Source organism: Dermochelys coriacea, chromosome 21 (genome assembly GCF_009764565.3).
Source record: "Dermochelys coriacea isolate rDerCor1 chromosome 21, rDerCor1.pri.v4, whole genome shotgun sequence".
Lineage (NCBI taxonomy): Eukaryota > Metazoa > Chordata > Testudines > Dermochelyidae > Dermochelys > Dermochelys coriacea.
The window spans coordinates 13,600,738-13,729,548 of NC_050088.1; the positions used below are offsets into that span (position 1 = coordinate 13,600,738).

General features: G+C 54.7%; 2 protein-coding genes and 1 pseudogene across 7 annotated transcripts; all 3 read right to left on the minus strand.

Annotated features, from left to right (window-relative positions):
* Nucleotides 1–6,519: 6,519 nt before the first annotated feature.
* On the minus strand, nucleotides 6,520–86,816 carry CACNA1S (calcium voltage-gated channel subunit alpha1 S). 4 transcript variants are annotated; one of them, XM_038379748.2, is made up of 43 exons: nucleotides 85,443–86,816; nucleotides 76,056–76,161; nucleotides 64,109–64,248; nucleotides 63,367–63,500; nucleotides 62,633–62,785; nucleotides 61,702–61,907; nucleotides 60,295–60,398; nucleotides 58,902–59,050; nucleotides 57,542–57,623; nucleotides 56,531–56,691; nucleotides 55,855–56,080; nucleotides 53,372–53,579; nucleotides 53,046–53,166; nucleotides 52,507–52,621; nucleotides 52,254–52,347; nucleotides 50,901–50,970; nucleotides 49,897–50,029; nucleotides 49,422–49,551; nucleotides 46,990–47,049; nucleotides 44,336–44,442; nucleotides 43,138–43,225; nucleotides 42,626–42,733; nucleotides 41,751–41,803; nucleotides 39,370–39,516; nucleotides 38,861–39,062; nucleotides 34,745–34,903; nucleotides 34,048–34,158; nucleotides 32,671–32,754; nucleotides 25,094–25,222; nucleotides 24,383–24,448; nucleotides 23,786–23,877; nucleotides 22,047–22,206; nucleotides 20,647–20,774; nucleotides 19,019–19,115; nucleotides 17,589–17,691; nucleotides 16,497–16,598; nucleotides 16,205–16,329; nucleotides 14,435–14,563; nucleotides 12,314–12,498; nucleotides 11,246–11,322; nucleotides 10,277–10,371; nucleotides 8,977–9,114; nucleotides 6,530–7,873 (listed from the first exon to the last, which is right to left on the minus strand). In XM_038379748.2, the coding sequence occupies exons 1-43, from the start codon at nucleotides 85,601–85,603 to the stop codon at nucleotides 7,547–7,549; spliced, it is 5,565 nt and encodes a 1,854-aa protein (XP_038235676.1). In that variant the 5' UTR covers nucleotides 85,604–86,816; the 3' UTR covers nucleotides 6,530–7,546. The 4 variants fall into 4 exon arrangements, with proteins under 4 accessions (XP_043356298.1, XP_038235676.1, XP_038235675.1 ...); XM_038379747.2 differs by having other exon boundaries at nucleotides 8,977–9,144; XM_043500363.1 differs by lacking the exon at nucleotides 8,977–9,114 and having other exon boundaries at nucleotides 6,520–7,873.
* Nucleotides 86,817–92,737: 5,921 nt separating this feature from the next.
* LOC119846562 (alpha-1,6-mannosyl-glycoprotein 4-beta-N-acetylglucosaminyltransferase-like) lies at nucleotides 92,738–114,796 on the minus strand. Of its 3 annotated transcripts, none has more exons than XM_038380385.2 (4): nucleotides 114,401–114,796; nucleotides 101,406–101,569; nucleotides 100,625–100,772; nucleotides 92,738–95,037 (listed from the first exon to the last, which is right to left on the minus strand). In XM_038380385.2, exons 2-4 carry the CDS (start codon nucleotides 101,505–101,507, stop codon nucleotides 93,893–93,895), a joined length of 1,395 nt encoding a protein of 464 aa, XP_038236313.1. In that variant the 5' UTR covers nucleotides 101,508–101,569; nucleotides 114,401–114,796; the 3' UTR covers nucleotides 92,738–93,892. The 3 variants fall into 3 exon arrangements, with proteins under 3 accessions (XP_038236313.1, XP_038236314.1, XP_038236315.1); XM_038380386.2 differs by lacking the exon at nucleotides 114,401–114,796 and adding an exon at nucleotides 109,355–109,496; XM_038380387.2 differs by lacking the exon at nucleotides 114,401–114,796 and adding an exon at nucleotides 107,498–107,796.
* Nucleotides 114,797–117,900: 3,104 nt separating this feature from the next.
* Nucleotides 117,901–120,926, minus strand: LOC122457114 (annotated as a pseudogene).
* Between the last annotated feature and the right edge of the window lie 7,885 nt (nucleotides 120,927–128,811).

The window sequence follows — 128,811 nt, forward strand, 5'->3', positions numbered from 1 at the left end:
GTAGCACAGCAACCCTACTGCCCCTTGGCTGGAACTGACTCTGGGGATAGATCACCCCGTGCTGGCTTACCACCTCTCTTCTGGGAGCAATCTTGCAACACTTCAAGCAAGCATTCCTCGGTGGTGTCCCATCCAGTTGTTGACATGGCCTACTGCTGCTTAGCTTGGGAAAGGTGGCGGAATGCCAGGGGCCTGATCCTGCCTGTTGAATGCCTACTGCTGATGGCGGGCATTTGAAGTGCAGTGGGATCCCAGGCTGGGGTCCTAAGGACACTCAGCACCGGACTGTGATGCAGGCCTGACCTGAAGCAGTGCTCTGAGGGAGCAAACGCAACCTCTGCAAGAGCAGCAAGGGACGCACAGCATCCTGCTGCCCGGGCCCACGCAGCTGGGTGGAACCCCTCTGTCCTGGGTGCTGGGCACAGAACAATAATAAGTCAGGGAGACCATGCAGTCGCGGCACTGCTAAGGACAAGGCCACTGCCTCCATTTCACACACGCCTTAGCCAGTCGCCTCTCACCCTGCATGAACCTGCAGCTTCAAAAAGGGGCCCTGGCACCTGTGAATTCCAGCGGTGCGACCTGGATCTTCATGGGGGGCAAGAGTCAGCACAATGCCCCCTTCTCCCCAAAGGGCTGCAAGAGTGACTGGCCTGGCTGAGGCAGCTCTCCCATTACGCACCCAAGTGACGTCCCCACCCCACCTGGATCATGGATTTAATGCAAAAATAGGCTCTTCCCCATAAGAAATTCCATCCCCACTCTGGAGTCTTTTCCAGCTCTCAGATTCTCCCATCTTTTCCAGCACACTCCCACCACAGCTCCTTGTTGTAGCCACCAACTTCCAGGTGGGACAGACTGTGCTGAGGGAGGAAAAGGTTCTGGGCCTCACAAGGGATCTTACCCAGAGACCATTCCAGCTGGGCACAGATCAAAGCCATACGGGGACCTGGAAATGTCCCCCACAGCAACCACTCCTCTGAAAGCAGAGTGGGGGCCCGGGCTTTTCTGAGGCTGGGTCTCGGGCCAGCTGGCTTCCTCCTTGGCACGAGTGGTTGGTGCTCCCCCTCTACTGCAGGCTGGCTGCAGACTCAGGCAGACGTTGATGTCATGGTTACCCTCAGCAGCACGGCTTGCAGGAAGGCTAGCAACGAAACATAATGAAAGCTGAGATACTGGCATCACCACATGGACGGAGTGGAGAGAGGCAGCACCTTGTCCCGGGCCTCTCTGCCTTAACCCGGCCAGGGGACAAGCACTTGTCTGGCCATCTATCGCTGTTTGTGGGGCACCCTTCGCTGGAGCCTCTCAGCCCTGGCTGGACACAGAAAGCCACCTGCTGCTGTTCTCCTCCCAGGGGTGGCTCTGCAGACTCCATCCCAGGGCAGGCAAAGGAATTCAGGCCACGATCTCCTCCCTGAGCCCCATGGGCAGCCCAAGGAAGACGTCTGCTGTCAGACAGGAGACAATCCCAGAGGGGATTTTGTTGGGGGGGGGGATCCAGAGCCCATAGCTTGTTTCTCACAGAATGTAAAACCTCCTGCTTCATGGTTTAAGCCATTCTAATTCATAGGGAGAGGGTCGTTTAGGCTCATCTGTAGACCCTGGGCCTGGCCCAACTGGGCAGCGTCTATGTTCCTAACAGTGGCGTATGCACTGCCCCAGTGAATGGGAGCTGCTCCCCACCCCCCATCCCGCCCCAGCCATGCCTGTGTGGTTCCAAAGCCCCTTCCACATGCACCGCTCCGTCGCCGCCCAGGTGATCCTGTTCACACGGCACACGATGTACCCGGGCCAGCTGGTGAAACGTGACCATGATAGACCGCCAGGCTTGGAACAAAAAATAAACCAATAACTCAGATGTTACGGAGAATCTGGAGGCGAAAACAGGAGAAAGCGCGACAGCTGGAGAGATCAAAGCGCCCTTCCCGGCGGCCTCGGGGTCTCCACTGCAGAGCCGCTGCCCTGCTCCTGACCCGTTCTCTCACTCCAGTGCAAGAGAGAGAAGCCGAGTGAATGAGGATAAGGGGTGTCTGCAGGGGAGTAGCCCCCTGTGGCATGTGTGTGGTGCTCACACACACCCCAGAGGTGGCTGCAGTTCGCAGGTGCCAGCTGCACACAGGGAAGCTGGAAGGATTGTGTGAGCCTATTTTTATAGAGTACCCAAAGAGCTGCTGTGTGTCGAGCCAGCACCCCTGAAGGGCAGCCTACAGGACAGCAGAGAAGGGGGATTTTTGGGTTAGGGTTTAGGGTTAGGATTAGGGTTAGCGGACTGGAAAGGGTTAGTTCTGTTGCCGGATTGCTGTGAATGGTGGTCACTTGCCTTGCTTTTGACCCAAGAGTCAGATGCAGAAGGAGGAGAAGAGACAGGGTAGTAAAGGGGCAATACGGCTTTCCACCACCTTCTCAGGATACAAGTCACTGGCTGACACCTGGGCTGGCAGGTCGGCCTCCCCCTGGCTGCGGTGTCATCTGGCTGGTCTGGTCCCCTTCTTCGCTGGCAGCGCAGAGCTGCGGGGTCTGTCTCCTCCTGGCCCGCTGGCGTTGGGCTGTGCCGATGGTCTCGGATCAGGTGAAAAGCCGCGCGAGAGAGAGGACAGGAGGAAGACGGTGGTGGGGAGAAAGGAAGGAAGGAGAAAGCCGAGCAGGCTCTCCCCTGTATTAGGTGTGGTCCTCGCTGTCCAGCGGCGATGGGCGAGCTGCTGTGGATGTCCCGATGATTGAGGCTCGCCAGCCAAGGGCAGAGCCTTTGCGGTGTCTCTGTTATCACAAGAGAGCTCCTGCCACGCCGGCTGGGGTCACGCAACAAAGCGCGAGGGCTTGTGCAGTGGAGTTTTTAATGCTCCCGCAGCGCAGACACAATCTGGCCTCATTTGAAGGATCCCTTGCCTGGAAAACTTTAGCCGGGAGTCTGTTTCTCCAGCACGTCTCTGGGAGGGGAATCCAACCGGCGCATGTATCGCGCGTTTCACACGGCCCTAGCCGGCGCCTCCTGCTGGACTTGGGGTGGATTTGATTTCTGGGCCCAGGCCCCTTACAATGACCCAGTCTCCTGAGACCCCATCGGAGTGCTCTCGGGGTCCGGCTGCATCCAGCAGCCTCAGCGGAGGGTCTCCTGTGCATCCATGACAGGCCAGCCCGGTCTCTCCCCTGCCCCGAGGGACACAGCGGGGCTGGGCGGTTGGCACCGATAGGTGAGTGTCGGCTTAGACTTGAGCTGGGCCTGAAGCAAGAGCTGAGCCCAGGCACGTAGAGAGCGGGAAGCTTTTTCCTCCCCACTGACCAGCACTAGTGGGGAACGCACTAGACTAGGCTGGAGGCCAGCAACCCCCTGAGCCACCCATTGCCCACCTCCCGCACTGGATCACAGCCAGTCCCCAGGGCAGCACCAGCACTTTGATGTCCCTGGGAGGAGGCTGATCCCCTTGGTCACATGAGCCCTGTGAGGAGGTGGAGGCCCTGACAAAGCCCCATTGTGGGGCAGGAAGTGGGAACGGCCTGTCGGGCAGGCGGGGGGGGGGGACTGGCTGCACAGAGAGAGATGTTCCTGGGAGTCAGCTGGAATGAGATCAGCAGGTCGCGGGTGTACAGCAAAGCTTGTGCTATGGGGCGAGCCAAGGGGAGACTTGGCAGCTGGAAGCTGAAGCTAGAGACATTCAGGCTAAACATAAGAGGCCACATTTTCACCGGTAAAAGGCCCTTAGCCAGTTGCACCGTGCACCAGGGTGGGGTGCGTTCACTTGGAATCTTACACGGGGATTGGCTGGGGCGGGCTAAGAAGCAGGCGCCAACTCTGCCAGGAGTTATGGGCTGGATGCAGGAATCACTGGGGGACGTTCTCCATCTGGGGTGATGCAGGAGGCCAAGCTAGCTGGTCAGCCTGGTCCCTTCTGGCCTGAAGCTCTAGGAACCAGTTTCCTGCCCCGTGGGACCTGCCCCTCCCCAAGTTCTGGGTTAACTCCTGAGCAAAAGGGAGGGGTAAGACTTGGAGTTGGACAACTGGACTCCTTTAATGAGGATACATCTGAATTACACCCCAGATGTCCCATCCCACAAACATGGGCTAGTTCACCTCACTCCCCATGGATAGGTCAGGTGGGGAAACCGAGGCACAAAGCGATTGAGGCCTTGTTAGTATGTGTATTTCACCTAGGGGTACAGCTACACTGAAACCCCTCCTCCCCCCATGACAGTAAGTCTCTGAACCTGGGACTATGGGCTCAGGCTTGTGGGGTCACACTCTAGGGCTAACAACGGCAGTGTGGACGTTTCCACTCAGGCTGGAGCCCTCCCCTCTCACGGGGTCTCCAGGCCTGGCTCCCACCTGAGCGGGAACATCTGCCCTGCTATTAGCCCCATAGCCTGAGCCAGTTGACCGGGGTTTTGAGACACATGGCATGTGGTGTTTTCATTGCGGTGCAGCTGTACCCTTGGAGATCCCAGCCAAGAGTGGGGCCCTGCCGTGCTGGACGCTGGATGCACAGGTCCTGCCTGGAAGAGCTAACAGCCCGTCTCGACGAGACCACCCTCGGTTTGGGAGCCCAGCCTGAGGCCCCTCGGGCGGGATTTTCCAGGGGTGCTGAGCCCCTGCAATGCCCATTGATTGCAGCTTGAGCAGAGGGCGCTCGACACTTCCTCACGATCAGGCCTCAAGTGTCTCCAACTGGGGCTCCCCAGAATGAAGGCCCTGGCAGTCAGCTGAGAGTGGCTGGCCTGAGGTCACGCAATGAGGCAGAAGCGGAACCCAGGCATCCTGGCTCAGTCCACTAGACTCCAGCTCCCCTTCTGCCGCACGAGGGAGACTCTGGCACCACCTGTGTATCATAGATTCATAGAATATCCGGGTTGGAAGGGATCTCAGGGGGTCACCTAGTGCAACCCCCTGCTCAAAGCAGGACCAACCCCAGCTAAATCAGCCCAGCCAGGACTTTGTCAAGCCTGACCTTAAAACCCACTAAGGAAGTAGATTCCACCTCCTCCCAAGGGAACCCATTCCAGTGCTTCACCACCCTCCTAGTGAAATAGTGTTTCCTAATATCCAACCTAGAACCTCCCTCAGCCACACACCTGTAAGATCTCTGGCTGGATCATGATTAATGAAGCTTCACAACTCCCCTGCGAGGCAGATGGGTACCATTATCCCCACAATACAGAGAGGGAAACTGAGGCACAAAACAGGGCAAGTGATTTGCCCATGGGCACACAGTGTGCCAGAGCTAGGAACAGACTCTAGGAGGCCTGGCCCATGGTCCCCTGTTCCAACCACTAGACAACGCTCAGTTCCTATAGCTTGTGTCTGAATAAACACTGCACAGAGGGGGGGCCAGCCACTCCTTAAACCCCCAGGGATACCCCCTGACTTCTGGGGGAAGACCCCGGAGATCCATCTGAGCACAGGCCTTGTTTCCCCTGCCAACTCCCCGGCTCTCCACCTGCAGAAAGCCTCTGACCGCCTGGCTCCTTTCCCCTCCCTCACTCCCCGGGGAGACCCCCTGCTGTCACTCGCCAGGGCTTGGCCACAGATGGTCCCTGCGACAGCCACTTCCCATTTATTAAGTTAACAAATAAACACCATGGCCGAGAACAGATGGGCTCTATTGATTCAGTGCGTCCCATGGGACCCATCATTTCTCTGTATTTTAATCTAGATTAGCCGGGGACTGGGCCAGTGACGAGTTTCTGCTGCTTCAAAACAGAGCGTGCAGCCCGGGGGCCAAAGGGGAGGAGAAGCACTGTCCAGCAAGGGGTGCCGTGCAGGCCCCCCACATCGCTCACCATGACAGAAGTGCCGTCCTTGCAGCACTGGCTGGTTTCTGTCCCTCCTGGGCAATGCTTCTTGGCTGGGATGTCTCTGGCCTTGTCCCAGATCACTCCAGGTTGGCAGGACAGCACGGACCCCTGGAAGTCATGGTGGGCCAGATTCTCCCAAGAGCCCAGTCCCCGGTGTTGGCCTCCTTGGGCAATTTTGCACAGTGAGGGAGAGGACGAATTCAGCAGATCAGCCATTCGCTACAAATCCCAACCCTGGCACATCTGCTCCCTCCGCGACTTTCAAACCCTATCTGGTTCCTTTCCTGGTACAAATGAATTTGGCTCTGGTTCATCACCGTAGAAGGAACTGGGATGGATTATCAGCGAATGACAGAGAAGCCACATCCTCAGCTGCCACAGCTCCATTGACTGCAATGGCATAATGCTGATTTACGCCAGCAGGGACCCCTGCGCTCCCTTAGTCTGACCGCCTGTCTAAGGCAGGCTGGAGAATTTCAACCCGTTGTTCCTGTGTCAAGCCCCTGCCTTGTGGTTGAGCTAGGGCATATTTTTGGAAGGAGGCATCCAAATGCAGCAGAATCCAGCCCACTCAGAATGTTGTTCTAATTGTTAATTTACACACACACACACACTCACCATACACACACAGAATGGGTGTTGTATCTGAGCTAGATTTGACCCAGAGCACTTATTCCTGCTTGGAACAGAGCGAGGCAGCCCCACTTTTGAACCCAGTTCAGGAAATTTAACACAAAAGGCACCAAATCTGCTCTTTATTAAGTTGATTAGAGCAAAACGCACATGTGATTTTACTCATTGGCTAGAAATGCCACCTGTCCTGGCTGAAGACAATGCGAGAAGGGAGATTGACCCAGGGCTTACGTGGTGAGCCAGCCCCTTAGGGCAAGGACCTTCTTTCTGTCCTGTGTTGGCACAGACCCGAGCATCACGACAGGGGCTCCTAGGCATTAGGGTAACAGCAATAATAAATTACTGTAGGCCAAGCTCAGGGTCCAAGCCAAGGGCAGGCTCAGCCAGTGGCTCCTGGACAGACAGAGGAAGCGGGGGCTTGTGGTTAAGGCTCGGGCTGGGACTCAGATGTGGGTTCAGTTCCCACGCTGGCCACAGTTTCCCCCCGTGACCTTCGGCCAGTCAGCCCAGCGTTGATTTGCAAAGGCTCACATGACAATGAGAGGTGAGGCCTCTCCATACGTCACAGGAAGCGAGATAAATAGTGAAAATCTCCCCCTTCTCCTCGCTGGGCCTCATCCCCCACCTGTAGCACTGGTTTAGATGGCAAGGGCCGGCTCTGGCAATGTGTGTTTAGCCCCCCCCCCGGTTGGAAAGTGGCTGCTCATTCTGCAGGCCTGACTGGAGACCTTTGGGGGGCCTGGCGTTCAGAAGGACGGGCACCCACTGGTGTTGGCTGGAGCTGCAGGTGCTCAGCACCACTGGAAAGCAGGTCCCCAAGGGTCTCCGCTGGCCCCCCTCTGATCAAAGACCAGAGCCCAGAAGGACAGAGTGGAGTAGCGAGATCACGGTGCCAGGGATTTAATGACCCGTCCGGCGCACACGTTACAGCCCTTGGGAGGGCAGGGGGCACACCCAGCCTACGCAGCGCCAGACACCCCGGTAGGAAATGCCCCTGGAGATCAGGCCCTCGCAGCTCCTCCACAAACAGCCCGGCGAGTCCTTCTCTGCTCCCATCTGCCTGGCTCGGGCAGTCGGGGCTGGGCATGGGAGGGGATGACGCTGTGTTTCCACAGGAACCCTCTCAAAGCCCACAAATGGGTGGCACCTCCCGGCTGGCACCGTTGGCAAGGGGGATCTCCGGCAGCGTCTCACTGGTGGGGGCTGGAGATGGCCTTTGGGAGCCAGGCATGCTGGGCCCTCGGAAGCTATGCAAGGACGTGGTCAAGGTGTGTCGGCGGGTGGAACCGGCTTCGGCTCCCACCGGGCTTTCCCTTTCCCTCAGCAACTCGGCTGCAGCCTCTTCCATCACCACCATCTCCAGCTGGCAGGTGGCCGCCATCTCGGCTCCCGTGGCCATCACAAGGGATGGGTCGCGGGCCAGAGCGCCGAGGTCCCCGGAGAGAAGAGCCTGCCGCAGAAGAAAGGGATCAGCACAGCCTGGCTGCTCAGGCTGTGGAGAAACCACCCCTGGGCTCATGGAGGCTGACGCCTGCAATTCCCAGGGGGGAACAAACATGTGGAGCTGGGAGCGTTCACGCTCGGGAGAGACCCGGGCCCAGAGCCAAGTGTGAGCAGGAGCTTGGCAAATTCTCCATCTGCAACTCCGCCGGTGCCCCTCAATCCCGACCCGCAGCCCCCTGCTATCCCAGCCCTGGGCTCCCCCAGCTCCGCCGGTGCCCCTCAATCCCGACCCGCAGCCCCCTGCTATCCCAGCCCTGGGCTCCCCCAGCTCCGCCGGTGCCCCTCAATCCCGACCCGCAGCCCCCTGCTATCCCAGCCCTGGGCTTCCCCAGCTCCGCCGGTGCCCCTCAATCCCGACCCGCAGCCCCCTGCTATCCCAGCCCTGGGCTCCCCCAGCTCCGCCGGTGCCCCTCAATCCCGACCCGCAGCCCCCTGCTATCCCAGCCCTGGGCTCCCCCAGCTCCGCCGGTGCCCCTCAATCCCGACCCACAGCCCCCTGCTATCCCAGCCCTGGGCTCCCCCAGCTCCGCCGGTGCCCCTCAATCCCGACCCGCAGCCCCCTGCTATCCCAGCCCTGGGCTCCCCCAGCTCCGCCGGTGCCCCTCAATCCCGAGCCGCAGCCCCCTGTTATCCCAGCCCTGGGCTCCTCTCACACTACAGCTCTGCTGGTGCTCCTCAATCCTGACCCGCAGCCCCCTTCCTGCGTCTGTCCCACAGCTGGCTTTCTGCCCTCCTTACCGCTGTGCCAGCACCGTTACTGATCTCTGCTTTTACCCTGTTCCGGTCCCCTCCATGTCCCCCCATTGCCCCTACTTCACCACCCTGTCGATGACCTTCGATCCCTCTAACCAGGGCTGAGCTCTGCTCCCCATCCCATCTGTAGGCTCAGGGCTGGCAACTCCCCCCATCCCATCCTGCCTCTGCCCCCTTGCCTCACCCCATCCCCCTCCAGGAGCTGTGGCTTCTCTCCTCCCTTCACCGCTCCCCCAGGAACAGTCTCTCCAGCCCCACCCCAGCCAGTCCCCCCGCAGGGTGCTGCCCCAGTTCTACCTCCTGGATAAGTAAGGTGGTGGGTGGGGTAGAGGCAGCAGCGTCTCCCTCCCCGTTTACATCACGGCCGACATCCAGCTGGCACTTGGAGCTCAGCTCTGCTCCCTGCTCCCGGGCAACAGCCTCCTCTCTGGGCAGCTGGGCAGAGAAGCAGCCAAGAGTCACATCCTGGGGGGTGAGCAATTCTGAACGTGCTGCAACAGCCTCGGCGGGTGGGCGAGTTGGGTGCTGGACCGTGGACTCGCCCAGGGGCCACCCCCCCAGGCTTGCTGAGCAGCCGGTGCGTCACTATCGCCCGCTCGGATCCCTCTCGCCTGCCATGGCATCCGCTAGCCGCCTGGTGGCACCCCTTTGGAGGAAGAGCGCAGCCTCCTCCGGGGCAATGACTCGGCACTCGGACAGCGCTACCTTCATCTGCCCTGCTCCTCGCTGGGCTCTGGGAAGAGCCGGGCGCCCCGGTTAGTATAAGGAGAGGTGGCGATCATTGGCGAGGGCACAGAACCCGAGGGCCAGTCCAGCAACAGCTGCCTAGCTGACCACGCTCTGAGCTCCAGGATACAGCCCAGTTACTGGGGCCCGCGGCGTCGCTCTGTGCCCAGGCAGGGGCATGGCAATGTCCCCCGATCCTCGCCCCGGGGGGGCTGGGGCCATGTTCCCACAGGGCCCTGGCCTCCAGCACAAGGCAGGGGAAGTGCTAGCAGTGGGGGTTATGTAACTGTTTGAACTCGGCTCCTGTAGAGTCAATGGCCAACTCCTCCAGGCTAGCAACAGCCCCCTGTCCATAGCCCCAGGGGCCTTCTCTTTTCTGGGGAATGGCCAGAGAAGGGGAAAGGCTACAGAGCCTCATCTCCTTATATAGCGGAGCCATGATTACCCTGGTTATATCAAGGCATGACCCCTGCTCCAGTCCTCCACTCCCCGGTACACCCATCCCCACTCCTGGCCACCGGTGGCCCCGCCAGAGCTCCAGGCCTGTGGGCCGTTCCAGGGGCCGTTGGGAAGAGGGCAGGGGTGCTCTGTGCGCCCGAGCCATTCGGGTGGCTTGTGGCTGGTCACCGGGACATCCCCAGCCTCCCCCAACCCCATGGCCGTGTCTCTGCTGCGGATGGGCCAGGAGCGCGGGCTCAGTCCCGCTTCCCAGGGGCCAACCAGGCTGGGGCGGATGCCAAGCTGGGATCTCCTGCCAGCTGGCCCCAGGGGACCCGGTGCCTCCAGTGCACAGTTGTCTTGGCCAACCCAAAGTGGGAGGGGGACTAGCCCCCCCCGCAGATGAGCCACATGATATCCCAGCCCCATTTACCTGCAGCCCACGCTCTGGGCATCCGCCGACACTGGCTGCCCGCCTCCTGTCCAGCTGCCGCTGCAGCTTCTCCAGGCGGAAGGAGCGGTTGTGGCCTGAGGGGAAGGGAAGTGGGGGTGTCACGTGGGGACCCACAGGAAGGACACTGCTGGGGCCCTGGGGCATAGGGGGTGCCATCTGGGAAGGGATTGACTAGTGTGGGGGCAGCAGAGCCCTGGTGCACTCGGGGGGGGCCTGTGCACATGCCCCAGCCAGCCCTGGGCCAGCTCCCTCCCCTGATGACCCCCCGAGAGGGGTAGAGGGAACCAGATGCTCCCCTAGCTGACAGGGAAAGAGCTTCGCTGTACTAGCAGAGCATGGGCCTGCCCTCGGCCTTACACCCAGCCCACCCCTGCCCCCGGCGAGGCCTGCGCATGGGGATGGGGAACCGGAGATCCGGGATGCCCCCTCCTGGAAACCACCACAACCTCCCGTCTCTGCTGGCTGAGGGGGCACTCGGCCTGCAGCACCCCAGGAAATCCAGCCTCCTGCTTCATCTCCCTTTGAGGGCCAGGGCGCCCTGGGGAAAGGCCCCCCCTGAACTTGCACCCCCAGGGAAGGAGGTTATCTGCATTCACTACTGCAGGGAATTACAGTGTTGGCTTCTCTTTCTATTGCTTAGTTCATCCTTAGGGCCATGAAGAAACAGCCCCTGCTCCCCGATAAAAGGGGGCTCCCCGGCTACCTTGGTGAAAAATAGAGCCCCTCCCTCCCACACCTTATGGGGTCCCCCCAATCAAAGGGGGTCCTCCCTCCCAACCTTTTAACAAAAGAGGGTCCATTCTCCAGGCCCCTTGGTGAAACATGGGATCCCACCTCATGCCTGTCTAGCAAGCCAGGACTTTCCCCGGGTCACGTCACTGCCCACCCAGGACACCCCTCCTGGTAAGGCCAGGTCGTGCCCGGTGCGACGATGCTGCAGGTACTGACCCAGGGCAGAGTGCGGCCGTGGCTGGCAGGATGCCGGCAGCATCCTCTCCCCCCACAGCTCATTCTCGTACTGCACCCTGCCAGGGACAGGAAAGAGCATCAGGCTGGCACAGGGACCACCCCCCAGCCACCCCTCCAAGGGTTTCCATTCGCAAGCATCAGTCACCATGCGAGACCCTCACCGCCTCTGGGGTAAAACAGCCTGGCAGCCGCCACGTGCCTGTTGCTGGGATTAGTCTGACACCTGCTGGTGTAAACAGGATCTGCAGCCCGCTCAGCTGCATGATAAAGGCCGGAGGGCAGGCTCTGGGTCCAGGCAACCGGCTGCCACCCACCCTGCCACGCGGCGGGCTCTGGGTCCCCGCACAGTGCGGTCCTGACAGGGTCAAGGGTCGGGGTCCTGGCTGCACCCCAGCTCTGCACAGTGGGAGTTGGGGTTAGGGATCCCTGCACAGCAGGGTCCGGGTCGGGGTCCCTGCCCCATGCCCCACACCCAGTTCTCCGCTTCTGCCCCCACCCTGTGGAGGGGTCTGTGGGCGGAGAGCACTGAGCATAGGGGCTTGTGTGGGGGGTTAGGTGGGGGGCCGTGTGGTTCTTAGCCTGTGGCCCAGGTAACACTTTGTGGGCCGTACATGCAGCCCACAATGATAAATAGGTTGAGAACCACTGGGGTAGAAAGGGGTGAAGCTGCCTGGCCATGGGGAGGCGTGTGCCATGCTCTGTAAACGAGACCTGAGCAAGGCGGGCATCTGTTTTTGCCTGAGACCGGAAGGCAGAAACTGCACCCCTCCATGGTTAACGGGGCGTGAGGTGGCCAGTGTCTGGCCCCACACACACAAGCGTAAACATATAAACGCGTGCACACTCACACACACCCACGTGCACGCACGCAAGCACCCGCCGCTGCACCTGTTCACACATGCTCACAGTCCCCGAGCGCCAAGCTCCCCAAGTCACAGCAGCTGTGCAGGCGAGGGATATGAATGGGTCCCTCTCTTATGGAGACTGCGCCATTCACACAGACAGCACATCTCCTTGGGGGGGCTGTCTCTGACCATCGCGCATTACCGTGCAGCCGCGTTGCTGTTGTTGGTGTTCCTGTCCGGGGGGAAGTCATCCAGGAAAACGGGGGAGTCCAAGTCTTCGTTCCCCACTTCAGCGAACTGCAGGGGTCTCTGGCTGGTCACGTGGGGCTGCAGGGGGCTGTTCCGCTCCATGAAGGAGTCCACATGGCCGAACAAGCCACCCGTCCTCTGGAACCAAGAGGGGAGAGGTCAGAGCGGGCCCTGACCGTGGCACTTCTCGAGGCCTCCCTGCCTGTGGCACACGCCGCCCGACGGTCCGGATGGGTTTGGGCCCATGGTGGGACTGCAAAGGCCAGTAATGGTGGCTGAATTTAAGGTCATGCACAGCAGGGCAGCAGTAATAACAGCCCCAGTTCTTACAGAGGCTCTTTATAAATAGGGGGCTCAGCTCCTGACCTCACAGCGGAGGAAACTGAGGCACAAGTGACTTGCCTTAGGTCACCCAGTAGGTCCATGGCAGAGCTGGGAATAGAACCCAGGTCTCCCGAGTTCCCAGTCCATCTACTAGGCAGCACTGCCTCTCCCACCAGATAAACCCTTCCATGCTCACAGGCAGCTCTGAACGCGCGGGGTTCCCTGAGGAGTGAGACGGGGCAGGACGCTGTCACAGACTGCTGGTACCTTGGTTGCCATGGTTATCATTGCACCCCAGCCAGTTGGAAGCTCCCAGCATAGGGAGTGCGGAGGGAATCTCTGTCAGCAGTGTTGGGTCTGTGACACATAGCGGTGCACCGGGCAGAGGTGCCGATACACACTAGCCAGTCCATCCCAGGAATAAGCACTCTTCCAGCATGTTAACTGGTTAATATCCACTCCGCGGTCCGGGGGAGTCAGTACAGTTAGCCCCATTGCACAGGGAAGGGGGAAGGGACAGCTAGGGCGATACCACCAGTGCTGGGATTAGAACCCAGAGATCCCTGAGCTCAGGTCACAAACCCACAGCTCCACCTAATGCAGGGGTGGGAAAACGACGGCCCACAGGCTGGATCCGGCCCACCAGGCATTTTAATCCCACCCTCGAGTTCCTCTAGGGAGCGGGGTTTGGGGCTTGCCCCACTTCAGCCAGGGACAGGGTCAGGGGCCACTCTGCACGGCTCCTGGAAGCAGCAGCATGTCCCTGCTCCGGCTCCTATGCGTAGGGGCAGCTAGAGGACTCTGCTCCGCATGCTACCCCCGCCCCAAGCACCGCCCGGCAGCTCCCATTGGTCAGGAACCACGGCCAATGGGAGCTGCAGGGGCGGCGCCTGCGGATGGGGCAGCATGCAGCAAAGCTGCCTGGTCGTGCCTCCACACAGGAGCCGGAGCAGGGACATGCTGCTGCTTCTGGGAGCTGCTTGAGATAAGCTCCACCCGGAGCCTGCACCCGTGAGCCCCTCCCTCACCCCAACCCCCTGCCCCAGCTCTGATCCCCCTCCTGCCCTCTGAACCCCTCAGTCCCAGCCCGGAGCACCCTTCTGCTCACCTAACCCCTCCCCTCATCCCCAGACCCACCCCAGAGCCTGCACCCGCAGCCGGAGCCCCCACCCACCCCACCCCAGCCCAGAGCCCCCTCCAGCACCCTGAACTCCTCATTTCTGGCCCCACCCCAGACCCCGCACCCCCAGCCAGAGCACTCACCTCGTCCTGCACCCCAACCCCAATATTGTGAGCATTCAGGGCCCGCCATACAATTTCTACACCCAGATGTGGCTCTTGGGCCAAAAAGTTTGCTCACCCCTGACCTAACGTCTGGGAACAGAGGAGATGGTGATGGTGACTTAGCCAGTCGGTGACGTGGTTTCTTGTGACTGACACTCTTCTCTGTGATCAGACCCATTTCCACAGACTGTGGCATCTCCCATGCTTGTGGCTTCGTGCCACGCCCGCCGGCCCACGTGCTCACACAGAGCTGGGTCCTGCCCAAGCGTTTGGCACCAAGCGGCCATGACAATGTGACTATGATCTCGGGCATCATCACTCACCCCTGGCACCCTCTGGGGGGCCCCTATCCTGTCTGCAGCAGTCACCGCTCAGCACACTGTGCTCCGCATGGGACACAGGCAGTGGGGCTGGTACGTGTGGGGAGGATGTGGGGGAAGAGGGTGGTACCTCTCGCTGTGCTCACCCTGTATATCCCTTCCTCTATCGCTGCCTCCATCATGGCTCTCTCCAGTTCCTCCTCGGCGGTCAGGTCCCCAGAGATCGCTCGGTGGATCTCGGGTGCGGCTTCCTCCTCGATGCTTCTCAGGCCGGCCTGGTTGGACGGACAGAGACGGGGAAGGTCGCTCATGGGGCTGCTGGTGGCAGGGCGAGCGCTTCCTCACCAGGCAAGGGGAGAGGGAGACTCAGCAAAGCCCGGTTACCCGGCAGCTCCAGCGTCCTTCCCCGAACCCGCAGCCCTGCCCCCCAGCTGCCTCCACTGAGCCCAGACTGCCTAGCCTACTTCCCAAAGGGGGTGCTCTGGTGCCTGCTGGTTCAGCAGCCTCCCCCCCCCGGCACTAGCTCTGTGCTCTGGGTGGGGAGGAAAGGGGGACACAGAGAAGTGACTTCACACAATGGGGTTGGAAGAGGGTAAACAAGCTGAGCCGTGGGGCCAGGGGGCGGGGAGTCTGTCTAGGGCATTGGCATCTCTGCCCCTCCTGCAGGGCCATGGGGGCTGGCACATCTCATCTTGCACATGTTGGAATTGGATTTGACACCCAGGGACGGATGATCCTACACCCCAGGGGGAGGCCAGGGGAGCCCTGAGACATGGCTGCATTCCATGCTGGACAAGAGAAATACCCACATCTCCCCAGGGGAGGAGTCCTCTGTGCTCGGGACATGCCCCCCTCAAGGACCTCTGACACAGGGAGACTGGACTCCAATTGAAACTCTTGTGTGGGGCTGTTCGTTCCATCAGCCAGAAGGGGGGCAGAGAGTGACAAGAGCCTCAGACCTTCCCCTTGACCCTGCCTCTTTGTCCCCATTTCATGGGTGGGGAAACCAAGGCAGACGGGAGGGAAGTGACTTGCCCAAGGCTACACAATGAGTCAGTGGCAGAGCGGGGAAAGAACCCAGGCGTCTTGCTGCTCTCCACTGTGCTTACTCCTCTAGATCGCTCTGCCTGTAGAGACTGACCCTGGGTCGTCGTGGAAGGAGCAGGGCTGCAGGAAGGGTGGTGTGGCGGCACCAGCCTTGAGATTCCATCACGGGAAGCCCTTGAAAGCCCAGAGCTCGGTCCAGGCACCAGTCCAAGCTGTGTGCAGTGGAGACCAACTGCCAGGCCCCGAGGAGGCAGCCACCAAGCTCTCCCTGAGGCCGGGCCAGCCTCCTCCACTTCAGGACTGTTCCTCTTAACGTGGAGTCCCATCACTTACTCACTGAGATCTGTTTGGGCTCTCTTGTCTCATCCACCGGCTCTCCTGTGCAGCCCCATTTCCAGTGTTCTAAGGGGCAGAGCTTCCACCCACAGCCCATTCCCCTGTCTCCATTTCCCTTTGTTCAGCTCTGTCCCAGTGCTTCCCCTCCAGCCACCCGCGAGAATTCCTCTGCCAGCCTAGTACCAACACCTTCAAATACTTAGGCCTCCTTCCCACCTTGCCTGGCACATTATAACACCACCACCTCGCTCTTGTGGAGCACTTTTCATGAGGAGATCTCAATGTGCTTTACCACTGAGGTCAGTGTCACTATCCCAATTTTACAGCTGGGGAAACTGAGGCACAGAGAGGGAAAATGACTTGCCCAGCGGCGCGGTGGCAGAGCCCGCGTCTCCCGAGTCCCAGGCCAGTGCTCTATCCAATAGGCAACTCTGCCTCCTGAGCCCTGCCTTGCCTTTGTGCAGCAGGGACAAGCTGGCTGCTTTATCCAGGCAAGAGGAGCGGCTGGGATTCCCAGACCTGTTGGCACTGACCTGGATTGCAATGGCGTTCTTTTTGGGCCGATACCCATAATATTCCTCCTGGCGCTTCATGAACTTCCGGAAGTGCTCCTGGATGAGGAAGGTGGCGTAGAACTTGCCCACGGTCACCTCATCCTCTGGAGGGGAGAAAGCCAAGTGAGCATAACACTGCCCAGCAGCTATACCCAGCCCCCTCCGAGCGGCGTGGGGAAGCTGGGGGGCGGGCAGAGGTTGCCAGGGAGAAATAAGCCAGGGAGGATGGCAAACAGAACACAGTCTCTGAATCACCCATGGGAAGACGCACCTCCAATCGGCGGAATGACCTGGTCCAGGAGTTTCATGCTAGTTCTCTTCCAGATCTTCTTGATAATCGCTCTCAGCTCCTCGTTGGCCTGCTCAAAGTTACCTGTGGGGAAACAAACCACCAGTCCATTCGTTCTTCCCCTATGGAACACCGTTGGTTGGACAGAGAGCTCCATCATGAGGATCCTAAGTTGAATCTCCAGGAGTTTTTAGTTCTGCTTTTAAAAGCTGAGCAGATCTTGGAGCTGGCTGGAATTGTAGGTGTGTCCCAGACAGCGGATACACTGGGAATGTCCCTCGCTGACCGGGGTCGATTCCCAGCGGGAAAGGCAGCGCTTACATCCCAGGAATCCCGGCACACCAGGTGGATGACAATCCCCAAGGCAAGCCCCTCAGGAATGGGCGGGGGGAGGAAAAAAGGGGCTGTTAAGCGGAACCTCCCCAGGTTAACTGAAGAGGGATAATTATAAAATAAAGAAGAGAGGCAAGTAAACGAAACTAAACCTTGACCTAAGAGGCTAAGCTAGAGCAAAGCCGAAGCGGGCCAGCTTGACGCTCTGTCTCAGGCCAGCGGGTGGTTGAGAAGGAACCGAGGGCAGCTCTATATACCCTCAGTACGGGGCCCAGGGATGCCTGGAATGCAGGCACGGGACGAACGGGCACTGCTACTGAACATCTTCAATCGAAGGTGGGGGTGTGTGAGCACCAGTGGTGGAGCACCCGCAGGGACGCTACTCGAAGAAGAAGGCAGCGTTCTGTGGAAGGGTGAAAGGATCCCTGCACAACCCTCACCTACCTCACACGGGTGTTGCGAGGCTAAATTATAATGGGCCAAGTTCCCAGCAGGTGTAAATAGGCGTAACTCCTTTGAAGTCAAGTTGTGCTGATTTGCAGCAGTAAAGGATCTGGCCCTAGGTCCCCAGATGAAAGGCACCAGGGTAGCCGATATTACTCACATCTCATGCTGGTGCTGGGGAGGAGCCCCTGCATGGGTGGAGCTAGGGAAGCATTTTGGAGGCAGTCTCTATAGATGCCCCAGCCAGCGCTGTGCTGGCAGGGCAGGGCACCAAAGCAGACGGAGCGCGTCCCTCACCTTGCGTCTTGATCTTGAGGGCTGTCCGCACCAGAGCGAAGAGAGTGGCGTTGAAGGTGACGGTGCCATCGCTGTTCAGAGGCATGTTCATGCACACCAGGCGCTGCGCAACAAACAACAACCGCGTTCACCCCCCCGCCCGGAGCGCACTTCCCACGCCCAGGCCCGGCAGCAGACCCCGGCAGGACCGCTCAGGTGCCATGGCAATGTGGTGCCATGACAATCTCATACTCTGAGATCTAGGGAAGCAGAGAGACTCTCCCGGCCCATCTGTGTCCAGCAGCCCCCTTAGAGAGAGTCCCCCTTATAATCATGACAATGGAGATCCGTCTCTATTGCACGGCACTTGTGCAAAGGACACTCTCCAGAGCACAGCTCACCCGTCAGCCAAGACTGACCACGGAAGCCTTGGCTGCATGGGAGCGGTCAGGTTAAAGGTTATAACTCTACGGATGGGTTGGGTTAAGCAGCAGGCTGTGTATGGCAGGTGTGGCCTCACCAGTGGGGATGTCGAAGGTGAGGGAATTGGGAAGAGACCCTTCTATCAGGGATGGGATGGGATCAATGAAATCCATCCAACCACAAAGGCAGCGGGGTGCACTAGAGGATCCACTAGAGAGCCCGTCCAACCCAAAGTATTCTGGGATAAGACCCCATGGCCTCTTGATAACATGCAATTTCACCCAATGGTCCAGAATCCACAGCTGGTTTAAAATGGCGAAGCTGCCTTAAGCTTCGACCCAGGAACTGGGTGGCTTTGTTAACGCTTTGATGGCATGAGTCAGAAATGTCTCCCATGCTCTGTGGAGAATGAGCGGGTGCAGGAAGAAGTGCCGGATGCCTACGGACCAACAGCCACGCCGTCCACTCTCCCTGCTCCCTCTGCAGCCCCGGCTTTTGGAGAGCTGCCCCCTGCGGGCGACAGGACACGTTCCCCACTGAGGAGTTCGGACTCCCGCCATCAGCTCTCATGCAGTCACAATGTGATCCACCGAAGCTGAAGAAGGGCCTGGACCCCAACCCCAGACCCAAACACGGGGACACTAGAGCTGAGCGGTGCAGCTTGGACTCATCTCTAGCTGAGATTTGTGTCTGACCAAGAGCTTTGGGGTGTTCTCAGAGGCGGGGTCCTCTGCCTTGTATTGGACTGACTGTACCATGGGAGATTATCATTCAGGAAACCTGAAGTGTGTCAGCCTCCGCCCTTTTAAATTGTCTCGCTCCCCCGAAAAGCCTCCTTCTCCATTAAACCCTTGATATCAGATCCTGAGGATACTTAAAACCAACCCTGGATTTCTCCCCAGCTCCTTTCAGTGGGAGCTGAGGAACCCAGAGGCTGCAGGGGGTGCTGGAGGGCGGGGTTGGGACGGGGAGGTGAGCCGTCCGACACATTAATAATGGAACCTTTCCCTTTGCAAAGGGATTGTTACCTTGCAAGCCACGCGGTGCGGACAGAACTTCCCAAAGCCGAGGGGAGGCTGGATGCGTCTCAGCAGGGTCACCACATCCAGATGTTTGATTCTTCCCCTGTAGGAGTCAAGAGACAGCTGTGCTTTACCCATCTGGTAGAATTCTACCGCTTCAGTGGTAGAATTGCAAATGCTGCGGGGGGGGGAGATTAATTGGCTTGGGGGGGGCAGGAGCTCCGGATCTCTGGCTCAGCCACTGACTGCCTGTGTGACCTTGGGGAAGTCACTTAGGCCCAGGTTTTAACGGTATCAGACATTGCTACTCTGAGTGATACAACATCGAACTGATTCAGATGCCAAAGTTTTGTTTCCAAAGGGATATAGGTGCTGGCAATGGGATTTTTGGCTCTTCAGTGCCTAAATCTCTTTTGAAAATGAATCTTAGGCTCCTAAATCAGTGAGGCATTAAAAAACTCAGTGCAGCAATGCCAAAAACCTTGAAAAATCTGCGCTTTACGTCTGTTTGTACTTCAGTTTCTCCGTCTCCAACATGGACACTTCCCTGCTGCACTGACTGTTGCGAGGCCCCCAGCCTCTACAGAGATGGGGGGGCAGAGAAGTATGTAGGTAGGCAGATAATTTTGGAACCGATGGGATTTCATATTACAGGCCATTGTAGAATGACACTACAGTGCTGACATATTATGTCACTGGGGACTGGAGCTTCAGAGGGCAGGAAAGCTCCCAAGTCTAGAATCCAGCTGGGGACAGTTTGGGGGCCTGCGTTAAATGAGTTGGTGTTTCTCAGGCCAGTTCTTAAAAGGTCTTAGAAAGCCACCATTATAACTAGCACCTTGGATGATCATCTCAGCAGGGCTTTAGAGCCATAGACCAAAAGAGCCCCCTGTGCTCATCCAGTCTGACCTCCTTGTAGGTTATGTAATACGTAGCATGTATATTTTTGGTGTTGGGACATTGTCTGGCAGGGAGGAAGAACAGCTGGATGAAAAGATGAGCCAGCAACCTGATCTGCTTAACAACTGGGTCAGCAGTCCAAGCAGGTGAACATCTTGGTCAGCAACCTGATCAGGTAAACAATGGAGTTAGCAAACTAATCTCCGCTAAGCAGGAAAGTGTTTATACACTATATAATGAATAACTTTGTAACAGTGTATTCAAGGCGAGCACCTGAACTGGGGGTGCGCTTGGATTTAACCCTGTTAGGCCCTGTTTCGGAGGACTGATTGCTCACCGAAGCAGTGAAGAAACGACATTCTTCTTCAAGCTCAAGGGTCTGTCTGTGAACAAGAGCGTTCTGGGTAGCAGGGAACAGAACCGGTCAACGCTCCTGTATAACACAGGCCAGAGAACTTGCCCCGAATAATTCCTTTTGAACTAATGCACATCTTGAAAAACATACAGGCTTGATTTAAAAATTGCCAGCACTGGAGAGTCTGCCACAGCCCTTGGTATTGACTCTACCCATGCTATGGCTGAGCTGTGGATAAATAGGGGACTTCAGGCCCACGGGCTGCCAATCCAGCACCTTCCAGCTGTGCTAACTTCTCTTAGCCTTTTAAGGAAATAATCCACTGGCCTCCCTGGCTGCCACTCAGACCCAGGCCAGCCACAGACCAGCGCTCACTCACTTGGCTTCCGGGTCGTATTCTGCCCAGATTCTTTTGAATTCGTCCAGGTGGTGTGGACCCAGGATGGACCAGTCCCGCGTGAGGTAGTCAAAGTTGTCCATGATGACGGCGACAAAGAGGTTGATAATCTGGCAAGAGACGAGCATATGTGAAGGGGACCAGATGCGGAGCCAGATCCTCCGCTAACGCAAAGCAGCTCCCATTGAAGTCAGCTGAGTGTCTGTCCCACAAAGCCCTGGAGAGGGCAGGACATGGGGTCTCCAGATGTGAAGGGCTTATATAAAATGACAGCAGGGCACTGGGCCGCGCATTATCTTTCCTGTGCTCTAAACTGCTACCGGTTGGTCTCCTCTGACAAATTACACACTTAGTACAAAATTCCCCTCTCCAGCCTGCCTGCTAGATCTCAACTCTGATATCCTGGCTCAGACATTCTCTGTCTTCGCCCTGGGGGACCCATCATGCAGGGACCAGGCCTGCCATGTGGATTAAGGAAAATTTTGCCCTTACAGCAATACGGGATGGGCAGCCAATCCAAGCTGGAGAGCGTTTCACAGCCTGTCTAGTGGAACTACTGCATGGAGAATACACTAGAGGGTCGTTTTTACGTGCCTCGCTCTCACCAGAGCAAGACCCAACCCAGGAGCCATGTGCCCCACAGGATCCCACGCTGAAAAAAGAGGGTGAAAAGAGTCAGTGGATGGATCCCCTCATGCAGGGGCTGAGTGAGGGCCAGGCAGAGAGGTTTCCTGAAGCCAGCAGAGTCTGCAGCTATCATCGGGCAGGGAACAGACCGTAGCTCCCTGGAAATATTTCATACCCAGCCGGTAAAACCTGTGACAACCACAGGCGGATCCTGCCCTCGCCCCCGCAAGACGGAAACTGACATTTGTCCTCAATCCGCATGGCAGCCCGTTCATTTCAATCCCTCCTGCGTGACTGTGGGTGGCTCAGTGGCTTGACAGCATTGCCATGGGTTGCCCCCTGGGAGACCAGAGTCCAGGAGCTATGAGCAGGCCTCTCTGGCTTGCTGGAGCTCAAGTTTACCATGGGGTGGGCTCTGGAGGGTGGAGGCATCTGGTGCCTGAGTTCTGGAGCAGCGCTGCTGTTTTTCTTCTCAGCCTTCCTTCTGCCACTGGCGAATGAAGCGTGCTGTACCCTCAGCCTCGCAGAAAGGGGGATGGCAGCTGCACAAGGCAGAACACACTGAATCCTTCCAACCCTTTCTGGACTGCTCTGGGGCTGCCCAGGACCTGGGGTGCCACGGGAGAGCTCATGGGAGAAAGCCTTGGCATTAGCTCTCTGGTTGGTCCCCGGCCTCCACTTTCACCCTTCTCCCGTTCAGGACAATGAAGGGGCCGGGAGCTAAAGAAAAGGGGATCCGGAATCAGGGACCGTACCAGGAAGGCGCAGAGCATGTAGAAGCTGATGAAGTAGAAATAGGCGAAGCCCGTGCCACATGTGTACTCCTCCCCTGGGGCGTAGTCAGACTCGGGGTCACACAGTTTCCCGTAGCTGCAGGCCAGCAGGATCTCCTGCCAGGCCTCGCCTGTCGCACACCTAGGGAGAAAGGGAGAATGCCAGCTAGGCTCTGCAGAGAAGGGCTGCCCTGCCCAGATAGTATGGGATGAGATTTGCAGGAAGGGAGCAGGACCTAGTGGTTACAGCAGGGGCCAAGAATCAATATTATTGGGTTCTAGTCCCAGCTGTGGGCGGGCAGGGGACTAGGCGTCAGGACTCCTGGGTGCTAGCCCCCACTTGGGGAGGGGAGTACAATGCAGCAGTTAAAACAGGGTACTGAGTCAGGACTCCTGGGTCCAATCCCCGGATTTGGGAAGAGAGTGAAGTCTAGCGGTTAGAACAGAAGAGTGGCAGTCATGGCTTCTATTCCCAGCCCTGCCACTGGCTCACCATGCAACAGTAGAAGTCACTTTCCCAGCTGTGAAATGGGCACAGTGATAACTCACAAGGGGGAGGGGGCTTAACAAGTGATGTTTATAAAACATTCCTGAGATGGTTGGACTGAAAAACACCAGAAACTATATTTGTTATTCTTATCCCTTCTTAGCGCTGGTAAGAAACCAGTTTCTATCCCATGGGGAATGCTGACACTTCCTTCTATACCAATTCCAGAGAGGGAAAAAAATCCACATTTTGAAATTTACAATGGAATGGAAATTCAAAAGTATTTCATTTCTGAAACATCAAATGTTAGCGCACCATTTAATTTCCACAATGTGGAAACATGAAGCATAGAAACATAGCCTAAACTTAGGACGAATTAAACATGTTCAAAGTTTTGATTTGAATCGTTTGGAAACATTGCCATCAGGACTGGTGTTGAAATCAACATGGTCCCACAAAACTTTTCAATTTCAGCCCAACAGCATCTTTGGGTGGTGGAAAACTCAAGCTTGGCCTTGCATTCAACACCAAGCCCAGCTGACCTGTGAGTCAGGCACCACTGATGGGCTGCGGGTCTGCGGGCACCCCCAACAGGGCTCATGCGTCTTCTTGGGGAAGTTCTGGGGAGCCCAGTGTGGGCCCCAAGGCACACGCAGGCCACCACCTGACCCCACAGTGTATTTTCCCTGCAACCTGTTGCAACCATAACCGGCTGGTCAGCGAGCCATGCTTCCCCCTCTGTGCCAGGTCCCCAGCGGCTAGGACGAGCCTGTGCCAGCTGCCAGCTGAGGGACTTACACCCAGATCCTCAAAGGTATTTCGATGCCACTGATTTCAGGGGCCTAAATATCTTTGAGGCTCTGGATCATGGCCCTGCAGAACAAGCTAGCGCAGCTCCATGTTCAGCTCTGGAGATGCTGGGTTCAACCCCTGGGGATGGCCAGGATGACAGTGCCATGATGGATACACCTCACTGTTGCTTCTGTGTATGGAGACCCAGGTCCTTGTGTTGCACTTGGACTGGTGCATTTTAATCCGGTGCAACCTCATGGCACACATGAGGGGCCCTTTCATGACCTGTGGGAGTGAGGGGCTAGCCTGGGGTCCTTGCTCCTCGGGGAAGTCAGGCTGGTTTCCCGCAGCAGTGGCTCCAGGCTGGCTGTACCAGGGACACTAAGGGGATGGAATGGAAAGGGATGCGGTGGGATGAGGAAGGGGCAGCGCCTGCACAGACCTGAAGAGCAGCAGCACGGCTTGCGGGAAAGTCTGGAAGTTGTTGTTCCTGTTGATTTCGGTTCCATCCACTAGGGCGATTTTCCCAAACATCTGTGAATGACATGCTCAGATCCCAGCTGCCCTGGCAGAGGAACCCCCCTGCCACAGGCATCTGTGGCTACCCTCCACCCCACATGCCCACTCCTGGCCTGACCACTGCTCCCGATGGCTCCTTTCCAGCCAACAGCCCGGAACCACAGGGAAAGGGCTGGCCTGGCAGGATGACCTTGTGGACTGGGCGCAGCGCGGGGAGTCAGGGGTCTGGGGTATGTTCCCAGTTCTGCCACTGATTGGCTGTGTGAAGCAGAGGGAGTTTGACAGCTCTGTGCCTCAGTTTCCCCATCAGATAACAGTGACCTCCCCCTGGCAGGGAGACTGCTGGGGCTTGATTCACTAGTGACTGCAGAGCACTCAGAGACCCCTGCCCCAAGCGGAAAGGCAGCAGGGTTGTATCTGTCGTGCAGCAGGAGCTCCTGAGGGGTGACCCCTGCTCCCTGGATCCTGATTCTCTCACACCCCGCCAGCTGGGGCCCCAGAACTGTCCCTACCTCCTTACCTGCATCCCGATCACAGCATAGATGAAGAACAGCATCACGATCAGCAACGCCACGTAAGGCAGGGCCTGTGAGACAAAGGGTCCAGGGCTCATGTAGGAGTGGAGCTGAGAGGGAGCAGCCTATCTCCGCTGTGGATCCCATCTGCTTTAGGGGTAGGAATTCTCCGGGCCGGAGCTACCAAACTCTGGTGCCAGCCAGGGGTCCAGTGGGGCAGGTGGCAACAGAGTGAGGCTGTCTGCTGCTGGCTGGGGCTGGAAGCTGCCACTAAAAACACCCGTTCTCCAGCATTCCTGCAGCTGTCGCTCACTCCACAGCCTGCTGCACAGGGACCTCCCTGCCCCAGCAGCTGGGACAAGCACAGGGGGAGGGGGGGGCAGGGAGAAAGGGACATGCACAGTCTCAGCACAAACAGGTGCCCACGACTGAGGTGCTGGAGAGCACCCCCAGGGCCCCTCCAGTCTTGCCCAAGGGAGCTGGCGATCTTACTGGTCTGGTCTGGGGAATATGGGGTCAACTGAGGCTCTGAGACATGCTGACACCAGTATGAATGAGCATCTGGGAAGCCCTTCTTGGCTCCTCCTGAACTCCTGGATGCTTGGGTAACCTACAGGTCAAGTGTGTGCCAGCTAGTGACCGGTCCATATCGAGGTTAACAGCCTGCTGCTGCTACCGGCTAATGGAACTCTTGCTGGGAATTGGTCCACACGCACCTGGAAGGACTTGATGAAGGTCCAGAGCAGGGTCCTGACTCCTTCCCCCCGGCTCAACAGCTTCACCAACCTCATCACCCGGAAAAGTCGGAAGAAGGTGATGGAGACGCGGGAATTGTCTACAGAATCCTGCAGGCAAAGCAGGCCCCTTAGCCGCTCAGTGGGAACAGAGGCCCCAGGGAGGGGAGGGCGGGAGCAGGCTCAGGAGACCTGCTGGGCTCTTCGGGGCTGCTCGGCCATGGGGAGGAGCCACCGCTGTGCAGGACTGGTGGCATTTCCCGCTCTGTTCACTGCTGCAGCCCAGGTATATCTCGGATCTGCAGCCCCGCTCAGGGCTCTCCTGCAGCTTGGGTGTTCTGTGTGTTGGAGTAAGCCCACGCGCTGGGCCGGCTGCATGCTCTAGTGAGGGTCAAGGGGTGCTACCAAGTACATGCCAGTGAGGGGGATCCAGAAGAGAGGCTCCCTCCCCCATGCTCAGCTCCACCAGAAAGGGTTACATGATGGACTCCGGTCCCACCTGCTTCACCTGGGGCTCTGGTTCCCACCACCCTGGGCCCGAGAGCCACCTGGCTGCAGCAGGTCTATGGCAGGGGGCAAAGGGTTGGAGCTGGCTGTGCACATTCGGTTTGGAGCCATGGAGCGGGGGCGACCGGGGTGGGGTGGGAGGAAGGGAGGGAAGGAATAGGGTGGGTTAGGGTGGGGGAGACCTTCAAAAGACGATATTGTGGCCCCAAGTCCCTGTGAGTCCCTCCCTGTCTGGAGGGAAGCGGGGATCGGAGCCCTCCCAAGGGGGACATGCAGCAAAGAAGACTGTCTGGAGAGAAAAGCTCTTGGCAAGGGTGGGAACTCTCCGCTTTGCAATGGGGGCCACAGACGCACAACTGACAGTGCGACACCTGCTCGAGTAGCCAAACGCTGCTTGGCGGGTGCATCTCTGGGCATGGGACCTGCAGTAATAACACCGCCTAGCTCTTCTCAGCAGCAGATCTCAAAGCAGTTCACAGACCACAGTCTTCACACTCACCGTGTGGTAGGGCAGGGCTAGGAGCCTTGGGACGATGGAGGCTGGGATGCAATTTGGGGCCAAGGTGGAGCTGGGGCAGGGATAGCAACAGGCTGATTTTTCAGACGAGGAACCCTTTGGAGAGCAGAATTAGGGACACTTCACTAAGCCCCCCTGGATAAACCCACTCTCTCCTTTGCAGAGGTCACCCTATAGTGAGCCAGCCCCTGGGCTATCAGGGAATTGAACCTGGACCTTCTGTCTCCTAAGCTGGAACCCTAACCCCGTCTTCCCTGTAGCTCACATGCTGCCTTCCCTGCCAGGAGCCCCAGGTGTCTGCATCTTATCAAAGGCTCCCAGTAACTTTTGGAACAAGCTGAGCAAACGCTCCATAGTGCTGATCAGCCAGGATCACAGCTTGTGGGGCAAATCCCCCCACCCCCTTTGTCTTGTCTCACTGCACCATGTCTTGTTCTGTAGCGTTCACTGGGGAGGAGCCAGGAGCTGCTGTGGCTGGCACACTGACTCACAGGGCGGCGTGGGGCAGAGGGGGGATCAGAGACCTGACCTGCCTGTGCGTACAGCTCCTTGGATTCAGCAGAGGGGATGTGCCAGGCACATGATCAGATGATCACAAAACAAGATTCCACTCCCCACAAGGCAGCTGTGGCCTAATGCTTGATGGGAGGAGTCAGGAGTCCTGGATTCTAATCCTGACTCCACCAGCAACTTGCTGGATAACCTTGGGCCAGTCACTGACCCTCTCCGTGCCTCAGTTTCCCCAGCTACCCAATGGGGATAGCGACATTTGGTCACCAGGCCTTAACACCTCAGCGGTGCTGGTGCCAGAGGCAGCTGTCCAGCAAAAACAGCAGGGTCATCTCCAACTGCTCCAGGTTGCCACACTGAAACCCCAGCTGCCCTCTTGATAGCCCAGGGGCTGGCTCGCAATGGGGTGACCTCTGCAAAGGAGAGAGTGGGTTTATCCAGGGGGGCTTAGTGAAGTGTCCCTAATTCTGCTCTCCAAAGGGTTCCTAGTCTGAAAAATCAGCCTGTTGCTATCCCTGCCGCAGCTCCATCTCGGCCCCAAATTGCATCCCAGCCTCCATCGTCCCACGGCTAGTGCAACTGCCCTCTCTGGCCTCCTGAGGCTGCCTTGCCTCACACTCCAGCATTCTGCTGCCCACCCCAGCAGTATCAGCATCAGTAGCAAAAAGCTCTGCCAGGTCTCTGGGCACCATCCTCTGCTTTAAAACACCCCCACTTGTTCCAGCTGAACTGTTGGCGTTTGTTTCGCTCTGTTGGCTCAGACAACCTGCCTGGGTACCTGCTGTGGGAGGAGTGCCCCGCTAGCCCCAACCTAGCCCAGCCCCCAACCTGCCCCATGGCTAGGGCACCCAAACCCGGCCCGGACCCAGCCATGGCCAGGGTGCCCCTACCCCAGCCCGGACCCAGTCGCGGCCCAGACCTGCCAGAGCTGTGGCACCACCCCCACCCGAATCCTCTGCCCCCGTTCTAAATCCCTCATCCCCAGCCCCACCCCAGAGCCCGCATTCCCAGCCGGAGCCCTCACACCCCTGCACCCCAACCCACTGCCCCAGCCCTGAGACCCACACTCTGAATCCCTCAACCCTACCCCCACTACATGGATTTTGTGAAGTGCACCAATATGAAGGTGATGTATCACACCTCACTTCCATATTGGTGCACATAACAAAATTCATTGTTATGTGCTTCTGGGACTCCTGACTTTTGTCCATCACCAGGAGATCAATTACCACCGACACCAGCACAGACTTTGAACCATACACAGCTGAACAGGGATTGAGGGAACCCAGAGCCCAAGGCAATGTCAGGCCAGGAGGAAACTAACCTTCTGCAGAGAATGGAAGTGTCGAGAAACGTATCCTTGCAATTGCACCAAATCACATTGTAAAAAGCTGTGTGCACACAGCTTGGGGGAGAGACCTTAGAATCATAGAATATCAGGGTTGGAAGGGACCTCAGGGGGTCATCTAGTCCAACCTCCTGCTCAAAGCAGGACCAATCCCCAACCTTTACAAAATAACGTTGCATTAGATGATACAATGAGCAGGTAGAGCGTCTGTCCTGTCTGTACAACAGCCAGATGCAACCTTAGTTAGATGGCTCTGTCTCTAGCTGAGTTTTGCTGTATTGTCATGGATGAAGGACAGATGGATAGAAGAAAAGTTCAATATGGATGGATGGGTCAGAGGGGGGTTGGGAGGGGTGGATGGACAGAAGAAAATTGTAAAATGGGTGGATGGGTTGGGGGGGTGGATGGATAGAAGAAAAGTGTAATATGGATGGATGGGTCAGTGTGGGGATAGGGAGGGGTGGCTGGATAGATGGATGGATGGAGATCACATTTCAATGTGAGGTAAGATCTCCTAGAGGTTGGGTGTGTTTTGCTCCCAGACCATTGGTATTTTTAGCTCCTACCCCCACTCCGAATGGGTGAGTCACCCTGTGGATTTGCAGAGCAGCTCCCTGGATTCACACCATGCAATCCACGCAAACACAGCAGCTGAGGGCAGCAGAGAAACAACTAGGGGAAGAAAAATAAAGAGACCCACTGCAAGCACATGCAGCTGATATTTACAATGCCATTACAGCCTCCGCTTAGGCAGTACAGTCCGCCACTGGAAGCAAGAAACGTCTGTCGAGAGAACAAGAGTGTCAGCAAAAGAAACTGTCAGAGAGGCAGAAAATAAAAGAGAGACAGAGAGAGAAAGAGAAACAGGCGGCTGGGTTCCAGAGAGAGCCAGACAGAGACACAGATCCTTGGAGGGAAGAGCAAGCTGGAAAACAGAGAGAGGAAGAGACAGAGAAAGAAGATAGGGTAGGATGGTCCAAAAACTAACGCACAGAATAAGGCAGATCTGAATCTAGGCTCATACCCAGGACAGTTTGAAGGAACTATCAAGCTGGGTAAGAATGGAAGAGAAATGTTCGGACTTGGGAACCTAAAGATAGGCACTAGGGGAAACATCTGCAAAAGTACCAGAGCAACTTAAAGGCCTAAGCCCCCAGCGACGTTCAATGAGACACCAGCCTTGTCTACACTAGAAAGTTGTTCTGCTTGAACAATTCTGGGGTAGTTAGAGCAATACAACCCGCCCCAGTGTGGACGCAGTTATACTGGTGTAGAAGGTGCTTTATACAGGGATAGCTATTCCCATATGGGAACGGGAATACCAGTATATTGCAGCTTTATATTGGCATTGGTATAGCTACATATTGGTAAAAAATTCATACCTCTAGCCAACATACACAACAGTTACATTTTCAAGTGTAGAGCAGGTCTTACGCTCGGAGGTGTCTAAGTCACTTTTGAAAATGAGACTTAAGCTCCTAAGTCACTTATTGTTCATCTTCACTATCAAGTTAACGCAGGCTCTTTTTCAGGTGTTGTCCTGAGCCCGGCTCGCATCCACACACAAAACCTTCTCACTCAAGTGTGCTGATTTTGTTAATTCCTAGAGTGTAGCTATTCCTAGAGCCCTGCACGGATACAAAATTTGTATCTACATCCGATCCACAAAAATGGTGCATGGATAGAAAGCAGATATCTGCAGATCTAACTATTCCATTCCCTGGCTAGGGCGCTCCATTTGGGTGCAATTCTCCCCTATGCTGGGAATACAGCAACAAGGCATATGCACCACTTACATCGTCACACCAGGCCTAAGTGGTGTCTAGCCCTTATGCTGGCCCTGTGTGCAGGAGTGAATTTCACACGTAAGGCCTTACCCCCAGTGCAGTGATGTCAACGAGTGCATTTCAATTGACTTAGTGGGCTTGGGATCACGGTCACAGGGCATGATCCAGCAACGGTGCTTAACTTTTAGTCCCATTGAAGTCAATGGGACTGCTTGCATGTGCTTAAATGTTTTGCTGGATCAGGGCCTCAGCTTCAAATAGCAAGGCCTTCTCTGCCCCATCTTGCATGAGTCAGTGACCAGCAGTACACAGAAACAGGAGAGAGAAAGGAAGGAGAGAGAAAGCAAGAGAGGACAGACTTTGCAAACCAGTGTTAAAATTTTTCTGGGAGAAAACAACCGCCAGGAACGGCTTTGTTATTGGTGAACTTTCCCCTTGCACTGGAACACGAGGGTGGCCCATCCCAGTGGCGCTGCTGGGACCCAGGTGGCAGAGTTTCGTGAGAGTGTGGTCTCCCTAAAACACGGCGCTCCCAGGGTCTGTGCGCTTGGGTAGGAAGCAGCATTCCAGAGCCAGAGGCAGTGCTAGCCCATTGGACTAAGCCGAAACATTTCGAGGAGCCCCCATACAGCACATACTAAAAAAGCCAATAGGGAGCCCCCGTCAGCTGCTTGGGGCCCTAAGCAATCGCTCAGTCTCCTTATGCTTCGTGCCAGCACTGTCCAGAGCACACAAGGCTATAGACTCCAGGTGAGACAGGTGCAAACACATAACCTGATGGGCAATGACCCCCTTCCCTGCCTCTTGCAATGACCCAGAAACTCCAGCTGCCAATGGTGGGCGGAGAGGAGTACTTACCAGGTGGGGTTGATGTTCTCCAGCTACATGCCCAGCTTCACTAAGCCTAGTTCCCCCCAACCAAAATCTCCAGCATGGTCCCTAGAACTCAGTTCTCCTCTTGGTCCCTTAGCTCCTGGTGGCCAGAGAGATCTTCCCTCACCCCTGGATCTTCGACTGTGGCCATGAGGGGGGCTGTCAAGGTGTGCGTGTGAGAGAGATGCCAAGGGGAAAACGAGGAGATCTTGGGGTGGCCAAGTGAACCCTCTGGAAAGAGACCAAAAACAGCCCTGATGTCTCTTGTTGGAGGAGGGGATGTGGGGTGATTTGGGCAATGTGCCCAACCCGTTAGTGTTTCTCAATACCCACTGAATGCAAAGCTCTTTCCAGGGGGAGCCCAGAGCTCCAGTAGATCCCTTCCCAAGCAACAATGGGATTTGAAGCCCAGGTGCCCTCGCAGCCGAGTACTGCTGGGAAGGACACAGCAGCCCAGGAAGTGTTTCAAGGCCTCACTCGATGGCAGCTCGGTGATTGGGGAAAGGGGCTGGCAGCTGCTGCTCTGCCTGGAACTCCTGACAGGAGCTGGCAACTGCCCAGATTAGCAGGCATTTGGGGACCTCTGAAAGCTCCCTAATGGGTTTCTCCTTCGTGCTGGCTGGGAATGGTGAAAAAGCATTGGGGCTGCCACAGTGCCGGTCATTAAAGCCACCTCTGTCCGTGGCGGCAGTCCTGCTCAGAGGGGCCTTTGGTTTTTGTTAGCTGGTGGTGACATGGGAATGGAGCCAATGACCCAATACCTGGTCGGGGGCGGCTCCGAGGAATCCTCACCGAGGAGACAGCAAGTGCGGTCGCCCCAGGAGAATGGAGCCAGCCAGAGGGCTCCTCTGGGCTGCAGAGATGGCAATCCACCATGCGGGACCGGTGTGCACCGGGGGCTGGGAAGCTGTGCCCGAGAAGAGGAGAGGATAACATTTCATCTCCTCCGGGCCGGACCTCCTTGCCGATGGTTCACTCTCAAATGCGGGGGAATGGCTAAGTGCTACTCTGGGACACAGCACAGAGAGCGGGGACCTCTGCAGTGACTACTGGATGGGTCTTTTTATTAGTGAGGACGTGCTAACCCCACTGGAGTGCTCACTTCTCAAGCTACTTCTACAACTACAGCTGGGTCCATGGTACGCACCGCACACCCGACGTGTTTCCGTGCCACGTGCTAGCAACTGGGTCCACAGCTCCCAGCAATGCTCCATGCAGTTCCAGCACGCCTCTTGGATAATGCTCCTGTATGCAGGCTGCTTGGTACACACACACTGCGGCGTACACGTATGGCATCATGTAGACGGTATATACCGAATATACTCCGGTGTATATTGGATATATAGGTACACATATACAGAGTAGGCACTGGGTATATGTGGCAATCATCATACCCACTGACAAACTCCAAGCACACGCAGCAAGTCATTGAAATGGTGCCTGACCCTCACAGAGCGCAGGGCAGAAACTTCTTATAGGGACCATGAGGCAAGGGGAACTCTTTCAGCCATCTCTATGGTGATCTCAGGCCAAGTGAGTTGATTGCTAGCCATCTGGGCATGTGTTTAAAGAACATGGGCAGGACACGGTGTGGGTGCACCCTCTGGGGAGCACTGGCATATGTCACTATGGAGTCAGCTTGAGGTTCTGGCTCTGTCCCAGGACAAGGGCAGTTTCCACAGGGTACCTCTCCAGGCAGATTCAGGAGGAGGGGTGGGGTGAGGGCCACTGAGGCTGGGGGGGGTCCACCGGGACTGTGTAATGGATGAGGAGAGAGCCCGTCAGCACCAGCTCTTAAACAGAGAGAACAAGGTTAACCCACGTGCCCAAGCCCCTGCCCCAGTCTCCTCCTGCCCAGCCCAGGTCTCTCCGCCAGGTGCCCCTCGCAGTCCTGCATGAACCCGGGCCTCCCACATGACAGTGGGACACTGGCAGCCTGCCAAGGTCATCACTGCCGTGATATCACCATCCTGCCCATGCTCTTGGACACGTTCCCGCCCCCCACCGCGGCACTTACATCAATCTCGCTCAGGATGACATCAATGATGCTCCCGATGACGATGAGGAAATCAAAGACGTTCCAGGGGTCACCGAAATAGCCCTGAGATTGAAGAGAGCAATCAGGGGACGACGACAGGGGGGCCGAACAGGGGGAAAGAAAAGGAAGAAGCTGAGGGTCAGGCAGGGGAGATTCCTCTTGGGGGGTTATCAACTCCCTGCGGAGGAGACCGGCCGTTCCTGAGCGAGGCGCGCTTTGTCCCTTGCAAACAGCTGCCCCACTCACCGCGCCAGAGGGAGGGTCTCCGTTTGCCCACACAGAATACAGCCAGCGGGGGCAGGCTGCCCCCCATGCCCCGAGATGGAGAGACCACTGCAGAGCTTGGATTCAGATAGCCCTCCCTACGGATACCATGCCAAGCACGGTGCTATGTAGGGGTTTGGCCCTGAGCTAATTCCATGTCTACTCTTATCCGCTGGCATGGCAGAACCCAGCACCCACTAAGCACCTCGGATCAGCTGATTGGCGCTGACACTTAGTCTGGGCACATCGAGGGTGACCACAAAGGTGAGTGGCCGTCTCTCAGTGGGCATCGGGGACACACTTGCAGGGCGGGGCAGAGGGGGAGAGGGGGGCTCTGCCTCGCCTCTCACGTGGCTCAGTGGCTGTGGTGGCAGGAGGCTCAGGGGCTCTTGCAGGGCCACTCACACGCAAGCCTGGTTTGATGGGGGGGTCAGGAGAGCTCCAGGGAGGGCCACTAGCCTCCCACCCCCCATTGGAGAGACACCCAGGACAGGGAGAGCAGCGGGGTGGGGGCGGGGGTGTTGGGCGAGCAGGTAGCTGGAGGAAGGGCTCTCCCTTGTGGCCTGCATTGGCCCCGCTCCTTCCCTCAGGAGCTGCCAGGTCCTCAGCCCCAGGCTCCGAAGCGATTGTGTTCCCGGGACGCTGCGTGGGGAGGAAATGCCATGCCCACCGCTTGGGGTGAGCCCCTGCTCTCCTCCAGATTCACACCCCCTGGGACCCTCTCCAGACTCGCACCCCCACCCAAGTCAGGAATCGGGGTCTGCAGCAGAGCCAGTCTCCAGGCAATCCAACGAGCAGCAGGCTGTCAATGGATACTGCGCCCGAGAGGTGGGAAGAGCCAGTGGACAGGCTCTTAAGCCCAGCGGCAGTGCCAGTAGTTCAGTGGCTACTCAAAGCATTTGCCCATGGCTATGATAGCTCCTGCCTTGTCTCACCCCAGGTAACTCGGTTTTGACCTTTGGGATCTGACTCCTGGCTACCAACTCCTGCTCCAACCACTGGGCATGGCTGCCCACATCCCGGTCACGTTATGCACCCCCACCCCACACCCCTCTCCAGACTCTTGCCCCCCAGACTTTCACCCTCACTCACCTTGGCTTTAAAGGCCATGAGCTTGAGGAACATCTCCACGGTGAAGAGGATGGTGAAGACCACGTTCAAGTTGTCCGAGATGTAGTTCATCTCAGCTGACTGGTTGTAGTGCTGGGGAGCCAGGAAGAGGCACAGGTTAGCTCACTGGGCTATGGAGAGCAGGTATGGGGCTGGAGTCTCAGATTCTGGACCAGATGTGAGAGTCTGAGACCAAGATACAAACCTTGAGCTCTGGCAGGGTAAGAATGTGAGCAGAAGTTGTGATGCTTTCCCCCATTCCACACACAGCTCTGCCAATGCGTCTAAGTCCTGCCCCATAGCCCCCTCCCTATTCCAGGCCTGGGTCCTGCCCCACAGCTCCATAGATGTTCCTGATTCCTGATCCGCAGCTCTGGGCGTCTCCACACCCACCCACAGCTGTGCCACTGTCCCTCCCTCCTCACCTATAGCACCCCCGGCTTTTCCATAGGAGGGGCCTCCCTGGAGCAGTGTTGCTGAACTGCATGAAGTATCCCAAGCCAAGATCCAAACCCAGATATCCAGGGGCACCAGACCAGTGGCCCAGCCTGAGTCTTACTTGGATGGCTTGCTAGTCTGCTGCCAAGAGCAGGGTGGTCTCAGACACCCCCCCCCCCATGGACAGCGGATCAAAGGTTGCCACCCTACAGCGAGGGCGTTAGCTTTGCTCCATCCTCACCTGCATGCCCAGGCAGATGGTGTTCAGCATGATCAGGAAGAACATGAGGTACTCGAAGTAGGAGGAGGTCACCACATACCAGATCTGGTACTGATAGGGGTTCTTGGGGATGTAGCGCCTCAGAGGGCGGGCTTTCAGCGCGTACTGGACACACTGGCGCTGCGGGCGAGAGGAGGAAAAAGGTCGAGCCTTGACGCCCGTGGAGCAGAGGTGGTATCGTGGGCAATTACGAAACACTCCCAGCTGAAAAACCTCCAGCCCCACTCCCAGCCCCTCCCCTCTGCAGAGCCAGACCAGGAAATGCTGTGATTTTGAGCATTTTCCCCCCGTTCTCAAAACAAAAAAATTTGAAAGTTCCCATGAAACGCAAGTTTCGTTTTGGGGCCAATCGAAATGTTTTGCTCTGAGAAAACAGGAATGTTTCCCACCGCCTTCAAGCTTCGTCGGCTTAAATCGCTAGTTTGTTTCAAAATGAAAAATCAAACCCCCAAGCCCCCCAAAGATTCCATTCAGAAAATGGCTGAATGGCTGACGTTAGCAAAACCCTACATTGCGCGAGTGGGGTTCTAAATGATATTTCATCAAAATGGACACGTTTTCAACAACATCAGCATTTTCCATCGGACAGTTGTTGTGATGAAACATTTCTGCCCCTCTCTGACTCCAGGCTGCCCTGGTGCACGGTTACCAGCAATCGCTTGGGCGTTCTGCTCTTGGCCCCTTCTGGCCCAGGTCACCTGTTCTTCTACATTAGGCCATGATACCCATAACAACTCCAGGTGCTCAGGACCTGGGATCCATGCAACCATCTGAGAAGCTGGACCACAAGTCCTTAGGGCCATTTGTGATCACAGAACTACTTGACCCGGTAACCTTTTGATTGCAGCTGCCAGAATCCCTCAAGTTCCACATCTCCCTCCTGAAACCTTTCACCGAGAATCCCTTCTCACACCACACTACTCCTCCCCCTCCGCCAATAACTGGGCAGGGCCAAGAGGAATGCATGGGCCAGCAGATTCGGGACTCCCGTCGAGTCCAGGGACAACTCCAACAGCTGAGTGATGGAGAGGGATGTGGCCTAGAAGAACATTTGTGGGAATCCCTGGAATATGTCCATGTCCTGGACCTCCTGTGGGTTCCCCAAGAAACCCGGCCCAAGGGCTCCAGGGAGGTGACCCTAAAAGAAGCGGGGTGCTGTCAGGGATCAGACCAGCTAGGACCTGCAGCTGGCCTGCTCCCTGACTAACTTGGCTGCAAAGCAATCGGTGAGCCTAGCTGCACTACCTTGGAACTGACAGAGTGGTCACAGCCCCTGACGGTTCTAAGCCCGGCCCCCACCGCAGGTCAGCGGCTGTTTAGCAGGTACCAGGCCCGCAGCAGCACTTGCCCTTGTTCCAGTCCCTGCTCCCCTCCAGCTTCAAATTTCTGGCTTCGATCCCCAGCTCTGCCCGTGGCTTACAACGCCAGTTTATCCTTCAACTCTGGCATTTGGCTTCTGACCCTCGGCTCCTTTCCTGGACTTTGCCCTCCCCGGACCCAGCTCTAACCAGTAGGACGAACTTTCGCTGCCACCACTAGGCCTGACCGCCCGCAGCCCCGTCGGTGGCAGTTGGTTACAGGTGGTTGTCACAAGCCAATGTCTCTGTTGAGTCCATGATTTTAGTGTTTAGCAAAGCGATGAATTGAAGCTCCCAGGCTCGTCTGTGGAAGGTGTGGTGCAGGTTTCCTCAGGATGAGGACAGAGAGGTCTGAGACGCAAGGTTTGCTTTGTGAGAGGGGCTCACCTGCAGGTCTCTGGCTGTTTCAGTCTTTGCTCGGTGCAAGTTCATTCGAGAGCGAAGTGACTGTCTGGTTTCACCCGCAGTCCGTTTAGGAAGCCTGAGCTCCTTGCAAGAATGGGCCATATAGGGCCATATTCTAGCTTTCCTTGGGTGGGGGAGAGGGCACAGGGGGCAGCGTGAATCCTGCATGACAGTCATGGCGGGGACTAGCACCACTAGGAATGCCGGATGTCCCTCATGGGGTTTGGCTGCGGCCCAACTGCAAGGCCACTGTGCAATGGTAGGAGCATTTTCTGCACCTTTTTAAAGGGAGCAGCAAGTCCCACTCCCAAGGGGACTCCCCCGCCCACCGCCACCCCATGTTGGCAGGTCACCGCCAGTCACTGACTTGTAGAGTGACCAAATCGCAAGGGTAAAATATCAGGACACATGGTGGGGACACAGTGGAGCCGTGGGGAAGGGGGTTACACAGCCCTAGGAAGCTGCGAGAGGGGTGCACATCCCTGGCTCCGGCCCCCTCTGCAAGCTGCAGGTCGGGGGGGCATGGCCCTCACCACAAGAGAGGGTCACAGGGCTGGTGCATGGGGTGGGGTGCAGGAGAGGGATTTTTGGTGCTGACTCTGGGAGGGAGTTTGGATGTGGGAGGGGGCTCAGGGCTGGGGCAGGAGTGTGGGCTCTGGGCGGCACCTACCAGAGGCGGCTCCCCAGAAGTGACAATATCTCCCTCTGGCTCCCAGGCAAAGGCATGGTTAGGTGGCTCTCTGCACTGCCTCACCCACAGGTGCCACCCCAGCAGCTCCTATTGGCTGCGGTTCCCAGCCAATGGGAGCTGCGGAGCCGGCGCTCATGTTGGGGGCAGTGCGAAGAGCCCCCCTGGCCGTCCCTGCACCTAGGACCCAGAGGAGATGTTACCACTAGCCGTCTGGGTAGGGAGCCTGCCAGCTCTGCACCAACTGGGGGCCTGGCAGCTCTACAATATTGGGATAAATGGGGTCCCGATCATACATAGTCGGGACGCGGGACAGAGAGTTAAATATCGGGACAGTCCCGATTTTATCAGAACGTCTGGTGACCCTACTGTCTTGGGGCAGGCCCTCACTGCAGCCCAAAGGGGCGATACTATGCCAGTCCCACAGAGCCAATACACTAGTGTGGTGGGGCAGCTGCCCCACACAGGGAGGAAGGGTTAAAGCAGGCCAGAGGGAGCCTGCCCAGAACCCTCCCATTAGAGGAGGGCTCACTAAGCGAGCCAATCGGGAGTTGGCTTGATGCAGTGGCCAATCAGGGCCAGCAGGGCCATATATAAAGGGCTGCTCAAGCGAGCAGAGGGCAGTCTCTCCCTGGCCTGCTGGGAGAAGGACTGACTGCCGAGGAGCACAGCACAGCACAGCACAGCACAGCACAGCACAGCACAGCACAGCACAGCACAGCACAGCACAGCACAGCACAGCACAGCACAGCACAGCACAGCACAGCACAGCACAGCACAGCACAGCGCTTCTGGCTGACCGCTGCCAGACTGAGGCCCTGGAGGAAGGGCAAACAAGGTGCGAGGGCTACCCTTCCCTTGCCCTGAGGGAAGTGGCCCACACCAACTGCAGTTTGCCCCTGGACCAAGGGACTAGACTGGTGACTGCAGCAGGACACTGAGGCGAGTGGCTGGACTATAGACTGCCAGTCCCCCCCCGAAAGCGGGGGGGAGACAGCGGAGAGGGGCCCAGCCAGAGGGCTGTGCCCAGAAGAGGACGCTGTGGTCCGGGGAGTGATGCAGGTCAGGGAGTGCAGCGAAGCGGGAGTACCGGCGAGCGAGACACCACCGGAGGAGGCCGCCCCATGGCAGGTAATTCCAGAACGGCCAGCAGGAGGCGCCACGGTGGTGAGTCTCACTCCATCACAGCTAGTCAGTGGCCGGTGCAGCCTGGCTTAGGGGAACCGTCCTGGGCTCCCAGCCTGGTGGCCAAGCCTGGATGTGTCAGTGCAGGTGTCCGAGAGCAGACGGAGAGAGGCACAGAAGAACTGGGGATCTCATCTTTCACCTCTGCAGCTTGGACGCACCCTCGTGCCTGGGCTCCTGGCCTCACCTGCCTGGGGTCCCCTGCACCTCGGTTTTGCCTAGCTCACACCCAGCTTGGGCTCTTGTCCAGCCCCCCCACGCTCAGCCATGTACGAGCCCTGATCACCCTGGCACCTAGCTCTGGTACAACTGGCTCCTCGCACCCATAGCCTGGGCATCCCTGGAACCTGGGGATACCCAGGTCATGGGGGTTGGGGTGGGAGGAGACTGGGGCATCAGAGGGAGGGGGAGGTTACGTGGGGGGGATTCCATGGGGAGTACCTGGTTCTTGTCCAGCTCGCAGTTCTTGTACTCGCTCTCGCCCTGCTCCTGGAAGGTGACGATGACGAAGCCGACGAAGATGTTCATCATGAAGAAGGCGATGAGGATGATGTAGATGATGAAGAATATGGCGATCTCTACCCGGTAGTTGTAGATGGGGCCCATGTCCTCGGTGTGGGTGTCGATAGCCTTGTACAGCAGCCTGTGGGGGGGCAGCAGAGAGCATGCAGTTGACCAGGTGGCACGAGGTGGGGCCTTGGTCCGGCTGAGCTTAGGCAGAGCGGTCAGGACATCCCCGACAGCTGCAGCCCCTTCGACTGCACTGGCACCTCTGTGCCCCTGATCGGGGATGGGGGGGGTCTGACCCCTCTCTCCACCTTCAGGAGAAGTCCCCTCACGTGGCATTCCCCAGGCGGGCATCAGCGCCAGTGGGGTGGTGGGATCTCCCCCATGCAGCCTGACCCAGTGCCTGGCCCCCATGCTGCATGCTCCCCCCGTGGTGGACTCACTGCGGCCAGCCCTCGAAGGTGGAGACGGTGAACAGCGACATCATGGCTGAGAGGACGTTGTCGAAGTGGAAGTCGTTGTGTACCCACTCGCGTTGGCGCAGCTCTAGCTGTGTGGGGCTGCCATCCACGTATAGGATGAAGTAGCCCCTGGAACGGGAGGCGACGCAATATTTACAGATGAGGGGTGAGCGAGAGGGGAACTGGGCCCAGAAACACTCCAGTCCCCTTGCCCATGATGCACACACACGTGCCCACCTGCTGAAGACTCCCTACTGCTCAGAGCACGGTACTATCTCACCAAATCAACCTGGGGAACTCACAGCCGCAGAAGGCCAGAGTGGCGGGTGGCCACAAGTGCCATGGCCGAGTATGCGAGTTCTGACAATAACAGGAATCAGCACTCAGGCAATCAGGGTGTGCTGAGGAAGGATCACCTGCAGACGCCAGGGATACAACACCTCTACGACCCGCCCAGCATCCTCACCAAGATCACCAGGAGATTGGTGCCTCTCCCCGGAGTACCTGGGATTAGTTGGCAAATCCCATCACATGCTCCTGCCGTTCAGGACGAACTTTGTCCTTCCACAGCCAGGGAGACTCATACCCCAGGGCAGCACCGCCCCAGCCCCCTATACACCCAGACACATACTCCACCTACCAGGGTGTCCGAAAGGGGACCTGCAAAGGTGACAAACACCTGGGGGCATGGGCAGTGCGTGACTCCACCATTGGGGGAAGCTGCGTGCGCCCAGACTGTGGCCCCGCCCCTGCCCCACTCGTCCCCCTTCCTGCCCGCTGGTTTCTGGCCGCTCACCCCTCACGCGTGCATGTGTCTCTTCACCCCCTCCCACGAGGCTCCCATGTAAGTGGACCAGGGACAGGAAGAGGCAGAGCCTCGAGGGAAGAGGATGAATGGGAGCTCGGGGTGGAGTGCGGGTAGGGCCATGGCTGGGGCGCACACCCTTTTGGCAGCGGTGCGTTCCAAAGGTAGTGGGCCAGCTGTTTGGATAGGTTTAGCCCCCTCTGGCCTCTTATACCCACCACCCGTGCCTGGGGGCTGCCATCTTCTGCTCCTGCTTTTGAGGATGAGTGAAGAAGACCTGAAAAGACCTGAAAGAGCTTTTCCAGGTCATTCCCTAAATCACAAGACAGGTCCAAGCCTGGGGGCTGCCAACTTTCCACCCACACAAAACCAAACAGCCCTGCCCTGCCCCTGCCTCTGCTCACTCCCTCTGTCACTCGCTCTCCCCACCCTCACTCTCTCGCTCATTTCACCAGGCTGGGGCAGAGGTGCAAGAGGGGGTGAGAGCTCCAGCTGGGGATGCGGGTTCTGGGGTGGGGCCAGAAATGAGGGGTTTGAGGTGCAGGAGGGGATCCGGACTGGGAGATGGAGCCGAGGGGTTCGGAGTATGGGAGGGGGTTGTGGGCTGAGGCTGGGGGGTAGGAGGGGGTATGGGCTCTGGGTTGGGGGTGTGTGTTCTGGGGTGGGGCCAGAAATGAGGGTTTCAAGGTGCGGGATGGGGCTCTGGGCAGGGAGTTCAGGTGCGGGGGGTTTGAGGGCTCTGGCTGGGGATGCAGACTCTGGGGTGGAGCTGGGTTTGAGGGGTTGGGGGTGCAGGAGGGTGCTCTGGGCTGGAACTGAAGAGTTTGCAGGGCACAAGGGGGATCAGGGCTGGGGCGGGGGTTCTGGCTCCGGGCAGTGTTTACCTCAAGCAGCTCCCAGAAGCAGCTGCATGTCCCCACTCTGGCTCTTATGTGGAGGCATCGCCAGAGGGCTCTGCACACTGCACCGTCCGCAGGCACCGCCCCTGCAGCTCCCATTAGCCATGGTTTCCAGCCAATGGGAGCTGCAGAACTGGCACTTGGGGCAGGGTCAGCATGCGGAGCTGCCTGGCTGCCCCTACACATAGGAGCGGAAGGGGGGATATGCCACTGCTTCCAGGAGCCAAAGCAGGCCGGGAGCCTGACTTATCCCCATTGTGCCGCTGACTGGACTTTTAATGGCCTGCTCAGCAGTGCTGACCGGAGCTGCCAGGGTCCCTTTTCAACCAGGCGCTCCGGTCGAAAACCGGACACCTGGCAACCCTGCTAGTGCCTTAACTGTTGGCCTGGCCTTCCTCTGGCTTACGAGCCCAACTCCTCCTTGGCCCTGGCCATTCAACACTACCCTCGGCTCTCTGCCCCCTACAGCAAACTGCCCTGGACTACAGGCTTTGCTCTGCAACGAGACCCACACCTGGGCTCCTCTGCTCAGCAGGCTCACAAGAGACAACAAATGAGGACTATTTCCTCACCTTCCCCACCAGTTCCTCCTCATGCAATGACACCCCCGGTCCCTGCGCTCTGGCTGCGATGTGCTTGCAGTGACACGGGATGCCTACCTGCATTCCTCTTCTGTCATCTTGGCTGGATCCGTACAGCTGCTAAACTTCCCCTGGGTTTAAGCAGAGAGCAGAAGAATCAGGGATTGTGCTGTGAACCCCAGGGGGCCTGACTGATAGACCTAGGGAGCAAGGACAAGGGCAGCTGCTGGCAATTGCAGTACATCCTGGCCTGACCCCACGGCTTGGCCCTGACCTAGTGGGCAGCGTTTCCACAGCCCATTCTAGCCTGAAAGGGGGCTGGTTAATGCAGGTCGTGAAAGCCTGGGCCCCACCCCAGAACCTGGCCAGATGTGCCAGCCCTCAACTCTTCCTGCGCAGTCAGCAGCACCGACAACCCCTAGGAGCCCTGCAGGGCCCGAAGGCCAGACCACTGCTGCAGCAACCCGTAGCACTTCCAGCCAAAGAATCACATCGACCTCATCTGTTCGCACAACAGTACAAGCACAGACCTGCCTGCAGGGCCATGGGTGGTCAGGAGGAAACACCTGTGATCCTGCAACACGGTGGGGAGCTGGAGCGGGCGGGGGAAACCGAGTCACGGGTGGGGAAGGGACTTGCCCAAGGCCACCCAGCTGATCAGTGGCAAAGCTGGGAAGAGATCCCAAATTGGCTGACTCTCATTGGGCCATGGAGCTGCCTTGCTTGGGTATAGACTATGCATACACTGCCCTGTTCTGCTTGCAGCATGCTGGTATGCCGAAGGGTGCTGGTGGCAGGGGATGGTCCTCGGCCTCCCTCTGAATTTCTGACATGGGAAACGAAGGGGAGCCACTTCCTGGTGCTTCCCTGAGCTCAGCTCCACCCCAGCTCTCCCCGGGACAGGGAGGGTTGTGGGGTACCAGTGCTGGGTTCTGGCCGGGAGGGGCTCTCACCTTGAAGAGCTGCACCCCTATGCAGGCGAACATGAACTGCAGCAGGGTGGTGACAATCACAATGTTGCCGATGGTCTTGATGGCCACGAACACGCACTGGACTACGTGCTAGAGAGAGAGAGAGGCCAATGCTGAGATGGGCTGGGCCTGCAGTGCCACGACCTGCTGTGGATACCAGCCGTGCCCGTGTGCAGGAGAAGTGGCCATCCCAGACCCGGACAGGGGACCCGGCACCACACCGGTGTGCAGGGGAAGTGGCTGTTCCAGATGCAGCTGGGGGACCTAGTACAATGCCAATGGGCTGCCTCCCAGCTGCGCACAGATACCTAACGAAACAGCCGGGTGAGAGTGAAATCAGGTTGCCTGAGCCCTGGGATCCTGCTCAGATGGTCCATGATCTGGCAGGCCCTGGATTCCTGTTGCCGATCTGAGGGGGGCCGCGGCCACCTCCGATGGAGGGCCCTTGTCCCGTGACACGTGCCGCGAGCACCCTCTCCCCGTCTGGCTCTCACCTTCAGCCCCTTCGCTCGGTTAATGGCCCGCAGCGGCCGCAGGACCCTCAGGACCCTCAGGATTTTCACCACGGAGATGGCGCTGGACCTGGGGCAGGCGGGGGGAGATGGGGTGACTCAGTCAGCTTGGGGCCTGGACAGACAAATCAGCTCCCACACACCGTCGGTAGCCAGACCTGCCGGCAGCGACGCATCGGGGGAGAGCCAGCACCTGTGCCCCTGTAATATGGGCAGGGGAGCTGTACCTGCCAGGGGCAGGAGGGGGCATGCTGGGGGGCAGGCTCGCGGTGTGCTGCAGGGGGCAGGCCAGTGGGGTGCAGAGCAGCAGGGGCAGGAGGGGGCGTCCGGGGGGGCAGGCTGGGGATGTGCTACAGGGGGCAGGCCGGTGGGGTGCAGAGCAGCAGGGGCAGGAGGGAGCGTCGGGGGGAGGGCAGAGGGGCAGGCTGGGGGGTGCAGAGCGGCAAGGGCAGGAGAACAGGCCTGGAGCCAGGCTCTGGCGGTGGCAGGCTGGCACCTGTCCTAGGCGGGCAGAGCAATCCAGCTCGGTTTGACAGAGCTCCCCAAGGGCAGCACTTCCAGGCCCTTCCCACCGTTCCTGTAAGGGGCTGGCAGGTGCACAGCACATCCGTAGCAGAGTTGGGCCTGGACTCCAGGATTGCTGACATCCCTGTCCTGAGTCCTCGCCCCTAGGCCACATTCCCACCCACCGTGAGGAACAGAGCCCAGGAGTCCTGAAGGAACTTGGGGGAGGAGGAAAGCAATTCCAGATTGAAGCGGGTGCCTGCCCACAAAACCCTTGCGTGTCCAATTTGTGGCATACACCTCTCCTCCCCATTCTCACGGGTTGTTTATTTCCTTACTCCCAACAGCGCGGCTGGATGACTTTGTGACACCAAACCGTGTATGAATGCTGATGCAAGGGAAATCACCCAACTCACATGCTTCTGGGCACAGGCTGATTGTCACAGGGATCAGGAGGGAATTACTCCCCGCCCTCCATCTCCAGCCCTGCATCTGCCCAGGTGCACCCTTACCATCTGCAGCATCAGTTACTGGTCGTTGCTGGAGGCAAGATACTAGGCTAGACAGACCAATGGCCTAACCCATTCTACGTCTCTATTGCCAACGTAGATGGCAGCACAGCAGATGCCCTAGCCTCGGCTGAATGGGCAGACCTGTTGCTACAACGGGCGCTTACTCAATTCCCATGGAGATGAGGGAGACGGCAACCACCAGCAGATCCAGGATGTTGAAGTAGTTCCGGCAGAAGGACCCCTTGTGAAGGAATGCGCCGTATGCAGTCATCTGAAGGGGAGCAGAGGAGAGTTAATGGGAACGGGGCAGATCACCTCTGATCCCCTTTCTTTTTAGTGACTGCTGCTCATGGAAGAAGCCAGACTGGAGACTTAAGTCCTCTCTGGATCCACAGAATAAGCACAGCAAAGGAAGCCAGTGAACCTGAGCCCCACCCCACAGGAGTCTCTCCAGGGAATTCATTCTCCACAGCCTGTTCTTGGCCCAGCCGCCGATGTGATGGTATTTTTCTCACACAGACACCTGTGGCCAAGGAACTCGGCTGAGAGCCACGAAACAAATGCTTCCTTGGGGCTACCAACCAGCCACAGCATAGCACGGCCAGCAGTGCCTTCTCCGACTGCTCCATCTAGGGCAGGACTCAGGAGCAGAGCTGGTCAAAACTCGGCATTTCTGTTTCATGGGAAATTTCAACGCATCATCATTTGGTTTTGTTCCCGACTGGAACGAAAAAAATATTTTCAAAATATCCCATGAAATGGGAGTTTTGAAAAATGTTGGTTTTGGAACATGTTGAAATTTTGTTTTATTTTATTTTATTTCTTTTTTCTGTTTAATATTTTTATTTTTATATTATTTCATGACATGTCTGTAGCATGCACTACTACTACTGGTGTGATAAAATGACAATCATTTAATTAGTCTATTGTTTTTATTTTAAATATTTAATAACGGATGTTTCAATCTAGCAGAGAAAGGCATAATATAGTCCCATGGCTGGAAGTTGAAACTAGACAAATTCAGATTGGAAATAAGATGTAAATTTTTTACAGTGAAGGTAATTAACCATTCGAGCAATTTACCCAAGGTCGTGGTGGAGTCTTCATCACTGAAAATTTTTAAATCAAGAGGGGATGTTTTTCTTAAGGCATTCTCTACGTTCTACCGTCTGTGTCACACAGTAGGTCAAACCAGATGATTGTAATGGTCTCTTCTGGCCTTAGAATCTATTAATCTGTCCATTTTTAAAGCACTTAAGGACAGCTGCTACTTAGCACTCATTGAAACCTCTTCTCTTCTTTTCTAGATCAAAACGTCTCCTGTTTGCATTTGTAACTCCCATGTTAAACTATTTCATTACAACACAAACAGGAGAAATTTTGATCTAAAAGAAAAGAGAAGAGGTTTCAATCCATGCTAAGTGGCAGCTGCCCTTAAGGAGTTTTAAAATAAAATATATTGAAATAATATTTCTACTAGGGCTGTCAAGCGATTAAAAAAAACTAATCGCGATTAATCGCACTATTAAACAATCATAGAATACCATTTATTTAAATAGTTTGGGATGTTTTCTACATTTTCAAATATATCGATTTCAATTGCAACACAGAATACAAAGTCTACAGTGCTCACTTTATTTTTGATTACAAATATTTGCACTGTAAAAAACAAATGAGATAGTATTTTTCAATTCACATTACAAGTAGTGTAGTGCAATCTCTTTATCATGAAAGTTGAACTTCAAAATGTAGAATTATGTACAAAAAATAACTGCATTCAAAAATAAAACAATGTACAACTTTAGAGCCTACAAGTCCACTCAGTCCTACCTCTTGTTCAGCCAATTGCTCAGACAAACAAGTTTGTTTACATTTGCAGGAGATAATGCTGCCCGCTTCTTGTTCACAATGTCACCTGAAAGTGAGAACAGGTGTTCACATGGCACTGTTCAGCTGGCATCACCAAAATAAAAATCTACATTTGTAAGTTGCATTTTCACAATAAAGAGATTGCACTACCGTACTTGTATGAGGTGAACTGAAAAATACTAGTTCTTTTATTTATCATTTTTACAGTGCAAATATTTGTAATCAAAAATAATATAAAGTAAGCAGTGTCCGCTTTGTATTCTCTGTTGTAACTGAAATCAGTATATTTGAAACTGTAGAAAAACATCCACAAATATTTCATAAATTTCAACTGGCATTCGAGTGATTAACAGTGCGATTAAACCTGCGATTGATCACAATTCTTTTTTTTAATTTAATTGTGTGAGTTAGCGGCAATTAATCGACAGCCCTAATTTCTACTATTAGATTATGACTTGTCACAGTAATAGGGCATATTATGGGCGTACAGGAGTGGTAGTCGCTAGTTCGTATTGATGGAAACATATCATGCACTATTACTCCTGCCATGGTATGAAATAATGTACAAATGAAAAAAGAAAGCACATCAACTTCTAAACAACATTTTGAAAAATTCCAAACTTTTCTTTTATTTTTTGGCGGGAATTTTTGTCAAAATCGACACAATTTCATGCCAGATTTCAGTTTTGGTGAAACTAATGAAAAACGTTTTGAGGAAAATGTTCCAGCTGTACTTAGGAGGCCCCCCAAGTGGTGACAGTAAGTGGCACAGGCTGGCCAGCAAACCCCCAGTGTCTGTCTGTGTGCAGCAGCAGCCACAATCAAAGATCCCCCATTCACTGCAGCCACTGTTGACTCCTGCCTCTGCTCTGGCCCGATCAGCGGCTTCCCATCGCTGCTGGTGTCACCCCATTACACACGGTTTCCAGGCAGATGGGGTGTGACTCACCTTCAGGACTATTTCAACTGTGAACACGGAGGTGAAGCCAATGTCAAAATATCCCAGAACCTGAAGATAAAAATCAGGCAGAGGTTTTGGTAACTCAGGAGACAGGATGTTATTTGAACGTCCTACAACCGGGAGCTTTGGCAGACAGACGGCACACTGCCCCGCTGAATCGAAACTGCACACCTGGTGCTATTAATAAATACAACAATAATACATACATGCTTTGTCCTGTGACTGCTCCTTTCACGCCAGCATCTTTACGACACTAAGCCTCCCAACCCCCACCGCAGTTAGGAAAGGGTTATCCTTGGCAGAGCACAGCAGTCCAATGGTTACAGCCCAGGAGCCAGGATTCCTAGCTACTGTTCCCATCTTTGGGAGGGGAGAGTGTTCATAGAACCAGAGAATATCAGGGTTGGAAAGGACCTCAGGAGGTATCTAGTCCAATCCCCTGCTCAAAGCCGAACCAACCCCAACTAAATCATTCCAGTCAGGGCTTTGTCAAGCTGGGCCTTAAAAACCTCTAAGGATGGAGACTCCACCACCTCTCTAGGGAACCCATTCCAGTGCTTCATCACCCTCCTAGTGAAATAGGTTTCAGAGAAGCAGCCGTGTTAGTCTGTATTTGCAAAAAGAAAAGGAGGACTTGTGGCACCTTAGAGACTAACAAATTTATTAGAGCATAAGCTTTCGTGAGCTACAGCATGCATCCAATGAAGTGAGCTGTAGCTCACGAAAGCTTATGCTCTAATAAATTTGTTAGTCTCTAAGGTGCCACAAGTACTCCTTTTCTTCTAGTGAAATAGGTTTTCCTAATATCCAGCCTAGATCTCCCCCACTGCAACTTGAGACCATTGCTCCTTGTTCTGTCATCTGCCACCACTGAGAACAGCTGAGCTCCATCCTCTTTGGAACCCCCCTTCAGATAGTTGAAGGCCGCTATCAAATCCCCCCTCACTCTTCACTTCTGCAGACTAAACAAGCCCAGTTCCCTCAGTCTCTCCTCATAAGTCATGTGCCCCAGCCCCTAATCATTTCCTTTGCCCTTCGCTGGACTCTCTCCAATTTGTCCACAGCCCTTCTGTAGTGGGGGGCCCAAAACTGGACACAATACTCCAGATGTGGCCTCACCAGTCAGTGTTCTAGTGGTTAATGCTGGCGATTTAGGGTCAGGACTCCTGGGTTCAATTCCTGGTTCTGGGAAAAGACCATGGTCTAAGATGTCAGGATTCCTGGGTTCTTCTCCCAGCTCTGTAAGCATCTAGCTGGGTGACCTTGGGTAAGTAATTTCCCCTCTCCCGGCCTCAGTTTCCCTATGTGTAAAACAAGGTTAATGATAGTGCTTTGGGGTCCTCAGATGAAAGGTGCTACACGTCCGAAGTATTACAATCCAAGACAATTTAAAAGGTGGGGAAACTGAGGCAGCGCTAGGGGCAGAAGCCAGGAGTCCTTATTCCAGTTTTTTAGAGTAGTCCTAGTTTATCTCAGCTGTGTGAAACCTGAGCTGGCAGGTCAGAGGCTGGGAGTTGTTGTATTGAGACATACCCAGCTGGTCCTTGCAAGTGAGCTGTGCCCCAGAGGAAAGCAAAACCACCCAGCCCCAAGATGCCAGCCAGTGAGACCTGGGGGAAAACTCCTTCCTGACCCCACGTATGGTGATTGGTTGGATCCTGAGCACGTGAGCAAGAACCAGCCAGCCGAGTACCTGAGAGAGCAGATCCTTGGTGGCACCTTGGCCCTGCCCAATGGCCCACCTCCAGCCGTGGAGTTCTGATGAATAACTCCGTCCAACCTTGTGGGGTCTCCGAGTGCTTCACCGGGGAATGTACTGCTCTGTGGGCATCCCTACCACTCCCCGCACCACAGGGACTGAGCAGCTTCTAGCGGGGAACGAATTTAACCTCACAGGGCAGCTTTATTATCCCTCTGCTACAGACGGGGACGGTGAGGCACAGAGAGGAAGTGACTTGCCCAAGGCCACAAAGTAAAGTTAGTGCCAGGGCTGGAATGAGAACCCAGAATCCCCTGCTGTAGCCATGGAACACTTTCCTTCCAGAGCCAGGAAAAGAACCCAGGCCTCCTGATTCCTCATCCCCCGCACTAAACTCTCCTTGGACACAAGCATGCTGAACCGTTGTTCTGGAACTACACAGCTCTCCTGGCAGAGCCAAGAACAGAACCCAGGAGTCCTGAGTCAGAATTTCCTCCTCTAACCACGAGCCAGGAATAGAACCCAGGGGTTCCGTCTCCCAATCCCCTGATCTAACCACTAGACAACGTTTCCCTCTCAGAGCCAGGAAGAGAACCCAGCTGTCCTGATTCCCAGGCTGCTGTTCCAAACTCTCCCTGGGCACAAGGCAATAGCCTGGCAAGCAGCTCCCCTGAAGCTGCACGTTTCTGGTGGCTCAAACTGCTTTCCCCATCCTGGGCACCTGGTTCCTGAAGGACTCAGGCCGGATGGGATCCTCAGCCGCCAGGGAGACGCTGCTGAGCAGAATGAAGAGCAGGATGAAGTTGGTGAACCAGGTGGCGTTGACGATTCGGTGGCACAGCACTCGGATCCTGGGGAAGGGAGAGAAGGGAGGCAGGCTGAGATTCCACTCCTGTGCTGGCACAACGGCTGTCAAAGCATTGTCAGCTCCAAGGGGGTAAGTGACAGCCCAGGCTAGAGCTTGGGGAGTGGTGCACCTGGGGAGATCCCTGCGTGAGTCTCAGGGGTGGCACCCCTCACTCTGTGTGCCCGGCACGCTTGTACCCCGGGACAGCTTGTGGGCACAGATGGCTCCAGAGGCTCTAACAGCCCATAATAGCTAAAGGAGTTGCTGTAGCTCCGTCGGGAGGTCCCAGGTTCTATGCTCGCTGATAACTGCTGGGTTTCGGACAGATGGGAGGAGAAGCAGCACCTACTTGTTGGTGGGGCTGAAGATGAAGAAGGCGCTGGCTTCGGGCATGGGCACTGCTTTCTCCTTGAGCTGCAGCTCTGCCAGGGGGCGTGGCCGAGGGCTCAGGGGGATTTCGGGCTCATCTTCCTCATCGTCACCTGTAGAACAGCCAGAAAGTGGGAAACATAGTCAGTTGAACTCGCATGTTGGGGTCCTTCACTTAGCAGCAGCCAAAAACAAAAAAATTTAGCAGAAGCTGAAACTTAGAGTTAGAGAAGGTTCACTTGGCCCCTCTCCGTCCTGGGCAGTCAATGAGAGATTGTTCTCTTAACCATCCAGAGTCCAGAGTTGGGGATGATGAGACCCCCATGGTCCAGCTCTGACCCTCCATGCTGGGATCGAACAGGAACATGACATCTGGCCATGTTTCCTTTTATGCCAGGCAGAGGAGTGTGGCCACCACAGTTAGATGAAGGGCTGTGGCTCCCCTCACATCCCGCAGCTCCTGGGGGTACTCACAATCCCACTGTGGAGCAAGATGCTGCTTGCCATTAGAGACCCATGGGGCAACCTGGCGTCCTGATTTCAAACCCTCCTGGCCAAAACCAGCTTCCGGCTCCCCTTGCTCTCAGTGTGTGTGGGGGGGGGTCCCCCATCTTATGCCTCCTATTGAACCCCCTGGCAGGCATGGGACTCAACCCTCAGTGGAGCAAGTAATACCCCACAAGCAATGGAAGAGGCATGTGCAGAGTCTGGTCTCCCCCCCACAGAGAGAGCTAGAACTCCCTGATCACGCCCCCACCCACATTCACAGACCAAGCGCTGCAGAGAACTGCACAGAGTTTATTCCAGCTCGGCGACCGCTGGAAACAAACCATGTGGCTTTCTGCATCATAATAAGCCACTAGCTGAGCTGCACTCTTGGGACCAGAGCCCTCCAATGGGATTTCTCTCTGCCAGCCACCCCAACCCTTTCCATCACTCTCTCCACCTCTCCGGCTGGAGGCAAGGATCAAGCCAGAGCCTTACCTGGGAAGTCCGCAGAAGGGTAGGGGTCTTTGATCTCATTGACGTTTGATTCAAACTCATCCACTTTTAACTGAGAAGGAGAGAGAGAGGTGAGTAGCTGAGCATCCCGGAGAAACCACCCATGACACTGCCAGGGCTCTGCGTGCCAGCCCTCCCCAGGCCAGCTGGACAATGCTGCACAGCGAGAGGCAGGGAGACCTCCCCCCATCTCCCACTGGGGCAGGTGCCATCTGTTTGTTCTGTGTTTGTACAGTGCCTGGCACAATGGGGCACTGACCTACAACGGAGGCCCCTAGACAGAGGTGGATTAAGGTTCCCTGGGGCCTTGGGCCAGAGCAAGTGGGGGGCCCCTCCGCACCCCTTCCGCCTGTGGCCCCACCCACAGCCCCACCCCTTTCTGCCCCTTCCCCTGGGACCCGCCCCGTTCCACCCAGAGTCCTCCCCATTCCTCCCCCCCACTTCAGCCCCGCAACCCCTTTTGCTCCTTTCTGCCCCTCCCCCTGCCCCCCACTGCGGCCCCAAGATCAGAGAAGCTTTGTCCCCTGCCACGGCCCCGGGGCCACAGCGGGGCATGAGAGCTCCTTCAATCCCATGGCCGTTGCTGGGATCTGGATGCTGGGACTTCCCTCGCCATGCCCTGTGCTTCTGCGTGGGACCAGGGTCTGGCTGCTGCGGGGGGGTGGGTCATCCCCTGCCCAGCAGGGTCAGTGCGTGGGGGCTTCCCCAGCCCCACCCGCCCGGCGGCCGCAGCTCCACGCTTTCACCACCAACAATAGATTTTTTCCGGGGACCCCCCAGTTGGCTGGGGCCCCAGACCCCGTGGCTAATCCAGCACTGCTCCTATTGCTACCACAATACAAATAATTAATAATAAACACCCCGAGGCAGGGGAGCCAGGATCACTGGGCGGCTGGACAAGGGCCTCTGACGGGCCCTACGTGTGTGTGTGCGTCTGTGAACACAGGTGTGTAGAAAGATCTTGAGTGGAAACTCCACCGAGACTGTCCCTTGGTAGAGGACCTTTGATCCTGGGCCTGTATCCCCTGACTCTCCGTCCCCCCCGCGTTCTGGGAGGGGGCAGGGAAAGCAGGCTCTCTCGTCAGAGGAATGATCCGGGCCTGCAGAACGGACGTCTTGCTCCAAGTCTCCGGAGATGCGTCTGCTGAAGCTCAGGATTTTGTCCCCAGCCCTTCTGTGGGCCCCGGGGAATCCCCCTCCCTCCCCGCATGGCTATCCACCTTTCATGCACGACAGGGCGAATAATGGGAAACCATTATTGCTCGGGAACGTACGCCTCAACTGACGGGGAAAGTTCCCCTAGACCTTTGGCCAGACGAGCTCAGCGGCACCGACCTTGGCTGTGGTGGGGATTCCTTCGGTCTTGGCTTTCTGCTCCAGCTTCTTGGCCAGCAGGAGCTTTTCCTCTTCGGATTTTTCTGGGTAACTTCTGGACGGGGGAACCGAAAAGGAGAAATGGGGAGTGAGGCCATGGCAGAGACCCCACGAATGCTGCTGAGATGATGCCCGAGGCCAGCAGCTCGCATTGATTTGCAAGCGCTGAGCTCTTGGGGGTTCCTGCTTTTGAGCAGCAGGGAGCAGCACTGACCTGGACATTTTCCTCCGTTTCTTCTCCTCGGCTTTGGCTTTCTGGGCGGACGTCAGGCTCTCAGCCTCGGCCAGATTGTCCACAGCGATGGCCAGGAAGACATTGAGCAGGATATCTGAGAGGGGATGGGGCTAAGGAAGCTTCGGGAGCATACACATATGTGGGGGAGGAATGAGTCCCTCCCATGGCCAGGGCTTAGCAAAAGTCTGTGCGGTGACACTAAGCAATGCACGCAGGCAGCTGGGAAGAGCCCAGGCTCAGTAGCGAGCCCTCTGTGTACCCATGACAGCTGCCTCTTGGCTGTCACCAGTGAACCTCCATTGGTGTCAGCAGTGGGATCCGAAGCCATGAGACCAAGAGAGCTACCCAACTGATTTTTCATCCCTTTTAACCCCCACTCCTGGTACTATGAGGTCTGAACATACCATATCCAGCCCCATAGCCCTTCCCCGATGTGTACTTGAACCTAGGCATGACTGGGCTGGACAAGACAAGAAAACACCCAGCTATTATGCCCTTACTGGCTAGAGAGAGGATACAGTTCCCACAGACGAAAAGGATGATGAAGTAAATGCACACCAGCATGCCGGGGAAGGAGGGCCCTCCATAAGCCATGATCCCGTTGTACATGATTGAATTCCAGTCTTCTCCAGTCAGGATCTGGGAGACGGGGTGAGTGAGAGAACAGGTCAGGTAGAATCATTCCACTGACCACTGGACAGTCCTGACTCCTTGTTTCCTGCTCTAACCACTAAGTCACACTGTCCCCCAGAGCCCAAAAAAGAACCCAGGTATCCTGACTCCAGCCCCTCCTCTAGGTGCTAGACCAGCCGGCTTGATGCCCACTGCACCCCATGCCCCGTACCTGGAAGACACTGATGAGCGCCTGGGGGAAGTTATCGAAGGTGCTACGCAGCACCTCCATGTCTTCAAAGTCGTACTTCCCGCCGAAGAGCTGCATCCCCAGCAGGGAGAAGATGATGATGAAGAGGAAGAGGAGGAGGAGCAGGGAGGCGATGGAGCGGACCGAGTTTAGCAGGGACGCCACCAGGTTGCTCAGAGAGGTCCAGTACCTAGTGCGAGGAGAGGCACACAGGCTGCTTACGGTGCAGGGCATCGCTGGGGCACACAAGCAGAAATGGGGGGCAGGGTGTGCCCTGCTCATTTTGAGAGGGACACGCCATCATCACATCCCCGCTTGGCCAGGGGAGGCCCTCACCAAATGTCTCCTGTGTGGTCCTGGGGCCAGGCGTTAGACAGGAGATAAGAAAAACAATGCCTAACTCTTCTGTAGAGCTTTTCATCAGTGCTGTAGATCTCAAAGTGCTTTGCAAAGAAGGCCTGGTTCATTGTCCCCATCTCACAGGTGGGGAAACGGAGACACTGGGCAGGGACATGACTTGCCCCAGGTCCCCCAGCAGACCAGTGGCAGAGGTGGGAATAGAAGCCAGGTCTCCGGAGATGCATCTGCTGAAGCCAGGTCTCCTGATTCCAATTCAAGTGGGCTCTCCACTAGGGAACACATCCTAGTGCTCAGTTCCTGCCTTCGCCACAGATGTCTCGTGCGACCACGGGCCTGGCACTTAGCCCCTCCGTGCCTCCGTTCCCCATGCGTGAAACAGGAATAAGGATGCTGACCTGCCGCACAGGGGGCATGAGGGGGAATCCGTTGCTGGGAGGCACTCTGATGTTATGGTGATGGGGGCAGATAAGTACTAACCTAGATAGGTCTGGGGAGCCAGGTGAACCCCATGCCCAGCTCCCCGCATTTTCATTATTGCCACCAAATATCCCAACCTAGGGAAGTGAGGTTAATGAATCCCGTGGCATTCTCAGCTCTATTGTGTCTCCAGGACCCCTCTGGCAGAGCAGGCTCCTGCCCCTGCTCCGGGTAGCTGTGAGGTGCCTCGCTGGGTCCCAAAGGATGGGCTGAGCTGTTGGTTTGTCTTGTGGCAGGAGGGGTCAGACCCTGCACTCTCTATGCCTTCCTTCCAGCAGGGCCGCAGGTAACGACTCAGAGCGCGGTATGCCCCACCACTCTCAGGGCAGCCTGATCAGCTGGGGGCTGATGGCGGTGAGTCAGTGTCAGATTAGAGCCCTGAAGTTGTGTGTTGCAGCCCCGCACCTCCCCTGCTTTGACCCGCTAGACCCCATTCCCCTCCCAGTGCCGGGGAGAGAACCCAAGAGTCCTGGCTTCCCGCCTTCTGCTTTGACCCGCTGGACCCCACTCCCCTCACAGAACTGGGGAGAGAACCCAGGAGTCCTGGCTTCCAGCTCCTTACTTTGACCTACTTGACCCCATTCCTCTCCCAGTGCCGGGGAGAGAACCCAAGAGTCCTGGCTCCCCGCCTTCTGCTTTGACCCGCTGGACCCCATTCCCCTCACAGAACTGGGGAGAGAACCCAGGAGTCCTGGCTCCCAGCTCCTTACTTTGACCTACTTGACCCCATTCCTCTCCCAGTGCCGGGGAGAGAACCCAAGAGTCCTGGCTCCCCGCCTTCTGCTTTGACCCACTGGACCCCACTCCCCTCACAGAACTGGGGAGAGAACCCAGGAGTCCTGGCTCCCAGCTCCTTACTTTGACCTACTTGATCCCATTCCTCTCCCAGCGCTGGGAAAAGAACCCAGGAGTCCTGATTCCCAGCCCCCCTGCACTAAACACTAGACCCCACTCCCTTCCTGTGGCAGAACCCAGGAGTCCTGGCTCCCAGGACCCTGCTTTAACCACTAGACCCCACTCCCCTCCCGGAGCTGGGAACAGAACCCAGGATTCCTAGCTCCCAGCCTCCCTGCTCTAACCACGAGACCCCACTCCCCTCACAGAGCTGGGGAGAGAACCCAGGAGTCCTGGCTTCCAGCCTCCCTGCTCTAACCACGAGACCCCACTCCCCTCCTGTGTCTGGGGTAGAACCCAGGAGTCCTGACTCCCAGCCTCCCTGCTCTAACCACGAGACCCCATTCCCCTCCTGTGTCTGGGGTAGAACCCAGGAGTCCTGGCTCCCAGGACCCTGCTTCAACCACTAGACCCCACTCCCCTCCTGAACTGGGAACAGAACCCAGGAGTCCTGGCTCCCAGCCTCCCTGCTCTAACCACAAGACCCCACTCTCCTCCTGTGTCTGGGGTAGAACCCAGGAGTCCTGATTCCTAGGCCTTTGCTCTGACCACTAGACCCCACTCCCCTCCCGGAGCTGGGAACAGACACTAGGTATCCCGAACCCGACAGCTCATAGTTGTGGTCATGCCTAAGGCCTCAGAAGAGGTAAAGGCAGCCCAGCCTCCCCGTGCAAGCCCCCCCCCCCGCCCGCCCATACCGCCTGACCCCAGGCCCCGGGAAGAGGTGCCCCCACCTGGTTATCTTGAAGATCCTCAGCAGGCGAATGCACCGCAGCACGGAGATGCCCAGGGGCGACATGGCGTTGAGCTCCACCAGGATAACCTCCAGGATGCCGACGCACACCACGAAGCAGTCGAAGCGGTTGAAGAGGGACATGAAGTACTGGCGCAAGCCCAGGGCGTACATCTTCAGCAGCATCTCGGCCGCAAAGAGCGACAGCAGCACCCGGTTGGCGCTGTCTGCAGGCAGTGAACCCGGCCGGTCAGCGCTCTGGACCGAGGCGGCAGATCCCCCCGGTGCCCACTAGAGGCCGCTCGTGAGACCACCTCCACCGCCTCCCTCTCACTACGCCCCCTGCTGGTCCCGCTCCCCCAGCCTACGATCCCGGGGCAGCGCAGCCGGGAGGAGGAGGAGGCTGGCTTACACTTACCTGCCCAGCTCCTAGCCCTGAGCAGTGGCAGCAGAATGCGCCCTTCCCCACCCCAGCAAGAGGTGGGTCTGTGCATGGGGCTGTAGGAGAAGGGAAACACAAGACCGGGGAGGAAACTACGCGTGCACGCAAGCACGCTTGTGCATTGGTGTGCGCGTGTATCTATGTGGGTGTTCAGGTCTGGGCAGGCGCGTGCGTGTGGATGCACTGAACTGGCAGTGTCCTCGGGTGCTCACCAGCAGCGGGCCGCCCCGCTCACCTTGCACGCGGGTCAGCCACTCGGGCTGGCAGTGATGCTCGGAGGCGATTGACAGGGTGTTCAGCAAGATGAGCAGGATCACCAGCCAATAGAAAAACTTGGACTTCACCACTTCGCGGCACTTCCTGCGGAACAGGCGGTTCCATCGCCTCCACTGCCGGCTGGAGAGACGGGCCAAGAAGGGTGACTTCGGGGCTCCCTGCCCCCTCCCAGCCCCAGAGGGCAGAGCCATTGCAAAGCGCCCTGCCCACTGGCTCCTAGGGCCTCTCGCAAACGCATAGGAGAGGGGTTCTGCAGGCGGGGTTATCGCTTCGCCCCATCTAGCATCTTTCCTCCATCCCAATCTATTACTGGCACGGGGTCAAAGTCCCCACTTAATCGCCACGATGCCAAATGGGGATGGACCAGGGTAACCAAGGAGATGCTGGTGCGTTAATGAACAACTTGTCTCAAAGCTCTTGGGAAGCGTGCTTCATTTAGCCCCATTTTACAGAAGGTGAAACTAAGGCACCTGCCCAAGGAATAGAACCCAGGTGTCCTGGCCGCTCGCCCAGGGCAGTATGCATTAGATGCCTTCCCTTCCGCATGGCAGCCGGTCCTGTGCATGCTATGGAGGGGGCACTGCCCCGCCCTTACAGAGTGCACTGGCATCACCTGTTCATCAGCCGGAACGACTTGTGATTTCCTGACACCACTCACGCAGTTCCCAGAGACCTGGGATGTGCTGGGTGGGAGGAGGGATGGGGAAAGGAGCTTGAAGTATTGTCCCCAAAAAGAAGAGGCCGGATACCACCTGAACTAGCCTTTTTCCAGAGCCAGACATAGCAAAATCCACATTTGCATGGGCTGCACTGATCATGGCGTATCCCTCCCCTAACAAAAACACCAGCTCTTCTGATAGGGGCTCTTACAACGGGATTGATTCCAAGAGCAGGAGAGTCGGGGTCAGGCAGGAGAGAGACAGAGACAGAGAGTGTGTGTGTGTGTGTGTGTGTGTGTGTGTGTACTCACAAGAAGAGAATCCATTTGTTCATGCCCTCAATTTCATACAGGCTCTCTGTCTCCGAGCCCCCTTCCTCTGATGGCAGCATCCCTATGAAAGAGAGAGATCTTCAGTGAGCTGGGAAACCCCTCATGAGACACATCGGCAATGGATTCCCACTGGAGAGCCTTCCAGAAGCACATCTGGAAGGGGAATTCTAAGGGTATGTCAACACTGCAATTGGAGGTGTGATCCCAGTTTGTGTAGACACGCCCGAGCTAACTTTAATCTAGCTAGCTCAGATACTGGAGTGGTGAAATCAGTGCATAATTACTCACGGCGTTATTGTGGCTTCACCTGCTTTGTTAACCGAGCCAGCTAGATTAAAGTGATTGCAGTGCAGATACACCCTGAGAAGCACATCTGCAAAGGAAGGGCTCCCTTCTAATAACTCCCTAAGAGACACAAACCTCCCCAAGAGACACGTCCACACTCAATAGAACAAGTTTGGGAAGGAGGGTTTTTTTGGCATAGTAATATGCAAAGAAACGGAGAGACACTAGACACCATGGGAGTGTAACTAGTGGCAATAGAGACCAGGGAACCAGCAAGGGAATTCAGAATTGTTATTACATATAGCTCCACAGCTGTGTAAAATGCCCCACAGAGTAAACAAAGAGCCAAGGGATTATCCCCAAGCAGATAACAGCATCCCAGGGAGGTAATGGGGAAGGGGAGTTTGCCAATAACGCTCTTCTATAGCAACTTCCACTTAAGGCTCTCAAAGCCCTTAGCAAATGTGAATAGTTTCAGCCCAAAATGGGCAAGTATTAGTACATCCCACTATGCATGGGGAAACTGAGGCACATATTGGTGAAGTGACTTGCCCAAGGTCACCCAGTAAGTCAGTGGCAGAGCCAGGAACAGATTCCAGGCTTCCAAGGCCTTGGCCTGTCCTGTGCCATAAGAATCTCTTTCCTCTCCAAAAACTCTTCATCTCTGGCAGGTCTGAAGCAGCTTCTAATCCTTAAACCTGGATAATGTCAAGGGAGGACAGACTCCCTCAATGAGTAAACTAAGAGCCAGTTTTCAGAGTAGCAGCCGTGTTAGTCTGTATTCAAAAAGAAAAGGAGGACTTGTGGCACCTTAGAGACTAACAAATTTATTTGAGAATAAACTTATGCTCAAATAAATTTGTTAGTCTCTAAGGTGCCACAAGTCCTCCTTTTCTTTTTAAGAGCCAGTGCACACCTCCCCCCCCATCCCACTTTGCTCCTCCCACAGACACCCCCGCGCCCCCCTGGTGGAGGATTTAACTATTCTCCAGAAGCGAGAGGGAAGCCAGGCCTGGGTGTGTCCTGCCTGGCTTTGCCCAGGTGAGGATGATACCTTCTCCCCTGGCCCGGTGGTTGTCCATGACTTCGGCATGGGTGATCCAGTCCATGTAGCCCTTCAGATCCTCCTCCAGCTGCTGCTTCTCCCGCAGCTTCTGGAACGTGCCCCGTGACTTGGCCTTCTCACGCTCCTTGGTGAACTCCCTGGAACAAACCCAGATGGCTGGCATGAGGCAAATGGAGAGGGGGCGGCTTCAAGCCAGACTTTGCTCACGGGACAAGCTCATCAAGTGTGTGCCACGTCCCATTCTAGTGGCTGGTCCCCAGAGAGGATAAGAGCCTATTACTGCTGCCAGCTAGTGGCATTACTCCTTTAACTCAACTGAAGACTGAGAATGGATCTGTCCTGCCTTTTACCTTTGTTATATAATACAAAATTGGAGGAGGAGGAGGAATACAGACCTAATAACAGGACATGCTTCCCTATTCCTCATTTTTTATTTTCATCCTGTGGAACTCCTTGCCACAGGACACCACAGAACCAGCTACTACAGCTAGATTGTAAAGAGGGCAGGTTAACATTAGGAGCGCTAATGGCTGTCCCCACTGTTGCTGTTGAGGCACACAGGAGGATCCAATACTGGAAAGCCTTGAGGAAAACATACAGAGGGTCAGAGCTAAAGGGGAAGCTCACACAGCTGGAGGGTACAGAGAGATTGCCAGCTGTGCCCACTTTCCCACGCTCTCCATAGTAAAGGTGACCTGTCAAGGGGGAATAACATCAGCTTGGCCTTTTTCTACCCCATTCTGGGGGATAAAGCAGGCCTGGAAAGGACGGGTGGGTTTGTTTTCAGTGGTATTTTACCGGCTTGCTTTAATTAATGTCTTGTCTACGCTGGAAGACTCGAGGACTAGTGACACTGCAGGGACCAAGACGTGACAGCTGGTTAACTGAGAAGGGAAGGGAGTTTTACAGGGACTATTTAAAACTGCCGTTGGGGCAGGGACTGTCTTTTTATTCTGTGTTTGCACATCACCTAGCACCAGGGGTCCTGGGCCAGGATGGGGGGCTGCTAGGTGCTACCACAATACAAATGAATCATTACAATATGTTCATTGTCTGGTTTTGTTAAGGCGGGGGAGAAAAGCCCTCTGTATTAAGAATTCCGCCATCCTCTCCCTTCAATTAAGGGCTGAGTGCACCACCTCTCCACATTCCTGAGTCCTCCAAAGAGTCCTCCAAGAGAAAAGGGAAGACAAGGCTTGATAGCCTTGGTAGCCAAGGTACCCAGGAAGAGGGGAAGAAGAAAAGGGAAGAAAAAGGTAAAAACCCCTTTCAGGCTTTCTGTTCATATCCTCAAACTCAAGAAGGCCCCAGCCCCTCCCTCAGGGAAGGGCCTGCTGGGACCGAGAGATAGGAGGGCGGCACCGCTGCCCACGCGCCTTACCCACTGAGCACACCCAGAACCAGGTTGAGAACGAAGAAAGAGCCCAGCAGAATGAGGCTGACAAAATAGATCCAGGGCCACTCGTTCCCGATGGCGTCGTTCACCTGAGCAGGACAGAAGCAGATGAAGATCCAGGGAGAGAACCAAATCCACCTGGCTCAGGTAAGCCCGTTATTGGAGTAGCTGAGCGCCTCACAGTCTTTACGCATGGGGAACTAAGGCACAGAACGAATAAGAGACTTGCCCAAGGTCACACTGGGAGCCTGCAGCAGAGCAGGGAATTGAACCCGGGTCTCCCAGGTTTCAGATTTGTCCCTACCCATCGACCAGCCTTCCTCCCAGGAACCCCTAGGAGGAAGAAGGGCCCAGTGGTTAGGGCACTAGTTTAAGGCTTTGAAGACCCAACTCCCTACTCTGCCACAGCCTCCTTGTGTGACCTTGGGCAAGTCACTTAGCCTCTGGGCCTCAGCTCCCCATCTATGCAATGGGGATAATAGCACTGTCCAGCCTGCCTCCCGGGCATGTGTGTATGTGGGTGTGGGTGGGTGTGGGGGGGGGTAACAACAATTAAATGCTTTGAGATCTAATGGTGAAAAGCACTGCATAAGAGCATGCATCTGATGAAGTGAGCTGTAACTCACGAAAGCTTATGCTCAAATAAATGTGTTAGTCTCCAAGGTGCCACAAGTCCTCCTTTTCTTTTCCTTCTCGTGGCTGCTACTCTGAAAGCAGAGCTAGGTGGTGTTATTATCAAAAGCCACCAGATACAACATCAGACGCTGGCCCAGCACTCTGTGTCTCAAGCTGCCCTCACCCCATGCTCCTGAGAACAAAGGATGCCCAGAAGGGTAACACACCGAGGGCTCTCCGGAGGCAGAGGCGGGACTGGAACTCAGCTCTGCAATTCCCAGACTGTCCCTGAGCCATCACGGCGTCCTTCCTCCCCTACCATTCTTCGTGGCTTGGAGGGCAAGTTTGAAATCACTTATACCTGAGCTCCAGAGTTGAGGAGCCACCCGAGGACTCGCTGCCACCATGCAAGGGTGGGGTTAGTTTGAGAGTCTCAGCGGTACTTGGATAGAGACGGTCTCTCGGGTAGGCAGGGCTCAAACCATTTGGGGCTCTGCCGGGAAAAGCCAGCACCTTTCACTCCACTCGACGGCTGCGTGGCAGCCAGCCCACTCTGCTGCACTGGTGGGTGTCACCTTCTCCCTGGGGGGGCATTGCTCAGTGGCTACCTTCTCCAATAGCTGCCGAGTCTGGGGGGTTCACTGCCCCGACAGGGATTTCCACCCTTTGGGAAGCCTGGCCAGCCCAATCCGTTTAGTGCCATGTTCCTGTTCAAAGAGCCGGCCAGTGTCTCCTCACCCCGCAGCCAGCAGGCTCAGGCCTGAGGCCCGCACCTACCCAGTAGAGGACTTCCGTCCAGCCCTCCATGGTGATGCACTGGTACACGGTCAGCATGGCGAAGCCAAAATTATCAAAGTGGGTGATGCCGTTGTTGGGCCCCGGCCACCCGCTCCTGCACTCGGTGCCGTTGATGGTGCAGTGATGCCCATGGCCGGTGCTGGCGCACGGGGATGGCTTCTCCATTTCCACGGTGGCAAGGACATCTGAGGGTGAAACCAAAGCACAGAAGTCAGGCTGAGCAGAGGACAGAAGGACAGCTACCTGCCTGCTGCTGCCTATAACTCAGCCCCCAGCCCCAGCCAGAAGACGGGTTTGGTGCAGTGCAATATACCTCCTAAACACACCATATAGCCTTGTAACATCCCCAGCCATGCCATATAACGCCCCAGATATGCCATACACCTCCCAGCCATGCCATATAGCCATATAACGCCCCCAGCCACGGCATACACCTCCTCACCATGTCATACACCTCCCAGCCATGCCATATAGCCTTATAATGCCCCCAGCCATGCCATACATCTCCCCGCCATGCCATATAGCCATAGAACACTCATAACCATGTCATACACCTCCTAACCATGCCATATAGCCATATAATGCCCCCAACCATGTCATACACCTCCCCACCATGCCATACACCTCCCAGCCATGCCATATAGCCTTATAACGCCCCCAGCCATGCCATACACGTCTCCGCCATGTCATATAGCCTTATAATGCCCCCAGCCATGCCATACACCTCCCCGCCATGCCATTTAGCATGCCCTGTTCCTGAGCTGGCAGAGCCAGTGATGACACTCAGGGCTGGGCTTCCCGATGCCACTGATAGATTTACTCCACAGACACACCCCACAGTAGCAGTGCCATGTTCCTCTTTCCCTGCTCTGCCCCCCCAGCTGGTGGGAGGGTCACCCACGTTCCAGACCTGTTCCGATATAGTAGCAAGTCTTGTGCATCTTGCCCTTGAACAGCTCCTGCCCAACGATGGCGTAGATGATGATCATGAAGAGGACCAGCAGGGCGATGTGGAGCAGGGGCACCATGGCCTTGATGATGGAGTTCAGGACCACCTGCAGGCCTGCAGCCCAGGGAGAGAGAAGGGGAACAGGTCACACCCCCTCCCCACCTGATTGGAAGCACTGCAGTGTCACGAAGGGATGGAGGGACCTAGGCCTAGCTCTCACCAGTGTCTTAACCACTAGGCCATCCTTCCTCCCCAGCATGTGTCCATCCATGTCCCAGGAGTGTGTGTGAGAGAAGGAAAGCCCTGGTGACTCTCTCAATCCCATTACAGGCAGCAGCAGCTCCAGGTCCTCTCATGCTGCCCCAGAGAGATTGGGGAAGGTCGAATCCCCGCAGTCCATCTCCTTGGGAGGTGGTCTCAGGATGGGGACATCTGGGTCCTAGACACTGGGGTGACACCCACCAGCTCCTTTCACAACAGGCTATGGTGGGATTGGTGCATGCTGGGTCCTGGTGGGTTATATCTCAGCAAGGGGCACTACACGGGGACTATCTAGACTTTGCTGGTCGGCTGGAATTCCACCGAGACCCATCTGGGGGCTGGCCACAGACCCATGCGAAGGGGAAGCCTACTGCAGCTGCCGTGACCCTAGCCTCCCGCCAGAGCCGCCTGCCGTACGGGCAGCTTTCACCCACTTGGCACTCCCGACACCAGGCGCAGGGGTCTCAGCACGCGGAAGGCTCGCAGGGCTTTGACATCAAAGCCGCCCTTCCCCGTCAGCGGTGCACCCTGCATCACGTTGATCTGCTCCACAACCACCGTGACCAGCCTGCCAGAGCGGGTGAGGAAGGGAGTGGGACAGAGAAGAGAGGGGAAAGGGGAGGAGGGGGGCGAGAGAAGGAACATGGAGGGGGAGGAAAAGGGGGGAAGGAGACAGTAAAAAAAAAAAATCCAAGCAAGGAAAGTCAATCTCACCCTGTACAGGCAGGGATGGGGAAGTTCCCACAATGGCCCTTGCCAGCACAGCTAAACCCTAACCTCATCTCAGATCGAGCCCAGATGGTTCGGTACGGCTTTTTTTTCCCCATTTTTCAGCATGGCCAGTGAATCAAAAGATCGGTTATTCTCTCAGCTCTGATTTAAAGCCAGCCCATGTGCAGAATCTGTAGGTCTCGAAGAAGGACTTAAAAGTGGAGAGGGCGTGTGGGCGAGCTCGTGGAAGTTGTATTAGGCAGAGGGGCGCCATGTGGGAAAAGGCACTAGAACTACGTAAGTGAGCCTCATCCAACTGGAGTCACTAGAAACCGGCTTCAGTGGGCTTCGGATCAAACTCCAGGTGTCAGGCGTGTTCACACTGTCCCTACTGTGGTCTCACAACCCACTCCAACAAAAACCAGGACATTTTCTAAGAAACCTTCTGCTCCCCCCCTCCTTTACCCCAAAGAAACAATGGCGAAGTCCAGCACGTTCCAGCCGTTTCGGAGGTAGGCATCCGTGTGGAGTAGAAACCCATAGGCGATGATCTTGAGTGTGGCTTCAATGGTAAAGATGATCAGGAAGACGTATTCTATCTTCTCCTGTGAGAGACCAAGGACAGAAGGGAACCAGTAGTGAGGTGGGTAACAGACACAGTGAGGGGGAATGACACCCTAGCCCTGGGACCCCCCACAGCAATCATTCAGCAAAGTGCAGCTTGTTTATTGTAGTGTTGCCAATGCTTGTGATTTTATAGTGAGTGGCGGGATTTCAGGGGGGTCTGGAGCCTGTCTGGCGCCGATGCAAGAAGCTGCAGCCCCCTTGAGAAGTTCGGTCCTGCGGGAAGCCGGAAGAGCGAGCACTGCCTCCGTTCCCTCCTCCCATCCTGTGAGAAACATGGACAGGGCAGTACCTCTGCTCTTTGCCCCTCCAGCACCTGGCCTGGGAAGGGACAGAGGGAGCCATCCCTAACCTCCCAGCCTGGGAAAGGGGAGATGAGAGGGGACCCCACTAAATGCCCCCCCAGGCCTGGGAAAGGGGATGAAGAAACCTAGGAGGAGCAGAGGTGAGGCTCTGGGGGGTGGACTGAGGGGTTGGGGACTGATGGGGAGGCTGGACTGATGGGGAGGCTGCGAAAGAGAAGAATATTTAAAATAAAAAATGATTTTTTTAGTTATTTGGACAATTATTAATTAAAAACCAAATTATTAATTGTAATTACTGGATAATGTATATATGTATGTAGTTATCAAAATTATACAACAACAGCAGACGGTTTAAATGATTTTTGAAATGCTTTGAATGTGACTGAATTGATTTTTTTTTTTAGGGATTATGAATGTAACTACAGCACTGAGCTAAGGGTTTGGTATTGTAAAGATATTCTTACGTGTCAAGAGCTTTGCAGCTCACCTCATTATTCAAAAACCATCAGAAAACGTGCTGCACAGAGAGAATGCTTTGTGTTTCTCGGCTGTTCATTGCTCATTTGCTGGCTCCATCTTGTTCAGTCTATTTCTAAATGTGTGTGAATTAAGTTTTCTATCATGTTGTCACTTTGTCACAGGACAGAGCTCTCCACTGAGTACTTAGGTTACACCTGTGTACAAGAACTTCCCACTCATCCTCCCCTTTTTCTAACCAGCATGGATGCCTTCCCTCTACCACATCTCTCCATTTTGGAATGGATACTTTTGAGGGGCTATCCATCCCCATAAGGAGATACCATTAACAGAAGCACGACTATTATACTGAAATGAATCTCTTGCTACTGAGGACTAGCCCAAATACAACATCTTCTGCATCTTCTCCTCCTGTCTGTCTACTTGCGACCTCCATTCAAGCAGCCACATGTGCATTAAAGGTTGACTTGTCAACTGGACATTATCATGCACATACTGCCAGAAGAGCAGAGGAGAATTCGAAAGGCAAAAGACAGATTGGGGCCCTGTAGGGATCTGGGACAAAAATTGGGGATTAGTCCTGCTTTGAGCAGGGGGTTGGACGAGATGACCTCTTGAGGTCCCTTCCAAGCCTGATATTCTATGATTCTATGCAAGATTGAAAAACAGAGTTTGATGGGTTTTTTTTTAAATCTCACTGATTGTGGGGCCAATCACACGATTTTAGAGGATCTGAATCATGGTCCTGCTTTGAGCAGGGGGTTGGACTAGATGACCTCCTGAGGTCTCTTCCAACCCTACTCTTCTAAGATTCTGTGATTCTTGATCTCTTGGGGTTGGCAATATTGCTATTGAATGAGAATCTCTAATTCACGTATCCCCTGTTGTTAAGAGGGAAAACGTAGCAAACCAGTTTAATACTTTTTGAGAGAAGCCTAGGGTGACCAGATGTCCCAATTTTATAGGGACAGTCCCAATTTTGGGGTCTTTTTCTTATATAGGATCCTATACCCCCCACCCCCATCCCGATTTTTCACATTTCCTGTCTGGTTACCCTAGAGAAGCCCCCCACTCTCTCACTAAGTGACTTGCTGATCTGCATGTGATTTGCATCCATAGCCTCCCAATAACTCTGTACCCGGCTAGCATTTCTGCCACAGCCAACTCCCAGGTCACCTCCACACCTGCTGCCCCTGCTCACGCACAGCCTCTTACTCCTTGGGGGAACTGCACGCAATGCACCACGCAGTGCAGAATTTTGCAGAATTCCCGGTTTCCCCTGCAGAATTTCTGGCCGCCACTAGGGGCTGCTGGACACTGCAGAGCCCAGCTCACAGTGAGCGGAGCACTTTGATCCTCATTCTCCCGGGGTCGGGGAGGGCCTTGGAGACCCAGCCAGCTCTGGTAAAGGATGAGGAAGGGCAGGGCTGCACCACACCATGTCCCCTAGTGGGACAGTAAAGAAGCTGGGGGGGAGTAAAGGTTCTGGGGGTGCTGGTGTCTGCCCTGCGACTGGGATCTGCCGGGAGGAGGCTCCTGATGTCTGGGCTGGAGGATGCTGCGTGGCTCCGCTCTGGGGGGATGGGAGTGCAGGCGTCTGGGCTCTGGGGGACCCAACACAACTCCCTCCAGCCCCCCTCTCAACTGGAACTGGGTTGTCATAAAGGTTTCTTTAACTCTCTATTCTTGGGGGAAATCTTTTTTGCTGTTGTCTGTAGAATCATAGAATATTGGGGTTGGAAGGGACCTCAGGAGGTCACCAAGTCCAGCCCCCTGCTCAAAGCAGGACCAATCCCCAATTTTTGCCCCGGATCCCTAAATGGCCCCCTCAAGGATTGAGCTCACAACTCTGGGTTTAGCAGGCCAATGCTCAAACCACTGAGCTATCCCGCCCTAAATCTAACCCAGGCCACGGCGGTGAGAGCGCCAAATGCTAACCACTAGACCACCAGGGAGGCGATATTGTTGATGTACTTGTTGACAGGTATTTTGAAATAAATTACCAAAATAATTGAAACTGAAGTGATTATATTGTGTTATTTTGACAAATAAAATCTGCAGAATTTCGCAGAATTTTTAAAATTTTGGCACAGGATTTTTAAATTTTTGGTGCGGAATCCCCCCATAAGTAGCCTCTGTTTCCCTCCTGAGCCCAGTCCCCTCTGATCCATTCCACTGTGATCCTGTCCCTCTTTATTAAGTACAGTTGAATATGACTTCTGAGCCCCACACCCCCACTGTGGCCAGTCCCCCCAGCTGGGTCCCTCACCTTCACTGTGGCCAGCCCCTCCAGCTGCCCTCAGCCCCACTGAGGCCAATTCCCGCATCTGGGCCCCCCCTCCACTCTGGCCAGCCCCCCCAGCAGAGCCCTTTTCCCCATCTGTGGGGCCCCTTGCTCCCGTCAAAACCCAAACCAAGCCCTGGTTTTGCCCATGGCTGTCCTCGATGGGTTCCAGCTCCCTTTGTGCTGTGAGCCCCTCTTGCCGCTCGTGGCAGGAAACTGAGGTTTGGCAAACCAGGGGAAGGGGAGAGAACCCCTACACTCCATTTGGGCAGAGAGGATGCTGCCCCCCTCCTCTCCTGCCTTTGTCCAGAGGCTTTGCTGTCTAGCTCTTTGGCTGACTCAGTGCAGCTGCCTGCGGCCATCAGGGCCCAGAATAGTGGCTGCGTTTTGCACCGGGCACAGCAGTAGCTGCCACCTGTCCATCACGCCCGCTGACGCTCATCATTGCCTGTTGCTAGGGCCTCTTCCAGGTCAGGATTTAAATACTTTAGAACCAGCCAGATATTTGGGGGAGAGGGTATTTATATTTATGTGTTTACATTCAGACCCCACAATAACAGCCCCTTCAGGGGAGCCGCCACTGCCACAGGGCAGGGAGATTCCCCACTTTCGGTTTGCTCTGAATTCCTGACCCAGCCTGGAATTACACCCTGAATGCTCTTCGGGGCCAGACTCTAATACAGATGCCCATCTCCTGCTGCCATCAATAGGGGTGTTTGGCCCACACATATCTTCCTAAGTATTCATTTGACTGGTAGAGCAGAAAATGACAGAACTGAAAGAGTGAATTCACCCTAACGGGATGGGACCCAGGATTGAAATCTTCCGCCTCTAGGTGCTGGGCAAGAAATCAGGCCAAAGCCCGTGTAAGCTCCCTTTTCACCTCCACGCAGACAGCGAACATGTCAGGTATGACTGGATAGCTAGCAGCCCCATTCCATACTATGACCCGAGAACCTGTTAATGCCAACCAACAAGGAGGTACAGAGGGGTACAGGTATACCCTGAGGTCAGTTTTCAGAGTAGCAACCGTGTTAGTCTATATCCGCAAAAAGAAAAGGAGTACTTGTGGCACCTTAGAGACTAACAAATTTATTTGAGCATAAGCTTTCGTGAGCTACCGCTCACTTCATTGGATGCAACTGAGGTCAGTATGCACCATCTCATTCACCCAAGAATGTCATGAGAGGTCTCCACTGAAAGCCGGTGGCACATAGGTTATTAATATCATTGTGAGATGTATGTACTGATACTATGGAAGGAGTTCTGTATATATACTGAAAACATGGTCTTATAGACTGGATTAAGGTGTTAGTCATCACAGAGGTGAAAAAACAGGTTTTCTGTCAGACAAGAGATACTGATTCTCCGCTCTCTGTGTCAGGTTGTACTTTAAGTATTGTAAGATAACACAATGGCTGTCCATTTACACATGAAGTCAAACACTAAGGAAGAGATGTGAAGCCAACAGGCAAGCAGCACACAGGAGAAACAAGCGTCCGGTGGCTATGCTGTGTAGGAGCAAGGACAGAGAACAATATCTGGAAGGCAAAGATGACACCCCATCGTCCTATGCCCAAGAAGTAAATGGAAAGCATGTCGCATTCATAAGCAAGTCTGGCAGGCCAGGTCAACTGACTGGGGCTTGCGCTACAGGGCTAAGCTAGCAGTGTAGACATTCGGGCTGAAGCTGGAGCTCAGGCTCTTAGACCCTCCCCCCTCGCTGGGTTTCAGAGCCCAGGTTCCAGCCCAAGCCTGAGTGTGACCCCTGTAAACCCGAGATGGTTGAACCGGGCTCTGAGACTTGCTGCCGCGGGTCCTTTTTTGCAGTGTAGACGTACCGTTTGAGGACCTGGGCCTTAACCTTTTGTGCTTCAGTTTACTCACTAAAAATGGATTTTTTCTTTGGAGCACATTCTGTGGTATCTGAACTGTAGATAAGAGATCTCTTGGTGTGTTTGGGGTGGTTACTGGATCCGTGGAGGTAAGTGTGGGGATCCGTGGATTTCTTGTAACTAGCTGTCTGGAGAGTTCCAATGTTGAAGCTGATTGTGGTGTCCAGGAAGTTGATGCTGATGCAGGAGTGTTCTAGAAAGAGTTTGACAGATGGATGGTGGTTGTTGAAGGTGTGGTGGAAATCTATGAAGTCCGGGCTGCAAACTTAAAATTGCCTTCACCAAACAAGGGCACTCCACAAGGGAAACAGATCACATCAAGGAACAACCCCACACTGGAACCCATATCGGACATCACCGAACAGTTACAACCTACACTCTATGGGGACCACATCCTGAAAGATCTTTCCTAAATCGTTTCTTCTGGCCTTCAAACAACCCCCCATCCTCTCCAAACTCATCCACAGACCAGGACACACTCACTCAAAGTGGCACCAGAACTGCCAGAACACAGATGTAAAACCTGCAGACATAGCTCCACTGCTGCGATGACCAACACCCCACACAACACACCTTTCAAGATCCATGGGTCCTACACCTGCCTATCACAACAAGTGGTGTACCTCACCCAGTGCATTAAGTGCCAAACAACAACTATGTGGGTGAACCCAAACAATCACTACACTCTCGAATGGACTTGCACAGTAAAATGATAAAAAACAAAAACACCCAATCACCTGTGGGCGAACACTTTTCACCAAACGTCCGCGCCATGTCTGACCTCTCAGTTCTCGGCCTCAAAGGAAACCTGCACGACGCTTTCAAAACACAAGCTGGGAGCTTAAATTCATAATGTTGCTCGATACCAAAAATCACCATCTTAATAAAGACACTGGATTTATGGCTTATTACAACAAACTGTAACCCACTAACCCCCTTTGTTGTCCCATGACTGCAGAGGTGATAACGGGCCACTTCACTTTGAATGGTCCCTTAGAATATGTGAGAGACTATGTGGGTGAATGTCAGGTTTCAGAGTAGCAGCCGTGTTAGTCTGTATTCGCAAAAAGAAAAGGAGTACTTGTGGCACCTTAGAGACTAACAAATTTATTAGAGCATAAGCTTTCGTGAGCTACAGCTCACTTCATCGGATAAATTTGTTAGTCTCTAAGGTGCCACAAGTACTCCTTTTCTTTTTGGGTGAATGTGTTAACTACTTATGCTACATAATCTATTCCACCTAGGGTGACCAGATAGCAAGTGTAAAAAATCAGGACAAGGGGTGGGGGGTAACAAGTGCCTATATAAGAAAAAGCCCCCAAAATCGGGACTGTCCCTATACAATTGAGACATCTGGTCACCCTAGTTCCACCTTGTATTTAGTACAGAGTACCTTTCCCAGACCCGAAGAAGAGCTCTGTGTAGCGCCAAAGCTTGTCTCTCTCACCAACAGTTGGTCCAATAAAAGATATTTCCTCACCCACCTTATCGCTATAGCCTTTTTAAACAGAGCAGTCCCCTCCCCACTCCCCGGGCCTGCTTTTTTACAAGTCTCATTGGGTCTGTACCGCAGCCCATATAGTCCACACAGCAAGGAAGTTCTGCCTTACAGACCAACACTGCATGTGTGCAGGGCCAGATTAACCTTTTGTGGGCCTGGCGCCAAACATATTTGTGGGCCCCCATAGGGGCAATGGAGCCTGGCGTGGGGAGGTTGGTCCCCAGACCAAGGGACCAGCCAGTGACAATGGGGCATGGCATGGCAGAGGTGGTCCGGCTCCGCCCAGCCCAGTGCGAGGGCACTATTTGCAAGCTGCACAGTGGCCCTGTGATGCCAGTGTGCCCCTTCCCCTCGGGGGGCAGGCCCATGCCACACCACAGAGCCCCCCGCCCATCACCAACACCCTCCCGACTTCCTATGGCCAGATCCCCCGTGGACCCACTATGCCCAGCGCCCCTGCAGACCTCCCCCAGAAATGCACAGCACCCTGCACAACACCACCCCTGCCCACAGCCCCACCACAACTGCCCAGCACCCCCCACACAGAACCCCTACTCCCTAGTGCCCCAACACACACAGATCCTCCCACCCCCAAACTCCCCACAGATCCCCTCCCCCATGCCCTGTCTCCCGACCGCACTCTCCGGCCCTGCTGGGAGGTGACTGTGTCTGTGGGCTGAGCTGGCAGCGCAGCCAGGGCTTGTCCCAGGGAATCGCTCCAGCCCCTCGGGAGTGGCACGATCAGCCAGGCCAGGGCCTGCTGGCCATGCCAGACGCACTTGCCTGGAGGGGCCCAGCCAAGCCCCCTACACTCTTCCCCACCCCCCAACCGGCCAAGCTTCTGCACCAGTCCCAGGTGGCACAGCTCCGGGAAGACAGGTGGGGCCCCACAGGTGGTGGGAAGCAGAGACTGACCAGAGCCGGAGGTGCACTGGGATCTGGCCAGGGGGCTGAGAGGGGCAGGGGGTAGAGAGGAGCCCTTGGCCAGCCGGTGGGCAGGCCAAGAGAAGCAAGTGGTGGGCAGGGGGGCCAGCGGGGTCTCGGGGTGCAGTTCAAGCGGAGCAGGCCGGGGCCCCTTCTGAGCATGGGCCCGGCTCCGTGGAGCCACTGTAAACCCGGCACAGCATGTGCTCACGTCTATGCAGAGTGCTGCTGCAGAAGTCACCTCCAAGCCCGTCGCTTTGGCCATCTTGTCCCTGTCTTTGCCTCCCTCGTCTCTGCTGCATCGAACATAAGCTAGCTGTCTTCACTGGCAATGGCCCCAGGGCCTCTCCCCACCCTCCCTCTCATCCACTCCTGAGATTCCAGATGGCGACGCTTGCCTCCGACTGGACCATAACGGCCGCCTCCATCGCCCTCCTGTTACATTTTCCGTGCTTTCCCCTCCCGCTGGGGCGGAGCTCCCTGCAAACACCCGCAAAACTCCCTCTTCTCTTCCTTCACGTCCCTCTGCACCACTCTCCTTTGCCAGGATACCTGCAAAAAAACCTAACAGCTAGGCTGAAATCCCTGCCTACCATGCTGGCCAGGATGGATTCATTGTTCCCTTGAACTGTACTGTCTGTCTGTGTCCACCTGTTGTCTCTTCTCTTAAATTGTCAGCTCTCCGGAGCACAGACTCTCTTTCTGTTCTGTGTTTGTACAGCGCCAAGCACAGTGGGGTCCTGGGCCACGACTTGGGTTCCTAGGTGCTACGGTAATCCAGATAATAAATAACAACAGCTGTGAGGGGCTAGTCAGGGATGCAAGCTTGGGATCAGACACTCGCTCTAAAACCCCTCTGGATTTGCATCTCCTGGGATTGATGTGGGCCCTCGCTGATCCATTCTCCGGGGCTGGGGCCTAAGACTAGGGTCCTGGGCTTGCCTCTGTCTCTGCAAACGCTCTGCAGGGCATTGCGACTGGAATGCTGGGAGGGCACGAGGATACCCATGAAATAATGCACCTGACAACCACTGCCAGTGTCTGTCGGGGCCACGTATTGGCTGAATAGGCAGTGGCAGCTACAGAGATAACCAAGGGCCCCCCAAATTATTTGCCGAATAACTCATGTGGCAAACCCAACAAGAGCTGTATAATGGACGGATCTGCAGCTACACTACTGCTCCTGGTCTGGCAATGCCAAGGGGCCGTGGGTGATGGGACCAGGGACTCCTTCGCCAGCCAGTGCAGAGCTGGCTCACTCATCTCCTGGGATTGATGTGGGCCCTCGCTGATCCATTCTCCGGGGCTGGGGCCTAAGACTAGGGTCCTGGGCTTGCCTCTGTCTCTGCAAACGCTCTGCAGGGCATTGCGACTGGAATGCTGGGAGGGCACGAGGATACCCATGAAATAATGCACCTGACAACCACTGCCAGTGTCTGTCGGGGCCACGTATTGGCTGAATAGGCAGTGGCAGCTACAGAGATAACCAAGGGCCCCCCAAATTATTTGCCGAATAACTCATGTGGCAAACCCAACAAGAGCTGTATAATGGACGGATCTGCAGCTACACTACTGCTCCTGGTCTGGCAATGCCAAGGGGCCGTGGGTGATGGGACCAGGGACTCCTTCGCCAGCCAGTGCAGAGCTGGCTCACTATACAGGCTCTGCTCTCAGCTCCCCATGGCCCGGCGTGGGGGGGATGCGGAGCATCTCGGGAGGTGTGGGGGGACCAGAAAGCACTGCACTAGAGCTATTCTCTGCTTCCCTGAGCCCATAGGGAGGCATTAGGAGCAGAATGAAAGTCCAAGGAGCCCTGAGATTCCTCTAAGTTCCACTGGGAGCCAGGATGGCTCCTGAGAACCCAGCGAGTTTCAATCCCCTGCTCCGAGTGCAGGAATGGAAGCACCAGGCATTGGGCCCAGAGCATGTGGCGGACGTTTTTCCAATGGCACCCGGGAGGCAGGCACCCTGGCGGGGGGGTGGGGGGAGTATTTCCAACCCAAACAGCCTCTCGATGTCAGGAGACCCTGGCTGGAAGGCTGCCTGTTCGAACGGCTCCCTACACAGATCGGGGGGTACTCGGAGAGGAATGCGTACAGGGGGCGGAGAAGGAGAGGGTATGGATGGGAAACACATAGGAAACAGCCGAGGATTGGTTCCTGGCTTGCATGCTCAGCTTTCCCCAGAGCTCCGGCCCCCACATCCATTGCTTCTCTCCTCCCATAAACAAGTGATGGGGCTTGTTTGATGAATCCCAGGGCTCCTGAGACAGGCTGCAAAGCAGCAATAACTCTCCCTGGGAGCTGAGCGAGTGGAGGCGCCACTTCCTACAAGGAGCCTTTCCCTTTATGGACTCCTTAGCTCCCGATCATAAACCTTGCCGCTTTTCTCTATCAGGGCTGGCCTCTGTAACCCTGCCAGCGGAGCCTTAACTCTGGGACCTACACGGGACCCCAGCCATAACTTAGCCGCCCACTCAGATCCCCGAGGTATTGTCAGCTACCAGTTATTTATTCACTTTAAAAGCAGCAGGCGCAGACCCTGCCCGTGCTCCTGGCTCTGACACTCTATCATCTCCGGGGAGGTCTGAGCAGGCAGAGGGTCAGAGGAGTGTGCAGATTCCTTTCCTTGTTTCAAGATTCATGGGACTGTAGCGGCTGGATTGAGATCCCTGGGGATTTCGCTCTTCTGTAGCCACACAGCAGTTGCCGCAAACTTCCCTCTCAATTTGTGCGTGTGTGAGCGAGAGAGAGACCACTGCCCTCTTCTGGATGCAATCAGAACTGCTCAATTGTGTGCCAAAGGCCCTACTCCGCTTACAGCTAATGGAGATTTTCATTTTGCTCTGATAGTAGGGGCCTGGGCTTTCTGGAGCAAGATGATCTGAATTAGGAGCCCGCTGTCACTATGAAATTCTAACCGCTCACAGTGTGAAACAGATGGACAACTCTGCAGTTCTTAAGTGGCCAAAGGCTTGTTACAATGCCCTGAAAGAAGATGTTTTAGGGGGCTTTTCAGCCCAACCAGAATGAGGAAGGAACAGAAATTACAGGCACTCTCGTGAGATTTCCAGCTCAGTCTCACAGATCCGAGCTCTTCGGGTAAGGCTGAAATAAGCCTGTGAACTTTGGGTGCTTGTTTGAAGCAAACCTTCAGACTGCAGCACTAACTGTCCCCAGAGATCATTGCACTGGGACTCGGGAGACCCAGTGCTTTCCCTGCCTCTTCCGCTGGGTGAGCTTGGGCAAGACACGGCCCCTCTTTGTGCCTCAGTTTCCCCCCACCCTTTGTCTGTCTTGTCTATTCATGTTGTAAGCTTCTTGGGCAGGGACTGTCTCTTACTACATGTGTGTGCAGCACCCAGCACAATTGGGCCCTGATCTCTGTTGTGGCCTTTCAGTACCACCGTCATGGACCTAATAAGGATAAAATCCTACTCCTTTCTAGTCGCCTTTCTTTTTTCTGAATACAAACCCTTGAGGATACAGAACACACCGTATATTAGAGCCAGCTGGTTGTCAGCCCCCGAGCGAAGGTCAGCAAGGACAGTAAGCATAACTGACAGTATGAGAAGGACAGGCTATCATCAGTTCTCAGACTGTGGGTCAGAACCCCAAAGTGGGTCACGACCAGATTTTAATGGGGTTGCCAGGGCTGGTGTTAGACTTGCTGGGGCCCGGGGCCAAAGCTGAAGTCCGAGCCCCACCCCCTGGGGCCAAAGCTGAAGTCCGAGCCCCACGCCCCCCGGGCCAAAGCTTCGGCTTTTGCTTCCCCACCCAGTGTGGCAGGGCTCAGGCTTCGGTCCCCCCACCTGGGGTCCTGGGGCACATGTCTTACAAGGAGTAAAGCAGGACTCTACAAGGAAGGGACAAACACACTAGACCATCTCAGATTCCATCGTCAATTTCTCCTCCCAGCTGGACAACCCGCAGGGCCCCAGAATTTGAGTAGCTGCTCGGGTCAAAGGGGATAACGGAGCAGTTTAATGCTGCTAACAGTCAACAGAGACGTTTTATTAACATCTTGTTACTTGTGGGGTCAGCCACTCCCTTCCCAACGCTACAGGGAGCAGCGGTCTGTATCTTGGTGTTGTGGGTCCCAGCTTCCCTTCCTGCTCATGGACTCAGACACGCAGGTGTAAATTTCACGAATACATAATTGGAGACCATGCAGCTCACGTGCCGGTGGCTTGGAGGATGAAATTTCAGTGCCAGGCAGGCGCTAACATTAGCGAGCAAGGGACTCAGCTCCTTAATGCTGCCTCAGCTTGATGCACCTGCTATTTATAAAAGGTTATTTGGAGCACAGGTAAAGGAAAAATGATTGCCTCGGGGGCTTTGCAGCGATCAAAACGGCACCGGGGGGCGGGATTGTACAACACGAGGATGAGGCTGTCTCTTACCAGGCTGGAGTTGGAAGCGTTGGTATCATCCTCCGGCATGGGCAGGTAGGCAGCCAACGCCACGCAGTTGGCAAAGATGGTCATCAGGATAATGATCTCGAAGGGTCTGTGGGTGGGCATTAAGGAGAAGCACAGAGCCGAGGCACTGTCCTTGCGTACGCACCAATTAACGGTAACGACCTCATCAGCTGGTCCAATGCCAGGGCACCGGCCACATTTACACAGGAGAGACCTTGGAAAGGACTAGCCAGGGGTGCTGCAGCTCAGGACTTGAGGGGCACTGGCAGAGCTTGGGTGGAGGATTCAGGGCTGCAATAACACGGGGTGCGGTTGCCATCAGACCTGCCAACACTCCCACAGTTTCAGAGCCTCTTACAGATCTGGGGCACAGCCCATCAGTCTAGGGGGAAATCAGCCTCTGATTGGCTGCCTTCCCACTGCCCCACCTCTTGAGGAAGGCACCCCTTCTCCTCTCCTGTGAACGGGGATGGGATCCTGCCTCTGCTTCTCCCCATCTCCCTCCCATCCTAGAGTTACCAACTTTCTACTCACACGAAACCGAACACCCTTGCCCCACCTCGGGCCCCACCCACCTCCAAGGCCCCACCCCCACTCACTCCTTTCCCTGCTCCCTCTGTTGCTCGCTCTCTCCACCCTCACTCACTCACTCATTTTCACTAGGCTGGCTCAGGGGCTGAGGTGCAAGAGGGGGTGAGGGCTCCAGCTGGGGGTGCAAGTTCTGGGATGGGGCCAGAAATGAGGGGTTCAGGGTGTAGGAGGGGGCTCTGGGCTGGAGCAGAGGGTTGGGGTGTGTGAGGGGGGTAAGGGCTCCTGCTGGGGGTGCAAACTATGGGGTGGGGCTGGGAATGAGGGATTTGGGGTTTAGGAGGGTGCTCCGGGCTGGGATCGAAGGGTTTGGAGGGCAAGAGGGGGATCAGGGCTGGGGCAGGGGGGCAGAGCCGGGGAGTGGATCGGGGTGCAGGCTCCGGGTGGTGCTTACCTCAAGCTTCCCAGAAGCAGCAGCATGTCCTCGCTCTGGCTCCTATGCAGAGGTGCGACCAGGTGGCTCTACATGCTGCCCCATCCACAGGCGCTGCTCCCATTGGCTGTGGTTTCCAGCCAATGGAAGCTGTGGGGGCAGCTTGCAGAGCCCCCTGGCTGCTCCTAAGCATAGGAGCCAGAGAGGAGAGCTGCGCAGCCCGGCGGTTGCAGGGAGCCTACCAGCCCCACTGTGCTGCACCACCAACTGGACAGTGAAAGGCCCGGTTAGAGGTGCTGACCGAAGCTGCCAGGATCCCTTTTCGACCAGGTGTCCGAAAACCAGACACCTGGCCACCCTATCCATCCGGCCTAGGAATGGGGGGGGGGATGAAGAACCTCTGCATAAGGAGCTGAGGGACATGGGTAGCCAGGGGCAGATGTGGGGCTTGGGGAGGGGCTCAGCAATGCGGGGGAGCTGGGGAAGAGTGGGCAGCTAGAGGAGCACAAGATTGATGGGGAGGCACAGAGCGGATGTGGGGAAATGTGGGAGCACATTCATAATTGCTGTGGGGCTGTTGTGACCCAGTGACCTCTTGATGCCAACTGGCACAGCAGGTGCAGGTGGTTTTACAGGGATCTCCTGGGTCAGCTCTGTGCATGGTAGTACTCCAGAAGGTGGTCTCCACCAAAAACCCGTAGGCCGCTGGTCGTCACAATAATTTTGAAATGTAAGCATGGATAACATTTAAGGAATTATGACTCTCTACTGAAAGTTATGTTCTTAAAGCCTCGGAGCTGAGGCAGGTAACCAAGAGGGGACATATCTCAGACAGGTTCCTTTCAGGAAGGGGTTACAGACACTTATCTCCGCGTCTGGTCCTTGTGTGTGGTCCCTTCACAGAAGGAATCTAGTTGCATACGAAGCCACAAACTCATCTAGATTACAAAATTGACAAGAGATTACAAAATCTACAGGGCGGAGCAATTAGCATCATGGGGTCTGGGTTAAGAATAAAGATCAAAGGACTGTTTTGAGGTAGCCCAGGCTGCAAAAGAGACACTGGGGGCTCCTTTACTTAGGAGGCAAGCTGCCAGCATGACTTGTCTAATGAAACAAGGATCACAGGCTGTAAAAGGCTGGAAGGACTTTGGGGCGAACATTGCTGTGTACGACATGAAAGTAGCAAGTCTAGGTTCTAGAATGCGTGCTCTGATTTTATTTTGTATGTAATCATTGGTTTCCAATACACACGCTCCACAGCACATCTCCCATGCTGGGCGACAAGCCAGGACAGATAACACAGCAGTTCAGACAATAGAGCAGAGACCCTCCGCCCCCCCCCCCCCGGCCAGGACTGTGACAAGGACCATGAGTCCCTTGGCCATCGGGGAGGCCACCCTGCAGCCATCCAGGGAGCCCTCTGCAGTCCCACTATCATGACCGTGGAGCTGCAGAGGGCTCACAGTCCCCATGCTGCGGCAGGGCCATGACAGCTAATCCCTGCAGGTGCAAGGAAGACTGTGTTCCTTGAAGGGCGGAGCAGAGTCCTGGCCTGGTGGGGGGTTGTCTCTGCTCTGCCCCGCCAGAACCGCAGCCTCCCCCTGTCACTGGCCCTGTGGCAGCTCCTCTGTTGCCCTGCTATCAGGGGAGCGAGCGAGCGGAGCAGCGGAGAGACCCCCCCCCGGCCAGGACTGCAAGGAGGAGGAGGAGAAAGACAAGCCCTAGCTGCAAGAGAGGCCACCCGGCTGCTGAGTGGCTCCTGCCCACTAGATTATTCCAATAAAATCCGTGCCCCGCCTGCTGTTCAGCTAACGGGGAGCATCCTGTACGTGCTACCACCGCAATCTCAGCTCCCCATCAAATCAACTGCTGCACGTGCTCCTTGGGACACACCCAGCGTGTGCAAAGCCGAGCAGCAATCGGAGGCGGGACTGGGGAAGCTGTGTGCAGGTGGGGGGGAGGGGGAGTGTGTACGACTGCTTTGGGTGCCGCGAATCTGGGAACACTGTGGGTGAGCGATCGGCGCACTCCAACCTCCAATGTCCCCTGGAGGGCCCAGTGTCCCCCTGGCATGTGCCAACTGCTAACCCTTCAGTGACAGCAGAGGCCTAGAGTGCCAGTGGAGGGGAGAAGCTGACCCCCCTTGGGCAGAGACAAGGCTCCCACATACAAAGGGCAGGTGGTAGCGAGGTGCCTCCCCACCCCAGGTACCCCGGCTGTGAAGCTGGGCACAGAATTCATTCCTTTGCATTTAGGGCGTGGCTGAAAGTGTCCCCACCCCAGGGAGTATTTCATGCACATTTGCCCAAGTTTGTGCAAATTCAAACTCTGTTGCTTTTTGGCCCCAAGGCGTTGGCAAGTCTGGAGGCTGCAGGTCAGGACTGAGGAGCAGTGGCAGAGCTGTGTTTGGAGAGCTGGAGGATGGGGCTGGGTGTGTGGGGTTTGCCTAGCACCTACCTGCCCCCTGGTTGGCCCGGGACTCCTCTCTGCTCCCTTGTGACAGAGACAGGAAAGGCAAAACGAAAGCAGGCTCTTGAATCAACATCTCCACTTGCTCCTCTGCCAAGGCAGGACCCAGAGTCCCGGGAAGCGGGGAGGGCCGGGAAGTGATGCTCACCGGGCAATTTTACAAGGGAAACCAATCCAAATGCTCTCCAGCCATTTAGCAGATCCAGTCACCCTTCTGCTCGACAGCCCGGGGGACGGTGCTGGGGAGAGCCCATCCTGTGCCTGCCATATATGTGGAGGTGGATCGGAGATAGTGGAGGAGGTTGGGGAGGGGGTGTCACAGGACTCACAGCTCATGTCCCTCTGTCATCTCACCCATGGACCACGCTGAGTTTCCTTTTATGGGGCCAGGCTGAGAACAAGATGGCAAAGATTCAATCCAGGGGAAGCAGCGTGGCCTGGCTAGGGGATGGGGCAAAGGCCTAAGACATGTCAGCTGCTGCAGACAGTGACAGCCGGCGTGGCCCAGCCATTGGGCTAAAGATCACATCACACCTGTGGCCACTGCATGGCTGGGGACCATCCACAGTGATGACAGGCTGGGCCCCGACCACCACGCTGCTCCTGGGACACTCACCCTGCAGGGGAGTTTAGCTGGCAACTGATTTTCAGAGTGGGGCTCCCCGGGGCCAGACTCCCCAACAAGGCACTCCTCTCCTCCCTGGAATTCAACTGGGCCCACCCGAGTCTCTGCCTGCCAGGGCATGGTGCAAACCACCTGTTTGCTCAAGCATCTGCCTGATGAGGGCTGTGGGGACAGGGAGGGATTGATAGGAGTCATTTTTCAGTTGCCGCGTGCTGGTCCATTCTGCAGCAATGTCACACACGCTTCTGCACCCGGGGGGAACAGCATAAAGCATAAGCAGCGCCGAGGACAAGATCTGACGCCTCCGTCCTTAGTCCCTTCCCTCTGAGCTCCATTTATTATCCCAACAAGCACAAACTCACCCAAGGAAAACAAAACTGCCCCAGCTGGAGCTTTCTACCCAGCCACAGTGCCTGGGGCTTCTCTCCAGCGGCTCCTGCCAGCAACTGTCCTTTGCTGTAACATCTCTCTGCAGACCCCACGTCCCTGCCTCCTTAGGGTGAACTAAGCACCTATCTCCCCTCGGCTAGATCTTATTAGTGAACAGGGCCAGTTGGCCACAGGCCTCCAGCCCTTAAAGGGGCAGGCAGCCCTGTTACACAGGCCAAATGAACACCTGCGGCTCTTTAGATATCTTTGGTAAAGAGCCATGTATGTCCGTGATGATGTCTTTCCACAACGAACCAGCCCCTTCGCCCCGTGGATTAAATCTCCTGGCCCTTCAGCATCTGCCTGCTGCCTAGACCTGTCCTAATCAGCTGACAAAGAGGCCACTGGCTGCTAAAGATGATCCTCTACTGCCTTAATTTTAGTCGTGTGCCCAAGGTGGACACGCTGGCAGCCTGGATATTTCACCCCCACTTTACTGTCAATCGCTATCAGCAGCCTCCAGGAGCCCTTCCGTCCCAGGCTCTCAGGGCTTTAAAAACTCAAGTCCCTTCCCCACCATCTCATTTCCCTCATTTGCTCCCTGGAAATAACGGTGTTTCCCTGTCTCTGCCCGGCGTGTGAAGATCTACAGAGGGAAAGTGCTCGTGAGTTGTTACAACGAATGAAACCTCCCTTTCCCTCAGGTTAGTCTCCCCTTCTCCAGAAGAGCTAAAGGAGGGACACAGGGATCGAGCGACCCACCTGAAGTCACACCCAAAGTCAGTGGCAGAAATGGAAACAGAACCCAGGAATCCTGATTCCTGGTCTCCTGCTTCACCCACCGCATGGGCTGCCTTTTGTCCCGCAAGGACAGAAGGAGCCTGGGAGCGTTCTCTGTGCCTCTGCTATTTGGGGATTTACTCAACATAGTTCCCTCTCAGATACTTCTCTAGGGAGTATTACCTAGTAGCTGGAACAGGGGCCTAGGAGCCAGGTTCTCTGTCCCTGATTCTGGACCTAACCTGCTGCATGCCTGGGTCTTAACTCCTCTGCGGCTGAAGTGTTGAGGGGTGCCAGGCTGGCCCCTTTCGCTAGTAGGAAATGCACCCAAGTTAAACCAGTACAGACACTTGGGACCCTGTGGGGGCAAGTTTCCCTCCTGGCTTCTCTCCATTTATGACTCCGGTAAAGCCCTTTGAGAGCATCACCTCTGCCCTGGCAGCAGCAGCAGCCTGCATCATAAACCTGTCTCTAGCTGCAGCCTAAATCACACCAGGCCTGGAAATTTGCTGGCTTTTATGGCCAGGTTTTCTGTGGCATGACTAAGAGCAAGCTCCCCCAGGTACTGGATAAGCAACCTGCCTTCTCAGCATTGTGAAGCAAGGGTGGCATCCAGGTGCCATGTATACCAGTAATGGGGCACATGTCCCCACACCACTGTCCCCAGCACCCCAACACTCACAAACCCCACTCCGTACACCCCCAGAACGCTCACAAAGCACGGTTATAATTAACCCCCTACCAATCAACCAGCCGGACCTTTGAGCAAATGCTACCTTGAGTGGGCCAAAACTAGGCCACTTCCTCTCGTTGCAACCCCCAAAGCAATAAACCAGGTGAACCAGGGGCATTGTGGGTATAAATAGAACCTGCTGCATTGTGGGTACCAGTGTTACCTGATGCTGTAGAGATCTCTCTCTCACACACATGCTGTCCCCATCCTGTTTGCAGTGACTGCTTCTTTGACCTTCCTGCTGGCACACCTGTCTCTTTCCTCCTTCCAGTCTAGAGCTCCCTGGACATAGCAGACCCATTCACTCTCATGGCTACTCGGGGTTCTGAGGTTACGGCAGTGACCTAAGGGTCCTAGGTTCTAGTCCCAGATGTGCTGCTGATTTGCAGGCTGACCCTGAGCTAGTCACTTCTGCTTTCTATGTCTCTTGTCCCATGTGCAGCTTCAGGGCACTACTCTCATTACAGCCACGTGGGGCAGTTGTGAGAATTAATTCATTAAATGTTTGTAAAGTAGCGAGAGAGCCTTGGGCAAAGGCAGCCCAGAGCGTTATTATTAAAAGGATAAAAAAAAAAAACCACCAGGTCTCATAGCCATTTGCATAGGGCAGGACAGGGATTGCTCACTCCCCACTGAAATGCAGCCACTTCTGGGGTAAAACGCTGCATGGGAGGGAGGAGGAGTCAATAACAGCTATTATGCAGGAAGGATTTTAAGGAGCGTGATACAGCATGGCCAGAAGGCAGCAGGAGAGTGATACAGGAGAGATATGTAAGTCCCAGGATGAGGAGAAGCCTTATTCCCTGTAGAGGGAAGAAAAGTTTCTATAGATTAATTAAAAGCACCTGAAGCCAATTAGAGCATCTGAAGCTAGTCACCTGATAAAAAACCCCTGCTTCAATCAGCCAAGGAAAGGAATTGGAGCAGAGTGGTTTGCAGTTCGAGCAGAGAGCAGTTTGGAGGAGTTGAAGTAGAGGAGAGTTTGGAGAAGTGCCGTGGCTGGCTAGAAGACCAAGACCAAGACCAAGGTAAAGAGACACCCGGCTTGTGCAGAAAGAGAAGGCAGGAAGCACTAGTTCAAGTGGTTTACTGCTAACCCTAGGGCCCCTGGGCTGGGACCCGGAGTAGAGGGCAAGCCCGGGTCCCACCATCTCCACTACCCTTCTCTGGGTTACTAGTGGGACAGTAAATATCCTAGTTCAGGGGCAGGAAACTGTGCCTTGAACCTTCTCCCCCCCCAAGAAGAGGAAGTGCGGGACCCATCATAATCGTACCGGCAATTTGCCACACGAGGCAGAACGTGCCAAACTGGAGCGTACCCAAGACAAAGGCCCCATGCGCCATTTCTTCCAAAAGGTACCACAAAGCCATCGACGGCCATGCCCCACGCTTTAGATCTGATCCAGCAGCCTGGCGCACCCGGCTGGCACAGTGCTTCAGTACTGAGTCCGTGAGAGAAGCCTGCAGCCCACCCTGATGGCCCAACAGCCAGTGTGTACCCATAGGATGGCCCCCCCTTGTTACATTGGTTTCCCCAGCAGTGAGATAGCGCCCTCAAGTCAAGAAAGGACCCATATGACATGCCTGATGGCCAGAATGCAGCCTAGTACACCTGGGGTGAATCTGGGCCCCTCGGGATCCTAAAAGCAACAGCCTCCGTCATTTGAGCTAATGGAGCAAGGCCCAGCTCGTTACATATATTCAGCGATTGACACAATTGGAGGCTGAATGTTGCTGACTGCCAATGAGATTGTGGCACCTAAGTCTCTATGGAAAATGATAGGTAGGCTTCCGAGCACAGTAGTGGCTAAATCACTTCCCAATTCTGGGCCCTGGGCTAGTAGCTGGAAGCAGCGGCAGCTGCCCTGTAGCGCTCCCTGCAGGCCATGCCTGGCACTGCAGGCACTCCCTGCCTCAGTTTCTTCCTCTGAGGTGGCCCCCAACCTTCAGCCTTCCCCACACAGGCTGGAGGTGGCGATGGGGCCCAGCCTCCAGCCAAGTCTCTAACCACAATTTCACCCCTTCCAGGGTAACAAGAATCCAAACGCACAAAAGGTTCTTCCACCCCGCGTGGGCTCCGCTTCAGCACCCCCCAGGGCTTAGCTCCCAGCCCCTCTGGGCTGCCGTGCCCCCCTCGTCCCTGCTCCAGGGTCTAGATCTGAGGCCAGAAGGGCCCATTGTGGCCATCTGGTTTGACCCCCTGTATCGCACAGGGCCTGAACTCATTCCTCTTTGAGCTAGAGCAAGCTTTTAGCAGAGCAGGGATCAGAGAGAGGGGAGCCTAGGGGAGTGCTGGATGGAGAGGGAGAGGTTTGGGGGAAAGACAGAGAAAGAAGGAGAGAAAAAGGAAGAAGGAAAGAAAGAGGGAGAGAGAAGGGAATGGCGGAGGGGCAGACAGAGCCATCCATCTGTGATGTCAGACAGCAGCTGCGGGCGAGCGGCTGACGCACTGGCTGAGCTATTCCAAGCAGCTCGCAGAGTCCCTCTCAGTCGCTCCCCCCGACACACTTTACTTTCCCGGCCTGACATTTTCTCCCCTATGCCCTGCTCAGGGCCGCCTCCACCTTTTTCTCTTTCCTACCTCCCGAGCAAAGTGCATCCTCTCCCCACCACACCCCGATCCCTGCCCTGGCTTCTCCAATTACCCGGCACCTTCCCACCACCAGCACGCAACGCACCCTTGGCACAGATGCCCTCTGCCCCTGCGTGTCAGTTCTCTCCTCCTAGTTGGTTGATTCGCTTGCATTCCTTCCCCAAGATGGTTTCTGCCGTCCTTGGATTCCCGCCAGCACCTTCCCTCCTGAAGTGAAAGCAACGTCCCCCCTTCTCCCCCCCTCGCCTGGCTGCACAACGCATGGGAGAGGGGAAGCCCTGTGATTATTTCCCATGGCCCCATCTTCGCTGAGTACCAAAGAGATTGAACAGAAGCCACAGCGTCCCTGATCCAAACCTCCTCCGTTTCTCTCACCCATACAGCCCCCCTTCCACGGAGCACATCAATTACCGTCTGTGACCTCGGCCCAAGAAAACCCAGGCCAGATCCTGATCTCCGTGACTCCAGCTTTATGCCACTGAGTGCAGCGGGATCATAGAATGGGGCCCCTCATTCCTTCTCATGTATATTTAGCCTTTTCTTGGCCTCCCCTGCTCTTTCGTATCGCCAGCGAGACAGACTGTATAAACAGGCACTTCGTCAGCCGTCCGGAACAGGGGAACCAGATCTATCGCTCACTGAACGTAAACCTGTCCACACCCACCAAATGGCCCCAAACATTCTCTCCTGTGCCTCGGGCATGCACTTTCCTCTAACTCGCCGCTGCGTTGAGGCAGTCCCTCCGCACGCTTTCCAATGCCCCTTTCGCTTTGCAGGGTGTCTAGACACCCCCACGCAGTTCCCGTCTCCCCTCCCAACCTGGACGGAAAGGATACTTCCATTCCACAATGCCGATGCAGGCTTTCCGCAGCGGGTGCTGAAGGGTTAAGCAGAACAGAGCCCTGGCTGGTCGGGGGGCTGCAGGTGGCACCGGTTTCTTCGACTTTTCTCTCTGTTGCTTTTTCTTCTGATCATCCTGGGCAGAAGCAGGCTCCATGATCTTCCTTCCCTAGCTGCTTCCTCCAGCCGTTCTCCCTCCCTCCCCCGCCCCGTCCTCTCCTCCCACGGCTGAGACCCCCGTCCTCTGCCCGAAGCCCCTTCTGGTTCTCTTCTGCCGAGCCAGTCTCCTTGGTGCAGAGGGGGAAGGCAGGGGGGGGGGGGGCTGGAAAGCGCATTCACACATACACAAATGCACCAGGCATGAGTTTAAAATTAGACACCGTCCCCGCTCCCTGGTGCTGTCAGAGTTCCTGAGACAGCAAAAGAAGCCCACCAGCTGTTGCTTATCCCAAAGCCGGTAACTGCTTCCCAAGCTTCAGCTCCAGGTTAGGAGTGGGGGTGAGGGACCCACTTGCAGAGGGAAATACCCCAAGAAAAACCCTCTTCATCCCACTTCAGCTCTCTCCCTGGCCATCTTCCCCGTCTCCCTCTGGCTTCTGAAGCAGCCCAAGGAATCATCAGGCTGTTTAAACAACACAAGTCGCCTGCTTTGTCCAACTGTGCCCACGGTGTGTATGAAGAATATCAGTCCTCGCTTAGGTTGGGTGACTGCTGCAGATAAATCCTACCAGAATAGCGATGGGCATTTGGAAATGGATTTGCCTCTCCTGTCTGGTGTTTGCTTTCCAGTAATCCTTCCAGCCAGTGTGTTTGTTGGGACAAACATTCCCCGTCAAAGCAAATGTTGTTATTAACCAGAATCAGGGTGTATGGAAACCCCTCTCTGCTAGGCGCTGCATGTACATGAGAGACAATCCCTGTCCCAACAAGCATAGAATCTAACCAGACACGAGTGGGAGGAAGTTAGACTTCTGATCCCCATTTTGCAGAAGAAAAACCGAGCGGGGCAGGCCAGATCCTTGAAAGGATTCCAGCACCTGAGCTCAATGAGAATCAGGCACCTAACTTCCTTTGCAGATTTGGGTCAAAGACCCACAGTAGCAGAGCCAGGAACAGAACACAGATCTCCCAAGCCCCACGCCAGGGCGGGAACCCCGAGAGTCTCCTTCCGCACTGCAGAGTAGCCACAGAAAGCACATGCCGAACTCAGAGCGTTTGCCTCTGGATCCTGACTGTAACTAGCAGGCACTTCTCCAAGGCTTGCCCAGCAGAGGGGCACAAAGGAGGGGGGCAGCGGTGCCGTTAGCCTCATCCAGAGCGAGGAACAGAGCCCATGTCTCCTGCTGCCTCCGCTTGGCTGCTGGGGAAATTCAGAGCTTCCTAAGGGTGGTTAAGCTCTGGAGCAGGCTGCCAAGGGAGGCTGTGGAGTCTCCATCATTGGCGATTTTTAAGAGCAGGTTGAACACACACCTGCCAGGGCTGGTCTAGGTTTACTTGGCCCTGCCTCAGTGCAAGGGGGCTGCACTTGATGACTTCCCAAGGTCCCTTCCAGCCCCACATTTCAAGGATTCTATAGGGCTTGTTCTGGATTTCACCCCCTAAAAGGGTCTAGGACTGGCTAGCACCAACATCTTTTCTTACCCCTCCCTCACATCGCAGAGTTTTACACTGTGTGATCTGCCTGCATGTCACCTAGGGAAACTTCTACATACAAACAGTTAAATACTCCAGGAGATGTATTAGACTTTGCCCTTCTATAGGGGCCTTTACCCTGGATGTGTTTTAAGAACATTACTAGATAATAATACCGCGCACCTACAGAGAGCCTTGTATCTGCAGATTTCAAAGCTCTTTAGAAAGGTGGGTCAGACATATTATCCCCATTTCACAGGTGGGGAAACTGAGGCCTGGAGAGGCAATGTGCTCAGAGTCATGAAGCAAATCCACAGCAGAGCTGACAAAAAACCATATCTCGCGCTTCTATAGCGCTTATTAATTCTGCTCTGTGAGCACTTGACAAAGAAAGAACATGTCAGTGTCCCTATTTTACAAGCAGAGAAACTACAGCCCCATGTGATTTGGGGATTGGCCCCACATCTGCCAACAGGCCAGGGACAGAATCCCCATTCCCTGCCTTGCAGCTGGAGGTGCTAACCACTCTGCTACCACCCTGCTGCTCTCAGAGTATCCCTGCTACGGCTTATACCATCTCAGGATCATGTCTCCACCATGGAACTGCCTGTCTTGGGAGCATCCCAATTCGAGGGCCAGCAGCCCCGGTGTGACACAGTCCTGAAGGAGAATCCCATAGCTACAGGCCTGCTAACCAATGGGGGGAGGGGAGACACTGCAGCTGTTCCCGTCCATTGCTGCGTGCTCTGGGAGAATCAGATCAGCTGTAAAGGGGTAAAATTAGCAACATTAATTCCACACACACACACCCCCAATCATTTCATGCATTTTAGGGTTAAATATTCCTTCCCGCCCCCGACAAATGATGGGGTCCCTGGAGGCATCATGGGCTGCATTCACCACATCTGACTATAATCCTAAGTGGGTCCCCATTTTGCCCTCCCTCCCTCCTTCTCCCACTAATCACTGTCCCCATGTCACTTGGGATTCAACCTATGAGCTCAGCTATTGCTGCAGCCCCAGCGGGGAGCTCTGAGCATCTCAGCCCTGTCTCAGCGCCACTAGCAGCTGTTTGTGCAAGGGAGGGTCTCTGGGGACATCTCGTGGCCAGTCACGGTGTGGCGAGCATCTTGGAATTAGAATCATAGAAGATTAGGGTTGGAAGAAACTTCAGGAGGTCATCTAATCCAACCCCCTGCTCAGAACAGGACAAACCGCAACTAATCAGCCGGGGCTTTGTCGAGCTGGGCCTTAAAAACCTCTAAGGATGGAGATTCCACCACCTCCCTAGGGAACCCATTCCAGTGCTTCACCACCCTCCTAGTGAAATAGTGTTTCCTAATATCCAGCCTAGACCTCCCCACTGCAACTTGAGACCATTACTGCTTGTTCTTTCATCTACCACCACTGAGAACAGCCGAGTTCCATCCTCTTTGAAATCCACCTTCAGGTAGCTGAAGGCTGCTATCAAATCCCCCCTCATTCTTCTCTTCTGCAGACTAAATAACCCCAGTTCCCTCAGCCTCTCCTCGTAAGTCATGTGCCCCAGTCCCCTGATCATTTTCATTGCCCTCTGCTGGACTTTCTCCAATTTGTCCACATCCCTTCTGTAGTGGGGGCCCAAAACTGGACACAATACTCCAGGTGTGACCTCACCAGTGCCGAATAGAGGGGAATAATCACTTCCCTCGATCTGCTGGCAATGCTCCTACTAATACAGCCCAATATGCTGTTGGCCTTCTTGGCAACGAGGGCTCACTGCTGACTCATATCCAGCTTCTCATCATTTATAACCCCTAGGTCCTTTTCTGCAGAACTGCTACTGTACCAGAATTGGTACACACACCTTGATTGATGGTTTTCCTCCACCCCAGTCACAGCTGTAAGTAATTGCACACACTGACTGATCACTGACTCGGTGTGTGCTTTTAAAGGCAGAGATCCAGCAGTGTATGAATGGAAGGCCTAAGGAAGGTCTGCTCCCTGTCCCGTGCCATCCCCTTGGCCAGGAAGGGTTAACCACAGAGGACTGACATTGGTGGTGGCTCCTGGGGTTTTCTAAAGCTCTGTGTGAAGAAATATCAGGCCTACATGGCAAATTCAGAGGTGATGTTTCCATCCAGCCCTGGCTAGACAGATTCTGCCTCCGGCAGGGATACCACCAGCCCTAGAAGACACAAGATCATCCTGAATGGGACCATGGGACCATCACGGAGCTGGATTTGCAGGTGCCTTTTTGTGGTTCAAGAGTTTGCAGGCTTTGACTCAGCCCCAAATTGCCAAGGGAGATTCTGCCCAAACTGCCCCAGGTTAGAAAGCAAACTCTGTGCCAGCCCCGAGTGGCACCTGGCTCCCAATCAAATCCACCAATTGGCCGGCTCACTTTGGAGGTTTGAGAGTCCTCAGCAGAGCCCAGTGGGGACAGTGGCATTCAGAGATCACACCCAGCCCACAAAGGTGATTCCATTGATTTCAATGGAATTTAGGAGCCTAAATACCCTTGAGGATCTGGGCCTCGGTGCTGAAGGTGGTCACAAGCACTTCTGTGCCTAGTTCCAGCTGGCTGTGCAAAACAACAAGAGCTTCATGGCACCCTGCCCAGACTGTCTGGGAAGCTCAGCCCTTGAAGGCACAGCTCCCAATACCACATCTTCCCTTCCAAGCGAAAACTTAATAACAATAATGCTTAAAACCCCAACATTAATACAATACACAATTACACATTCTGATAACCAACGTAATAACTACATTAACAAGGTTCACTTAGTCTGCAAGATGCCCTGCACTGTCGCTTAGACCTGGGAGGTGTAATGTCATGGCACACATACACAGAAGTTAGGGGGGAGAAATCCCATCAGTGGCTCTTGCTGGATGATTGTTAACCACCAAACAAAACAGCTACGTGCTGTTTACACACATTGCTATGTGCAGTGTCTACATTTAGTCATGGTTTCTCCTTTGAGCTCTACTACTGTTTCCAAGAATGTTTTTGGACTTGTTCAGAACCTGTATACTTTCATCAACCCCATAGTTACCACAGCTCCGTCTCTAAAAAACTACAGAAGGACACCATGACACAGACAGAAGGGACTTCAAGCATCAATGGCAATGAATACAGTGGTCGAGAGACACGTCTTCTGGGTCTTCATGAAGTGCGCTGGTATTCACACTGCCAAGTTCTGCAGGTCCCAGATGAATAGTTTTCTGTTACTAGAGAAACTTTCATCAATACTCAGCAGAATGCCAGCAAAGCAAGTGTGTCAGCAGAAGGAAAGGGGCTTATGGTACAGATGGATTTCAAATTCACAATCTGTAGCTTGGTATTTTTGGATGTGTATTATGCTATTACTTTCTTGTAGGCGGGGGGGAAACATTGATTTTGCCTATGCAGTAAAATGCAATAGAGAGTTGCTGAAAATTTTGCACAACCTGAGAATGAGAAATTGCACAGGTACTTCGTAAAAGTTGAACAGCAGGCTACTGAACTGAATCTGCAAATGTCAACTTACAGGAAAAGGCAACTAGCAAAAACTCTGCATCATTTTTACGGCAGTCACACCGCATCCTGTCTTTTGGAATCTTTAAAAGATAAAGTTGATTGCTTTTTCCCTGCACTCAGTGCTGCTATAAGTGAAATCGCCAGACAATTTAATACGCAAAGCTGTGTCCTATCTCACTGCAAAAAACCTGAAAACTGTTAATATATTGAAAGGAAAACTGAACGAAGAATTTCAGTGCAGAGTTCCTGAAATGCAGTATGATTTATTAGTACAGCATACTGAACCTATTTTAAAGGCTCAGGAACCAGACAATGGAATATCTTTTCTGGAACTCATGAAGGTCTGTAAAGAACATGACCTGGAACTTTTGTATCCTGATGGATTTGACCTATTGGTGCTTTTGGCAACGTTACCTATTACAGTTGCAACTGCAGAAAAATGTGTTAGTGCTAAAAAGTGCAAACTTCATAGACTTTGCAGCAGCCTGACAGAAGTTTGTCTTCAGCAAAGACAATCTGTTAATTCTTGCAGTAAAGACTGACTTAACCAACCGTGTGAACACAGAAGAGGCTGTGGTTACCTGTATTCAAATGGCTCCCTGGTGCATGGATTTTCATTGCAATGGTGAATGTACCACTGCTTATTTCTATGTAGAGGCATGTGTTGATATGGTTAATATGTATAATATGTATGTGTTTAAATTGCCCCTCCAAAAACGGTCAAATTGAAATTCCCACACATGCCCCTGCCCACGAGAGTCTCAGAGGTGCGCTGCCCATTTGCTGAAACAGGAGTGAAAGCACAAGCAAGAGAAGCTCTTCAACTGGGGACTCCTCCTGGTTGCTGGCTCTGATTGCTGGGAGCGTGCAGACCCAAGAGACGGCTTGCAGGATGTGTTGGGAACTTGATGGACCATAACAGCTTCCTGCCGTGTGCAGGGCGAACAGTCACATTTTCCCACACTGCACCAGGAGCTAAAGCGGCCACAGCTGGCGATGGCGCTAGGAAGCCTGGGATAGGGTGGTTTGACTCCGGTTTCACTACTGCAGTGTGGACGCTGGGGCCTGTGTCCTGAAATTGTAAACCTAGGGCATGGACACTCCCAAACACAGGGTCCACGGACTCAAGTCCCACTAACCGCGGCTTACACTGCAGTGTAGACATGCCTCTGAGAGCTGGCTGCGAGTTTGGGTTGCCAGGCTCCAGTTTAGCATGTAGGCAAGGAGTGGAGGAGCAGGCCAGGAGTGCAGGCTGGCCTCTCGGTCGTCTGTCATAGAATCATAGCATATCAGGGTTGGAAGGGACCTCAGGAGGTATCTAGTCCAACCCCCTGCTCAAAGCAGGACCAACCCCAACTAAATCGCCCCAGCCAGGGCTTTCTCAAGCCTGACCTTAAAAACCTCTAAGGAAGGAGATTCCACCACCTCCCTAGGGAACCCATTCCAGTGCTTCACCAGCCTCCTAGTGAAAAAGTTTTTCCTAATATCCAACCTAAACCTCCCCCACTGCAACTTGAGACCATTGCTCCTCGTTCTGTCATCTGCTACCACTGAGAACAGTCTAGATCCATCCTCTTTGGAACCCCCTTTCAAGTAGTTGAAAGCAGCTATCAAATCCCCCCTCATTCGTCTCTTCTGCAGACTAAACGATCCCAGTTCCCTCAGCCTCTCCTCATAAGTCATGTGTTCCAGTCCTCTAATCATTTTTGTTGCCTTCCGCTGGACGTTTTCCAATTTTTCCACATCCTTCTTATAGTGTGGGGCCCAAAACTAGACACAGGACTCCAGATGAGGCCTCACCAATGTCTAATAGAGGGGAATGATCACGTCCCTCGATCTGCTGGCAATACCCCTACTTATATAGCCCAAAATGCCGTGTCTATGGAGCAGCACAGAAGCTAAGACCCAGGGACCCAGCTGTGTGTGCTTGGGTGTGTCCTGGGGATACCCAGTGTTGCCAATTCCCCCGATTGTATCGTGTCATAATATCTGATACTCTTGATAAGGTCTAGCTCCTGAAGTCAAGTGAATATCAGAGAATCTCAGCTTGCATCTCAAACAAATATTAAGAGTTCTTCCCCCCCACGCCCCCAGTGGTGGAGAAAAGTTTAAAAACGTGACTCAAGTGTGACCCTAAAAGCTCAGACACCAGAAGGCAAGTGAAAAGAACCAAATATTTATTTAAGTTTGTAAAAATCTCATGACTTTAAAGCCAATCTTGCGATTGTCTAAGGCTTGAGCTGAACTGTGGATACACTAGATGAACACTGCCACAGACCAGAGGAGTTCTTGCCCCTGCATTTGGCCCCATGGTGCCAGGGGCCACACAAGGCCCTGCTTCTAGTGTCTCAGTTTGGTTTGTGAAGAAGTCAGGAGTGAGGAGGGGGCTGGCAAGGAGGCTGTCTTGTCTGGTTAGATTGTAAGCACTTGAGGGCAGGGATTGTCTGCTACTCTGTGTTTTTACAGCACCTACCACAGCCAGGCCCTGATTTTGGTTAGTTCCTAGGCACTGCTGTAATGAATGTGATTAATAACCTGCCTCTCCCACCATGAGTGTAGCCCCCTGGCATTCGGGGTACAGCATTTTGGCCATCAGGCTGGAGAGGTTGGACACTCAGCACTAAACTGTCGTGGGTAGAGCAGGTCAGCTGTGAGCAGTAGGATCCTGAGCCAAGGTTTCCCACATGACTGCCTCTGCCCTGGGAGCAGCCTCACCCGCTGGGGTGTTGATTTTGCCCATATCTGGGCTAGAGTTCCCCAGTAGATAATGCCCCAGATCTGCCGCGAACCAGGCACTGCTGGCTCTCCTGACCTCTCCGGAGCCCCAGCGGTCTGCTGCAAGCACCATTCCAGGTCTCGCTCCTGGGGTCTGGCCCAGCAGAACACCCTACCCGGGCCTGGTTCTGACTGTACGGCCCCCACAGGAAGCAGTTCAGAGGAGTCAGTGAGCTCTGTGGGGCCAGGCCAGGGGGGCAGGCTCTCCAATACCTGGCAGTTAGTGCCCAACGACATAGGGTGCCCTGAGTATCAATATGCTGCATTAGCTCCCATTTCTTGCCCTAATGCACCATCCTGCCACGCTTCCAGGATCCTGCCGTGCCATTGCCCTGACCCTCACTGCCCCATCTTTCTTCCTCACTCGGCCCTGACTGTGCCTCCCCCTGCAGGGTGTCATTGTCTGGGGAGGCAGTGCCACCACCCTCCATTGCCCCTCATTGCACCAGACACCCCCAAACTACTCGCTCGCCCCTGAGAAGGGAGGCCAGCTCCCTGCCATGCAGGTCACCAGCAGTGCCTCTGTCCCTGCACCCCTCTTTAGCTGTTTGGTGTGATCCAGATGCTGATGCTGCGGATGATAAGCCATTCACTCTGACTCTCTGTCACGAGGATCCGCACGCACTCTGGGGCGGCCGCCGTGCTGTTCTCCAAGCCCCTCCGTTCAAAGTGTCCCTTCTCAAAGGCTCCGACGCGGGTGTACAGAGCACAGCCCTTGCCATTCCCCTGCCGCTGGCTGCCCAGCTCCACGGCTCCCGCGCGGAGATAGTCGCTGTGGCGCTCCTTGGAGCCAGTGTGGACCTGGAGCCGTGAGATACGGGCAGGCTGGTGGAACACGATGGTGAAGTGGCTGCCAGCAGCTGGGGCTTTCCCCCAGAAGTACTCCGGCATCGTGCTGTAGGCCTTGCTGGGCAGGTAGGCCTCAAAGGTGTCTATGTCCGTGAACATCACAGCCGGGGGGTTGTCAGGCAGGTCCAAGGAATCTGCCTCGAAGTCGTTGTCTTTCAGCCGGTTGACTGTCCCCTGGAAGGAGGAGTACAGGCCCATGTGCTGGAAGAGAGATGGCTTGAAGCGAATCACCTCCTTCTGGGTGAGCAGCAGGCGGAAGTGCCCCAGGAGCCAGTCACACGGCATTTCCTGGTAGAACAGCAGCAGGAACTTGGCCAGCTGGGGCAGGTCACTGGAGTGGTAGAGTTTGCCAATGTAGCCCAGCTTGGAGAACTCCAGCGTGACCCAGTAGGAGCCTTCCTGGGATGCCACTGCCTTCTTGATGGCCGTGAAGAAGGACTTGGAGCATTCCACGTCGTCCTCAATCATGAGGTAGTAGGAAGAAAGGTTGGCAGCAAAGCTGAGGAGATAAGCATAGTCCACGTTCTGCTTGGATCTGAACTGCACTCGATCCTCGGCGTCATTGTAGTTCCTCTTCAGGCCTTCCAGGGGTGGGTAGCACTCCGGAGGGGCGTGGATAACCAGCAGCTGGCCCCGGAGGAGGTGGGGAGTGAATCTTGCGATAATGTCCATCGCCACCTGGGTGTTCCACTCTGAGTCTGGGTCAGCCAGGTGCACCACCACCATCATCTCCTCCAGCTCTTCCTGGGTTGACTGTTTGAAGATGGACTTCAGCGTGTCCAGGAGGTAGTTTCCTCGCTTCCGCTTGACAGACGACAGCCCCACAGTGAGGAACTCTGAAACGCGGAGAGATGAAAGGACAGACATGAGCACCACTGACACGTCAGGAAGGCCCAGACCTTCATGGTATTTAGGTGCCTAACTCCCTTTGAAATCCAGGAGAGTTGGGCACCTAAATATCCATGAGGGTGCGAGCCTAGCTGATTTCATCTGAAGCCAATAGCAGGTCCTTGTGTTTCAGCTCAGGCTGACACCCTGTACTGTAGTCTCTAGAACTGTCTCAGAGGGTGGCTGGGCCTTTACGGGGAGTTGTGCTGAGCCTTACAGATGATGGATCGGCTACATCCCTCCTGAGATGGATCCACTAGGGATATGGTGATTATCGAAGCCAGCATGGCTCAACTGGGAAGAGGAGGGAAGGAAGGCCTGGGTCCAGTGGGAGAGCTACAGGAAGCAAGTTGGCTCCTGTGTGAGGTGCTGGGGTAGGGTCTGACCCCCAGGCAAGTAATCTGTAGAGTGGGAACTTGTAGGGAATAGGCAGGTCCCTGCAGGAGACTTGAGTTAGGGGCAGAGATGATTGATGTGCTGCATTAGCATTGTGTGGCAGAAATAAAGCCGAAGCCCGAAGAAAAGGGCCTGCCCCAGACTCTGGGGGTGGGGTCCCTCCTGCCTGGGCTGTGAGAGGACAGGCCAGCGGTCTACAGAAGGTCTTAATGACATAAGAATGGCCATCCTGAGTCAGAGTGGTGATCCATCTAGCTCCGTAGCCTGTCTTTGGACAATCGCTGGTGCTAGGTGCTTCAGAGGGAGCAAACAGAACAGGGCAATTATCGAGTGATCCATCCCCTGCCGTCCAGTCCCAGCTTCAGGCAGTGAGAGGTTTAGGGACACCCTGAGCATGGGGTTGCATTAGGGACACCCAGAGCATGTTAATAGCCACTGAACTTTCCTAATTCTTTTTTGTTCCCAATTATACTTTTGACCTTCACAACATCCCCTGGCAATGATTCCCACAGGTTGACTGTGTGTTGCATGAAAAAATACTTCCTTTTGTTTGTTTTAAACCTGCTGCCGATTGATGTCACCAGGTGATCTTGTGTTATGTGAAAGGGTACATTACACTTCTTTATTCACTTTCTCCACACCACTCATGATTTTACCCACCTGTATCATATCCCCCCTTAGCCGTCTCATTTCTAAGCTAAACAGTCAGTCTTCTTAATCTCTCCTCATATGGAAGCTGTTCCACACCCCTAATCATTTTTGTTGCCCTTCTCTGTACTTTTTCCAATTCTAATATATCTTTTTTGAGATGGAGTGACTAGAACTGCATGCAGTATTCAAGGTGTGGGCATACAATGGCTTTATATAGTGGCATGGTATTTTCTGGTGTATGGTTCTTAACGTTCTGTTCGCTTTTTTGAATGCTGTTGCACATTGAGTAGATGTTTTCAGAGAACTATCCACAATGACTCCAAGATCTCTTTCTTGAGTGGTAACAGCAAAATTAGATCCCATTTAGTATGTATAGTTGGGACTATGCTTTCTCATGTCCATTACTTTGCATTTATAAACATTGAATTTCATCTGCTATTTTGTTGCCTAGTCACCCAGTTAGTCTGCTTTGGACTTAACTATCTTGAGTAATTTTGTGTCAGACTTTGTCACCTCACTGTTTAGCCCTTTTTCCAGATCATTTATGAATATGTTGAACCACATTGGTCCCCGTTCAGATCCTTGGGGGACCCTGCTATATACCTTTCTCCATTCTGAAAACTGATCATTTATTCCTACCCTTTGTTTCCTATCTTTTAACCAAAAAAGAAAAGGAGTACAGGGACCCATTGTATTTTCCACCGAATGCATCCAATGAAGTGAGCTGTAGCTCACAAAAGCTTATGCTCAAATAAATTTGTTAGCCTCTAAGGTGCCACAAGTACTCCTTTTCTTTTTTGCGAATACAGACTAACATGGCTGCTACTCTGAAACCTATCTTTTAACCAGTTACTGATTTATGAGAGAACCTTCCCTCTTATCCCATGACTGCTTACTTTGCTTAAGAGCCTTTGGTGAGGGACTTTGTCAAAGGCTTTCTGAAAATCTAAGTACTGGAACACCATTGTCCACATATTTGTTGATCCCCTCAAAGAATTCTAGTAGATTGGTGAGGCATGATTTCCCTTTATAAAAGCTGTGTCGATTCTTACCAAACAAATCATGTTCATCTATATATCTGGTAATTCTGTTCTTTACTATAGTTCTAACCAATTTGCCTGGTACTGAAGTTAGGCTTACCGGCCTGTAATTGCCAGGACCATCTCTGTTTTTTATTTTTTATTTTTTAAACAAGGCTGCAATCTGCGTTACATTAGCTATCTTCCAGTCATCTGGTGCAGAGGCTGATTTAAATGATAGGTTACAAACTACAGTTAGTAGTTCTGCAATTTCACGTTTGAGTTCCTCTAGAACTCTTGGGTGAATCCCATCTGGTCCTGGTGACTTATTACTGTTTAGTTTATCAATTTGTTCCAAAACCGCCTCTATTGACACCCCAGTCTGGGACAGTTCCTCAAATTTGTCACCTAAAAAGAATGGTTCAGATTTGGGAACCTCCTTCGCATTCTCAGCACTGAAGATCATTTTAAAGAATTCATTTAGCTTCCCTGCAATGGCCTTATCTTCCTTGAGTGCTCCTTTAGCACCTCGATCATCCAGTGGCCCCATGGATTGTTTAGCAGCTTCCTGCTTCTGATGTACTTTTAAAAAGTGCTGTTAGTTTTTGTGTCTTTTAATAGTTGCTCTTCAAATTATTTTTGGGCTGCCTAACTATACTTTTACACTTGACTGGCCAGAGCTCATGCTCCTTTCCATTTTCCTCGGTAGGATTTGACTTCCAATTTTTAAAAGATGTTTTCTTGTCTCCACCCACCCCTTTTACTCTGTTCAGCCATGGGAGCATTTTTGGGGTCCTCTTTCTTGTGGGTCTTGTGAGTGACAGCACTTGGCTGGAACTCAGGAGATTTGGATTCGTTCCTGGCTGTGACACACATTTCCTGCGCTATGTTGGACATGTCACTTAGGAGCAAGTTCTCAACAAAGCTCAGCTTCTATTTAGGCACCTAAATAAGAGCCAGATCTTTACAAAATTTTCATTGCCCAGTGTGCTAAGAGGTCTTGAAAATCTGACCCTTCATTTCTCCAGGCTTCAGTTCCCTGACTGTAAAATGGGGGGATGGATGACACTTCCTTTCCCCAACTTTGTGTCTGTCTGTCTTCTGTATTTCAATGGTAGGTTCTAGGAGTCAGGAAATATATCTTACAATTTGTTTGTGTAGCAGCTAGCAAATGTAAATTGCTGGTAAATGTGAATTGTTTTAATGATGCTGGTAATTTCAGAACTGTGTGTGTGTGTGTGTGTGTGTGTGTGTGTGTGCCAGCCCTTGCTTATTCATCATGTTCTCTTGTTAATTTCCCCTTTGAGTCCTACCTAATCTCTCTCAGTGAAAAGCTCCAAGCCTGTGTTGTTTAATCAGAGTGTAATAGCTGCCATCACTCCTGGCCCCAGATGACCCAACCACTCCCACTGCACCTCCAAACTGATGCAAGTGAGAATTTGACTGCCCCCAGAAAACCCTCCATGGACACACAAGACAGGACAGGGTCTGCTCTCTCTTCTGCTGGTCCCCTTCCCTAAGGTTGAGCAGGAGTGGAATAGCAAGAGTTGCACAAACAGAGCTAGAAGGAAGCTGTATGTCTTGTGCCAGATCTTTTTGCCCATTGAGTGACAATGTCACGCCAGCTATGCCAAGGGGAAACTCCCTTCCTGGCTGTGATGGAGGACATCAACCCCACACTGAGCCAGCAAGGGTTATGGGGCTGCTGTGGGCCCACTCAGCACTGCCCCGCTGCACCTGCATTGCAGCCAGGTAATGAACGAATGGGAAGTTAAAAAGGGAAGTGGACAGCTCAGTAGGTGGCTGGCTGTCCAAGGAGGAGAACAGACATTTTATCTTTTGCTTCCTAAGGAAAGGATCAGCCCAGAGCCTCTGCAAAGACAGCTGACTGGGTGCCAGAGCTCTATGGGGGGGAAGGTGGGCCAGGCGCAGGATCGTGGAGTTTGTTTTTGGAACCCCTTCTGCAGTAAAGCAAAGCAATAATTCGTGGGCTGCCTGAGCCAGGCCTGTGAGTTCCAGCGAGACTTTGGCAGGGTGGGGAAATGCCTCACTACACTCCTGTGGACTTTTGCACCCTACGTGAGTCTGCCCTGTGGTTTGTCTTGGACCCGGGGGCAGGGGGTCACACACTCCCACTTGCAGCAGAGGGAAGGCCACAGCCCAGTGTTGTTTCTATTTTGGGCTCTCTCCCGTGGGCGTGAATAGCTCCTCAATGACAAATGTCTCCAGCCGCTCCGGAGAGACTCAGCTGTGTGTTTGCTAGAACCCTCGTGAGGGTGTGGCAGCTTGTAGCTTTCAGAGGAGATAACAGGTAGAGGCTACGGGAGAGCCTAGCCTTTAACTTGACCTACGGACTCACGTGACAGCTACAAGCTGCCTGGTCTTCACTAGGATGTTAACTCAAGTAAAGCCCACACCATTCTTCTGAGTAACATCAAGGCCGCTCCCCGACCTCTCAAACGGGCAAGCCTCGCCACGGGCAAGCCAGCCAAGCCCAGCACCCGAACACAGGCATAGACTCATAGAACCACAGAGTTAGAAGGGACCACAAGGGTCCAGCTCCCTGCCACGATGCAGGACTTGTGGGGTCTAACTCATCCCAGACAGACGGCTCCCGCCTCCTTCTGAAAGCCTCCAGTGAAGGAGCGTCCACAAGCTCCCGAGGCGTCTGTCCCATTGTCCTGCTGTTCTGACAGTTAGGAAGTTTTTCCTGAGGTTTAATCTAAATCTGCTTTGCTGTAGTTTGACCTCATCGCCTCTTGTCCTGCCCTCTGTGGTCAGAGAGAACAACTTTCTCCATCTTTTTCATAGCAGCCTTTCAAGTATCTGAAACCGCTATCATGTCCCCCCTTAATCTCCTCTCTTCCAAACTGAACATAGCCAGTTCCTTCAGCCTTTTCCTCATAAGGTTGCATTCCATCCCACTGATCATATTTGTTGCTCACTTTAGGATCCTTTCCAGTTTCTCTACATCTTTTCTATACATTGGTGACCAAAATTAGACACAATCCTCCAGCTGAGGCCTCACTAGTGCCGAGCAGAGCAGTACTATCACCTCCTGTGACTTGCATTCTATGCCTCTGTTAATGCAACCTAAAATTGCATTTGCTTTTTTGCAACAGCATCGCATTGTTGACTGATGTTGAGGTTGTGATTCACCACAGCTCCCAAATCCTTCCCAGCCGTGCTGCTGCCAAGCCGGTTATCCCCTGTTCTGTATCTGTGCGATAGCAGCAGTTGCAGAAATCGGTCAGCCTGCTTCCCAACAGCCACTCTGCTATGGTGGTGCCTCTAGCCCAGTGTTTCTCACCAGTCCCCAAGATCTCTCTGACACAGTTTAGGAAGGCAGCAAGTCAGACCCCCTGCTATCAAAAAGGTTGAGAACCACAGCTCTGGACCATCTCTCTCCAGATCCAGCAGCTGGCAGAGAATGCTGGAGGCTAAAGCAGGCTGGTCCTGGGATACTCACTCTTCCTGGAGGGAGGGGAGCCGGCGAGGTAGCGATAGGAGACGTTCCTGGAGGCAGAGGTGTTCCACAGCCCCTGGGAGCTGCGCACGTTCCCATCAGGTTGGAGTTGCTGCAGAACCATTTCCTGGGCCCAGCGTTTTGCCTCCTCCTGGGAGCCAGAGCAGAGCCAGCGTTAGCTGCCGTTAGCACACCCCAAGGCAGGCCTGTGGCAGATACACCTCGTCCGCTATGGGGTGTCCTTTCCAGCCCAGAGCCCCCTTTGCTCAGGAGGGCTAGAGCTGGAGAAGAGCATCCCCTAGCAGCCCTGCGCCATCCCCCACCCAGCCAGTCGTGCCCTCCCCCTGCTCAGACTTCTCCACCTGAGTGCGGCAAGGGAGGAGAGGCCATGAAGCCCCCAATTCAGGGACAGGAGGTGGGGGTAGGAGAGGGGAGCATGGACCCCAGAGTGAGGGGAGGGAATGCGGGAAAGCCCATGGGGCAGGGCAAGGGGAGGGACGGGAAAGGGATGTGGGGTGCCTGGGGCAGGGCCAGGGGAGCCCAGACCCCAGGGTGGGGGCTGGGGATGTGGAGCAGCCCATGGGGCAGGGCAAGGGGAGGGACGGGGGAGGGATGCGGGGTGCCTGGGGCAGGGGCAGGGCCAGGGGAGCCCAGACCCCAGAGTGGGGGCTGGGGATGTGGGGCAGCCCTGGGGCCGGGGAGGGGAAGGGATGCTGGCACAGCAGTTAGGGAGCAGAGGGGCAGGCAGAGGTGAAGTCTCCGCCAAGCCCAGCCTGGTACTCACCACCAGTGGGTCCTCCGGGCGCTGCAGGCGGGTGCTAAGGAACAGAAGCAGGGCCAGGAGCGTCAGGGCAACGGCGAGCAGGCGCTTTGGGAAGCATCTCATGGCAGCCGGGCTCCACGGGCAGGGGCTGGCTCCTGGGGCCGTTGCCAGTTTCAGCTGGGCTCCTTCGGGGGAGAAGCGAGAGCGCATGAGGGGCACGGCTCGGAGCAGCGCGGCCCGCCGGAGTGCCCGTCTGTGCAGAGGTGGCCCGCTCGGGGAGCAGGGCAGGGAGGGCTGCCAAGCAGCCAGCCAGCGCCTTGGCTGTCGCAGCGCGGAGAGCCGGGGTCCCAAGCGGCTCTCACCAGCTCCCGTGACGAGCCTGGAGCTGCGCGGCACAGGCCAGCCCTAAGGGCGAGGGGCCCGGCGGGGAGCTGGGGGTGTTTGCTGGCTCTGCAGGGGCCAGGAAGAAACCGCCACAAACAGGTGGAATTCCTGGATAAACTTCGGATCTGCCATATTCAGTTCTGCCACTTGACATGAGCTCCCTTGACTAATTTGTCAAATGGACAGGCTAATACTTGGTTTCAGAGTAGCAGCCGTGTTAGTCTGTAGCCACAAAAAGAAAAGGAGGACTTGTGGCACCTGAGAGACTAGCAAATTTATTTGAGCATCAGCTTTCATGAGCTACAGCTCACTTCATCGGAGGCAAATAGTTGACTGCCTCCTTGGGCTGGGGGAGGAGGGCTGCGAAGTACCTGAGCATATAAACAGCACTCAGGACAGGTGGGTGCACCACCCGCTGGTCTAGAGTATATTTGAACGGGGAGGCTCTCTCTCCTCCCCCCCACAACTCCAATTGTGAGATGTTTCAGAGTAGCAGCCGTGTTAGTCTGCATTCGCAAAAAGAAAAGGAGTACTTGTGGCACCTTAGAGACTAACAAATTTATTTGAGCATAAGCTTTCGTGAGCTACAGCTCACTTCATCGAATGCATTCAGTGGAAAATACAGTGGGGAGATTTATATACACAGAGAACATGAAACAATGGGTGTTATCATACACACTGTAAGGAGAGTGATCACTTCAGATGAGGTGGGGGTGGGGGGAAATAACATGGGGAAATAGTTTTACTTTGTGTAATGACCCATCCACTCCCAGTCTCTATTCAAGCCTAAGTTAATTGTATCCAGTTTGCAAATTAATTCCAATTTAGCAGTCTCTCCGTGGAGTCTGTTTTTGAAGTTTTTTTGTTGAAGGATAGCCACTCTTAGGTCTGTAATCGAGTGACCAGAGAGATTGAAGTGTTCTCCAACTGGTTTTTGAATGTTATAATTCTTGACGTCTGATTTGTGTCCATTCATTCTTTTATGTAGAGACTGTCCAGTTTGACCAATGTACATGGCAGAGGGGCTTTGCTGGCACATGATGGCATATATCACATTGGTAGATGCGCAGGTGAACGAGCCTCTGATAGTGTGGCTGATGTGATTAGGCCCTATGATGGTGTCCCCTGAATAGATATGTGGACAGAGTTGGCAACGGGCTTTGTTGCAAGGATAGGTTCCTGGGTTAGTGGTTCTGTTGTGTGGTGGGTGGTTGCTGGTGAGTATTTGCTTCAGGTTGGGGGGTTGTCTGTAAGCAAGGACTGGCCTGTCTCCCAAGATCTGTGAGAGCGATGAGTTATCAGCCCCCTACTCTCGATTACAGACCTAAGAGTGGCAATTCTTCAACAAAAAAAACTTCAAAAACACCCCCCATTGTTCCTCAGACGTTCTCGTCAACTGCTGGAAATGGCCCACCTTGATTATCACTACTAAAGGTTTTCTTCCTCCCCCGCCCCGCTGGTAATAGCTCATCTTAAGTGATCACTCTCCTTACAGTGTGTATGGTAACACCCATTGTTTCATGTTCTCTGCGTAAATAAATCTCCCCACTGTATTTTCCACTGAATGCATTTGATGAAGTGAACTGTAACTCACGAAAACTTATGCTTAAATAAATGTGTTAGTTTCTAAGGTGCCACAAGTCCTCCTTTTCTAAGTGTGAGATGTCCCACAAACCCCGGTACATGACAGCTCTGGGTCAGTGCCACCGCCCGATCCGATCACGGCCCTGAGCGCTGGAAGATCTGCAGGCACAGATCCATGTGTATGGTGCACAGCTGCTCCTGGGCTCCGCCAGATAAATAAAGCGACTTGTCCAGGGGGCTGCACCTGAAGTTCACGAGGAAACATCAGCTACTGCAGAACATGCCTGCAGACATGGGTGAAAGGAGCACACCCTGGGGTGGCTCTGATCTCCAGGCTTCTCAGGTGCCATACACAATGTTTGTTTTGCACTCTAAAGCCTTTGATGATTTGGCTTTTGTAGTCCCTTGGCTCTCTTCTCAAGTGATACCTGGAATTTCAGAGCCAGGGGGTGACTTGTGCTATCAGCACCCAGCACCCTCAGGTGCAGCCTGCGACCTGCAGCAGGAGTCTGGCATGAAAAACTCGGGCAGGTTCGGGGCGAGGAGAGGCAGCTGCACAAGAGCAGATTGAGTTTTGTTCCCTGTCACGCACGCTATGCGGAGCCCATGGCCTGTTCCAGGGCGTCTCAGCTCCCCTCTGACCACTTGAACTGGTTTCGAATCCCAGCCCAGGTATGAGCGCTTAGACGCACCAGGCGCTGGAGCCAGTCTCCGGGGGTTAAAGGATATGAATGGCAGGGTCTTGCTCATGACACTTGACGGCCATCAGTAAATAGGAACCCCAAACTGCTCAGCACTTGAATCCAGCCAGCCCAGGCTCCTGGCGCTCCTACCACCAGCTGCGACAGAGGAAGGTGCAAGAAATCCCCGAAGGAGCAACTGCGGACGAACCTGCCCACAGAAGTTTTGCCCTGACCCCAGTCAGGTGCTAGTGGGTAGCAGGAGGGTTTATTAGTCCTCTCTAGTTTCCCTTTTGCCTTGGGAGGATGGGCAGGGCCCCCAGTCAACACTGGCTAAGTCACTTATTATAAATGTTATGGAATTGCTCTGGCAATGATGCAGATGCCCTCGAAACACATTACAGCCCTTCACCCTACCCTTTCTAATACCTGCTGGCTGCTACTGAGGCAGAGACGTGTGTGATGCATGCCAGGGCTAGGACTGAGCACCGCTGCAGAGGGGCTGGGGAAGCAGGTGAGCAGGAGCTTTCTGGGGCAGCAGGGCTTGGGAGGGAGTTGCAGGTGGGTATTTTCCGGGGCTCCCAGCCGGTAATGTACCTAGACTGGCTGCAGCTGCCACCTCCACAGTGAGCTGGAGGAAATCTCGCAGACTCCACTCCCTCCCACTTCCTTGCTGCCTTTGTAAGGGAGGCTGCTGCTCCACAGCTGCAGGAAGTCAGGCCGGATGGGGCCCATTTCCCTGCAAACTGAGCAGCTCCTGCGTTCCTCCACCTTGATGAGAGGTTAGAAATGAATAGCGCATGGGAGTGACGTGAGTGGGCCGAGCACAGGAACGGCCACGGCCTAACCCCAGCCTTGGTACCGACTTCCTGTCGGGCCTTGAGCAAGTGTGCACACCGGAAGAGAAGGCAGCCCCTGGCGCCCATTGTTAGTGCGGTGTTTAGCCCCAAGCCTTCAAAACTACGAGCCATGTTCCCCGAAAAATGGTGAGCTTGGCTTAAAAAAAAAAATCACAGGATTTTTAGATCCAGCCTGATATGTTTTAGGTGCTTTTGGGTTTAGGGGTCACTTTTGGGGGCCTTTCAACACAACTGTGAGGGCTAGAAACTTACTTTTCTTTGAAAGGAGAAGCTGAGAGTCTCTGTGATGGGGCACTTGCCCCACACTGGGCTCTAAGGGGTTAATAGAGCCCTTGTGAGGCTGTGCAGGAGGTGGCCAATCAGCGAAGGGCTGGGAGGAGTAGCCAATCAGGGCCGGGCTGGCCCATATAAGAAGGGCTGCTGAACACAGGTCAGCTTCAGTCACTCCCTGAAGCCTGAGGAGGATGAGTTGCCTGGCAGGCTGAAGGGAGCAAGCACCTTGGATAGAGCAGCAATGCAGGGAGCTCAAGGCAGCTCCTGGCTGAGGCCCTGAGACAAGGGCAAAGAGGCCACAGGGACGTGGCCCAGGGAAATCTACTGGAGTCAGAGGGAGTGCTGCAAGCAGCCATCTACAGAGTCCCTGGGATGGGACCCAGAGTAGTGGGTAGGCCAGGATCCTCCCCCGCACCCCCACTTGCCACTGAGGAAGTGGCTGGACTAAGGGACTGTGACGTTCCCCTGGAAAGGGGGAGCACAGAATACAGCATAGCCGGAGGGCTGTATCACTGAAGAGAACGTCGTGGTCCTGGGAGTGACGTGGGTCCCAGCGCAGAAGTGACGGTGGTGAGGCACCACCAGAAGGGGGAACCCTGGCGAGACGTGCTAATTCCCACGACAGCTGGCAGGAGGCGCCAGAGTGGGGAGTCCCACCCCATCACGCTCCTAATCACCCGACCTCATGAGCTGGGGCGTTAAGAACACCGCCAAATATTGCACGGGTAACCCGCAGCCCTCGCTAGAGGCGGTGGGGTGTGTACAGCCGGATTCTTAGCAGCAGCTCCTAGGTTTAGAGCTGGAGCCCACCAGTTCAGTTCCTGCTGCTGACGCTCTCCCCAGGGGCCTGGCATGACATGGGACTTGTGATGAAAGCGTGGGAGTTTGGCAAGGTACAGACACTCCCTGCCCTGAAGAGCTTTTGGCCTAACAGGGGGATGCAGGAGACAGCAGTGCTGGAGAGGGAATCGCACTGTGATTAACGAGTTGGGATGGGGGAAGAGCACGAGGCAGCGGGATTAGGCAGGCACTCCCTCCATGGGAGGTGGGGCGAGCAAAGGTTGGGGTGTTCACTCCCAAAATGGGAAGGCCGTGCAGGTTCAGCTAATGTAAAGGGACACCATGTACACGGGTGTCACCAATAATGCCTCTGACCCAAAGAGTGCTCTGTCCAAAGGGTTTTTTAGCAATCCTCTGGGTCAAGTCTGCCTCAGTTTCCTCTCCCGCCCTTGTTGTCCTAGTCTGTTCCCTGGTCGTGTTGTGTGTGTGGCTCTTTCACAGCAACAGGGGAAAGAAAAACACCTTGAAAGATGCAGGGAAATAGGCATGTGCCAGGGCAACAAGGGACCAGGGGCATGATTGGCGGGGTAGAACCTGATCAATCCCCTTCCTCCACGCTGAGTAGCTTGTAAATGGCAGGTGGTGCCTTTTATAACCAAGAGTTGACTGCAGTTCAGATCAGGGTCTGAGTCAGCCATCAAGCCGCGGGATGGCACAGCATCAACCTAGGGGAGAGGGGGCAGGTGCACGGGGCTGGCCGTTGTCCCCCTCCGGCCCCACTGAAAAAGGTCATTAAAGACCAGCCGGGGCTGTGTGGTCTGTGCTGTGAGGCCTGGCTCCTGCGTCTCCGCCACGTGTGGGCGTGCAGAGGAGCGGGTGGGGAGGATCGCCCTGCTTCCTGGCGGGCCGAGGGGGGAGATCACCCACGGGCGTCTCCATGGAAGGGGACGATAGGTGCTCGGGGACTGCTACGCCGTCAGCATCTCCCTGCTGCTACCTGAGCCTCACCCAGCCAGCCCAGGGTTTGGCTGCACCCTGTTCTGCCACAAATGGCTCGGTAGGGAAACCACATCAAAGGCCCGGCAGCAGAGCTGGCGCGAGGCATGAGCCGACTACCAGCCAGTCGACCCTCCCCGGCGCAGCTGCAGCAAGTCTCCTATCGGCATAATTACTCTGGCGTGAAACTTGCATTGCTGGCGGGGGGCGCTTCACAGCCCTGGGCGAGGTAAGTTAGATCGACGTAAGCGGGACGTAAGCGGTAGCACAGACCTGCCCTAAGCAGCTCCAGGGGCCCCCTATTCACTTTTTATTGTAAGAACTTGCCTGTTTTAATATGGGGGGCCAAAATGTTCCTGCTTAGGGCCCCCGATGGACCAGCCCTGGCTGTGCCCGGCAGCAGGTCAGGGGGGCCACATGGGGGCAGGGGCAGAACCACTCCCTTCTCTAGTGCTTCCTTTCCCTTGGTGATGGTTTCACAGCCTGGCCGCTTATGCCTCCTAGCTAGTGCCCATGGAAAGCCCCCCGGGAGGATGGCTGGAGGGAAAGGACTTACTTCGTCTGGCTGAGCCGGCTCCCCCAGGGAAGGAAGCTGCCGAACGCCGGAGCTCCCGTGTTCTTCTTCTAGTTTGCCTTTTCGCTTTCCTGTGCCCAATGCCTCCGCTTTCCTTCTGCACAAGCCCCACCCCGAGCCTGGGCTCACGGCTCACATTGGAGGAGAATCTGAGTGCAGCTGCTGTGCACAGATCCACTCACTGGGTTAGTCCTGGGGGAGCGAGGGCTTTGTGTGCAAGGCAGCTGGGTCTGGGCTGTCCCATCCCCACTCCAGCAAAGGCCAGGGCCTGCTCAGCAGAGGGACAGCTCCCTGCTTGGACTGGAGGAGAGGGACCCCGGGGTGAGGCTTGGCTGTGGGGAAGCCGAGGCTAAGTGGGTAACTGCCCCAGCGGGATCTGGCCCTAGGCTGGCAGCTGCCAGCAGGACGGAGGGTAACCCATTGGTGAGTGTTACGGGGGTGCCCTTCAGTGCTGATCCACAGGACAGGGGGTGCTACAGTCCCTGCCAAGGGAGGCTTGATTCTTTAGCTCTGTTCTGAGGCTGTGGTACACGGCCGAGCTTACACCAATGCAGCTGCTACTGCAGGCTCTAAGCGGACGGGGGAGAGCTCACCCATCACTTCATTACTCCAGCCCCCCTGAGCGGCGGTAGCACTCCCACCGACATCGCACTGGCTACCCCAGCACTTAGGGCGCTGTAACTTGCATTGCTTGGGGCAGGGGGTGTGTGTGTGGCTTATTCACCCCTTGAGCCACAGGTTATACCGCAGTAAGTGGTAGCGTGTACATAGCCTTATCAGCTATGCTCCTGGTGCTGGAGGGCCCCGGTCCAGTCCCTGGTTCGTCAGCTAAGATAGCAGCCTTCCTAGGAGCACAGCTGGGGCCAGCCTCCCCTGATGGCCCCCAGGGACTTGAAAATGCTGAGGCGGGTGTAACGGTGACACTGGCTGGAAACCAGCCTGGGATGGCTGCCCTGCTCCCTCGCCTTCAGAGGCCAGCTCCACCAGAGGGGTGCTTTGCTGGTACACTCCAGGGGCAAAGCCTTCCTCGGGCGGACACAGCCGAGACCAGCAAACCGCGTGTATGGGATAGCTTATTCCGGTCCCCCTAGCATACGCGGTATAGACTGTATGTATACTAAGTATAGCCTGTGTGTATACTCGGTATAGACTGGTCTAACAGTGTTTATATTAGGGCTTTGGCCAGGTGGGGTCACCCCTCAACACCCCGCAGCATAGACCTGACGTAAGGAAAATAACTCCCTCGCTGCGCTGTCACCCTTCCCTGTGGCAGGCTGCTCCAAGCACTGGGCCAGGGGCACAATGCCTGGCCTTCCCCCTGTAAGGACAGACTTTCAAGGTGGCTCAGCACCACAGCTGGGGCCAAATTGTCCAACGAGCTGCCAACATGCCTCCGCCACGCTGCTCCTTGGATAATCGGAGTTTGGTGCCTACACGGGACCTGAGTGTGCTTAAAAACTCTGTCCCTGAAAGGCCAAACATAAATACGAGGCGGCTTCCTGCTCCCACCTAGTGAAGCTCACTTCAGGCAAAAGCCAGGGGACAATCTCCCCCCACCCCTCACCCACCAAGTCCCAGACAAATGGAGCGGCCTTGGGCCGCCAGCTCTCCTCCCCACTTCCTGCAGCACCTTCCCTGTGGGGTTGCAAACCGACCCCCCCCCCCCCCACTGCAGCTACTGCTGCTCAGCGGTGACTTTGCCCTGTCCCCACCGAGGCTGGAAATGAGTGCAAGCGTGGCTGGGTGCTTAAACCCACCCCAGTGCCAGCCCCCTTGAGTGGCGTTCTGTCACCGCCGGGCAGCGGTCTCGCCTTGTTACTTCTGGAAACTTTGACTCACCTGGAAAGGCTCTGTCATTGCCCTCGCAGTCGTCTGACTTTGAACAGTGTGCTCAGCACTGGAGCAGTTGCTTGCCCAGCCGTTGGGTGGGTTGGGACTTCCTGGATTCAGTATCCTGTGTGTGTACGTGTCTGCCCGCTTTCAGTACGAGTCGGCAGCTGAATGTACTTCACAGCTGCACGTTACAGCACTGTGCAGGCTACATCTGCTCCTCAGGCCCCGGAGAGACCCCACCACAGGGGCTTGGAACATCTCTCCGCAGGCGTCCCGGCCAGGGCCCCCTGACTGACCGGAGGGTCATGCCTTAGATTTGCCTCCCTGGAATTTCCTAATTGTGGAACCCTGAGAATGGGCTGCTTTCCTATGGGAAGTAGGTGGCTTCGGTCCCACTGGCCACAGAAGAGCTCAGAGGTGGCCATCTCGGCCCGGGGCAGCCCTCCTTCCACCCGGCCAGGGCTAGCAACAGTATTCAATGAACTGCGAAAGCCTGGGGCATGGTTCAGCAGAGGGTGAATGCCGTGATGGACTGCAGGAGACACAGAGCCCATCTTATAATCTGTGGTTGGGGGCAGAGCAAATGTCAGGGCAACTGGGTGCAAACTGCTGCTGGCAAGGGTCTACCCTGTCCACACTGCAGGGTCTGTACTGGCACAGCCATCCCAGTGGCTGAAATGGGGCAGTGTGGACATGGCCTGAGCCCAGCGTGTAAGGGGGGTCACCTGACTCTAATGGCACGGCCGCGTCAATCAAATCCCTCTTGTCCGCCAGCAAACAGGTGGTTCCCACAAACCCCTTCCAGCTCCCCAGCACTGCTTTTCCTTTCGCTGGGTGCGGGAAACCCCTCCCAGGAATGGGCACGGCCTAGAAGCACGTAGGTGAGAGAGCCCCTCTTGAGCACTGCCCGATGCTACGGAAATGGAGGCTTTGCATTTCTCTTGCCGTTTTAAAGCCAAAAAATGCCCCAGGCCTGGAAAGCTGGGGACTGAAGCTCCAACAGGGGAGACTCCACTGCCATAAAACCTCCAGTCCTTTCAGGGCCCCCATAAGCAGCCAGGAGCCAGCACCATGAAGGACACATGGTGTGTGTTTCTAGAGCAAGGCAGTGGAACAAACTCCTTTGGCATTGGCATTACTTTACAATGGAGCCATCTCCGGTTACCCGAAGGGAGGAGGAGAGTGATAGCTGGTGTGGATTTCAATCTTAAAGGGACAATGCGCTTCCATGAGAAGAGCTTTGGGGTCTGCTCCTGCTCTGTTGTGGCCGTAAACGCAGAATCATTTCACTGAACGAGGCCTTCACACTGCTGGGATAGAACTGAATCCGGCCCACAGCATGGTAGGGCGGCGCCCTTGGGCGTGCTCTATCCTGAGCCAAAGTCCAGCTGCTCTCACCCTTCTGACCTGCCAGTTCCATTCGAGTCACTGAATGTCTGCACAGATCCCCTGCCTCTGAGTGACCCGCATTAAGGCCTCTCATAAAAGGGCAGGTAAAGAGTCCCCTGGATTGATGGAGCTGGAATTGCTCCATCATTAGGAACAGTGCGGAGAGCATGGACCCAGGCAGAGTTGGATCCCTGCGCCAGCGGCGCTGGGTGGGCGTCACTGTCCCAATCCAGCATTTGGCTTGAGGGGGAGATTCACACCGCAGGGGGGCAAAGCTGATTCCCCGCTCTGCTAATCGGATGTTTGATTTTTATCCTTTCTTTCAGGCTCCACTTCCTATTTCTCTGCACTAAATCTCCCTTTATAGTTTCTCTCACCTGTTTTCCTGGTGAGACCGATGGCTCATCCCGTCCTCTAAAGGCACTGGGCGTCCTCCCCGCACCCTGTGCTAATCCGTCAATAACTCATCGAGTCAGTGTTCAGATAAATGCCCACCATGAGAAGGGGCCCTGTCCCTTTTAAACACCAAAGGAAAGCAGACAGACGGCCAATTCAGATTAATTTGTGACCACAAGAACAAAAGCCTAGATCCTCCATGGGATTTAGGTGCCCAACTCCCATTGGTTTCATGGCCATTAGGAGCCCAAATACCTTTGGAGGCTATGGCACAAAGGGCATTTGGAGAGAAGCTATGACAGGGGACAGGTGGGTGAGATCAAAGGGAGCAGCTCTTTATAACTGAGTTTGTGTCGACACGGCAAAAAAGCCCCACCGAAGCAAGTTTCCGAGCCCAGCTCACCTGATTCACACTGGTGGGGCTAAAAGTAGCTGACACGGGGTGGGTGGGAAGGGTCTCAGAGCCCGGGGTCCGGACCACACTCAACAGTTTACCCGGCCAGTTGATCCCGGCTTGGAGCCGTGCTGCAGCAAGCTGGTGCTCGCTGGGTGGCCGTACCCTGCACCGCCCACAGGTGACACAGGACACCGGAGATGAGGTGTGCCAAAGCTGCCTGCCAGAGGGATCTGATCAGAGATTGGAGATGTGCCCGAGAAGTGTAAGATGATGCTCCGCTAAGGCCATGAAGGGGGCTGTGCTAGGTTGGTGTTTACAGCGGGCCAGGCTAGCTGTTACGCGAGCCTTTAATTATCGCCTAACGTGACATTCGCCTCCTATTCACACATCTGAGTGCCACTGCTTCATGCCCGACCGCAAGGTGCTCAGGGCATGTGGGTAGGCTGGAACCCCTGTAGCCAGCATACTACTGCATGGCACCCGTTCGCTGGGCTTCCAGACCTCCACTGGGAGATTTCTCATTGACCCTCCCCCAGGGACATGAACCAACCTGCACCCGCTTCGGAGGGCAGCTGGAGCCTGCGCAGCTCTGGAATCACGGTGAGCAAAGGCCCGCTGCAGGGACTCCTCCCGTAAGTTGAGCCATTAGCAGGGCAACAAGCAGACAGACGCACGGAAATACTTGGGACCTCAGTCAAGAACCAGCTTTCAGGGCAGAAGGCAACATTCTCCTCCCCGGCCTCTCAATCCTGCCAGCAGTGCCCAGAACAGACCCCTGGGGGAGGCATCTCGATTCCACCCCAACTGAGCCATCATGTGTGTTTTTAGGCAGTTTGGTAGTACTGGTGTCTACCCGGCCCTGGTGTTCCCAGCTCAGACAGACATACCTGCACTAGCTCTGAGCGCGTTAGTGTGCTGGAGCTAGCACTGGAGCCGTGGCAGAGCCAGGGTGTGTGGACGGGGCTAGCCGCCCTTCCTACTCTCCTGCCTGAGTCCCAAGGTACATTCCCCAGCGGGTGCAAATCAGACTCACAATTGCATGCGTCTATTTGCCCACACAACGATGAGGCGGTTTGAAAATGAGGCCCTTCACCTGTCCGTGCCTCAGTTTCCCCATCTGAAAACAAGGACGGTGGGGTGACAAGCGCAGCTAGCGGGGGCTACATTTTCACATGCAACGATGGCCGAGCCAATGTAGAGCCACGCCCCTACGGGTAGTCCCCCCCCCCCGCGGCTGGGTGCGGGGAAATGCAGGCACAGCTAACCAGCAAGGCAACAGGTGCACTGGGAACACACTGAGGGCCGAGCTCCCTAGCAAATCCCTTAGAACGTGGACTAGGCTGTAAGTCTCACCAGTACCTGGCATCTAGCTGGTGCCTCTCATGCTTAAAGCATTGTCCAAACGCTCGCCAACCCTCCCAGCCAGGCAGGGATTTGCTTTTCCTTTGCCTGGTAACCCATTCGCTCTTCAAAGCCAGACGGGAAACGGCTCTAGCAGACTTTGTTCAAAGCAGCCCCTGCTCTCTATGGCCTTTCCCTGGGCTGTCGCCAACCAGGCCCCTGCTGTAGTGGGCCCCGCTGTTCCCCATAGGGAGTGGGGAGCTGCTGGAGTGCAAGCAATGGGGCTGTGCAGCCTGCAGCCAGCCCCCTCTGCAGGGCCCAGGTTAAACTCGCTGCTCTGTAATGCCCAGGAATGGATCCCTCTTCTCTTTTTTACTCCCTCCCTCCCGGGACCCCAGCAGCCTCTGTGGAGCCATCCTGGGGCTGAATGCTCTTCTCCAGCTTGCCTGAACTCCCAGAGGTCTCGCACGCAGCTGGGCTCCCGCTGGCTCTCCTCAGGCCCTGCTGATCTCCAGAGGGTCCAGCTCCGTCAGTGGTTCAATTCGTTCCTCCCTCAGGGCTGCTCCCCTCTCCCCATGTTCATGGAAGCCCAAGCTGGGGCCTGAACCTGTCACGCTGTGCTGTGGTGTTGGGGCGGGGAGCAGCCCCCGTTGGCCTCTCGCTCTTACAGCGCCGGAGCTTGTTTCATATTTTAAGCCTTTGTTAAAGTGCCCAGGGCTCTTCCTGCTCTTGGGAACAGTTCCCGGCACTTCCTTGGGGGTGGGGGGGAGAAGGTCCAGGGGCTGCAGCTGTGAGCTCTGGGTCTCTGCTTTGACTCTGGCCCAGGTTACCAGGAAGGTGACCCCAGCCAGCTGCAGCCAGATTCCCAACCCCAGCCTGGCTGCAGCCCAAATCCACATCCCGTAAGGCCCCTGCTCCTCCCAGAGCGCCCAGCTGATGTGGGCACAGAACCCAAGCCCTGCAGTCTCTCCCCTCCCCCAAGCAAGAGGGTGGCAGGCTCAGTCACCTTCCCCAACCCTTGCAAAAACCAGCCATTGGGATGTGACATGCCCGGGTGCCAGCCAGACCGACAAGTCACCCCTGCCCTGCAACCTGGGGTGCCCTTTGCCCTGCATTGCTCCAGTGTGTAAATCACTCCCAGCCATGTCTGTGTGTGCTGCAGCCAGCCAGCCACACCTGGGCTCTCACAGAGTGACCCCAACACCCCCCCGTCCCAAATTGCCCCTCAGAAATGCATGTTCTGTACTGCCCAGCCCCATCCTGGCTTGGCAGTACCAATATACTAAGTCCGTTATTCCTTTAAGGGAAGAATATGAACCCAAATTGTTACCCCAAACGGAGTTACCCAGACACGACTGGAAGACGCTGGATTAGATCAAACAAGTGCATTACGTACAAAGAGAGATTCTAAGTGAGTACAAGCAACGAGGCAGAAAAGTCAGACAGGGTTACCAGAAAAATAAAGATATAACGCTAGTGGTGCCCAACTTAACACAGTCTATTAGATTCAAAACCAAAAGTTTTCTCACCAGGTGCTTTCTGCGGCCTGACTGACCAACCTCTTCAGGGCAGGACCCTTCCTCCAGATCCAACAAACGCCACCTTTGTCGCTTCAGGTGCAGTGAATGCAATGGGCAGGGAAAGAGAGAGGGGTCGCTGGGGGGTCTGCCCCTTCCTTTTTATAGTCCTGTCCCCCTTTGAGAAGCATTTCCCGCTGGGAGCGAGGCACCAGGATGTCTGTGTGGGTGGGAACTTCATGCTGGTTCTTTGCTAAGACGTCAAATTTTTGCCCCTGCCAAAGAACAGCCACTTAGCAGGTAGCAATCCATGGGTCTTGTTTACACCTGGCTGAGGTGTCAGCTCGCTCTTTGTCTCCGAGGAACTGGTTCTACCGCTCCCCAGACTTCTCTGCACAACATACTTCTAGCCGTGAGCTCAGCTGGTGTTTAGCAGGTCACGCTGCTCCGTGCATGTTGCCATTGGATTATTGATCAGCAAATGATGAGTTTTGAACTGACCCACCACTAGCTGTCCCTTGCACGGCCATTAGTGCAAGCGTGCGTAGGGTGTGAACACAGAGCTGTATTCTTTCACACCTGGTTAAGGCTCAGGACAGACCCCAGGCCAGCCACCACCCACGGCAGGGAGGTGAGCCCTGGGGCACCCATGTGGACAGCCCAGCATGGCCCCACAGACCTAGGAGCTGGGCTCCGTCTGCCAGGCAAAGGCCACTCTGCCCCTCCACAGCCCCCCTGCCTGCTACACCCCATCTCACTGCACAGCCCCTCCCGCCTGCTACACCCCACCTAACTACACAGCCCCCTCTACCCCTCCATAGCCCCCTTGTCTGCTACACCCCATCTCACTGCACACACCCCCTCTGCCCACTGCACAGACCTCTGCCTGCTACACCCCATCTCACTGCATAGACCCCCTGCCTGCTACACCCCATCTCACTGCACAGCCCCCCCACCCCTCCACAGCCCCCTTGTCTGCTACACTCCATCTCACTGCACAGCCCCCTCTGCCCACTGCACACCCCATCCCTGCACTGTGGGTCTCCCAGCTATTGGCTAGGTTACAGCAGCAGATTCCTCGGTGGGAGCTTTTGTCTACACATCATTCCCGGGGACCCCCACCCCTCCCTACCCCCCTTCTCTGTCCCCCCCCAGCACTCTGCTTGCCTCACCTCCCCCATCTGCCTCTTCACCCCTGCCTTCTTTTGTGCCCTTTCTCTCCCCTTCCTCGTCCCCTCTCCACTCTGCTCCCCTCCCCGCCTGCCCCTAGCTCTGTCTGGGTCTCCCCAGCCGCACTCCGTTTGCTCATAGGCATGGCCGGGCGGGGTACCTGGCTGAGGCCTTTCACCCTCCCAGGAAATTGAGCTGCTGGCAGAGCAGCAACACAAACAGCCTTTATCCCTCCGGGCTGCCAACATGTCCCTGCAGGGTTAGCCCGAACGGGAGCTGTGCCGGGGGGAGCTGGGGACCCTGGGCTCCGCAGGCCTCCGCCTGTCCTCTGGATGCCCCTCTGCTGGCCTAGGCCCTTCAGTACGGGAACGCCGCTGGAAAGAGCCAGGGGACGGAGGAGCTGAGCGAGGAAAGAGAAGTGTTAGGCGCTAGCTGCACCCTGTAGGGCTTCGCTGAAGGGGGGGGACAAGCGTGTGGCTGGCCCAGAGCAGAGGGCAGCCCGAGGGGCACGGCCAGGAGGCCTGGGGCGGAGCTCTGGAGAGGCAAACGGCTGCTGAAGGCCAGGGCGGTCGCTGAGTCTGGAATGGGGAGGAGCCGCAGAGGCTGGCACCTTGAGTCATGGAGGCTGGAGCCAGCCAGCAGAGCCCACCGTGATGGGCTGGGAATGAGACTAGACAGTAGGGCATGGGCAGGGCCAGCCTGCTGAGGGATGGGGCCCAGCCCTACGGCCCTTTGGCCCCAGCACTCGACCCGCCTGCCTGCTGCCCCAGTTCAGCATCACAGGGCAGGGCTGGAGCCTTGGACTGGGCAGGGGGCTGAATCTCACAGGTGGCCTCCCAGCTCTGGCATGGGCACCAGATACAGTTGCACGTCCTGTTCCTGCTGCTGCCCAGCTGCTCCGGCCTTGTTCAGAGCGGCTGGGCAAACACCGGGTTTTCCCTACAGTTATGTAAACAAACATGAGCCTGATTCACCAGTCACTGAACCTAGGCCGACTCCAGCTCACTCAAGCCCCCAGGCTGCGTGGGCCCCCCCTCGAGGAACATTCCTTTACATAAATGTTGCATGGAATCTGATGGACGGCTGGACAGAGAAACAGGTGAGAAAAGCCAGGGAGAGGAGCACGGGGATGCAGCAGCTAGCCCGGGCTGGAGAACGTAGCCTGGACTCTGAACCTAAAGTAGGATTCGTTATCCGAGCACCATCGCCTCCACAGGCAGGCGACAGGCCAGGTGACTGTAAGCAGGGCAGGGGGCTTCTTTGGTAGGAACAGAGACATGGAAACGTGCTCAAATGAAACCAGCTCAGAACTTTCACTCCAACCAGCGGCTGAGTCTCTTTGCTGCTTCACCTCACGCCCTTTTGGGACTCAGCCAACCCAAGGAGCCAAACCACCGAGCGCCAGCTGCTGCTACTGCCCCCCTGGTCATTCTGGCTCAGGCAGACTCAGAAAGGAGCAAACGTCTCATGAGCAAACCAGACCTCGCAGGGCAGCCAGGCTGCTGTCTCTGAAGGAGTCCACTGATGGCTCGGAGTAAGGCAGCGAGTACTGAGAAAGGGAGCTCTAGGGATGACGCCGAACAAAGCCGTGCGAATTGTCGCCTCTGTAGGACAATCTGCAGCGTGAGCATCTCATTCAGTATTTACCTACATGCTACCAAAATCACCCTCTGGTACAGCGCTTAGCGCCCCAGAACACAGCCCGGCACCCGCCGCTAGACTCAGATGGGAAAGAGCTCTGTGTCAGACCTAGCCCAAGAGCTGATGGTAGCAGCAGGCAGGCAGGCACCCACTACACGCTGGGAATATGCCCACGAGAGGCAATAGCCATAGCAATAGGGTAAATCATAGAATCGCAGGACTGTAAGGGACCGCGCGAGGTCATCTAGTCCAGTCCCCTGCACTCATGGCAGGACTCAGTATTATTCTAGACCAATCCTGACAGGTGTTCGTCCGACCCGCTCTTAAAAAGAAGAGCTACAGAAGAAGAAATGCTCAGCGGGCTGCGAAGGGAATACAGCAGAACCCCGTGTAGCCGATACCCGGCGGCTCTCTGTATTAACCAAACAACCGGCACACGCAGGTCCAGACGTGGGTGAGCTCTCCTGTGGCCACTAGATGGCGCTGCAGCCTCACACTTTCCCATTCTCTGGATTATCCGAATTTTTGATTATCCGATCGGACTCCTTAACACCTAGGAATCTGAATCTTTGCATAGGGGATTAGGCCCTACCCATACCTCCTTTCTGGAAGGCCACAGCACGTCCCAAAACTAAGTCAGCCTTTGGTGCTACACGTTATGGTAGCCCTGAACACTCAGGGCCTTATCTGGGCCCAAGCCTTTGAGGTGTGTCTATCAGCACTCTCTAATTGCTTGACAAATACGTAGAAGCCTGCACTTTCTCACTCACAGTACTAGACCCAACCTACACAGTACAATACTCTCTTTTTAACCAAAGTACAAAGAAGCCCCTAGAGAGGCAAAGCCACTCTGAAGCAACGGTCTTCGTTTCTTAATGGTGGAGCTTTCTGAGCTTTGACATACGTGATTTGGCACTCAGGGCTGGTTTGATGGGTTGCACCGGAGTCAAATACAAACATCTCCAAGAAATGCAGCACTCAGCGTCACCTGCTGCCAATGCATGCTGCATTCAAATGGCTCCTCTGAAGGACACTGCTAAGTGTTATGAAGGCTTAAGCCAGTTCCTGGTAAGATCCAACACAGACTGAAGACCAGGGTGTGGAGTCTGAGTTTAGCCCAATTGAAAATGGAGAAATGAATTAGGGTCAATTAGCCTTGGGCTGTGGTGGCATCATGGATATGACAGAGACCTCTCTCTCCCCCAGGCCATTGCAGGAGCTTTTTCACCATTCAGGAGTACGGCGGTCTCTAAGGCAGCTGTCACATGGCCGTTACGTGGCTGGGATTGGGAGGGGGTGTCTTTCACAAGCTAGTGACTGGGAGAAAGGTGCCCCGGGGACAAGCTCTCTGTTAAGATGGGGTCCAAGAACCCTCAGCGCAACATGAAGGCTATATTTTTGACTTCACTTAGGCCTGGTCTACAGACAGATTTTGAATTGATACAACTATGGATGTGATACAAACCCTAGGGATACAGCTGATGTATCAATAGAGCTTATTCTCCTTCCCCTGCCTATGATTTTCCCTAACCTACCTGAGCATGCCCAGAACTGGTAGAATGTTAGCATGCTGCCAATGACTTGCACTGAAAAACCCAGTGTGCAAACACGAAAACACAGTCTAAAAAAGTTTTGCTGGAACATACTAATTCTTTGAACCCCAAATGTTTTTCAGAAACATCTCAGGTTTGATGAACTTTCCTGGCAGGCTGCTGGAGACCATGAGCTTCCCAGGTCCATGACTCCAGGGCAGCACTGCCATGCCTGGGCTTCCAGGATCCCTGCTGTGGACCTGGGAGCCTGAAAGCTCAGGGAGCTCTATGTCCATCTCTAATCAGCAAGGAGCTTGGAAGCTCTGCGAACCTCAGCTTCTGAGCTGGCAGCCCTGGTAGCCAGCTGGATCAGGAGTCTGGAAGCCCTGGGGTCCCACATAGTGGGGTTGCCCTGGAGCCACAGACCCTGCCAGCCGCTGCCTGAAACTGACAAGAATCAAGTCAATTTCACACAGCCACTGCTGGGGTCCCAAGGAGCAGATTGTGTGTCCCTGTTTCTGAACCATTTATTTTTCTTTCAGAATTTCTGAGTTGTGGGAAATTTCAAAAAAATGTGCTTTTGTTCCCATTTAGAAGGAAACAAGTTCTAAAATACAGAAGTTTCCCACAAACCAGAAATCCTGAATTTTGGCCAGCTCTAATTCTAAGCCCCTATAACATTGACAAATCACAGCCAGTTTTCTTCAGAGTGCTGAAAGAGTCGCTCGGAGGGGCTGGGATAGCTATGTGCTATTTCACATCCAAACTACCAACACTCCATGCCAATCGATGACAAAGCTGGAACGTATGGCCTGTTATCGATCTGCTGAAGATGTTAATTTGAATTAAATTTATTTTACATACCTAATGCTAGGCCCATTTCTCTTATCCTCACTCCTGGCTGGGATAAGGCAAGTCCTCTCATTAAATACAGGGAGATATACCTGCCTCTGGGGAGACATGCAGCAGGACATCGTAAGGCATTATACCTGGAAGATGGCTGATGGGTGCTTTCTTTGTGCTTTGCAGGGAGAGAGGAGAGCCTTGAGGCAATGGATTAGCTTCCTGCGGAAGGCAGTCTGGGTGCAGGCATAGAGATACATGTTCACAGCTGAGTTGGTCAATTCCAGCATAGTATCAATGTCCACCGCAATGTTAATAGCCTTAGAGTAATCCTGTCTCTCTATATCATAATGGCAGGTCCTGAGAATAATCTGCGTGACAAACCTGGTGGCGCCCAGATGAGCGAATGTCATCAAGACAGTCACAAGGAGGAGGATGGATTTCTTCTTCTGGTACCTGAATTAGGTCCCAGAGTTCACTCGGTGGAGCCCTCCGGCCATCACACAGTGCACTTTGTTGCTGAGGTCGATCTGCCTGAGGGTCAGGCTGTGATGATGATGACATAAGGGACGATGTTGATGAGTGAGGTCTGAAACCAAACCAGCCCCTCAACGTAAAAGTTGGGAAGGTCAGGGTTAAATTTGCAGACCACCCGTCCTGTCCCATTCATCCTTTCTGATCTGTTGGACCAATAATACGGGATAGCCACTAGGTAGCTGCAGACGTGAACCAGAGCGATAGTGTAGAGCATGCGTCTTGGGGAACACAGCTTTGCCTTCAGCTTGAAGGTGTTGATAGCCACGGAGTGCTCGACGGTGAAGGACACCACCAGCCAGATGGAGGCATTGACTGCACCGTAATTGAAGACGTCCCGGAGGGTGCATCAGGGGTCCCGGTACCAGAACGGTTCCATGCTGTAGCATTACAGAATCATCTCCATGAGAACGATGAGAACGAGAACCACGGTGTCGGCCAGGGACACCGCCATCAGGTGGTAGCGGCTGGAGGCAGAGATCAAGCAGTCCCGCCGCCAGAAGATCACAAAGGTCATGATGTTTGCTAAAAGAGACATTTCCGCAGCTGTTTGAATTGGAAAGAAACCCATCTTCCCCCCCACCACCACCACTCTGCTGCAGCTGAGCCCTAGGGCCAACAGAACAGCACAGCACAGACCTATGCTGTGACCCAAGACCCCCTCAATGCCACTTGGCAAGGGGGTTACAGGAATGTCCTGATTCCGGTGCATACATCCTGGTTCACCACAGAATGTCATGGCGGGGCTTAAATGAAAGCCAGGGTGGCCCTAGTAATTAATATCACTGTGAAATGTGTGTATAGATGCTAGGTAAGGGGTTATATACGTCAGCTGCAAATATTTTCATAGAGTCTTTATTAAGGCACAAGTCATCAACAGAGGTGAAGAACCAGGTTTTCGGTCAAACAAGAGATGTTTATTCGCCAGTCTCTCTGTTGGGATGGAAATTAAACACTGGAAGCTAACACAATGGATACTCAGGAAGTCAACAAAGAGATGCGAAGTCACCAAATAAGACAAGCCACAGGTGGTTAGCCTGTCTCAGAGCACAGGCAATCAAACTGGGGTGTAAGCAGAGGCAAAGAAGACACCCCATGACCCTGCACCTAGGAAGTAAATGGACAGCATGTCCATTCATGAAAACAGGATCTCAGCCAAGCTTGGCTGAAAAACTGCAGAAGCTGTTGGATGAGAAATTTCTTTAGACAGGAGGTTAACTTGTTAGTTAAATTTAGTCTCTAGAAAGCATGTTAGGATTTTGTTTGATATGTAATCATTTGTTTCCAAGATTCTTACTCGCTGTCACTTGAATGTTGAATCTTTGATCAGAAACTTATTCTTGTTCTCACTAGAAATAGATCTAAATGCTGTGGGATTAAGCAAAGTGCTGAACCAGAGCTGAATCTAATCAGCAAGGAGCTTGGAAGCTCTGCGAACCCCAGCTTCTGAGCTATATCTGGAAGCCCTGGGGTCCCACATGGGGGGGGCTTCCCTGGAGCTACAGACCCTGCAAGCCATGGTGGGACAGCAGTCCTGGTATTCTCTGAGTAGCCAGTGTCAGGGGCTGGACATCACAGGAGAATGCTTCAAAGGGGTTTGGGGACTGCTGCACCTCTTGTTAACTTGCAAGGCAAAGCCAGGGCTGGTACAGCCCAGAGGAGAGTGCAGGAGTGTCTGGCAGGCTGGTGGTGTCAGGGAGCTGTCACCCAGCTAAGCACAAACAAGAGTCCCTCACGCTACAGGCTGAGGATACCAACATGACTGACAGTCCTGGGTACCCTGAGAACCATCACATATGTGCTGAAACAAGCTGACAGCTTATACAACCAGCCACGTGGGGTCCCAACACCTTTCACACCCCATTTACACCGGGAAATTGTCTAGCATAGCCAGAGCAAAGTAAGCTCTTCTTCACCCCTTTTCTGGAATAGCTGCCCATGTGGCACTCATTCCGAGCTAGCTATTGCAGACCACCATTTTACAATAGCGATTCTGGTCAGTTTGCACATGTAGACATGCCCTGAGGCAAACAGGCCCAAGAGTGGGTGCTGCTGTTTGACTGGAGAGAGATTCCTGCACAGTTGTATTACAGGTGACCTGCAAATGGGAAACCAATGTCTTAGCTTCATCCAGAAAAAAGCAAAAGAGGGAAGGAGAGAGGCTGCTTGTTTGTGCATTAGAAATTCAAGTTTTTGTCCATGCTGGAACTCCATAGGCAAATGGAAAACAGGAGATGATAACATCACAAGAAACAGGAGAAAGCAAGCTGAGTAACAGAGGGGAAGGGATTTTTAGCCAGACAGGGTATGTGTTGTTATGGTTAATTAACCCTTTTTCAACTCCAATGCCTAATAAACATGTAGGAAAAGACAGTATATATTAAAGATTCAACATCGCCAGCATTTAAATTGTAAGAAAGCACGCAATATACAGCTAAGATCCCACAGAGAAGTTCTCTAGCAAAACCAAGGGATTAACATTCTTGACATTTTAAAGGGCTTGTCTACATAGGGGAAATTGAGCAGCATAACAATTCTGTGATTTAGCTGTTAGTTACTGTGGAATAACTATGCCGGTCAAGTTCTCACCCAGATAGACAAGATCTAATGCTTTAAAAAAGTTCCTTTTCCTTATAAAGATTTAAAAATTTATCTATAATAAAGAAGCAAAAAGAGACAAACCCAGTTATTTAAAAATCCTTTTCAGGTCACATTTAACAGGGCAGCAGCATCGCTCTCTAGATCACGTAATTGAAAAAGAGACAGAGGATGACTCCAACAAAGCTAGGATTTCAATGGGAATTTTGCTATTGACCTCAATGGAGCTAAGATTTCACCCAGAAATTTTTAAGTTGTTATTAAAAATTGAGGATGGTGCAGAAAACGTTTGCAGCAAAAGAAATCAAGAGGTTCATATTTTTTTTGTGCCCCATCTGTTCTCCTGTTCCCTGAGCATCTTCATCTTCTGTGGCACTTAGAAACCGGGGTTCAGTCTGGAACATGCTCAGAAGTGATCTTCCATTCTATAGCTAGAGCTAGTCAGAAAAAAACACCCCCCAAAATTCAAAGTTGTTTCCCCAGGTTTGAAATAGCGTGTCCAGGTGTCCACATTTCAAAAAGGAAGTTGAAACACTGGAAAGGGCTTAGAAAAGAGCTACTGGAGTTAATTTAGGTCTAGAAAACCTGCCTTACAGTTAGAGATTTCAAAAGCATGGTCTATTTAGGGTAGCAGAGGGAAGATTAATAAACCACTTGATCAGGGTCTACAAGTACCTATACATGAAAATGATACATGATACATAATAGTAGTGAGCTCTTTAACCTAGCAGACAAAGGCATGACAAAAATCCAGTGGCTGGAAGTTGAAGCTAGATAAATAGAGACTGAATATAAGTTGCACCTTTTTGACAGCGAAGCTAACTCACCTAGGGACTTGGTGGATCCTCCATCCCTAGAAGTCTTTAAGTCAAGACTAGGTGTGTCTCTCTAAAAGCCCTGTTCCAGGACAACCGGAAGCTATGAGACAGATGCAGGATCACAATTTTTCCTTTCAGCTTTAAAACGTATGAAGATGACTATCCAGCCACACCTCTCCTGCCCCGCATACTCACATGGGATCCCGATTATGGCCAGAAGCGGGTAAAACACTTTCTGTAGTGTTATCATCCAATGATCCCGAGTCATTTTCGAGGACAGCCCTGCTTTCCCAAGGTCTCAAACAATTGCTAATTAGTTCACCAGCCCCAAGACAAGGAGCAGGTTGTCTGTCAGAGTTTTGTTCTCAGCTTATCTTTCTAATAAGCCCTCCTGAAACAAAATTACTGGTCTTTTAACTTACTGCTGCGGCTAGAAACCCCATGTTAATGATTACCTGGCTGGACAAAGAAAGGGAACATGAAGAGGCAGATGGAACTGTTAGATCAGTAGAAATTAAACAGGACCTATTACAGAGCCAGGGACATGGGCAGCGGGTATAACAGGCCAGGGGAGGTTAAGCCTCCCCTGGCACAGCCACCACCGACCTGCCACTGGATGCCTGGGCCATGGTAGCTCCACCTAGGCTTCCCCTCTTCCGGTCCCTACTCTGCCCCTTCCCCAAGGCCCCCATCACCCCCCACTGCCTGGCTGAGTCCCTCCTCTCTCCCCCTCCGCTCCCTATGTCCCTCCTCTCCTTCACCCCCTTTCCCCTGCAAGTCCCCCCCCCCGCATGCCTGCCGGCCACTCACTGTGTCCCTGTAAGCGGTGGGGTTCTCATGGGGGAGGAGGTGGAGGACAGAAGGGACATGGACAGCATAAGCAGCGGGGCCTGAGGGGAAGTGGTGTGTGGAGGAGAGATGCGGGGAGCAGTGGGGTTCTCACAGGGGTGGGAGGGGGAAGAGGAGGAATGCAGCAAGCGGGGCGGGGGAGCAAAGAGCGGTGGGGGGGTCTGGGGCAGAGTGTGGGCATGGCTGTGGATGGAAGAGGAGGAACAGGGAACTGGCCTCCCCCAGGGGAAGCTTCACCAGCCACCCACAGCCATGAATAAGTAACAGTTGGGGTCCAAAGCCATTCAGAAGCTTCTCCCTTGAACAGCAGCAGAGCAAAAAGTAGGCAAGCCATTCAGCCGGTTTTGAGGCGAACAATTTGCTTTTTAGGTGCTTTGTGCCCTGGCCAGTACAGGGACAAAACCAGACACGGTCTTGTCTGGTACCAGCGGGGAAGCCATTTCGACACGTGCATCACTCCACTCCCGCCGGCGGGACCTGGCACGCACCGTGCATGAGGGCATGCTGGCGGGGGCGGGGGCAGAGCAGGGTGCGCTTCAAAAGGGCATCCTGATGCAGCAAGCCCATGTGCCAGGAGGGACAGGGTCACGCTGGCAGGGGTGGGCCCATGCTATTCCCAGCAGTACCGGACTGGCCAGTATTCTGGGAATGCAGGACTTGTCCCCTAGCCGGCAGTATGGCCTTGTGCTGGAGAACTAGGGTGGGAGATGTGTGGGTTCAACGTGTGACCACACTGAAAATCTGGCCCTTTGCATCTTGCCCAAAGGCATTTAGGCACCTAGCAGGATTTTCAAAATTGCCTCTGCAGGTCAGGTGCCTAACTCCTATTGACCACAGAAGGGATTTAGGCACCTAACCTGCTTAGCTGATTGTGAAAACCCCACTAGTCGCCTCTGGTCCTTTGTCTCTCCATCCCTAAAACAGGCTCAGGGGTGCTTCCTTCCTCAGCCCACCTATTGTCTGCATGTGCTCTTGGGGCAGAAATCTCCTCTTATCCCATCTTCATACCATGCTGGCAGAATGCTACTATTGTAATATTAACAGCAGCAAAGCTGGAAAGGGGCATCGTGGGCCTGGGGAGAGATGGACCCCCCCTCTAAAGGGTTGTAGGCATGGGATTCTTACTGATCTATTCCCCTTGCAGGAGGGGAGCAACTGCTAGGAGCATTTTCAGGTTCTCTTGCCTCCCACCATTACAGGGATTTTCAGACAGGCAGCGGGGAACAGAGAAATAGAGAAGGGGATTAGTGGTATTACACTTTGTATATCAGGAGTGCCCTGAGGTGCTAGGCACTGCATGCATTCAGGGGACAGCTCTGCCCACGTGCTCACAATCCAAGCCCCCGGTTCTGCTCCAACAAGCTGTTCAGCACAAGCTTGCCTAGGGCTCCTTCGCCCCAGCAGCCAGTTCTCTGGTATGCACTGACCTCTGCAGGCCAGCACCATTACTGCCTTTGGGGTCTCAACACTTCTCCGCTCCCTGACGCATGGGGTGGTGTCCCCCCCAGAACGACAGGAAGGGCAATGTCTCCCAGCACTGAGGGATCTACTTTCTGCAGCAGCAAATGGCTAAAGGTCGCCGAACAAATGCTCCATGATCGCATTGTGGGTGGGTGGGTAAGTGCAGAGAAGAGCCCCAAATGCTGGTGCCCAGCTGTGCCTGCCGGGGGGGGAGTGGGGGTGAGTGTCCCCCTAATGCAGTCCTGGCTGGTGGAGGGGGCAGGCTGGACTGCAGACTCTGGCCCCTGCTGTTCTACCCTAGTACTTCAGCTTAAGAACTAGGGCAGCGGCACGCACTGCTGATAATTCTGTGCCCTTCACAACCCATATCCACTATCCCCGTGCGCAAGCTGGGAACTGAACCTAGATCAAATCTCAGCCCCGCTATCCCTCCCAAAGAACCTGCCACATCCTAGGACTCGGCTGTGCACACACACAGAAACTATGGGCAATCCATGACACATCCTCCTCCGGTAACCGTCCAAAGGATAATAGGTACTGGACCAGCCACTGCTCCTCCCTGCATCTCTTCCCATCACAGCAGTCATGCGACAATGATACTGGGTTTTCCTTTTTTTTTTGTGAGAAAAACAATGTTCCCATTTTAGGTCAACCCCAAACTAATTGGGGGGGGTGTGTGTGAAATTTTTTTGGTTCATCAACTGAACCCTCTTCAACTACCCAGCAGTGCACCACCGCTTTGTAACCTACTTCTACTTTCTTGCAACAGCCAACAGCCTGCGTTAGATGGGGATGCATCCCCAACTAATGAGAGAGCTTTCTATTTCAAGTGCAGAGCTTCGGTCAGCAGGAAACATCTCATCAATCAGCACACACCCAGGGCTCTTTACATCTGGGAAGCTGCGATTTGTACACGGCTGGTCCGGCACCAGCTCCCAAGGGATACGATAAAGAAGCTGACAGTTAATAGCCTTCCAGTGAGTAAGTAACATCTTGGACAAGTCTCATGGCTTTGGGCAACACTAATAAAGGAACAGGAAGCATTATCCAGAGAGCTCTCAGAATGAAAAAACAGGGACGCTCCCCTTAGGAGAGGATGCAGGGTAAATTAGACATATAGCTTGGCAGGATTCAATTTAAATTTTTAATCACTGGTAAACGTCAGTTTCTCTGACACATAGAAATTCATGAAAAGCTATCCATTAATAACATCTGGCAAGCGTGGTCTGCCCCGCACGTAGCACCTGTAGCAAGCTGCTGTCACTGGACCCGGGGCTGCACAGGGAGCCCTCCACAGCTCCACTTTCATGCCCCACTCACCCACCGACTGGGAGCGTGATGGCCGTCCCTAGGCGGGAACCATTTAGCAATGGTTGGCCTCCCTCTCAGTTGGGGGCCCATCCTCCTCCTGGTGGCCCTGACCAGAGGTCTCTGCTCCACCAGGCCAGGACCGCAACCTCCCTTCCACTCTGCGCATCTTGTGCCCCTCGCTGGGGCAGGGAGCCCGCTGCAGCGACTGCTGTAATTCTACTCCCTATTAATTTCCCACAACTGTGCAAATTAAGTAGTTAAAAACAGAGGAAAAAAGCTTAAAAATCTATATTAAATTGCCAACATTTAAAAAAAAATCCAATTCTGCCAAGCCTAGCTGCAATTTTATGATGGGTCAGAGCGAGATTCCATTGTCCCAGTTACTAGCCTTCTGAGTGTTGTACTTGGAGATGTGTTGCACATGTGCAGTCCACTCTGAGCGGGCAAGTGCCCTGTGTACACTTATTGGAAATTTTCCCTCCCTGGTACCTGTCAGGGCAGCTCGAGTGCCCTCTGCCATCACACACCACTGTGTGCCGGTCTGAAGGGCTGCACTGGCCCAGAGCTCTGTCGGTTCCTTCTTGCTGGACAACTCCAAAACAAAGGAGGAGGGTCGTGGAAGGAATATGTGCAACACACCTCATAGAACAACAGTTATGGGAGGTTAGTAACCGTTTTTTCCTCTTCAAGTGATTTCACATGTGCATTCCACTCGGTCTCTCTCAAGTCATAAAGCAGTGAAGGGATTGGAGTGTCTGTGCACACAGGCTTACACTTCGAAGTGTACGTAGACCTGACGGAGGGCTTTCTACTATTTAACAAGACATCCTGAACTTGAGCTGAGCAAGACTCCTCTCTAAGATTTAGCCAGGGAGCCTCCAGGCTGTTAAAGAACCTACAGGCTTGGGTGGAGCAGCTGACGAGGAACCTGTGAAATTACACGTAGGGCCAAAGGAAGCAATATCAGAGACTCCATTGACAGAGCCAGCAGAATGGAGAACCAGTGCTGCCGAGACCATGCTGAGGCTATTAGTATAACCCAGGCATGGTCCCATTTGATTTTTACCAACACTCGGTGTAGGAGCAGAATTGGAGGCAAAGCGTAGCAGCACTTATTCGACCAGGCTAGTAGGAAAGTGTCCGTGATGGAATCTGGACTGCAACTCTGTAGGGAACAAAACCGGTGGCATTTCTCAGTGAGCTCCATCATCAGCAGGAGTGGGTGAGATGCCTCCTGAAGAAACTGCCAGTCAGGAGAGGAAGAGCATGAAGCCAGCACAGGTTGCGGCTGCCCCTTCTCTGTTAGCTATCCAGCAGGCTCCTCCTGCACAATACTGGTAGTGCCTGGTGAAGAGTCTTCCCACAGCTCTCTGACAACACAGAGCAGGAATGCCTTGTGTAGGAGCTAGAAATGGGGGAACCCCATGGGTTCTAAAAGGGCTACTGGCCGTCCCCAATGACATGCTGTCATAAACATACAGCTAAGGGTAGCATAAAATCCTTCCTTTACCTGTAAAGGGTTAAGAAACTCAGGTAAGCTGGTGTGCACCTGACCAAAAGGACCAATGAGAAGAGAAGATACTTTCAAAATCTGTGGGGGCAGTGGTTTGCTTTTGTTCTCTTTGTTGTTGGCTCCAGGGAGGAACCAGAATAGGGAAAATACATC

Excerpts from the sequence above, each read along its gene's own strand:
- LOC119846562 (XM_038380385.2), bottom strand. The coding sequence starts at position 101,507 with ATGAGATGCTTCCCAAAGCGCCTGCTCGCCGTTGCCCTGACGCTCCTG. Across the intron at positions 100,773-101,405 it reads GCCCGGAGGACCCACTGGTG|GAGGAGGCAAAACGCTGGGC; the intron begins GTGAGTACCAGG and ends TCTGGCTCCCAG. Across the intron at positions 95,038-100,624 it reads CTCCCCTCCCTCCAGGAAGA|AGTTCCTCACTGTGGGGCTG; the intron begins GTGAGTATCCCA and ends TCCGCGTTTCAG.
- CACNA1S (XM_038379747.2), bottom strand. The coding sequence starts at position 85,603 with ATGGAGCCTGCTTCTGCCCAGGATGATCAGAAGAAAAAGCAACAGAGA. Across the intron at positions 56,081-56,530 it reads GTGGCTGACCCGCGTGCAAG|ACAGCGCCAACCGGGTGCTG; the intron begins GTGAGCGGGGCG and ends CACTGCCTGCAG. Across the intron at positions 41,804-42,625 it reads TAGGGGTGCAGCTCTTCAAG|GGGAAGTTTAGCAGCTGTAC; the intron begins GTGAGAGCCCCT and ends GCTTAAACCCAG.